Raw genomic sequence first — 142,586 nt, forward strand, 5'->3', positions numbered from 1 at the left:
GACAACAGCCAATACAATAATAATCGACCCGTGTGAATGAATAAAAGTTATACTTTTTTGGGGGGTAAGATTGGCAAAAAAATAATATATTTTTTGGTGTGCTACAGAATTTTAGTCATTAGTTTATGTGTGCCATGAGATGAAAAAGATTGAAAATTACTGGGTTAGATAATAATAATAATAATAATAGTCTTACCAACGCCTCCAGCATTATTCTTGGGACTTATGCATCATAAGCCTGCTCCTTGGCTGTACCTGAGAGTGGGTAGAGGAAAGATCTAGCTCCCTCTGCTTCTGTAGAAGGACACAGCAGTGAGAGCTGAGAACTGGCATTTCCTTCTTACTGTGACAACCGACAGTGAGGGTTTTTCCCAAAAGGGAGACTGAGGTTGGATGCTTTAGGAGTTCAGGAAATACCAGCCCAAAATATGCCACTTTGGTATATTATTTTTAGCCTAAGACACTTGAAAAACAGCACATTCAGGGAGAGGATCTTGACTGTCACAATTCCCCTCCCTTCAACTTTCATCAACCAGAGAAGACTGACTCATCACAGGAGAGGAGACTAGATACCACACCCAGACAAACTTTGACACAAACTATCATGTCTCCCATATAGTCTTCTAAGGGCCCTTTCATCTTTCCTAAAAATCATTTACTCTCTCCCCTAAGTGGACTATCTTTCCCCACTCCTTTCCTTATTCAGATGTTATATAAACTTTTAAATCCCAGTACTTCCCCACCCCTCTGATGTCCCCATGCACATAATATTAAAAATGAGTAAATTTGCCAGGTTGGGTAGCTCAGTTGGCTACAGTGTCATCCGGAAATGCCATGGTTGCAGGTTGGGTTGAATCCAGGGTCAGGGTACATACAAGAAGCAACCAATAAATGCATAAATAAGTGGAATAACAAACCAATGTCTCTCTCTCCCCCTAAAATCAATCAATTTTTTAAAATGAATGAGTTTGTATACCTTTTCTTCTATTAATCTGCCTGTCTTTGGTTTATTTCATAGACTCTATTGAACCTGGAAGGGTAGTGCTAGAAAGTTTTCCGTTCCTTACAATGTGGGTGGCCCAAACATTAATTGTCCTGTATCCCACTTGCTGCCAAACACATATACCTTGTGTCCCAACTTAGACTTGCTTCCCACTTAGAAGCAACAACAACCTTATTTCCCTAAGAAGGCACCTCAAGGCCCTGATGATCCTCCTCTAGCTTTCTTGCAATCCTTTCTCAAAAATCTGCACTTTATGACTAAATGGTGGAGTTAATCTCTTTAGACAACCACCTAGAGGCAATAGGGGAAAGGAAGATGAAAGAGAAGGAAAAGTATTTAAAATATGTAAATATATATTTTGAGGAAGGAAGTTCAAACAGAGACTGTCATCCTTACCTCTGCAACCCATTCTAAGGCTGATCTTGTATTTATGACTTTTGTTCTTAACTATCTTTTCCAGGTTCCTTCTGCCTTCAGTCAGCAAAAGATGGTCAAGTTCTTGGCCCACGGAAGAGACCCAACCCTTCATTTCTGAGAGATCTGTGCCCTGGGAGGGTCTCTCATATAGAACTGTAGTAGTTTTGCAGTAACTTTGATCACAGGATGTGTAGTAGGAACAGGATCCTTAGGGATACAGTTGAGTCTATCACTAAGTCTCCCTCCCCCTAAGCTATGGTAACAATTTATTTCCCCTTGATAGCCAGAGTTTTTAACCCCAGATGATACCTTGATTTCTTTTTTCACTTTCTGTTCAGTGGCATGAAGTATTCAAAATGGTTGAGTGGTAGTTTCAAAGTTCAGTTTAATGGAAAAAATGTGTCATTTGGTGGAGGTATTCCTCCCTTAGACACTAAAAACATTTAGCATTCCTCCCCTCCCTACAGTCATGGGGGCCAAGAAGCAAATAATTTTTGAGTGAGTCAAAAAGTTATTGTGAGAGGAGCCACTCTCCTACATCTAACCCCTTGGTTCTTAAACTATGTAGCACCCAGTTAAAGGAGAAACTGCACCCTGGTTCAGAGCATTAGTGCATCCTGTAGATGGCTCTCTATATCACCAAGTGTTGAACACAGGGTACCTCGTTTGGGCCTTCTATAGGCCTTTCCACCATTTTAAAAGGCTGGCTAATAGAACACATGGTAAGACCAGTGAGTCCTGTGGGTGTCAGCTTAGTGTCTCACTTCTTCATTGCAAAGTGACTTCCATGATCAAAAACAATATTGCCTGGGATACCAAGGCAATATTAAGTCCACACGCGGAGGTTCTGGCGGAGGCATGAGAGGCAAGTAAAGCAAATCCAAATCCAGAGTAAGTGCCTCTTCTGGTGAGTCAAATTCCTGCCTCCATCAAGAGGGATACGGTCCTATGCAATTAATCTGCCACCAAATAGTTGGCTGGTCCCCTCAAGGTCTGATACCCAGTCAAGGGTTCAGGGCTGGTTGCTGCTGAGGACACACTGGGTGTCAGGAGTGGTGGTTCCCAGCTTGGCTTTGGTGAGGGAATGTCCTTGTTCTTCACCCCCATCATCATGGTCCTTTGTTCATGAACCCGTTGAACAAGTGGGGGCCCATGGCGAGCATTCATATGGCATACCTGCTGCCTCATGATCTAGGACCATTGTAGGGAATCCATCTTTTGAAAACCTCTTCATCGTGAACTTCTAATCTTTAACTCTGAGTTGCTCAAATCATTAGTCACTGTCTGGGAACTGGTATAGATCTTGACCTCAGGCCATCTTTCCTTCTAGGCAAAGTGGCCAATGAGATGTACTGCTTAGCTTACAATTCTGCCTGCAGATGTAATTAGCTAAGATGGCTTTTGTACTGGAGTGAACCCCTAACCCAATATGACTAATGTCCTTATAAAAAGGGGGAAATCTGAACACAGAGGTATATACAGGGAAAAAGCCATGCGGACATGAGGATGGCCACCTACACGCCAAGGAGAGAGGCCTGGAACAGATCCTTCCCTCATAGGAACAAACACTGCCAACACCTTGATTTTGGACTTTTAGCCGCCAGGATTGTGTTAAGCTAGTTTGTGATACTTTGCTACAGCAGCCCTAACAGATGAATACACTTCCCATTAGAACTAAGTTCCCCGAGAGCAGTAACCTGGTTTGTCTTGGTTTGTCCCCTTCACAGCCACCCCAGAACGTGTCTGTGCCATTACTTAGCACCTTGTACCACTATTTAAGTGCTTCACTTGTATATATGAACCGTAAGGCCTTTCAAGGGAAAAAAGTGTTGCTAGGATTCAGTCAAAACCTGTTGAGTAGATTAAACCATTTTACTTATTTCCAGATTTGCTGCGGAGGCTGCACGGATAAGTCACAGCCCTTCCTTTCCGGGATGCCTTAGTATGCATGACGCGCCTTCAGCTCTCCGGACAAAGAGATCGATACTTCGCAGGTCCCACAGCTGGGGCTCAGGAGATCGAACGCAGCTCCAGCCTTTTACAAGCCCCGGTTCTTGCCCCTTTTGGCATCTCGGTACTTGTAGTTTTGTCCACTGTATCCTTCGCCGAAAAACCAACGCTGAGACCACAACTCCCATCAGCCCACGGGAACTGGAGCCTTCAGAGCGCATCCTCCGGAGGGGGCGCCGGCGCCGTACACCAGCCCTCAGGCCGAAGGCCCGCCTTCCTGAGCCCAGGCCACCCATGATTGGTCGGCTGCCCCGTCTCTCAGCGGAGGACGACAGGTGAATGAAAGGGGGGCGTGTCGGTGCGCGTAGCTCGGTGGCGGCGCTGCTGGAACCCACTGGAAGGTGAGAGCCGAGAAGCGGGTTCACGCTGCCGCTTTCATTGGCTTGGGCAGGATCCGGGGCACCCCGAAGGTCGGCCCTGGCCGGGGGTCAGCGGGCAGGGAAGCCCCATCTCGGTCGGTCTTCCTCCGACCGCCTGGCCCTGGCGACTCCCGGGATCTCCGCCGCGCAAACCCGCGCTGGTTATCGACCCACAACCAACCTCCCCCTCAGCGTGGGGAGGGGCGCCGCGGGGCAGTTGCCCCCCCTTCCTGGGCATTGGGCTGTCCCCCCGCGTGGTCCACCCGGGTGGTCGGGGCGTGGGCTCCTCCGGATGTTGCGGGGGCGCGAGGCAGTGCCCAGCGCAGCGATGGTCACTTTGTCCGCGGAGGCCACGGGAGGGGCAAGGCCTTCGGAGCCAGAGCCAGAGTCCAGTAACTAGTTCCGGTCGTCTGGCTCCGGATAGGGAGGATCCCCTTGTCCTGTGAACAGTTTAGCAGGTGAACCGAGGATGCAATTGACCCTGAAATTCTTTCTGTGGAAATGGAAACTTCTTCCCTGTGGTTTCCCTTCCACTCCATGCGTTGGAGAAAGGAGCGACGTCCCCAACCCTTCTCATTGTGTCCAGGAAGGTTTGGGGAGTCAGGCTGGCAGAGTGGTTCAGGATATCAACTCTGAAATCAAACAGATCTCAGCTCCAAGCCTAGCTTTGGTCGTGTTATCTGTAAATCTGAAAGAGAAATGTTCTCTTCTGAAAAAGAGAATGGAATGATGTCCTTACTGCTTTGGGTTATTGTGAGGTTAAAATTAATTAATGTTTGTAAAGAACTTGTACATTGCTTCATGAGAAGTAGTGCTCAGTGAATACTAACAATTGATGAGCAGGTTCTCATGATCAGGTCAGTGAACCTGGAGGAGTCAGTGGTTGGAATTCAAGGCTGCTTTTGGTGCCTGAAGGAAGACAGTTCTGTGACCTGGCGAGGTGGGATCCCCTCAGGGGAATGTGGGAGTTTACTGCGGGTGATAATGTTGGCATCTGCCCTTTCCTGAAAGACAGGCATTATATAGGAGTACTACGTTTATTTTTCTATTTTTGGCATCTTCCTAGTATCAGGCATTGTCTGTAGCTAGTAACTGTTGAATTGAAATCGGAATAGTGGGAAGTTTGGGAAGGTCCTTGCCAGAGAGTGGATAAATGTACTTCTGAGAGCATTATGCCCTACGAGCTGCTTTTCTGGGAGAAGTGGTGATCCTCAGTATGTCGCAGGGATGCAGAGCACCAAAGGCAAGTAAGATTAATATGAATAAATATTTTCACGTTATATGCCAAATGCAGGATTGAGGAAAGGTTTGAAGAAAGAATGTGGATAGACTTGCAAAGTCAGGGAGTATTTGCAAGAGCCAGTAGAATTTAGAATATTTGCAGAGAGAAAGCCAAAGGAAATGGATTTGGGATACTGTTGTTGAAAAGGAGCATCTTCCAGTGAAAAAATAGAAGTACCCTGGGAGGAGCCCCTGTAAATAAGACCATTCTACAAGTTCAGAAGATTGTGCCTACTTTTATTTGGGAATAGTAGAATTTTTCAGATATCTGACAGTTCTCTTCCTTTCTGAACCAAAATGTTAATTTTAAATACTTTGGATGAAAATTTCCAAAATTATGACATAACTTCCTTGAGTTTAAAATAATGTAAAAAGATAGGAATCTTCTTGATTTCTTAGGCCCAACCATTATAGCTCTGGGCTATAATTTAGTGATGTCCTTAGGCCATTTTGAATAGGTAGGAGCCTGTAATACCCTTAGCTAAATGGCCTCAGGCTGATATTTTAAAAATTCCTGGGTCTAGTTTTTAGAACTGTTTTACCTTTTCCCATCTGTCAGTTCTCACTTTTAAGTTTGTCAGTTTACTTGCTTATAGAGGCTCCTCTCCACTTCTCTCCCTAATTGACTCTCTAGTTTCCAAACTTAATGCATCACTTATACATATGTATAAAGTAGGTGTAAATTGCCCTTTAATAAGGTTGATGTGGGTCTTTTATGAGTAACGTCTGTGCAGTTAGTGTGTTAGGCCTTGGGGAATCTATTTTTGCTAGTGGAGGGACCCTTTTTCGGAGGGGAGAGTGCCTGACTTCTGGTTGGGTGAGGCATTGTTATGCTCCATTTGTAGAAAGGAAGAGTGCTAGAATTGTTACCTACTGGTTGGCAGCTCTAACTAGGCCTTTTGCAATTTCAGTAAAGGGAGATGATGTACTAGGTTGTAAAAACTTCTTTGAGATCAATGGGTCAGTAAGTAAAAGGGGTACTGATGGATGGCTCTGTGGTTTGTGTGATGGGAAAAGATAGAGGAGAGAGGTTGGGGAAGAAGGTAACTCTTGCTTATATAACCTTCCAGAAAAAAATGTCATGTATATACCAACAAAGGCATGTACACAGATGGGATTTTAGCAGAAGGATTTTGAACTTGATTTAAATCTGTTCTACTTAGCAGTTAAGAAGAGTATTCCATTGTATTTAGCAAACCTCCCTGTCCACAGCATTTTGCCAGGTGCTGTGGGGGATATCAAATGAAATAAGACATGGATCATGCCTTCAAAGGACTTGCAGTCCACGGACAGACAAGGGCCAGGACATAGAAATACAGAGGAGTGAACCAAGGGTAGTATAGAGTCAGTCAGTTAGGAGTCAGTTGCAAGAGATGGGAAACCCAACTCAGACCAGCTTAGCAAAAAGGGACATAATTGGCTTCTGGCACAGCAGAAGTTGGGGCTCAGATGGTGTCCCCCGGTCCATCTGTTGCTTCTGCCTGAGCTGGGCTATGTTAAGCTGGTTCCTCTATTGATGTGGCAGCAGCATCCCTCACATCCCTTCTGCCCACAGAGCTGAGAGTACTCTTTTGGAACGCCAGGTAAACATTTCATTGCTTTTCATTGGCTCTGACTAAGCCATGTGGCCATCTCTGAGCCAGTCACTGTGGTAAGAGAGTGGAGCCTGGTGTTGGCACCAGCTAGATGCAAAGCACATTGGCCAAGAATGGGGGAAGGGTGGTTCCAACCAAAGCAGAAAAGGACACTAAAGCCATAAGAAGGGTGAGTACATGCTGGCAAGCCCAAGAATCCACCAGTGTTTCCGCAAGTGATGATAACAGATGTGAGCTGAGACTTGCCAGGCTCTAAGCTCTGTATCAGGAAGCTGTAGACTGAACTGTAGTTGTTAGATTTGGGTATTATCTATATTTTGAGCCTTGAAGAAAGTCAAATGTAGTGCATCAGAGCATGAATTCTGCAGGTTCACAGATGTGGTTTTGAGTCCTGGCTCTGTTACAGCTGGGTCATCTCCTATCTTCTTCGAGTCTCACTATTATTGGGAAAATGGGGACAATATTGATGTTTTATCAAAGGGTTTTTATAAAAATTCACTGAAAGAATCAAACACTGTGTACTGGGCCACATGCATTTAGCTCTAGTTATTTTTGTTGTTTTTCATAAATTAACCCAGTTGGACAATCTCTGATTTTTGTTAGATCCCAAACAGCCCACATCATAACCCTCCCTCTACTGAACCAGTGTTTGGGAAGAATTTATAAATATATATTAAAAATGAACATCTTATTTGTAAGGTTGGGATTTGTGAATTAACTTTAAAAAAAATCTTGGCAGAGATACAGGCTACTCCAGAGCAGCAGCAGCTGGTGAAGAAATGGAGGTGCAATCCTATTATGCCAAGCTCTTGGGGGAGTTGAATGAACAGCGAAAGAGGGACTTTTTCTGTGACTGTAGCATCATTGTGGAAGGGCGGATCTTCAAGGCCCATAGGAATATTTTGTTTGCCAACAGCGGCTACTTCCGAGCACTACTCATTCACTATATCCAGGACAGCGGGCGGCACAGCACCGCCTCCTTGGACATTGTCACCTCCGATGCCTTTTCCATCATCTTAGATTTCCTGTATTCTGGGAAGTTGGATTTGTGTGGGGAGAACGTGATTGAAGTTATGTCGGCCGCCAGCTACCTGCAGATGAACGACGTGGTGAACTTCTGCAAGACGTACATCAGGTCATCCCTTGATATCTGCCGAAAGATGGAGAAGGAAGCTGCTGTTGCTGCAGCTGTAGCAGCGGCAGCTGCAGCTGCAGCTGCAGCAGCAGCTCATCAGGTTGATAGTGGAAGCCCCAGTTCAGGCAGGGAAGGGGCCTCCTGTGATACTAAGAGCTTGGTCTCCTCTCCAGCTGAGGAAGAAGAGAGTGTGGACTGTCCAAGAGAGTCCCCTTGCGGTGACTGCAGAGGCTGCCACCCTCCGGAACTGGTGGTGAAAGACAGCCAGGGCAGTGGCTCAGCTGACAGTGACCTCTCCACTCTGCCCAAACAGATAGAGCCTAAGGTGGAGTTTGATGCCGACGAAGTGGAAGTGGAGGTTGGTGAGCAGCTACAGCAGTGTGCTGCCCCACTGAGCCTGCCCCACATTGAGGAGGGTTTGCCCAGTGGCCAGCCTGTGGACTTGGCTTACAGTAACTACCACGTGAAGCAATTCTTGGAGGCCCTCCTGCGCAACAGTGCTGTCCAGAGCAAAGATGATACGGATCATCACTTTTCTCGGAGTTTGGAAGGAAGACCAGATGGTGTAGGAGGAGCCATGAGTGCCATGAGTTCCATGATGGATGTCCAGAATGACTGGTATGGTGAGGACTCAGGTGAGCTCCATTTGCATTCATTGTTTCTGCTGGTCATTTAGCACCCGCATCTGTGCCTTATAGTCTCCCATCATCATTACCACCATCATTATCATCATTATCATTGCCACCACCATCACTATCACCACATTATTGCTGCCACCACCACAACCATTAGGTATTAATTGAGTAGGGCATTGTTTCTTTGTATATGTTAGTATTTTACCTCTCCAACTGGAGTATAAGCATGTTGAGGGCAGTTTGAAGACATAGAAAGAACCTACTGTCTTCCACTAACCAGCAATGGGACTTTAGTTAAATCATTAAATCTCTCTGAACCTGTTTTGTTCAGGAGATATTCATCCCTGTCTTTCCTTTTTCACAGGGTTGAGGATCAAATGAGAAGGTTTTCATATTTTTTTCTCACATATGATAATATGTTCTACACAGGTAGGAAATTTATTCTTTGTGTCAACCATGGTACCTGACACATAATAGACATTTGTTAATATGTCACAGTTGATGGTGTGATCTACTTGAGAATATTGTAGAGTTGGTGCTTGTCTTCATGTGAGTAAATTTCTATTTTTGACTGGCACCTGTATTCTTTTTTTTTTATTAAATAGTTTATTGATCTTTAGAGGGAGAGGGAGAAGAAAACATGGATGTGAGAGAGCAGCATTGATTGGCTGCTTCCTGCACGCCTCCTACCGGGCATCTAGCCTATCTAGCCTGCCACCCAGGCATGTGCCCTTGGCTGGGAATTGAACCTGCAACCTCCTGGTGCACGGATGATGCCCAACAAACTGAGCCACACCGGCCAGGGCTGGCACATGTATTCTTTATTAAATCTTACTAGTATTCTTTAAGGGACAAACACAGATGAGTAGGCTACAGTGAAGAAATCTTATCTTTTTATAAGAGAGTTAAGAAGCCACTAAGATACTTCCAGGTATTATCTTCAGTGATGCTTCTTATCTTTATTCTGGGAATCCAGATAATATTAAGCCCCTACAGCTACTGCAAATGCAGCAAACCCCCATTTGAATCTTTTAATAATGCACCAACAGAGGAAACATTGTTTGCAAAGCCACCCATCTATCTCCAAGCTTCATTGCAGCTCCACGGATCCCTTGGCCCTCATACAGCCAGCTTTTCCTGTAAAGTTTCTAATGGTGTCCCTCCTGTCTTCCATTGTTTATAATCTGGAAGTTCCATTTTACTATGACCATGTTCCTGTCCATGGGCCATGTCTAATAGCAGTCTGATCTCTCAGGACATTCAATACTCAACCCTCCATGTGAGTAAATTTCTTATATGCTTTGGTAGACTTTTTTGTTTTCAGAGAACTTGTTTATATCCCTGAACAATTCTGAAAGATGAGTTAACTCTTCTTAACAGTGAGCTAATTGTGTTGTAAAGTGTCTTGTAGGAGATAGAAATAGACTTGGCTGTCACCTTCCTGATGAAAGTACACTATAGCTTCTAGAACCTAAAGCCAAGAAATTAATGAATCAAAATTCTTATACATCCTTCAATATGGAACAGTGAAAGTATTTTAAATAAGGGAGATCAGCTGCTTTTATTTATTACTAAAGGGCTGTCTTTAGATTTTTTAAATTTCATTTTTTTGAAGCAAGAACACTGTGTATGTGTGATTAATATTAGACTTGAAAAATTTGAAAATGCTGTTTCTGGTCCTCAGAGACACTGTCTTAACCAGCATTTGGAAGGTAGCAGCTGTTTTTAGTGATCATACTATGGGAACTTGTTGAAATCTCATTTCTATGTATATAATAGCACTTCACAGACTGCGATCACTCTTTCACATGATGAGAACCCTCATCATGCCCGTGAATTTGGCAGAGGAAGTGTAGAGAAACAGACTCAGAAGGGTTTAGTGAGTTTCCTGAGAATGCAGAGCTGGTAAGTGGCACAGCTAAAACTAGAAACCTGAGCTGGCTTCACTTCGCTCATTCAACGAACCGAAGGCAGGACAAGTGGATAGAGGATTTCAGTGCAATGATTTTATCTTTCAGCACCCCCTGCCTGTATGCACAAGTATCAAGAAGTCAGCTGTATGCCATCTTCATTCAAGTCCTGCCTATCTGTCTGTAAAGTCAGGTTTCTAACCACAGGGTGTCGTGGCAAGGCAGCCGCCCTGGCCCGTGGCCATGCCTGGTTTCCACCAGGTTTTGGCTCCATTTACACAGCTCCAGGCTGAACTTATTCCACGTGCCAAGGCACAGAGTAGGATTGATTCGTTTGGTTATTCATTTATTTGCTCAAATATTTGAGCACCTTCTTGGTGGAACTACAAGCATAAGTCGGATGTGGATCCAGTGCTCCAGGAACTTCGAGGACATAAGATGTGTGTCATTGGCATCACATGGTTGAAAGGTACTAGGGCTGTAAGACAGATGGAGGTGTGAGTTTCACGTGTGTCCAAAAGCAGAACTGGCTTCCTACTGGGAGATGAGGGAGGCTTCATGAACGTGGCATCTAAGGCTAAGAAACAGAAACATAGGAAGAAATTGACTAGAGTCCGATCGTGGGAAAATGTCAAATGCTGAAAGATGAGGCTTTTATCTGTAGGCACAGGGGAGATTTGGGGTAGTTTCTGAGCTTGGGAGTAGACAGGATCTGTGCTTCAGGGAGCCTAATTTGGCCTCAGCACAAGATGTTGTGCAACTGGGAGACCAGGGCTGGGAGATGGTCAGGAGGCTGTTGCAGTAGTTCTGTATCCATGTTGCTCATCCCAACGTTTGCAGACACTGTCAAAGCATAAGGTCCTGCTATAATCTCTCCTCCTCCGACCTCCTAACCCTAGCTCCAGCATCTCCCATCACTTCTTGGAAAGTTCATCTACATTGGCTACCTCTACTGCTTTACTTCCCACTCTTTTTCTCAGCCCACTGAAGCTTGGCTTCTGCCCTTACACACCACTGAAACCTCTGTCATGAGGTCAGCTATGTGCATTTCTAGAGACAACGTAATGAGTGATTTTCAGGTGTTCTCTTACTTGACCTCTCTTGGCAGTGGACTCTGACCTTTCTCTCCTTGAAATTCTTTCTTCCCCTGGCTTCCAACACCATGAGTACTCATTGCTGTTACCTCTGCCCATTCCTTTTCAGCCTCATCATGGGTCATTTAATGTCACTGTGTCCAGCATTCCATCATTGGCTTGCTTCGTCAACACCTTATCTTTTCTGTTTGTTCTTTCATTCATTCAACAAATATTTATTGAGTACTTACTACATGCCAAGCACTGTTCATCACTGAGAACAAATGATAGTCCTTGTCCTCATGAAGCTGACACTCTAGTGTAGGAGACAGACAGGAAACAAGTAAGTTAATATGTAATATGAAGAACTAGAACAGGGGAAAGGTTGATAGAAGGTGTAGGGGATGGTATTTTATTTAGTGTTGACAAGGAAGCCCTTTCTAAGAAGTTGTTTTTGAGCAGACATCCCATAGTGGCAAAAGAGCAGACTGTCCAGATATCAGGGAGAAGGACTTTTCAGGCAGAGGGAAGAGCAAGGCACACAGGCCCAGGTGCAGGATCCCGTTTGGTGAGTGAACCAAAGGAACAGCTAGGATGCTGGTGTGGCTGGAGTAAAGTAAGCAAGGCAGAGAGTTTTAGAGGATGAGGTCAGAGAGTTCATGTGAGGGTAGACCAGGTAGAGTCTTGAAGGCCTTGAGAAGGCCTTAAGATATTACTCTGAGAAGGAAAGCCACGAGAGTGATTTGAAATGACATATATTAAAAGGATCCCCTTAGGTACTATGTGTAGTAACCTCCTAAGTGGTCCTCTTGCTTCCACCCTTGCTCTCTACCTATAGACTATAGGGCAGTAAGGGTGAAAGCAGGAGGATGACTTAGGAGGAGGTTACTGCAGTTACCCCAGGTGATCCTTAACTCAGTGTGGTAGCAGTAGAGAGGTAAGATGTGATTCGATTAGGACTATACTGTCTCTCAAAGGTAGAGCCAACTAGATTTTCCAGTGGTGTGCATGAGTGATGTGAGAAAAAGAGGAGTTAAGGATGACCCTAAGGTTTTTATCTTGAGCAATTGATTTAAACATGTTATGTTTATGATACCTATTGGATATCCAACTGGAGATGTTCAGTAAGCAATTGCATATGTACGTTTGGAGTTCTGGGGAGAAGTCAGAGCTGAGATGTAAATTTGGCTGTCATTAATGGCTCCATGGAATTTAAAACCTATCTATCCCATGAACTTACAGACCTAGAAGAAGATAAGAGATCTAAGGACTGACCCCTGGGGAGCTGCAACATTTTGAGGTCAGGACAATAGGGAGAAACCAGTAAAGGAGACTGAGAAGGGGCAGGCAGTGAGGTGGGAAGAGAATCGAGAAAGACTGATGGATGCCAAGAAGAGAAAGTCCTTCAGGAAATAGGAGAGCCCTGGCTGGGTGGCTTATTGGTTGAGCGTTGTCCCATGCACCAAAGGGTTGCCGGTTTGATTCCCAGCCAGGGCACATGCCCAGGTTGCAGGCCCAATCCGCGTGGGAGGCTGCCCATTGATGTTTCTCTCTCACATTGATGTTTCTCTCTCACACTGATGTTTGAAAGAAGAAAGAAAAAGAAAGAAATCCATTCTACCCTATGCTGTGTATAGGCAGATGGAGAACTGATCTTTGGGTTTAGCAATGGAGTCATTAGTGAGCTTGACAGAGGGCAGTGTCAGTGAAGTGGTGGGGCAAAAAACCTAAAGGAGTAGCCCTAAAAGAGAAGTACAGAAGTAACATGTGACAATAGTGAATATAGATGCTTATTTCAAGGAGTTTTACTGTGAAGGGAACAAAGAAATGCATCAGTCGCTGAAGGGGAATATGAAGTCAGCGTTTTTATTAAGGTGGAGGACCTAAAAGAATGTTTATTTACTGATAGGAATAATCCAGGAGCGAGAAGAATTGGTGATGGACAGAGGGAGGGGAGATGGGGTCCTCTGTACTAGTGGAAAGGATTGTCTGGCTTTGAACGGGAGGAAGGACAATTCGTTCACAGTAACAGGAGTGAAAGCAGATCACTTGTGTTCATATGGGAGGCTGGTGGGTGACTGGGAGCATGTAGAGGTTCTCTTCTGCATGTTCCTTCTTTCCAATTAAATAAGAAGCACGGACAGAGGCTGAAAGTGAGGAGGCAGTAGAAGGTGTATTGTAGATTTGAGCAGAGGGAAGGTATAAAAAGTCACTGAGAGGAGTGGGCGAGTGAATGAACCAGGGGAATTCTTAGGATGCCTGGGCAGAACCGAGAGCTCTTTTGATATTAGTGGTTGGATGGTGATGGTTAGATGGATTCGAAGTGAGACCAGAACACAAAGCTGTGTATTTTTTCGTCAGTGACATTAATTTGCCTTGTTTCAGGTATGGAATAGGCAGAGAGTTGTATGTAACCAGAGTCTAGGTTTAACCAAGTGAACACAGTAGAGGGAGAGAGAGGACCAAGGCCACTGAAGGTGTAGGGAAGGAGTGAGTTCATTGATGGATTATTGGCACTAAACTGGGCAGAGAGAGGAGTGAGGACTGAAGGAGGTGAAAGGCAGTAAGATGGCAGTAGAGTTCATGGCTTAGAAGTCCCAGCAGATAAAGGAACCCAGGGGGTGAACTGAAAAGATATGAGATAGTGATTGGGAAATGGGGTATTTGAACTGTACGTTATGGGGCAAACACAGTAGTGGCACTATCTAGGTATGGGGCTGTGAGTCTCATTGCTGACTGTACATTAGAATGGGAAGGGTGCTTTTAAAATATCCTTGGGATGGGGATTGGACATGTTTTTGTTTGTTTGTTTTGTTTTGTTTTTTAAGTTTCGCAGGGGATTCTGATATGTAGGCAGAGTTGAGAGCTCTTGGTCTAGAACTGGGTGGCTGACGTAGGGGGGAGGACAAGGTCTTTGGAGGAAAGGAGGTCAAGGAACAAAGAGACCAGAGTTTTGGCAGGATCATTTTTGGTATTCACACGAATTATGCCAGGAGTTCTGTTTGAAGGCAATGTGATCAAATCTCTAAGGAATGAGGAGATGACCTAGAGGATCCTGGATGACTATAATAAGGAACAGTTGCAGTGGTATTGTCTGACGGTATGAGCTTCAAAAGATCTTAGGGTTTTTGAGGATGGAAGAGGGACAGTGGTCTGGAGATGGCGGTGAAGCACAAAAGAGACCCTACCCACCTCCAACCCAGGGGTGTCAGGGATATGGGTTAAGGGAAGTAGAGTGCTCGAGAGAGAGGCAGGGCTCAGGTAAAGCAACCATTCCAATCTGCTGAGGACTCTCAAAACTGTGTTCTTCCCTTCTTTCCTAAGCTCCAGGTTTATCTCTCTAATCTCAAAGGGCATGCATAGAAGAAACAAACCTCAGAATGCTACAATAAGGGTAACTCATGTAATTTGAAAGGAACAGTTTCTATACCTGTGTCACCGTAATGTTTATATGAGCAAGGTAAACAAACAAACAAACAAACAAACAAAAAGAGTTGGAAAGAGCCCGGCTGGTGTTGCTTGGTGGTTGAGAATCGACCTATGATGATCCAGGAGATCAAGATTTGCTTCCGGTCATGGCACTTGCCCAGTTGTGGGCTCAATCCCCAGCAGGGGGTCTGCAAGAGGCAGCCGATCAATGACTCTCTCATTATTGATGTTTCTCTCTCTCTCTCCTGCTCCCTTTCTCTCTCTGAAATCAATAAAAAATATATTTTAAAAAAAGAATTGGAAAGAGATTTAAGTGGACTCCTGGATATTTGATGACTTCAGATATATAGAGTTAATGTGAATTCCAAACAATTTAAGGTCTGCATCATAGAAAACCTCTTCTGTACATGTCTGGAAGCTCTTCTGAGGAGCTACTGTCAAATCTTGAATTCTAGTCCAGAGGTCTCAGTCATCATCGCTATCTGTGCTGGTGGAATTCCCTAGCCCCAGATCCCATCCATTGGAGGGTTGGCCAGTGTTGTTGCTGCTTATAGTACAGCTAAATCGATCCATTTGGTTTCCTAGGTGATGTGCTGGTGGTCCCCATCAAGCTCCACAGGTGTCCTTTCTGCCCTTACACTGCCAAACAGAAGGGCATCCTTAAGCGACACATCCGCTCACACACAGGTGAGCGGCCCTACCCCTGTGAGACCTGTGGCAAGAGGTTCACTCGACAGGAGCACCTGCGGAGCCACGCCCTGAGCGTAAGTGAGCTGGCAGTTCTCGTGTGTGTGGGGTGGCTGCTGACATTTGTCCAACGAAGCAATTTTTAACTGGTGTGCTGCAAGAATTTTTAAAACATGCAATACCTGACTATTTAGTCAGGTGCACTGAATTCTTTCCCCTTAGGTTGTCAAATTAAAAAATGACAACAGCCAACACAACAATAGCTGTCCTGTGGGAATGAATTAAAATTATAGCTATATTTTTGTCATATCAGCAAATCAAAGCCATAATGAGATGCCACTTCATGCCCACTAGGATGACTGTCATCAAGAAATGGATAATAGCAAAGTGTTGGCCAGGAAGTGGAGAAATTGGGACCCTTATACATTGCTGGTGGGACTGTAAAGTGGTGCAGCCGCTATAGAAAACAGTTTGGTGATTCCTCAAAAAGTTAAGCATAAAGTTACTATAGGACTCAACAGTTCTATTTGTAAGTATATAACCAAGAGAACTGAAAACATTCACAGAAAAACTTGCACACAAATTTTTATAGCAGTATTATTCATAATAGTAAACAAGTGGAAACAACACAAATGTCCATGAACTGATGAAGGAACAAACAAAAGGTATATCTAGACAATGGAATGTCACGCAGCCATAAAGTGGAATGCAGTTCTGATACACATTACAGCATGGATGAACCTTGAAAACATGCTAAGTGAAAGATGCCAGTCACCAAGGACCACATATTGTTTGATTCCATTTCTATGCAGTGTACCAAATGGGCAGACCTATGGACATAGAGAGTAGATTAGGGGTTACCAGGGGCTGGGGGGATGTGGGAATGGGAGAGGAATGACAGTGGGCACAGGGTTCCTTTATAGGGTGTTGAAAATGTGGAATTAGATGGTGGTGATGATAGTTGCACAACCTTGTGAATATACTAAAAACCACTGAATTGTACACTTTAAAAGGATAAATTTTATGGTATGAATTACAGTTCTGAAAGAATCAGATTTAAGATAAGTACAAGGTTACTGCCTCTGCTCTCAGTGCTGGCCCCAGCACACTTTTCTGAGAATGGCCTCCTCTCAAGGACTTAAATTTTTGTTTGTCTCCCCCCACCCCAATTTATAGCTAAAGTGTCTCTTGGCAGCAATAGGTCCCTGGGTACTTCTAAGATGTTTTATTGGTTGGAATTCTCCTTTTCTCTCTTTTTCCACATTATTCAAGCCCTGTCAGGTTGAGGGGTCATAAGATACATAGTCAGGTTGGCTCAAGTGTTGGGGTTTGGTGTAGGAAGCCCAGGAAATCTCACGGGAAGCAGGGACATTGGTCAGAATGTAATGGCAGCTCCAGCAACCTAGGTATCATGTTGGCCTTTCTTCTTCTGCATCAACCTCTCTCTGTCTCTGCTGCTTGTATGTACCCTGTACCCAGAGCTCTTTAAAAGAGAGTCTCCATTTGGCTCACTGAGCCCCCATTGGCTGGAGTTCCTGAAGAGTGCACACATCTGAAAGATAGTTCTTCACACAGGGGCCCCCTGGGGCTGTGTGGGGTAGGAGGTCAAAAAAGGCAAGTCTGCCAGCATGACTGGGGAATACACTGCCTAGCAAATCTGCCTCCCTAATAACTAAACAATCCAAGGTACATAAGAAGCCATGCCTAACATCCTAACCTGTTCACTGAGTGCCCTTTATATGCCTGGCACTAGGGATATAATGACAAGTGTGACAGAGGACAGAGGACATGAATGAGGACAGCCCCTGCCCTCCTGGAGCTTACAGTTTAGTGAATTTTACCAACGATTTGTTAAAAATACAGTAGTCTCCCCTTATCGGCAGTTTATCTTTCCACAGTTTCAGTTACCCGTGGTCAACTGTGGTCCGAAAATATTAAAATGGAAAGTTCTATAAATAAACAATTTGTAAGTTTTAAATTGCATGCTGTTCTGAGTAGCGTGATAAAATCTCGTGCATCCTGCTCCATGCAGCCTAGGATGTGAATCATCCCTTTGGCGGTGTCTCCACGCTGTCTGTGCTTCCTGCCCATTAGTCACTTAGCAGCCGTCTTGTTATCAGGTTGGCGGTTGTGGTGTCACAGCGCTTGTATTCATGGTACCCTATTTTACTTAATAATGGCCCCAGAACACAAGAGTAGTGATTCCTCTCTTTGGATATGCCCAAAAAAAGCCATAAAGAGCTCCCTTTAGCCTCAGCTGGTTTTGCTCCGTGGTTAGAGCATCGGAAGGGTCAGGCTCGATTCTGGCCAAGGGCACAGACCTTGGTTGCGGGCTCTATCCCCGGCCCCGGTTGGGGGCGCGCGGGAGGCAACCAATTGATGTGTCTCTCTCACATCGATGTTTCTCTGTCTCTCTTTCCCCCTCCCTTCCACTCTTTCTGAAAAGCAATGGGAAAAAATATCCTGCGTGAGGATTTAAAAAAAAAAGACCTTCCTTTAAGTGAAAAAGTATGTATCCACAGGAAAAAACATAGTATATATAGGGTTCAGTACTATGTGCGGTTTCAGACATCCACTGGGGGCCTTGGAACATATTCCCCGCGGATAATGGGAGATGACTGTACAGTCAAGGAAGAAGTATAGGCGAGAATATACAGCGGGGAGACCTGACCTGGCCTGGAGCATCGGAGAAGACGTCCTTGAAAGGCATTAGGAAGGGGGGGTTGGCCGTGGGGAAGGGGGCACAGTCCATGATGTCCAGTGGCCCTGGGGTGGAGAGGACTGTGGCTGGCGGAACAAGGGGAGAGTGGTGAAAATGAGGCTGGAGCATCAACCCAGGCCACATCACATGGGGCCTTGAAGGCCATGGCTCAACCCCACTTCTGTGACACTTACTCTGTGTACTTGGGATTTTAGGTGCACAGATCCAACCGTCCAATCATCTGCAAGGGCTGCAGGAGAACCTTCACAAGCCACCTGTCGCAGGGGCTGAGGCGCTTCGGGCTGTGCGACAGCTGCACCTGCGTTTCAGACACACACGACGACGAGTACGATCTGATGCCCATCAACCTTAGCTTGGTGGAGGCTTCCTCCGAAAGCCAAGAGAAGAGTGACACAGACAATGACTGGCCGATCTATGTGGAGTCTGGTGAGGAAAACGACCCTGCTGGAGACGACTCTGACGACAGACCACAAATTCAGCCCAGCCTCATGGATCGAGAGACACTCATGTAGCAGTAAATTGGTGGGAAGAGATTTTAGAATTTGTTATTGCTCATTCTGTGGTTGAAAGACACCGTTTGTCCAATTTTGTGGAACCCTGAGAGGAACGTTTTTTTTCACTGTTAATATATTTGCATTTTTGTTAGATCACCTTGTAGGGGTTGGGTTTTGTGACTCAAAGAACTAATGACTTTTCAGTTTGGTGCCCTTGGTTTCTGAGAGCTTTGCTGACCTTCCCTTCATTCCGAGTGGATCCAGGCTGGCCCTCAGGGTTCCCAGTTTTCCTGTTGTGCACCCAAACTCTGATTAGAAGGATAAGAAAACCCCCATGCTCGTTTTCATAGTGTCTTTCTCTGCATTCCTTTGTGGCCATCCTCTTTTCTCTGAAAAGGTAGGCAAGAATATATTAAGTTTTGAGATTAATCTTACCTCTGCCAAGCCTCTCCTAATGAATCCCATATTCTAATTTTCTGAAATATTTAAGAGAAAGCTTTACTGATACAAGGTAGGCAGGGCTGCCTTATACGTGATTGTAAACGGTACTTTCGAAATCTAAGACTGCAATTTTAAGAGCTGGGGTGTTTATGTGCAGACAGACATGGAAATGAGCTCAGAGCCTTCTCATGGCACTTGGACTCGCCCAGTTGAATTAAATTTTAAGTTAGCCCTGGGAAGGGACCCTGTGATCCCAGGTCAGGATGGTTTCCCTGCTTAATTTGGTATTTGATGATTCTATACACACAGTCTGTTTTGTGATCATAAAACAAGTCATTTGGGCAAAACTAAAAATTCTCCCCTGCTTTTTCAAGCCATTTCCAAAGACCACACTGCTGTGTAACTTGGAAATGTAGCTACCACTGACATTCCTTTACTTAGTTTATGAATGGAACTTTAACTGGAAGGAAAATGTAAGCCTATATAAACAAGTTCTATTTCTAAATTGCTTACCTTTTGAAAGATTCCCCTGGAAGGAAAGAAGTTTTGTAGAAAAACAGGTTTTTACAACCAGTCTGCTTTTCACCCACTTAGCAGCCATACAGTTATTCTAACAAAAGGCTGTACTTATTTCAAGGGCTAAAGAGCAGGAAATATTAGGGATTTAAAATATTTAAGGCACTTTTATAATTTTGTCTTATGTTAAGGTATCCAAAATGGATTTTAAAAGAATAAAACAAAGTATGCAGACAAAACACAGTTTCCTTTGAAATTTGAAAAAAAAATTAAAAATCCCTTTTTCTTGACACCTTTAATTTTAGTATAGTTCTGTTTCAAAAGGTGGTAAAATCACTTTTTTTCTGCCTCTTGAACAAAAAAGATCATCAAAACATCGTAAATGCTAGTCATTGAGGAATTCAAAGGTATTTAAACTTATGTACTCAGTAGAAGTTAAATTCTAGCTAGTGCTGCTCAAACTGTGGCCCACACATAGGTGCTGGTCTATGAGTTGTTTGATACCAGCCCACACAGTAGGACCACATACTGGTCTGTGGTAGATTGGAAATTTAAAAGCTGGTCTTTTACCACAGATAGTTTGAAAATTATTGTTCTAGATCAAGAGTTACAAATGGCAACTTATTAAGAACCAGAAACATTTTTCTTAACCTGAAATGAAAATATTAGCTGTTGTTTTATAAGAGGGATCTCAGCAAAAGGCAAACCTAAATGGATGTGTAGAAGCTCTACTTTGCAAGGAGTTATGTTTGATGTTTTTTGCTCTCTCTGTTTAAAGTATTTTTGATATTTTAATATGACTTTTCTACCTCACAGTATAACTTCTCTACCTACTTTTCTCTGGTAGAGCAAGGAGCCTCTTCAGTGACCCCATGACCTATTCATATCACTGGGTGTAAGGTAAAAAATTTCACATTAGAGATTTCATTGTAAGACAGTCATTCTCACCTGGGGGTGATTTTACCTCTCCAGGGAAGATTTAGCAATGTATGGAGACATTCTTAATTGTTACAACGGGGTCAGGGTGCTGCTAGCATCTAGTGGATAGAGGAAAGGATGCTGTTAACATCCTACAATTCATAGGATGGTCTCTTACAGTAAAGAATTATCTAGTCCAAAATGTTAGGAGTTCAAGGTTGTGAAACCCTGCTAAAAAGTAAGATTTTTAAAAAATGACTTTGAATGAGTGAACTTAATTTTGTGTTATATTTTAGGCTACCTTTTACCTTCTTATATTAATAGACACTGGCCTGGCCCATGTGGTTCAGTTGATTGGAGCGTCATCCTGTACACCAAAAGGTCACCTTTTCAATTGCCCATTAGGGCACATACCCAGGTTGCATGTTCGATCCCCTGTTGGGGTGCGTATGAGAGGCAACCAATTTATGTCACATCAAGGTTTTTCTCTCCCTTTCTCTCTCTAAAATCAAAAAATGAATCCTCAGGTAAGGATTACAAAAGGATAATAAAAAAAATTAATAGGCCCTTATGCTCCCACAAGTTTTGGAAAATAGTGGGTCAGTAAAATGGGGAGTGGAGGCCAAATTATTCACAACTTGCCCAAGATCTGATTGGGTCTTAGAAACTTAGAAATTCTGACTCTGATTCATACCCCCAGAACCACTTTAGGCTTTGATCATTTTATTAAATGTTAAAGTAGAGAATCATTGGGAGGAAAATGGAGCATGAAGCTTAATATTTAAATAATTCTCTTTTTTCCGTAATGTTTCAGATTGTTGCATTCCTGGTTGGCTGTTTAGAGTTTGTGTGTTGGCATTCGTAATAACTGAATCGCTGAATTCTATCACTTTTAAAGGATATCTTTGTCTGGACTCTCAGATCATAAACTGTTCTGTTTTAAATTTATGTTTGCATTTGGTGGTCAGTATTTATAATCTGCACAGTGTCTCTGAGGTTTAATTTGTGGAGTTGGTGATATTTTTATAATAAGTAAATTCACACTTGGGTCCAACATAGACCATTCGTGATTTAGGTTATATTCTGGCAACTTTCTGGCACATTCTGCCCAAGTTCACAAAGGGATACTTTTATCTTATATTAGATATATTGCATGAATGGGAACAGAATTTTTACTTATAATGGAATTTAAAAATGGCATCCTTGGGAAGTTGTTTCTCTTGGGGGAAGGGTACAGGCTTTCATAGCATGGGTTGGGGAGGAATGTAAATAAGGCCTGTAATTGTAATAAGTTAAGAAATGACATAGAGCATCATGACTTCTGGTCATTTGGCAGAAAGATGCCATTCTGGTGTAAATATTTTGGTGACCATTAGACTTTGAATATTCCTTAAGAAAATGACTGACCTAGTGGTCTGCACAATGCTGTGGAATTGAGTATTCTGATGGTTCAGAATACTGTGATGGTTTTTTGTTATTGTTGTTGTTAATTGCTGTTGCAACAAACCCCATAGAAAGGCAACAGGGTAGGGTTACATGTACTGATTCTGAGGGCAGTGGGGGAGACTGGAGTGGCCTTTGGTCAACTGAATTCAGACTTTCACTTGGACTTCTAGGTTTTTTATTGTGTGTCTCTTGTGCATTGACAGTAGAATTATCTCTGTGAGGTCTAGTGTAACGGCATAGAGTGGGGCAAAGGGTTGGGTGGGTGTGAAATTACTATTACACTCTGTTTTGAGCATTACCGCTGTACTTCCTGTTGGTGGTGGTCTCTTATAGCTTGCCTTATGCTTTCAAGTGATCACACTATCTTCTAAAAACCCAAAAAAGGGAGCACTTTATCCAGTTGCTTCTGGTGGGCAGTGTTTTCATTCAGTATTTCCACAACATCCCCTATTACTATGTTCCTCCAATCTGCCATTATAGTGCTGAAAATTTGAGTTCTAGTACTGGAATAATGCTTCTGTAGAGATAAATGAAAAGTTTTTTGTTTGGCAAGAATGGTTTGGTTGGTTTCTAACATGTCCTAGTTTTAAAAGGTGACACTAACTCACACCATTGTGATCAGATGATATAGAACCTAACTTAAGGAGGACGTTTAGCACCTGCTTTGACCCTCCTGGTAGATTATTTTACTACTGCCAATTCTTCATTGACAACTGTGATTTTCAAGAGCAGTTTTTATATCCATCATTTGAGTTTTGGACAAGGAGACGAACCACATCAGGCAAGTATGGGAGCTCTCCTGGCTAAAAAGCCTCTTATCCCACGGGAGCAAGTATCTTTTATAACAATTCCACAGACATAGCTTCTAGGGCCCCACAAGAGACATGTCTGTTCCAAGAGTCACTGTACTTAGGGAAGCCCAGGGCTGGGCTTCCTATCAGGTATTTATAGTTCTCCCAGTTCAGATGCAGTTTACCAGTTAGGGGTCATTTCTGTCACAGGTAAAGCTGCCTAGCAACATAGTTGACATACTACTCTTTAGTAGGTTGTCAGGGGAACAGAGCTAGAAAGTTAACCAGAGGTCAAATTCTCATACTGAAGGGGGAAAGGTTTCTGTTAATCCTTTACCCAACCATTATGCTAAGCAATTGCACAACAGACAGTCCACCTAGTTCCTATAAAATATAACCAGGGGAATTTCCTATTAAAATAAAGCCAACACCAACTAACTTTCCCTCTCTTGAAGAGGGTTCATTCTTTGTGCTTAGTTGCTTGTGATTAATATACAGTTTGCAAATTTTGCTGAGATATGTGTAAGAGTTGAATAAATAGTCAAAATGATCCTGTCAAACTGTCATGTATCCTTTGGTGCTACTCCTAGTAGGCAGGTATATAGTATGACATATTACAGGGACATTGAATGGAAATTTCTGGGGATCCCATCAGTCACACTTGAGGGGAACCTATGTCCACCTAGCAACCACCAAACACTAGGCTCTTGGTAATGATGCCTCTTATTGCTACGTCATGTAGCGCTACTCTTGCCTGCTTCTGTTGCTAGTAGGTTATTTATTCAGCAGTTATCCAACAATTATTTATATAGTCCTTATTATGTATCAGGCACTAGGACACGTCAATGTAAAGCAGAATCTCTGCCCCTAAGGGACTTGCAGTGCATAATCAGGGAGACTAGCGATTAAGCAACATAGTTTTGGGCAAGACAATAGGGGCAAGGACAGGGTGCTCTGGAAGTGCTTGGGTAGAACACCTGGCCCAGTTTTAGAGCCTTGGAGAAGGCTTTCTTGTCTAAGCTACTGCTATTGTGATCTTTCCTATCCTATAAACTTCTAGCTTTGGGGTACAATTTATATACAATTTAAACAGTCTCTGGCATTTCCTGCCTTTTCCAAACATGGTGGTTTTGGACATTAACAGTATTTAAATTACTTGTTTTATTTAGGTATGTAAATTTACTATAAACATTTTAGAATATCCCAGTCTTCAGAAAATATGCATCAGATGCTATGGTTTTCTTATTAAAAACAAACAAATAACTTCCCATTATCTTGTCCAGTGTGATAAGATAGAACAAAGGTATTGTTATTGTGACAGATGTGGAGGAGCCCCACTGCATCTCGATTGGTCTTGGCTAGCCATGTAAACTAGTTAATATCCCAGAAACCGGGATAGATATGGGACCAGGACCATTAAATCAAGGACTGAGAAATAGAAGGGATGTTAGAGATAGTGTGGTCCAACTCCATTTTACAGAGAGATGAAATGATTAGTTCCTAGTTCCCACACCTCTAGCTGGGATCAGATAACAGGTCCTGCCAGGCCAATGCTGATAACAAACATGTCTGGGCAAGCAGCAAAGAGCACCTGTCCATAGCATTTGTTTCCTTTGGGTACCCATCAGACTGAAGCCACAGAAAAGGAAAATGCTGTTTTAGCCTCATGTAGCTTTGTGTGATCATGGCCTGCATTCTTGTAATGCTTAGACAGGGAGGGGAGAAATCACATGTTGAGCATAGGGAGTTTATTTAATTTCTTTGCCAATAATATCCACACATACCTGAAACAACATAAACCACCATCAACACATACACACACACGGCAAATCAAAATCTTTATTGTCCACTTATTTAATATGCATCGTGTATTTGATTTTAAGATATTCATTGTGTTTGTAAAAACTTCCAAAATAAAAAAAAATACAACATTATCTTGAAATTACTTTTGCCAACCTATATAACTGATTTTTGAAATATAACTTGGGCATGATTCAGGGAAGTTGACACGGACGTTTTTATAGGAAACAAAAAACCACACATATTTAAGATAGTAACCCATATAATATTATGGTATTGAGTTTAAATACATTTTAGGTATTTCTTGATTCAGTAAATTTTAATAAATCTGCAAAAGGTAATTTAAAGATCTGTGATAATATATAACAGTTATTAGTAAAACAGATAAGTCACTTTATGATCTAAACATACCTAGAAAGAGTTTTTCTGGTTGTTAATGAAATATCAAGTTTGGGATTAAAATGAATGCAGATCATCTCTAATTCGGTTAAATCAGCTTTGAGGATAGACAGGAAATAGTCTCAAACTAAATTTTTGTTTGGGTTTATACAACTCAGATTGACACACCCTAGTAACAAATTTAGAATAGGAACAGCAGCCAGGTTTAAGAAAAAGTGTTCTGTTCCTTTATCGCTTATTTTGTCTTGAAAAACAAATGTAATTTAACTATTTTCTGTACCTTCCAGAATTTTAAAATTGACCTAAATTAGATAACTGCAAATTTTAGAATGGCTAAGGTCAAAATGGTTGAAACGGTTTGGAATGAATGAAACAAATTGAGGTTTGATCCCCTCATATAGATAATTCTTCATAATTTAAATTTAGTTAACTGTTTTTCTCAGTGTAATTATTTTACATGAACTTCTAATGAGGAATTTTACAAATAAGATTTTAGTTAAGGGGGGAAAAAAGACAAGCTATTAAATAGAGCTCCAAACAAAAGAAGCTTCCATCAAACGTCTTTTCCTACCTCTCTGTCCAATGGTGTTAGGACCAATTACTTCCTTATGTGAGATGGTTTCTGGGCAGAGTATCCCAAGCCAGACTGTTTTAGATTCTATTCAAGAAGGCTGACCACTGCTTGATAAATGGGTAATCATTCATGGGATGCAATATAAGCAAAAACTAATGGCAGACAACACAAAAACCAGAAAAGATACAACATGCTAAGCTCTGAGTTCTAGTCATACACTTTCCAATGACTCTTAGAAGAAAATTAGTAACTGACTATCTTTGGCTGCCAAGTTTCCAAGTGGATAAGTTCTTCTCACTTTGTCAAAACTGCTATCAAAAAAAGAGAAGATAAAGTTGGAAGTGATCCTGAGACCATTAAAACAATAGCAACTGATACCTTTTTTAAGGAGTGGGAAACTTTCTGCTTTTTAGAACTGAGTTGGTCTTTATGTTACAGTTACTATGTACCAAGTCTGTTTATATGGTTCAGTGTTATCCAGGTTGTATGTTGTTTTGCTATTTTTACTTTTTATATATAAAGAACTAAAAATAAGAGAATAAAGTAATAAATTAGTGGGTATAATCTATATAATCTAGATCTGACTTCTCATTTCTGTTGTCTTATTCCATTTTTAATATAAATCTTTAAGATATACATGCTTATTTTTATTTTTATTTTTTAGAATAGTTTATTGATTTTTAGAGAGAGAGGAAGGGAGAAGAGAGAAACATTGATGTGAGAACATAACATTGATCAGCTGCCTCCTGCATGCCCCCTACGGGGGACTGAGCTGCAACCTAGGCATGTGCCCTGACCAGGAATCGAACCAGCAACCTTTTGGTGCACGAGATGAAGCCCAACCAGCTGAGCCACACTGGCCAGGGCAACATGTGCATGCATATTTTTGTTTCAAATTTTTTTCTGCTTTAGCAGCAGTTTCAAATATTGATCTTTTTTTCTTAAGAGAGATGGGAAGGAACAGAGAGAAACATCGATGTGAGAGAGAAACATCAATCATCAACTGGTCAATCTGTAGCCTCCTGCAGGTTCCCTGACCGGAGATTGAACCCACAACCTGGGCACGTGCCCTGACCAGGGATCGAACCCACCGCCTTCCTATGTACAGATTGATGGTCCAACCCAGGGCTCAAATGTTTTTCTTTTGAAGACAGGAAGTTGGTTCAGGTTTAGCAATATATTGATATAATTTTACATTTTAAAAAAATGTTGAGGTTGGGTTCATTTAAGATGGCCTGGGCTCACTTCCAGCTCTTGAGAAAAGCATTTATAGCCTACAGATTTTTTAAAGATTTGCTATAACCATATAGAACTGCTAACATAAACACTAAATACACTTTCCATCTGTTTGAAGACTCATTAACTTCACTTAGTAAGAGGGGGGGAAAAGTGCTATCTAAAACAGGTTGAGCCAAATCCTGCTTGCTGCCTGTTTTTTGCAAGTAAAGTTTTATTGGAACACAGATACACCCATTCCTTTCCATAGTGTACATGCCAGCTTTTGCACTACAATGGGAAGGTTGAGTGGTTGCCACAGAAACCTTTCATCTGCAAAGCCCAAAATAGTTACTATTTGGTGCTTTACAGAGTTTGCCCACCAGTGATCTAGAATGTTGCTGGGGACAAGAAATCTGTTATTCCTTATGTAGGGATGCATTCTGGTGAGCATCACTAGGATTTAAACCAATCTAGTATGTATGGACCAATCTGTGAACGTCACTAACATTTAAACTACATACCCTCTTGTATGTATGAGGATGTATGAGGGTCAGTGGAGGAGCAAAGCTGACCTGTACCACATTTTTAGGAGGAAGTTGGCAGATGTTTCTGACCAAGAGAAAAGATGGTCACTTGGCTCAGTTCCAAAGAAGTGTGCCTGAGCCTTCACTGTGAGAACTACAGACAAAGGAGCATGACCCAGAACCTTGGTGAGATGCTTGGAGCTCAGTGTGCATCACTGCTTTGAACACCTGTCAAAAGCATGAAGCAAAGTGGGAGGGCAGGAGCACTGGCTGTCCTGCACTTCAACTCTGCACATCCTTTGTGTATTCCTAGCATGGCTGTGGCTCACAGGCGCTCAAGAGAGGTGAAATCCAGCTGGATGGGCTCTAATAGTGAATACTGGAGGCAGCTAGGATTTCAGCTTTTCCAGGCACCTATGAATTCAGCAGCCAAGCAAGCACCAGTCTTGGTCAGAGCACTTTTGTCATCAAGGAACAGACAACAAGCTTAAGCATCATCCCCAGGGAGGGAGGGATTCGGATGCAAATTAAGTTTGAGAGCAGTTTTAAAAGGATTTGCTTCAAGATTAAAACGGGTGATTTTAGAGCATCCTAGGAGAGGAAAAAAGCAGATCACCTGAAATTAGAAGGTAAGGACTGAGACTGTCCCAGTCTCTCATGGTCTTTGTCCATGCCCCTTGTCCCCTTCTCTCTGCCTGTGTGAAGTTCTCCAGCTACTCTCAGGAGACTGGTTTGCTTCTGCCCATTCATGAGCTGTAAATGGCTGCCCCAGGCCTGACATGACCACTGCCCTGTCCTTTGGTTAAAAACCTCCAAGGAAAATACCTCAGTTTTCACCCAGCAAAAACTGAGTTGAATCACATGGCACCTTGGGTCAGGGAGCAAGGGACCTGGGTGGTAGGGGCGGGGGCGTATGCCATTTGGAAGTTGGGGCTGGGTGGTGGGAAGGGGAACAGATCCCCTCAGAAGGGGCCTTGGAGAGGGCAGGAATATTGACCTACATGTCTCCTATCTCAAGAAAATCAAGGCAGACAGGAAATTTTTCAAGTGTTCCCAGAATCAGTGAGGGGGAAACTGCAGGGTTTTCCATTAGCAGGGGAGCAAAAGTCTTTTTAGTTACATACCCAAAAGAGTTGAATATGAAAAGAAATGTTCAAGTAAAAACTTGTCTGCAAACCTTCATAGCAGCACTATTCACAGCAGCCAAAAGGGGGAAACACCGGCATGTCCGTCAACTGATGAATGGATAAACAAAATGTGGTCTATGCCTACAGCGCAGCAGCGTTCACTCAGGAAGGGGCATGAGGTGTGGAAGCCCGGTGGGCAGCTGTGCTGGTTGGAGCTCTGCGTGGGCTCCAAGGCTGCAGGCTGGATCCCAGGCGCCGCAGGTAGAGGAAACCACCCCTGAGTGCACAAATAGGTGGAACAACAAACCCCTTTCTTCCCTTCTCTCCCTCTGAAATCAATCAATCAATCAATCAATCAATCTATTTATTTATTTAAATAGATCTTTATTGATTTCAGAGAGAGGAAAGGAGGGGCAGAGAGAGAGAGACAGAAACATCACTGATGAGAGAGTCATTGATCGAGCCCGCAACCCGGGCATGTGCCCTGACCGGGAATCGAACCCCAATCGCCTCGATCCTAGGTCCACGCTCAACCGCGGAGCCACGCCCGGCCGGGCTCAATCAATCAATTTGAAAACATTTTTCAAAACAGGCATGAAGTTCTGATATATGCTGTCGGATGAACTTTTAAAACACGACGCCAGGTGAGAGAAGCCAGTCACGGAGGCCTTCAGGCTGTATAACGCCCTTTGCCTACGCTGTGGGCCACGGGCAGAGCCTCGGCCACAGAAAGCCGAGAACCGGTTGCCGGGCCGGGTGGGGAGGCAGGCGGGGCTGCTAAGGGGCGCAGGTTTCCCTTCCAGGGGATGGGAAAGTTCCAGAACTGGATAGAGGTGATGGTTGCACAAGACAGTGAAGGTATTTCATACCACCGAGTTGTCCTTTAAAAGGATACATTTTGTTATAGGAATCTTAACACAATTTTTTTTAACAACCAACACAAATTTCAGTCAGTATTAAGTGTTTCTGGGCTTCCCGTGTGCATGCACCAGAGGACGGGGAAGCAAGGGCGCGGTGCCCCAGGCGTCCCGGGCCGCGAGCAGCGGGAGGCGCAGAGGCGGGCGGGCGCCATTTGCAGCCACGGGCGCAGCGGCGGCGGCGGGCGGCTGCGAGGGCCTGGAGCCGGCCACAGAGGCGGCGCGGGCAGCCGGCGGCGGCGGCGGGGAGAGGCGGGCGGCGCCGGGGCGCAGCGGCTCCCGGGGCCCGCGGCCGCCCGGCCCCGGCGCCCGTTCCCGCCAGCCGGCCAGCCCATCCTGCGCGCCCGGGAGGGGCTGCGGGACAATGGCCGCGCCGTCGCCGCCTGCGCCCGAGCCCGCGCCCGCCTCCGCCTCCGCCTCCCGGCCCGCGGCGGCGCGGGGAAAGGCGGAAAGAGGCGCGGAGCCTCCTGGCGGCGGCGGGGAGGCGGCGCGGGCCGGCGCCGGGCGTGTCTGGAGCGGGCGGGCGCCGCGGGCTCCGGGCGGGCGGCCGGGCTCGGGCTGCGCGGCGGCGAGTGCCGGGCGGCCTCCCGGGGGCAGCGGGGTCGGGCCAGGCGATTTGCGGACTCTTCCTCCGCTTGGCTTTGCGTTTCTAATCTCGGTGGGACTCAGGGTCTGCATTTCAGGCAGGACTGTCACCGCCTCCTCTCCGTGCCTCGGGTCGCGCGGCAGTTTCCGCGGGTCAGTTTGTCTCAGTGCTGATTGTAGTCACTTTAACCCTGATAAAGGTGCTGTCTGCCACGCTCTCCACTGCAAAGGTACAGCTTTTCCTTTTGTAATGATAACGTGTTATATATGGAGGCACTTTGAAACTACACAAATCAACTATTTCTCCTCAAACCTTTTACAATTTTATTCATTTTTTATATCTTATGGACTCATATGCATTGGGCTATTGTTGCTATTATTTATTTTAAAGTTGAAATCGTCCCATTTTGGCCTGTGGAAGCTCATTTAAGCCAGCTTTTGTGTCCATTTGACATGTCCCTATCGTCACTGTCACCTCAACACGGCCTTTCTTGCACAAGATGTGCCAGGCTCACTTGGTACTTTATCCCTGCGCCAGCCCTGGAATCAGATAATTCTCCAACGAGTATTCGTTCTTTTTATTTATTTTATTTTTTAAATCCAGACCTGAGGGTATGTTTATTAATTTTGAGAGAGAGAGAGAAACATGCGAGAAACATTGATCTGTTGCCTCCCACAGGGCGCCCCAACCAGGGATGGAACTCCCAACCAAGGTATTTGCCCTGACGGGAAATGGAACCACAGCCTTTTGGTGTAGGGGACAGGGCTCCAAACAACTGAGCCACCCGGCCAGAGCGAACCTTGGTTCTTTTTAGTGGAGAGCAGTTACTTAGAAACCAAAATCCGATGTTAGGTGTGCTCATTGCTTTTGAAGTGCTGCTTTCATGCCCTCTCAGTGTACATTTTCCATAGCTAGCTAGCCAGAGTGACAGATTTATACCTAGAGACATACAGAAATAACTCCAATACCACAGGAGTCATTCTAATTTTCTCCTTCATGATTTTTGGTAAATGTGAACACTACTACATTTATTCTTTCAAAAACTTTTACTTCCACCCTGGCGGGTGTTGCTCAGTGGTTAGAGTGTCGGCTGGCTCACCAAAGGGTCTTAGGTTTGAGTCTCAGTCAAGAGCATGAACCTGGGTTGCAGGTTTGATCCCTGGCCCCTTCCACGTGTGGGAGGCAACCAATGGATGTGTCTCTGACACATGGATGTCTCTATGGAAAATATATCCTCTAGTGAGGATTAACAACAAAAAGAAATTTATTTCCATCATTAAAGTAAAATATTACCATCAATAACATTGGAAACTACCAAAAAGTAAAGGGAATAAAATCAATGATCATCTCAGCATAACAATACAACTACATTTTTTTAAATATATTTACTTCCAGCCTTTTGTTTATGTGTAGATCTCCTTTTCTGAGTTGCAGAAGATCATGCTGTAAACATAATTCAGTACCCTGTTTTCTCAATTTTGCAGGGGTAGGCAAATTATAACCCACTGGCCAAACCTGGCCCACTGCTAGTTTTTGTCCATGAACTAAAACTGGTTTTTAAACTTTAAATGGTTAAACAAAATCAAAAGAGGAATAATTTTTGGTGACGTGAAAATTATATGAACTTCAAATTTAAGTGTCCATAAATTAAATTTCATTGGAACATAGTCATGCATATTTATTTATATATTTGTCTATGGCTGCTTTTTGCTAAAACAGCAGAGTTGAATAGTTGTAAAATAAACTGTATTGCCCACAAAGCATAAATACTATTTGGTTCTTTAAAGAAAAAGTCTGTCAACCTCTGAAATATTATATCTGAATCATGTATGGTTGAGCGTTGACCTATGATCCAGGAGATTGTGGTTTGATTCCCAGTCAGGGCACATGCCTGGGTTGTGGGCTCGATCCCCAGCAGGGGGAGTGCAGGAGGCAGCCAATCAATGACTTTCTCATCATTGACGTTTCTCTCTCTCTCTCCCTCTCCCTTCCTCTCTGAAGTCAATAAAAATATATTTTAAAAAAAAATCATGCTATTAAATTGACTGCTAAATCTGTCCTTTGAAACGTTTTGGAAGTGACAACAATAATACTTAGCACATTTCAGGTGCTTAATAAAGGAATTTCTTCCAAATAATTCAGGAAGGGAATGGACTAGGAGGAAAAAGAGGAAGAGGGATAATGATTTTTAGACATGTCTCTTTTCAGACATCTACTGAACTTGTTACTCCCAACCAGTGCAAAAGATGTCTTCTCACTAGTCATTAAGAAGAAAGATGTCTTTCATCAATCTTTCATGGCTAAAATAATAGCTTCTTAAATGTCCTTTAAAAAGTTATTTGGGGCCAAAATAATCTTGTCACTACCAAATTAGTAATACATCTAATTTTAGCTTAGCTTTGCAGAAGCTTTGGTGAATTTTTTAAATCGCTCTGTAACAAACATGAGAAGATAGTGGGGAGCTGAAGAGGCTTCTCCTACCTTTGTCCCTCTCCCAACCCCCAGCCCTGTGGACTAAGCAGGAATAAATCCTGAGACACCTTCTATTTAGATCTCTTTTGCCAAAGAACAGTCATGAGTTTATTATTTTTATGATTTATGTCTGTAGTTTCTGAAAGTAGCAGTAAATTATTTTGATAATTCTGTTGAGAGGTGGGGTTGTTTCAATCTGGGTGGGCTTGTGCTAAGCCCTGTAGAGTACTGTGGAAGTGATGTGTGATTTCTGGGGCTAAGAAAGGCCATACATCTTCCACCTAGCTTTCTTGAAATTCCAGCTCTTGGGACACTCCCTCCGGGTTTGCTCCCCAATGGAACTCAGCCACCTTGTGGTGAAGAGACAAGCCACATGGAGAGGACAGTTCCAGTTGAGCCCAGCCTTCAGCCTTTCCAGCCCAGGCTCAGCCATGTGAGTAAGAAGGCACCTTAGAGCGACTCCTGCATCCCCAGGTGTTCTAGCTCCTAGCTGTTAGTCACCAGCTGATGCTCAGGACAAGGTGGACAGAGACGAGCATCCCCCACTGTGCGCTTTCAGAATTCCTGATCCACAGAATCAATAATAAATCATATCATAAAAATGAAACAGTAATAAAAATAAAAAATCAATCATAAGCATAATAAAATGGTTGTTTTATCACTTAAGTTTGGGATGGATATACAGTAATAATAACTGGAACAATACCATCTCAATAAAGGACTTCATGTAAGATGATTAAATAAGTATAAACAATAAAAAAGCCATGAAGAGCAGAGGGATTATTAAAGCTACAAGTAGTTCATGTATCTCAATATTAAATACAGTTCTGCTCTGGCCAGTGTAGTTCAGTTGGTTGGAGCACTGTCCCATACACCAAAAGGTGGTGGGTTTGATTCTGGGTCAGGGTGTGTGCAAGAAGCAACCAATTGATGTTTTTCTGTCACATCAAGATTTCTCTCTTTCTCTCCCTCCTTTTCACTCAAGATCAATTTAAAATATATATACTAAATCATAAACTCAGATTGTCTAAGTGTAGCTTTAAAAAAAATATATGTATGTATTTTATTGATTTCAGAGAGGAGGGGAGAGGAAGATAGAAACATCAATGATGAGTCATTGATCAGCTGCCTCCTGCACGCCCCCTGCTGGGGATTGACCCGGAAACCTTTTGGTGCATGGGACAACGCTCAACCAACTGAGCCACACCAGCCAGGGCCCAATAAAATTTTTATAATTCTCCTTTAAACCCTCACTTGAAGCTTCCTCAAAGGCCACCAGGACTCTATTTTTTGAAAGGCTCAAGCTGTCACTAATGCCTACCTCAAAGTCCTTTCAGCCTCTGCCCACTGCCCAGTTCCAAAGTCACATGTTTAGGTTTTTGTTATGGTAGCACTTTTAGGTACCACAATCTGTATAAGTTATCTATCTCTGCATAACAAATTACCCTACAACATAATGGGTTAAAACAAAAAAACATTCATTACTTCACAAGATTTCTGAGGGTCAGGAATTTGGGTGCATCTTAGCTGGTTGGTTCTGGCTTGGGGCTCCTCATGAGATCTGTCAAGCTGATAGCTGGGGCTACAGTCAGCTGAAGGCTTGTCGGGGGCTGAAATATACATTCCAAGATGGCTCACTCACATGGCTTTTGGCAGAAAGCCTCAGTTCATCTCCACAGGGCTGTCTGAGTATCTCCCAGAACAACTGACCCAACACAGAGAAAAACAAGCAGGAAGCTGCTTTGCCTTTTATCACCAAGACTCTGAAATCACACATTATCATTCCTGCTTTATTCTTTAAAAGCAAGTCACTAAGTCCAACTCACATTCATTAGGATCAACCCCTAGAAGGGAGCTGGGTCAAAAAATATGTAGGCATTCAAACACTACCCCCTTCCCCAACACACACACACACAATTACCCATGGTCTTCTCTTTGCCCTCCAGTTTCAGTGGGGACAATGAAGTTATCACTTTTCCTACCCAAGGGCTGTTGCTCTATTTGAGATTTTGATCTCCTCCCTGAATTTATAGAAATTCAGCCATTATTAATTATTCCTCCTTTATAGTCAATGTCTCCTCATCTTTATGCTTTCCCTCAGCATTTAAGCATTTTTGCTGTAGTAGCTTTACAACGTGACCCAAAATTCTCTGATAGTCTTCCCATTAAGAGATAGCAGCTATGTGCCCTTTTGCTTGACTCTTGGTAGGCTTGTGATTACTTTACACAATGGAAGTGAGGCAGTACAACTTCTGTAGGTGGGTATAAAAGCAGCTTCTTCCTAGTTCTCTTGAAATACCGCCTCTTGGGGAACCCTCCCTTCGTAGAACCCAGCCATCATGCTGCCAGAAAGCCCAAGCCACATGGAGAGGCCATGTGTAGGTGCTCCAGGTGACACTCACAGCTGAGCCCATTTTTCAAGTGACCCCACCAGATCCGCAAGTGAAGAAGCCTCCAGATGATCCCAGGTCCTAGCATTTCAAGTCATCCGCCAGCAATCTGAGTCTCCCCAGCTGAGACTCCAGGCATTGTGAAACAGACCAGATGCCCTGCTACGACTTGTCAAATTTTTTTTTTTTTTTTAATATATCTTTATTGATTTCAGAGAGAGGAAAGGAGAGGGAGAGAGAGAGATAGAAACATCAATGATGAGAGAGTCATTGATTGGCTGCAGCCCACAACCCGGGCATGTGCCCTGACCGGGAATCGAACCCTGATCGCCTGGATCCTAGGTTGATGCTTAACCACTGAGCCACGCCCGGCCGGGCGACTTGTCAAATTCTTGACCCTTGGGATCCATAATAAAATAGTTTTTGTTTTATGCCACTAAGATTGGGTTGGTTTGTTACACAGAAACAGTAACTGAAACATCCCCTTTACAACCAAATCTCTCAGAAGAGTTTATTCTTATCTCTATTTCTTTATCCCCCGCTTATTTAATCTGAATTTTGCTCCCTTCTTTGAGGCTTAATAATGGTCTCTGAAGTAAATGATCTCCAAGTTTCTAAACCTAATAGACATTTTTCTCTTGGACTGCTAAGAGACTTATTTAACACTATCGTCCAATTCTTCCTTCTTGAATACTCTCTTCTAGTTTCTGTAACACCACACTATCCCAGGTCTCTTTCTTTGTCTCTAGTCACTTCTCAGTCTTATTTCCAATTACACCTTCCTCTTTCCAGCCACTAGATGATGAAGTTGCTCAAGCTTGGTTCTAAGCCTGCTTTTCTTTTTGCTTTATATTCTCTCTATCCATATCCCATGTATACGACATTGATGACAACATTTTATCTCAAACAGTTTTATTAAGCTACAGGTCATAAGTTCAAGTGCCTTCTTTTTATTTTTCTTTCTTTTTTTAAAAATATTTTTTTATTGATTTTAGAGAGAGGAAAGGAGAGGGAGAAGAGAGAGAAACATCAATGATGAGAGTCACTGATCAGCCTCCTCCTGCATGCCCCTGACTGGGGATCAAGCCCACAACCCAGGCGTGTACCCTGACCAGAAATCGAACCCCAATCGTCTGGATCCTAGGTCAACGCTCAACTGCTGAGCCACGCCCGGCGGGGCTGTTTAGGTGCCTTCTTAACATTTTGTACCATTCAGGATTAGCTGAACAGAGACTGGCCTTGGCTGATTTAAGCAGAAATGAATTATTAAAATTTCACAGATCACAGGAAGAGCAGAGCACAGGGGTTAGAGCCTATGCTAAACAGGCAGAAACAATAGCCATGTCATACCACAGAACTGGCCTGGTGAGGATACCAACACTGCTCTCAGCAAACAGACACGGCAGCTGGCACCACTGACAGCACTAGCACTTGACAGTGAATGCTGTCACCACCAGCAGCACTGCCACTATGACACCTAAAGATACTATCTTGCTGCAACTGTAACCACTGCCAGAAAAAGACTCTTTGAGGTTCCTGCTTCTTGGTGTCATAGCTCCCTCTTCAAGGTCCCTGTTGGGTACATCTGATTATCAAATGTAGACCTTGACCATGGTCCTAACTGCAAGAGATTCTGGGGAAGCAAGTCACTGGCATTTCCAAGTTCTTTGCAGAAGGCAGATTCTACCTCCTACTCCAAATGTATAAATGAGTTTCAGAAGCTAGGACAGGAAAGGTGAGGAAAAAAATCTTCCATTATTTCCTCCTTGCAATAAAGAGTTTATCACTGATCTGATGTGCTCTCCAGGAACAAGTTTGTAGAACTTTTTCGTATTTTAAGTAACAAAGGCTAAAACAAAAGCTTTTGCCATAACAATGGCCAGGTCTTTCTGGGAGAATTCTCAATGCTGATGCTAGCAGAGTAACTTGAGGACATCCAACACTCCTGATACCTAGTGGTTTTCAAACATGTTGCCATTTACGTTTCTGGTTTTCTTTTTTTAATGTTTTTCTTTTCTTTGGTCGTTCCCCCCTCCCCCATTTTACCTTTCTGAATGTGAGGAAATTCAACTACATAGCAAAATACCCCTAGAGTAATACAGAAGTGATATTGAGATAGCTGTGAATATTTTATATCCTCATAGAGCAGTATGATTCTTAAAATACATAACTAATTTTTGATGAAACCAAAGGAATAAACTTTGACAGGACTATGTATGACACAGGACAGGAATCTATTAAAAAAAACCTACATGTTTAAAAATTTTCAGTCTTTTTTTCACTTTTACTACATCACAGTACTTTTCAGTACCTGACCCCAGCATAAGGAACTAGAAACTAATTTAGTTTATAGAATTAATATTTCTGTAATAACAGCGAAAGTTCAGTGATTTAATATTTTAGCAAATATATAACCTGTTTGTACTCTAAATATTAGGGAAATAAATACGTCAGAAGAAAAGCTTGATGTGCAATGAATTTTGTATTTGCAAACACAAAACCGACTATTTTTACAAGTTTTCTATTTTTTCTGAACTTAACCAAGAATTATTTTCTCTTATCTCAGAATGTCTGGGTTTTCCTCTTTGAATAAAATGCCTGCGATCTGTAGAGGTTTAGAAAAGGTTTTCTCCAACTAAAAGAAGGGCTTCAATAAGAGAAAAAATTCTGTGGAAATCGCTTACGGTTGACATTGCTAAACTTAAGTACAACAATGTCACATGTACTTATACAGTAATTGTGGACACGCCTAAGTCCCTCCCTCTTTCCTAAACCAAATTCCCCAGATCCTAGAAATCCAGCCCTTCTGCCCTCCGGAGGCGCCTTTCCCAACGTAAAATACAATTTTAAATTTCAGCTCCCGACTAAATATTGATTCCGTAGTCAACTGCTAGGGAATCTGGGCACCCCAGCGCCTCCGGAGGGTGCAGCGGGGTGTAGGCGAGGGCAGGGGGAGTGGGCGAAGCTGCTGGTTGGTGCCTGAAATCTGTGCGTTGCCCCTTTAATTGTGTCCTTAGCCCTCGGGCGTTTCTGTCCAACGCCCACGTCAGCAAATACCTTTTGTTTCTCTCACGTTGGGGCTACTTGTTTTAGGGCGCAAAGGAACGGCTTCGAAAGGGGGCATTTCCCTTGCGGAGGACCGCGAAGCTTCCTCCAGCCTGCGCGCGCGGCCCGCGGTAAGAGGCTGCGGGCGGGCGGCGGGCGGCGGGCGGGGCGTCGGGGCTGCCGCGACCCGCTCGCGAGCCTCGCTCCGGGCGGCCGCGCGGGCGGCGGCGGCGGGGTGCGGCCCGGGGCGCGGTGCCCCAGACTTCCGCGGCCGGGCGGGCGGCGGGCGGCGCAGAGGCGAGCGGGCGCCATTTGCAGCCCGGGGCGCAGCGGCCGCGGCGCGCCGGCTCCGAGGGACTGGAGACGGTCACAAAGGCGGCGCGGGCGGCGGGCGGCGGGCGGCGGGCGGCGGAGGACGCGGCCTCGGGGCGGTGGCCCGCGCGAGAGGCGGGCGGCGCCGGGGCGCACCGGCTCCTGGAACCCGCGCCCGCCCGCCCGGCCTCGCCGCCCCGCCTCGCCAGCCCATCCTGCGCGCCCGGGAGGGGCTGCGGGACAAAGGCCGCGCCGTCGCCCCCCGCGCCCGCCTCGCGCCCTCGCGGAGCGCCGCGTTCGCCTCCCTTCTCCGCCCGGCAGCGGCGCGGGTGAAGGCGGGAAGGCGCGCGGAGCCTCCTGGCGGCGGCGGGAAGGCGGCGCGGGGACGGTGCCGGGCGTGTCTGGAGCCGTCGGGCGCCGCGGACTCCCGGAGGTTCCGGGGCTCGCGCGCTCCGGCTGGTCGCTGAGTGACGGGCGGCCCTCCTCATGGGGCGCTGGGGGACCGGGGCTCCCCCGAGGCCCCGGGCACTTGCTACCCGGGAAGGTGGCATGCTGGGCAGTAGTCCGAGTTTTTTCCTACATCCTCCGTCCTTTGGTTGTTATGCCATGCGACAGATTCAGGCTTGGAAGCGAAGGCACCTAACAAATACTGAGCTAGGATTATTGTTTCATGACGGAACCACGCGTATGTGGATGCTGCTTTTGAAAGTGAGCGGTTTAGGCCCTTCCCTTTAAAAGGCGCTTATATATCGTTGATTGTGCCACTAGCCAGACTCCACATCTTTCAAAAAGTGGAGTTTTTAAAAAATGAGATAATTGACATACGGCATTGTAATAGTTGAAATTTATATAACAGGTGGTGTTTGGAAGCGGTAGATTGTTACTTCTATTCTTAAGAGACGTTTATATTTGCTGAACTTTATTTAGTAAGTTGAGTGCTTTCACCTATATGAGTTATTTCACTTTCACACAAAACCACCACCCAGTCAGGCCGATGGTTACTCCACTTTCCAGATAAGAAAATGAGTTACACGCGGAGTTTCACCTCTACGGCGGGAGGTGAACGATGGCAATCTCCCAGCGCCCTTGCCTCCTGTTCTTGTCTAGTTCCTTCTAAAGTCACCTCCACAGTCTTGGGAAAGCGAGTCAGTCACGTCACTCTCCAGTTCTAAAAACTGTAACCGATCCTTATCAGAAAAAAGTTCAAAATCCTCAGCGGAAGAATCAGGTGCCACATTTTCTCTTCTCTCTGTCTAATCTCGGAGCCTCAGGTATGGGTGGGTTTGTGGGACCCCAGGAGCGAGAGCCCTTCACTGATAACCAGGGATCTCATGCCTTTATTCCTGGGAAGCTACCTGGCCTCCCCAGCGGCAAATGGGAAGTGAGAGTCTAGCCTGCCACCCCTGGCCAGATGGGCGCTGGTGGGTTAGGGTGTGCCAGTAGGAGGCATCATGAGCACCTGGGCTCCTTTCTTGCTTCAGGCGCCAAGAAAGAGGGCACCCTGTCAGATCTTATCTCCTGGACTTGAAATCACCAGCCCTTCTGTTGATAATGACTTGGGGCCAGAAAAATACTTTGTTAGATAGGGTAACAATTCATTTTATATCATTTAAATTGTATTTTCCAGATATAGAATTTCCCTCTAATAGGCTTAACCCTTTCAGCGACATAATGATATGTGTATAATAAAAGATTTGATGTAAGTTTATTTGATTCCACGTGAGGGAAGTTTTTGTCACCTTTTTGCTCAGAATTGGTCAGTGGCTCCTCATTTTACTCAGATTAAAAGCCAAAGCCCCACCCTGATCAGTGTGGCTCAGTTGGTTGAGTGTCCTCTTGTGCACTGAAAGGTTGAGGGTTGGATTCTGGCTCAGGGCACATGCCCAGGTTTGGGGTTTGATCCCCAGTCAGGGTGTGTGCAGAGGCAACGGATCAGTGTTTCTTTCTCACATCATCGATGTCTCTCTCTGTCTCTTCCGCTCCTCCTCCCTCTCCCTTCTTCTCTCTCAAAAATCAATAAAAACAAAGAAAGAAAAAGTCAAAGCCTCCTAAATAGTCTACAAGGTTCTCCAAGAACTCCTACATGCCTCGCAATCTGCCCTTCCTTTTTCTAACTCCATTTCTCATTGCTCTCCCCAGGCCTCCTTGCCTGTTCTACCTCAGAGCCTTTGCACATGCTGTTCCATCTGCCTGGAACACTTTCCCCCAGATACCTACATGACTCTAACTTCTTTTGGACTTTACTTAAATGCCATTTTCTCAGTGAGACTTTCCCAACTATGGTTTTTAGTTTCTTAAATGTTTTTATACTTCTATATTCTTCCACGGTTAAAAGATGTTTATCCACCAGAGAATAAAATTACCATGTCAGTTAGCTTAGCGTCCTTATGACCCTGAGATTTTTGCTAAGGAGGCTAATGAGATTTGTTTTGGTGACTGATGGGATGCATTAAATTCTAGATTAATGACTATATATCGTAAAAGAGATGGTCTTCTAGCCCACAACCTTAATTCAAGTTACACTTATTACCTAAATTTTCAGATTACTCATAGAAATACATATATTTTCCTTCTATTCCAAAGACCTTTGAACTTGGTGGGAATCTTGAATTCTTTAATATTCTTAGGATTATTATAGATACTTAATTCTCACAGATATTTAAAATGTTTCCAGTTGAATTTTGGATGTCCCACATGAATTAGTATAACTTGCTGTTTTAACTTTTATTGTCGATCTACTGAAGTAAGAAAGTTTATATTACTGATTTTTCTGATTTAATCATACATTTTGAAAATAAACCTTTCTTGGTGACTTAAGACTACTATTATGGCTCTGATCTGTGTGGCTGAGTTGGTTGGAGTATTGCCCAGGGCCCTGAAGGGTTATGGGTTCAATTTCCTGTCAGGGCACTTACCCAGATTCATCCCCTGATGGGGTGTGTAAGGGAGGCAGCCAGTTGATATTTCTCTCTCATGTCTATGTTTCTTTCTCTTCCTCTCTCCCTCTCCCTTTCTCTCTCTCTAAATTCAATTTAAAAATATTCAAACAAACAAAAACATATCCTCGGGTGAGGATTGGGGAAAGGAAAAAAAAAGTACTATTATGAGTGCTAGTTATATTAATGCCTATAGATGTAAATGTTGTCAAGTTATAACTGACCCCAATTTATAGGACAATCCCTATTTTCTTTTTTAAAAAAAATTATTATTATTATTTTAATCCTCACCAGAGGATATTTTAACTGGAAGGTAAAATGTATTTGTTCATTCATTACATACTTCTTGAGCACCCACTCTGTGCTAGGCTATCCCAGGCCCTGGGAATACAAAGAGATGATGATATGTCAAAGGTCAGTTGTCTGTCACACTTCAATTACTATCAGTAAAAGAGTCAGAGACAGAGAGGAAGCGAGAGAGATGCTTTTAAACAAAGTTACAATACAGTGAAGAAAATACTCCTAGTAGCAGAGAACTATAAAACCAAGGAAGCAGCCCAGCCGGGTGTGGCTCAGCGGTTGAGCGTCAACCTAGGATCCAGGAGATCGGGGTTCAGTTCCCGGTCAGGGCACATGCCTGGGTTGCGGGCTCGATCAATGACTGTCTCATCATTGATGTTTCTATCTATCCCTCCCTCTTCTTTCCTCTCTCTGAAATCAATAAAGATATATTAAAATAATAATAATAGTAAAAAAAAGTAAAACCAAGGAAGCAAATGACTGTGTGCCTGGGAGTGTCCAGAAAAGTTTCCAAAAGGCAGTCAACAGTTGAGTTGGGTCTTAAAGGATGAGTAGAAGTTCATACATGAAAATGATGACCAAGGGCATCCTGGACAGAGAGCACCAAGGCCAAAGGCACAGACAGCTGTTAAACAACGTCACCTCTTAAAGCATGGTAAAAAGTTTGATATGGCTAGAGACTTAGGGCCTGTGAAAGAATAGCAGAAGCTAAAAAGAGAAAAATATGTAGGCGCCAGATCCTGACGTCCCTCTACTTTGTAGGTTTGGGGCACTTCTGAAGGATTTTAAGAAGAGCGATATGATTATAAGTCTACCAATGACTACCTTTGTGACTTAGTCAATTTTACTTGACTCTAAGCATGAGTTTCCTTTTTGTAAAATGAGGATCTTGACTATGAAGAGGCTCTGAGGAAGTCTATTAAGAGGATTAAATATGATAATAGCTCACATAAATAAGATTAATAGCAATAAGAATAAATGAAGACAAATAGCAATAACCACATGAAGATATGTTTAGCATCGTTAGGGAAATGCAAATCAAACACACAATAAGATACCACTTCATATCCACTAGGCTAGCTACAGTGAACACACACGTACACGCACACACACACACACGAAAGTAGCAAGTGGCCATGATATGGAGAAATCGGAACCTTCATATAGTGCTGGTGGGCATGTAAAACAGTGCAGCTGTTTTGGAAAACAGTCTGACAGTTCCTCAAATGAATAAACATAGAGCCACCACATGACCCCACAATTCCATTCCTAGGTATGTATCCAAGTGAAATGGAAATGTCCCTACAGAAACCTGTATACAGATGTTCATAGCAGCATTATTCATAATCGTTACAAGGTAGAAACAACCCAAATGTCCATCAAAGTGAGAATGACTAAACAAATGTGGTGTATTCGGACACCAGAACATTATTCAGCCATAAAAGGAATGAAGTACTGATACGTGCTAAAATGGCGATGAACCGTGAAAATACTATGCTAAGTGAAAGAAGCTAATCACAAAAGACCACTTACTGTATGATCCAAATCATATGAAAGTCCAGAATCGGAAAATCTGTAGAGACAGAGAGTAGATAAGTGATTGTCAAGGGTTGGGGAGAAAGGTGTGGGATGAGGACCATGATAGCTAAAGGGTACAGGATTTCCTTTTGAGGTGAGAAAATGTTCTAAAATTGACTGTGGTGACAGTTGTACTTATCTGTGAATATACTGAAAACCACCGAGTCATACACTTTAAATAGGTGAATTGTACGGTGTGCAAATTATATTTTAATAAAGCTGTTAAAAAAAAATTATGTGAGTCCACTCCTAGATATATAACTAAGATAACTGAAAATATACATCTACATAAAAACTTGTACATGAATATTCTTAAAGGTGTTATTCATAATAGCCAAAAAATAGTAGCAACCCAAATCTCCACCAACTAGTGAATGGATAAGCAAAATGTGGTATATCCATACAATAGAATATTATTAAGCCATTAAAAAGGAATCAAGTACTGATACATGCTGTAACATAAACCCTAAAAAGATGAAGCTAAGTGAAAGAAGTTAGTCACAAAAGACCGTATATTTTATTATTTCATTTATAAGAGATGTCCAGAATGGGCAAATTATACAGTCAGAGAGTAGATTAGTGGTTGTCAGGGGCTAGGGAGATGTGGAAATGAGAGGTGACTATTAATGGCATAGAGGAGGGGTCTACCCCATGACCAGCAACATGCCAGGCGAGGAGAGGTCAGGGGAGGGTCCAGATTGCATGACGAGCAATATGAAAGGTCAGGGGTATTAAACCACATGACCAAAAAATAGTTGGTGGGTAGCAGAGCCAGAATTTGCCCCTAGGCAGTCTGATTCCAGAGCCTATACCCCCAATACTGCTGCTCCCAGACAGACTGCTCATCCTTCTGCTTAAATTTTGAGGCAAATGATGTACTAATATGTCATCTGGGCCCAGTTTCAGAAAAACCACTCTAGTGTTTTAATTTGTTTACTAAAGGGAATTGAGTGCTTACAAAATCATTGGAAGGGCTGGAAGGAGTGGGCTCGAGGCTGGGCCTTCAGAAATTATTCCCAGATCCAGACTGCCAAACAGGCCTTCCAGGGGAGGGAACCACCACTGGCGCTGCAGAGTTCCAGATGGCATTGCTTGCTGCAATTCGAGTGTCAAGAAATTGCTATCCCGAAACTGCCTCTCAGCGTCCACCAACTAGTGACTGCTGTCTCCACCAAACTTGTCTCTTGACAGCCATGAAGCTCTGGACACTGGCGTGCTGATGCCCAGGAACCCAGTGTTTCCACAAATGTCTTTGCCAGCATTAACAGCCAAAATAGCAGAAAGATAGTTCCCCCCATTTCTGCCTTCCAAATCTCAGAGCAGAGCCTCTGAGAGATGGACCCTATTTCACATGGGGAAACTTAACTTAAAGAGGTTTGGGAATTGTATTTTTTAATTTTCCAGAAAGGAGTTAGGAAGGATACTGAGGGTTAACGCACAAATCTATTCTAATATCTGCTAGGGTAGAACTTGGTGGTTGTCCCTAAAAATGACATTTTGTTAGAGGGTAAAAACTGTTTAGGGTATAAACTAAGTTCAGAAATCAGTTCTCCTTAAAAGCCACAGAATTAACTTTTGCTTGTCATTACAAAGACCCAGTGCACTGGGCAGTTTCTACTAGTTAGTGTGCTCTTAAGTAGCACTGTAGAAATAGTGAAGCTAAAGTGATCAGAGTATGTACCCTTTGCTTAGTGCTGCCCTGGCTCAGTGGGGCTAGGAGATAGATGAGTTTTTTTGTTTTTTTTAAAAACATATCCTTATTGATTTCAGAGAGAGGAAAGGAGAGGGGGAGAGAGAGATAGAAACATCAATGATGAGAGAGTCATTGATCAGCTGCAGCCCGCAACCTGGGCATGTGCCCTGACCAGGAATCGAACCCTGATCGCCTGGATCCTAGGTCGATGCTTAACCGCTGAGCCACACCCGGCCGGGCTAGATGAGTTTTTAGTTTACCAGCACTAAGTGAGTAGACCAACAAGGAGTTGTTCTGAAAACTTATTAATTTGTTCCCCCAACTACAAAATCCTAGTTTATACCTCAGTTTGATCCTGCCATTTTAATGATGGGTGTTTCTTAAAATCCTTTTCATAGCCAATTCTCTTCCTTACTATACTTTAAATGTGCCACTTAAAAAGTGTCGATAACCCACTGTCAGAGGTGTGCTGTTTCCCACCTCTATCCCCTTTTCTGTCAGCTTACTTTTGTCCCTTTATTTAGATTTCTTTTGATTTCTCCCATTCTTTCCAGCTATAGAGACTGTGGGACTTTAAAAAAAAATAACCTTTGCCAGTCATAAAAAGGAGTCACATTGCATTTTATGGAATACTCAGATCATCTTGTTTATTTTCTCTATTGGTTGGTGCTCAAAAATTTTTTTAAATTTTTATTGAATTTATTTGGGTGACATTGGTTAATAAAGTTATATAGGTTTCAGGTGTACAGTGCTATAATACATCATCTGTGCATTGTATTGTGTGTTCACCACCCCAAGTCAAGTCTCCTTCCATCACCATTTATCCCCCCTTTACCCTCTTCTACCTCCCCCGCCCCCTTTCCCTCTGGTAATCACCATACTGCTGTCTGTGTCTGAGAGGCTTTTTTTCTTTGCTTAATCCCCTTACCTTTGTTACCTAGCCCCCTAAACCCCCTCCCCTCTGACAGCTGTCAGTCTGTATCTATGACTCTGTTTCTCTTTTGTTTGTTAGTTTATTTTGTTCATTGGATTCCACATAAGTGAAATTGTATGGTACTTGTCTTTCTTGGACGGGCTTATTTCACTTAGCCTAATACTCTCCAGGTCCATCCATGCTGTCGCAAAAGGTAAGATATCCTTTTTTATGGCTGAGTAGTATTCCTTTGTGTAAATGTACCACAGTTTTTTAATCTGCTTATCTACTGATGGGCACTGGGGCTGCTTCCAAATCTTGGCTATTGTAAATAACATTGCAGTGAACATAGGGGTGCATGTATTCTTTCGAATCAGTGTTTCGTATTTCTTCAGGTATATTCCCAGAAGTGGAATTGCTGGGTCATAAGGCAGTTCCATTTTTAATTTTTTGAGGTAATTCCATACTGTTTTTCATAGTAACCACACCGGCCTGCAGTCCCACCAGCAGTGCAGAAGGCTCTCTTTTCTCCATACCCTCGTCAGCACTTGTTGTTTGTTGATTTATTGATGATAACCATTCTGAAAGGTTGATATCTCATTGTGGTTTTAATTTGTATTTCTCTGGTAATTAGTCACATTGAGCATTTTTTCATATGTCTGTTGGCCATCTGTATGTCCTCTTTGGAGAAGTGTCTCTTCAGGTCCTTTTCCCATTTTTTAATTGAATTGTTTTTTTGGTGTTGAGTTTCATAAGTTTTTTATAAATTTTGGATATTAACCCCTTATCAGATGTATTATTGGCAAATATGTTTTCTCATTCAGGGGTTGTCTTTTCATTTTGTTGATGGTTTCCTTTGCTGGGCAAAAACTTTTTAGTTTGTATCAAACATTTTTTTTATAAATCTCTAGGTCAGCAGTGTTTTGAATGGTTTAAGTTGCCAGAATTCAGACCTCCTCATAAGTGGGTACCTGATACATATGTTTTCTTCTTTATACTTGCTTACATATTCTAAATGTTCTTTAAGTATATTATACTTTTATAATCACAAAAAATACATGTTATTTAAACAATGATTCTATTAATTTAGTCATAATTATTTTGGTGGGAATTCTTAGCTTGATTGGTTTAAAAAGCATCAAATTCATTTTCCCACTGCCTATGGACATAAAGCCTTAACACTCTTTACATTAACAAAATTCATGGTCAATGAAGAAAATAGTGGGATAGATTTTGTTGGTGGTGGTGGTGGTAATTTAAAAGGTTTGGAATATAGTAGAAACTGAAACTTTTTTATAGCAAGAGTTGTTGCAGCTGCTGTTACAAATTGTGGTATACTCTGGTACAACCCAGCAAATCAGATAAGAGTTATAAAAGATCTGGGTGACTGCAGTGGGGCTTTCTGAATATAGGTAGTAGTATTCTTTCCCCTATTTCTCTCTTAATACAGTTTTTAAGTAATGCTGACTTTTTCAAGTTGAATCTTGAATGCTATTCTTGCAAATCCTGTGGATGCCACTTGCAGAAAAAGGGTAATAGGACATATATTGCCGTCTTGGTATCTCATCTGCTGGCCTGCCTTAGACTAGCTATTGTCTTAAGAAGTTTATTTTATTGTCAAAGTTAAAAAGTATGTTTTCTTCAATTTGCCATAATACATTTTAATATTGGAGATCTCTTCTTGCAGATTTCAATATTAAGGTTCAGGAAATAATAAATAGATAGATAGATAGATAGATAGATAGATAGATAGATAGATAGATGATAGATAAATTTTCACTCAATAATCTGTGCCAGATTACCTGTTTTTACATGCTAAAAAATGATATCTGGTAAATGCTTCCGTATCACTTATTTAAATAAATATTATGTACCTTAGCTGATGTTTATGTCTCGTATTACAAAAATACATTATAAATAATTATTTTCTCTCTACAGGACAATCCTTCATACCCACTGTGTTTGCCTTGGAATCTTCCCTTTTTGTATTGCATTCAGTTGACTTAGCCAGGTTTCAAGAGCAGCATTTATAAATTTCCAGGTATGAAAAATTTAAATTCTTGATATTATATTTAAATACATAGGTAAAAAGTATAACTTTGCAGTTGTAGATTTTACCCATCAGAGAATGGATTTGTTGCTTGAAAATTCACTGTATAAAACATTCAACATTCGGATCTTCTTGACCAGGTCTCCCTGTTTGTCTTTTGCTAAATTTTTAATTCATTGCCTCTGTTGTGTCTTCCATTCCACCTTAATCAAAGACTCATATTACTTAGAACTGGAAATTATCTAGACCAATCCCCTCAGTTTGCAGAGAAAGAAATTAAGCCTAGAAAGGTAAAGTTACTTATCCATGGACATATAGCTAATCCAGTAATACAACTACTGTCAGCTCTCTGATCGCCCAGCACCCCCTTCCCACCTCCCCCACCTCAGTGGCGAAGGAGTATAGCTCAGTAGTTACAGGCTGTAGCTTTGGAGTCACTGTCTAAGTTAATACCCTTTTCTGTAAAATGCGGATAATAATACCACCCACCCAAGAAGTTGTGTGTGGGGATTAAAGGACACAGTGCATATTGCTGCTATTATTATTGCCTGTGGCCCTCTCATTTCTCACCGTATTGATCCCTTCATTGCTTCTTGAAGCTCCCCACCCTTGGCCAACATGTTACAGTGTTCTCCTGATTCTCCCTGCAGTGCTATCTATAACAGTGACTCTCTTCCCCATCCTGCTCCACAGTCACAGGCAATCCTCCAGGTTCTCATCTCAGCTGGTGTTTCCTCTGAGCCCCTTCATCTCTATTTGCAAGTATCTCCCGACATCTGTGTCTTCAGGTCTCACTTACCCACCCGCTGAACTTCAGATCAGCATTTTCAGTGGCCCTCTGGCCATCTTTACCTGATTTCCCATTCTCAAACACAGTGTACTTAAAACCAAGGTCATTGCTGCTAAACCAGTTTTTCCTCCTGACTTTATAATTTCTGTTACTGATATTACTAAACACTTAGGCTCTAGAAATCACTGTATCTCTCTAGCCTTCCACAGCCAGTCACCCGTTAAGACCCATGGATTTATTTCCCATTCAAGTCTTTTGCATCTTCTCCTTCCTTTCCATTCCCGCCACCATCACCAGGTTCAGACCATGAACCAGACTGACAGTTGCAATAGAGTAGCTGTTTTGTAACCTGGAGGTAGCTTGGTTGGTATTTTCTTTCTCTGTCTCTCTTTCCCAAGAAATCCAACCTCTTGACTTTTTTTTTTTTTGAGAATTTTTATGAGTTTATTTGAACCAAACAGATGATATATGCTAGGGAGCAAGATCTCGGATACTCCCTAACCTCTTGACTTTTCACAGTGGAATGTCAATTTGTCACTTGTTTGTGTAGCACATGAATAGATTTAACTAAAGACAGAGTATCATCATATCTTAATCTTCAGTTACAGCCTAGATCTGACTAAATGTGAGACTGATAATATTTTGCCCACTTGTTTTACAAACTTTAGAAAAATTTTACTTTTGAATATATTAAAATGATTCAAAACTGAAAAAATACTTAAAAGTATACAGTGTAAAGTTCGTCACCCATTCTTGTCTCCTGTCTCCCAGATGCCACCTCACCTCCAATTGGCAACCACTTTTTTGTTATCCTTCCAGAGTTTCTGTTTATTTCTTTGTTTATGGATATATATATATCCATTCTTACCTTTTTAAAAACATAACTATATATCATAGTCATCTTTCCATATAATTATCTCCTATGGATGGACATTTTTCTAATATTTTGCTGTCACAAACAGAGCCACAGTAACTAGTCATGTACATGTATCATTTGATCATGTACCAGTGTGTCTGCAGAGTAAATTCCCAGAAGTGACATGGGTTGGTTATAGAATATATGCATTCATAATGTTGAGAGCTATTTCCAAATTGCCCTCCATGCAGTCATACCAATTTATATTCTCACCACCAATGACTGAGAGTGCTTGCTTTCTCAGTTTTACCAATATTATCAAATTTTTGGATTTTTGCTAACTTGAGAGGGGGAAAATGATACTTCAGTGTGGCTTTAATTTGCATTTATATTTTTATGGCCCAGGTTGAACATCCTTTTGTATGATAAGGGACATTTGAATTTTTTTTTTCTTTGTGCTCTCCTTTGTCCTATTTTGTCTTAGGTTATTGTTCTTTTTCTTGCCAATTTCTTAGAAGGTTGGTGTTTTAATGGAGATTATTTCTTTGATAGAAGTTTTTGCCATTTTGTCATTTTTTGGCCTTTGCTTGTGCGTTGTTTTTTTTTTCCCATACAGAATTTTGTTTTATTGTTATATAATGAAATGTATTAATCTTTTATTTTATGGCTTCTTTTGTATTTTGAGTCATGGTTATAAAGGCCTTTTCCACTCTGAAAGTCTTCCTTATTTTCTCTTAGAACTTGTGTAGCTTTAATGTGCTCTCCCTCCCGGGAGCATGTCTGTGTCTTTCTTCCCTCTCAGGGATGCATCTCCTATGCTCTAAGGGTCCCCAGCAGACTTGCAACCAGGGGAGCAATGGGCAGCAGCAGCTCGTCCCTGGCTGACCCCCTGAACCTGTCTCCAAGGCCCCTTTTCTCTGACTATGCAGTGAGCTGATAGCAGACCTGCCTTGGTTAACTTCTGTCACTGTGACTTTTATTTCTCAGTGAGCCAAAGCAGCCCCGCCTAGGCTCATTTCTTTCCTCTAACATTTCTAGAGAGCCAAAGCAGCCCCGCCTAGTCTCTCTCCTGTTGTTTCTTCTCTCCTAAGCCCTTCCTCATTTCACTCTCCCCAACTTTAATAAACATAGTCTTTGATCCATATGGAATTTATCCTGGTATAAGGTGGGAGGTATAAATCCAGCTTTTTCTGGAAGGCTAAAAATTGTCACAATGCCATTTATTCTATTAAATTCTGGAAGGCTAAAAAAATTGTCACAATGCCTTTATTCTATTAAGTTGTTTTTCTTTTCACCACAAGTTCATCAAAGATTAAATTTGCACATTTATTGGCGTATATTTCTGGATTTTCTCATATATTCCACTGGTCTGTCTTTTTATCATGAGCAATATAGTTTTAATTATTGGTGAAGTATAATATAATCAAATATTTGTTGGTGCTTTTCTCTTGGTTCTTTTTCAGAATTTAAGTAACTCTTCTTGTTTATTTTTTCATAAAACTTTAGCAACTTGTGTTGATCTTAAAATGACTTGCTGGTATTTTTATTATGATCTGGTTATTGCCACCCCTATGGGTCAGGGACCACAAAATAAGGTCCTTTTGCCAAGTGTCACTCACACCAACAAAACAAAGCTATCTTCAGTAAAGCAAAGCAGAAAGTTTATTCCTTGACCAAGGAATGGAGATGCTTTAAAGATATCTTCTCCCCAATTTGAGGAAATTAGGAGAGTCTTAAAGGACTGGTGGGGGTAGGTGGCTTCAAGGGTGAGGATCCCCAAGGGAAGGATGGAGAGTTCTCTGAATTGTGGGGAGCATGCAGTTTCTAAATATGCATGGAACATGCCTGGCCATATATCGCATGTCTCATTTTAATGTTAAGTCTCCATCCCCAGTCTTAATTTTTAGTGAAGGAAAGTTTCTCAAAAGGTCTCTTGGGAAGGGGTTTGGGGTACCATCTTGGATCCTTCTTGTGCAAACCTGTTTCTTAGCTGTGATCCTTGGGTCTCTTATCTTCTCTCCTTGCTGGGAGGCTTAGTTTGCTCTGGAATTTCTGCCCTTTCCCGATGAGTTCGGCCTATTTTGTTACGGGGAATGCATTTGGAGTATGAGAGAATACAAGAAAGTCAATAGAAGTTTAAGGATTAACTAATAATGTGGTGGCACAATCCAGTGACAATGTTATATTATAAAATAACTTAGGAAGAGCCGACACCTTGATATGTTGAATCTTCCTTTTCAAAGGGTTTGGCTTTCTATAGTCTTCTTTTGTGTCCCTTACTTTTCTTCATATGAGTCATGTGCTTTTCTTCTTAAATGTATTCCAAGGTGTTTTATATTTTGATGTTACTGTAAATGGGAGTCATTTATTCCGTATTATCTCTTACCAAGTGTGTGGGGGAATTTTTTGTTTACATGCAAGTTATTGATTTCTAATATTAATTTTATAACCTCCTTCCCCCTGTAAATACTCTACTTGTTTCTGGAAATTTTGCAGTTGATTCTCTTGCATTTCCAGGTATACAATCATATTATCTGCAAATAATAATTTTACCTCCCACTTTCCAGTGGTCTTTTCTCTAATTCCTTTCTCAAGTCTAACTGCAGTAGCCAGTGCCTCCAGAACAGTGTAAATAATAGTGGTAGTAGTGGGAATCCTTGCTCTTTTGCTGACTTTACTGGAATGCTTCCATTAAGATGCAGATTTGGGACTTAAGTAGATATATTTTATCACCAATAAGCTTTTATTAAGAACAGATTATAGACCAGACTCTGTACCATACAATGGAGATTAAAAAAGAAAATGACTATGATTCTACCTGCCTTCAAAGAACTTAGGGGAAAAGACAAATAACAAAAATTATAGGTGTCACTGTAAGTTAAGTACAGGATACAATGGAGACAAAAATAAAACAGGTGAGAGCTTGTCAGCCTAAGCCTCGTGTCAAGATAAATTTCCAAAGAACAATGTACTCAAAGCATATTAGCTTAGTTTGCCATTGACATGTTTTCATTGAATTAATTATAGGATGACCTTGACTTTAGAGGCAATATATAGGGAAAGTCATTTAAAGAACCTTTGTTAGTTCAGTAAGGACACTGGTGAAGATACTTGTTGAATGCCACCAACATACCAAACATTAAACGAAGGCTGGGCGTACACATAGGCATGGTCTCTACTCATACAGGTACTACAGTGTAACAGAGAAATATGCATTAAAATAGGTAAATAAAATGCAATCAGCGATTGCCTGAACTACATGTATAAGGTACAACTGCTCATGGAAGAAATAGCAATTAATGTCGGCCCAAGGAAGTCAAGGAAAGTTTCTCAAGGGAGGCCCTGTTTGAGCTGACTCAGAAAGAGAAATAAGAGTTTCTCAGGTTGAAAAGGGTGGTTTTATTGTAGCACGGGAATAATATGTACAAAATCTTGGTGACATGAAGGGTATGAAGTGCCCAGGAACTGGCTGATAGCTTAAGAATGGCAGGGGAGGTAGGTGCTAGGAGATGAGCATGCAGAAATTGGCAGAAATTTGGTCCCAAAGGGTATTAAATCCATTCATAGAAAAATGGACTTTATCTGGTAGGCAGGAATGAGCTATTAAAGAATTTTTAACAGAACGATAACGTATTTCAGGGTAGATTGAAGGGAGAAAGACAAAAGGCAAGGAGACCAATTAGGAAGTTTATTGTATTAGTCCAGATATTCTCTCTGATGACATTTAATGTCCTCATATAAGAATTCTCATGACAAATTCCCCCTAGAAATTAGTGCCAGCAAAATGCTCTTTTCTACTGGGGAAATGATGTGAGCACTTTATAAATCGTTTGTTTTTCTCTTTGGTTTTTATTTTGTTTTGTGTTTTTGCCTTGAATTCTGGGACAAATAGTGCTCAAAGTAAATGTATAGAAACTATCTCATCTCCATTTAAAATTTCTAGATTGCATACATATTTTATTTAAAACTACTTTAACTCACTTTGAAAAAGATATATAATCATTTTGGAAAATATAAACAAATAGAAAGAAAAAATATATAAATTCCTGAAATTGTGCCACCCAGAGGTAACCACTGGTAACATTTTGGTATACGTCTTTCCAGTAGTTGTTTTCTCTCTCTCTCAAAATAAATAAGTCACTTATCTCTGTTTCATTAATGTTGGTTTCTGGAGATTTATCTTGTTTTTTGTTTGGAACATTTCCCCTTGTTTCTTCATTTTCCTTGTCTCTCTATGTTGGTTTTTGCACATTAGAGAAAACAGCCACCTCTCCCAGACTTGACAGACTGGCCTGGTGTAGATGAACCTTGTCAGTCAGCCTGGCCTGAACTCATGGCTGCTTCTCAAACCTTTGTGTTTGTCCAAGCTGTCACCTTTGTCCTTATGGCTCCCAGGAGATTAGGGTGTGCCATGACCCATCTGTGTCCCAAAGATGTGGGAAATGCCCACACAACGGTTCAGGCTCCTGGAAGACTACTATCTGCCCCTTCAGCTCCCCATGCAGGCTAATTGGAAGCCTGACCCTTCAGGCAGCAGCTGGGAAAGTCAGGACATTAATAGACTAGCCCCTATCAGGGAGAAACTGGGAGATGGGGGCTCTCGCGTGCTCCCTCTGCACTGAGCTGGGGGTTGGGAATGACCATGGGAAGTGCTTGTGTACCTGTTTAAAAACTGCTTTATTTACTGTGGTTCAGTGGGACGCATGAATGCTGAACCTGTTGGCTGTCAGAGCTAGGTGATTTGGGGGCCCACCCCTCAGGTATCAGCCTTAAAAGTTGGGGTGATATATATGTGTTCCAAACCCTTCATTTCTTAGGGAGAAACTGGAAATTAGGGGTTCTCTCTCCATTGTCAGGTGCTGTGCCAGGGGTGGGGCTATGGTAAAACTGCCCCAGCCTTGCTTACACATTTGGTTTGTGGGTGTTTTCTCAGTTGCCCAACTGGTAGGAGTCATTCAACTATTTCTGGATTTCTCTCAGGGGAAATTGATCCCTGTGTAGCTGTATATTTGATGTGTCCATGGGAGGAAAGTAAATAAGGAGCTTCCTATCCTGCCATCTTGGTGACATCCTCTGTGACTTATTTAGCTTAGGGTTGTAAAGAACTTTATTGTGTGTTCTTTGTTTGTTTTAAAATATGTCTTTATTGATTTTAGAGAGAGGAAGGGAGAGGGAGAGATAGAAACATCGATGATGTCAATTGAGTCATTAATTTGAGTTATTGATTGGCTGCCTTCTGCATGCCCCATACTGGGGATCCAGCTCGCAACCCAGGCATGTGCCCTGACTGGGAATTGAACCTCGATCTCCTGGATCATAGGTCCATGCTCAACCGCTGAACCACGCGAGTCGGGCGATAAAGTGCATTTCTTGTAGACCATATATTTGATTTTTTTCATCTAGCCTGATAATCATTTTAAATGGAGTTCAGACTTTTTGCATTTAATAAAATTAAATATATTTGGATTTAAGTATACCATCTTGCTATTTGTTTTCTATTTATGCCATCTGTTTTTTGTTCCTTCTCATTTCCTGACTTTTCTTTATCCTGTCTCAATAAAAAAGAATATTAATTTTTAGTATTCTATCTCATCTCCACTATTGGCTTATTAGTTTAATCTCTTTGTTTTGTATTTAGTGGTTGCTCTAGGGGGTTTTACAATATGCATTCTCCCTCATCGCAATATACATTTCACTTATTTCTCACATATATTATACCACTTCATATATAGCAGGGGTTGGCAAACTACAGCTTTCAGGCCAAATCTGGGTCATCACCTGCTTTGGTAAATAAAGTTTCATTGGGACACAACCATTGCTATTCATTTACATATTGTTTATGGCATATTTTGTGCTACAATGGCAGAGTTGAGTAGTTGCAACAGAGACCACTAGCCCACAACACCTAAAATATTAGCTATCTGGCGTTTTACAGAAAAAGTTTGCCAACCTTGATGTATAATGTAAGGACCTTCAAACAATATGCTTCTGTTTCACTTATTTTCTTCAAATAATTTTTCTGTCCTCTCCTTTCTGGAACTTCAGTTACAAACATATTAGGCCATGTTATATTGTTCCACATGTCACTAAGGCTCTGCTCATTTTGCTATATCTTCACATTCATGGATTATTCTTCTGCAGTTTATAATCAGTTATTAAGCTTATCTAAAAATTTTAAATTTCAGATACTGTATTTTTGCTTCTAGAAATTTTATTTGATTATTTTTTATATCTTCTATTTCTCAGTATGTTCATATATTTTTAAAATCTTTGAATATATATATGTATATATATATTCCCCCCAAAATGTATACATACACTTTGAATAATTATAAAGGCAGTGTTTATTAAAATACATTTCATTTTCATTTAATAGCTATAAAACGTTAAAGTTTGTTTATATTTTTTTGGGATACCCTCTATATATATAAAATAACTGTTTTTACATCCTTGTTTGCTAAGTCCAGCATCTCTTTCATTTTTGGGTTTGTTTCTATTGACTAATTTTTCTTCTGATTTTAGGGTGATTTTTCTCCTTTTTCACGTGTCTAGTAATTTTTGATGAAATGATGGACATTATAAATATATGTTTTTCAGTGTCTGAATTTTGTTGTCTTTTTTTTGAAGATTTGAATTTTGGTTTACTTGTTGGTTAAGTTGCTAGTGGATCAGTTTGATGATTTCGAGACTTGTTTTTGAGCTTTGGGGCAGTTCTAGAGTGATCATTACTGTTGAGTTAGATTAGTTTAATTACAAGTGCTCAAGGATTTATGTGCAAATGTACTCATTGAAGGATTATTTATAGTAGCAAAAATTGTAAAGTCATGGCCTACTACCATCTTTCAAATAAGGAGTTATTAGGTTTTAACTGGACATTACAGTAAGGGACTGAGTATTGATTTGGTGCTTCCGTAGCGATATTCCCAGGTGTCTTGTTTTGGCAGTTGTATGACATAACCATGAGTATATTCTGTCTGTGTTAACATAGTATCCCTAGTTTGTCTGTACTCTGGAGACATGGTCATATAAGGACTTAGCAAAATCTGGGCATTTGGCCACATAACGAGAATGTGAAGACCACAATCTCTAGCCAAGTGATACAGTCTTTTTTATACAATAATTTTTAAGAGGTTTGGGATGTTGAAGCCCAGTATTAGCTAGAGCCTGGATCACATTAAACATGGAAGAAATTTCATTATAGACATAACTCCTTATCACAGTTGTACAAGTGTTAAGGTTAAATTCACTATATGAGTACTAAACAGAAATATTACTTTGGATGTTAAAATGGATATTTTACAGTGGCTTGAGCCAGGGAAACACCTTCAAAAAACGAATCAGCTGTTAATTAGAGACTGATGGTAGACTTCTAACATCATGAAAGGTATTATAAAAGTTATTGTAGCCTGAGAAGAAATGACTCACAACTATAGGAGTGAACAAAGTTGAAAGAAATTTTGCCTGGAGGCATGCCAAAACTTTAGAGATTATGAAGGGAAAAAACTACAATATAACAACATTAAAAACTGTGTTTTAATGATATGATGGCTTTAATTACACTGATTCCATTAATATTCCTATTTATAAAAATGTGTTCTCTCTGCTAAATAGAGTGGGCTCTAGTTACAGCCTTGGAAAGTGTCATGAATTAGTCATAAATGATTCTTGGTCACTTACATTTAAGCAGAAAAAGAAATTTATTGGCTCACATAACTAAAAATCCAGAGGTAGTATTGGCTTTAGGCACAGCTGGATCTGGGAATTAAAATAATCTCATTAGGACTCTCTTTAAAACAGTTTTGTCTGGCTTTCTTTTGTGTTAGCATCATTCCTAGGTGGGCTTTCTCACTTGTTGAAGATACCTTTTTTTTTTTTTTTTTTTTAAATATATCTTTATTGATTTCAGAGAGAGGAAGGGAGAGGGAGAAAGAGAGATGGAAACATCAGTGATGAGAGAGTCATTGATTGGCTGCCTCCTGCACGCCCCTGACTGGGTATCGAGCCTGCAACCGGGCATGTGCCCTGACCGGGAATTGAACCCCGATCGTCTGGATCCTAGGTCGACGCTCAGCCGCTGAGCCACACCTGGCCGAGCGAAGATACCTTTTTATAGTTCTAGGCTTATAAGATGCTTAAGGCCTATGCTCTCATGTAGTGAGGCCATCATTCGTAGCTTCCATGACACACCCCAACATGAGACACACACTGACCAGTTTGGGTCGTGTGCCCATGGGGTTGAGGAGGCATCACCAATTTGTGGATAAACAGCATCACCAATTTGTAGAAGGCAATTCCCAAAAGAAAAAGAGGAATCCTAAACTGAAGAAGAGCAATAGATGCTGTGCAGGCAAAAGACAACAGAGGCCCAGCTATAATAATGGAAATGGAAGGAGGCTCATGTAAAAAGTACACTTGAAATATTATGGGTAAAATGACATGAGGCCTGTGATTTTATTTTTAAATATTCTGGGGGGAAACACGAACACAGATTGAAGACACAAAAATGGCAGAATTGATCAGTGTTCAAGTTGGGTAGTAAGTACATGAACATTCTTTGTATTATCTACTCTGCTTTGATGAGTGTTTAAATTTTTGCTTAAAAAATTAATGACAGAAACAAAGTACCAACAATAACAGCAGCAAAAAAAATGCAGTTTCTAATTGACTAAGGTTATTTACAAGAAGTAAAAGGTAAGAGAGATGCTGAGAGGGAAGATTATATGTCATTTATCCAGAATGTCAAGTCCCAGGATGATAGATCCTTTTCTTAAACAGCTGATTTATCTCTTCTTGGTGCTAGAAATGGTATCAGTCAGGGTCTACTCAGAAAAACAGAAGTCACTTGGTATTTCAAAGAGAGGGAATTTAATGTATGAAATTGGTTCCAAATGTTTTGGAAGGAATGGAACAGAAAAAGGGAAAAGAGGGGCCTGAGGGAGCCAGAAGAAGGATTCTAATCATAGATCAGAAGCTTCTGTGCCCCTGAGCTGGAGCCCACAAGTCTGTACAGGCTGCTGTGCAGTAGAAATTGCTGTCCCAGTTGTTGTGGATTTGCCAAGGAAGTGCCACTTCTATCAGAGATGGAAAGTCCAAAGGGTGGAAAGACTACTGCAGTCCAGACACACCAGCCCTGCTGCTGCTCCACCAACAGCCAGCAATTGCTGCATTTCCACTGCCCAAAGCAGGAAATTTCTTTTCCTTTTTCTGATCTCCTGTCAGTTCCTTCTATTGATAGAATCTAACAGGAAGCCAGCTGCAAGGAAGGAAGCCTGGGAAATAGCATTCGCAAAGTCATATCAGTAGCAAGTAGAATAGAGCATGGAGGGTGTTGAGCTGAGAGACAACAGGCAAATGACCAGCATAGTCCAACATTTTGGCTACTTGGCATCTACACACACCGCTCTTCCCATATTTAAAATGCTAAACAACAAGTTTATGAGTTTGAGTTATAATATGCAGCTTTTTTCATACAAAGACACCCTCACGCTCTCCCCAAAATGGGTGATGGTAATTCTTCTTTTAGGTCAGTGACAATCTAATTTAATGGAACTATGCAATGTTTACCTGGTGTAAGCATTACTGTCTTGGGAGCTAAGATCGCTGCAGGGACAGAAAGCAAAAATTAGAGGTAAAAGTGAAAGGAGGCACTACCACTTTCTTTTTTCTAGAAGTGAGTATTCTATGGAAAAAAATAGCATCATGTTATGGTGGTAGTTAAAAGCATATACCACATCCCTTTGGATAACACTCCAATCTCTCAGGGTACCGTCTGTCAGAATGGGGCCAGAATGGAATATTCAGTTGGCCATTCCGCCATTTTATCAGGCAACTGCTTGTGGGTGATAGAGTACGTGGCAAGCTTCATGGTTCTAGAGAAAGAGGTCAGCCGACAAACACAGAACAGGTCATCTTTTTTTTTTTTTTTAAATATATCTTTATTGATTTCAGAGAGAGGAAAGGAGAGTGAGAGAGAGAGAGAGAAACATCAATGATGAGAGAGTCACTGATCCCGCAACCCGGGCATGTGCCCTGACCGGGAATCGAACCCCGATCACCTGGATCCTAGGTCGATGCTCAACCACTGAGCCACGCCCGGCCGGGCAGAACAGGTCATCTTGCCCACCTGATTTCTGAGAGCCTCCTCAGCAGCTAATACCCTTTATTAAGCATTCACACAAGACACTAAAACCTCTTACCCTGTGCGCATTCCAAGAGGTATATCCATCCCCCTACCTTTTCTTCATATGCCCTTCGGTTACCAACGCTTCTCTCTTGTTCTTTCTAAACCCTTGAGCATTTGACCAACTTGTTAGCCACTGTCGGTGAATCAGGGTAAAATCCGTACTGCTGTGTCTGTCTCTTTTGGCCATGCCAAGTGGACAACCAGATGCCCAGTGGGGGTATTTCCCTCCCTATTGCCTTTCAGGGACACTCCTGATTGGAGCTGTGATGTTTCAGCCATCCAGTTCCAGCCGATACCAGCACATTGTGCAGAACCATCTCTACATGAGGCCTTAACTTTTTCTTCCTCAGGCAGCTAGCTGTAGGGAACTCACCATGAGGCCATATGTGTTTGCTGAGGAAGGCAGCAATGTACTAGGAGTAAGTGCTGTGGGAACTGTGCCACCCGCTCGTAAACTTATTGGTGGATTCAGGACCTGTCCAGTCTAATCTTGTATATAGCACTTCCTCTTGACGGTGGAGTGCTGCTGCACATGCCCAAATGTATACTTTGGTGGCTTAGTAACACTCATGATAGGCAACCCAGGCATGGCCACTTGGTGTCCCGTGGTCAGCATCAAGCTCTGAGAGAGCCTGGTAGCTCCAAAAGCTCTTCTTCAAAAGGAGAATAGCTGGAGGGGTGAGGTGAGGAATTTTTTGTGACAACTCAACTGGTCTGCAGTGTACAGGAGCTGGAATTCCAAATCAAGCTACCTGGCTCTAGTGTCTATGCTTATAACTATAAGCTGGTCTGTATCAACTTTTATCTCTGACCATTTTTAACATACAGTGTATTCTGAAACCTGTTATCCTTTGTGTCTTGGAGACTACCTTCTCTAAGAAGAAAGTGGTTTTCATGGAAAAAAGATAGAGATTTCTGATTGTAATTTTAGTTGACTCATCTTAGAAAAACAATGTGATTTTGTGCTTGGTAACCACGTGTCTTCTCTTTAGAATGGAGATCTCCTCTCATCAGTCTCAACTCTTGCAACAACTGAATGAGCAGCGCCGGCAAGACGTGTTTTGTGACTGCAGTATTCTAGTTGAAGGGAAGGTCTTCAAAGCACATCGAAATGTGTTATTTGCTAGTAGTGGCTACTTTAAAATGCTGCTTTCTCAGAATTCAAAGGAGACTAGCCAGCCGACCACAGCTACGTTTCAGGCTTTCTCCCCTGACACTTTTACAGTCATCCTGGACTTCGTCTATTCCGGCAAACTCTCTCTTACTGGTCAGAATGTCATAGAAGTGATGTCAGCTGCCAGCTTCCTTCAGATGACTGATGTCATTAGCGTATGTAAGACCTTTATTAAATCTTCATTAGACATTAGTGAGAAAGAAAAAGATCGCTATTTCAGTCTCTCCGATAAAGATGCCAATTCTAATGGTACAGAACGTTCCTCTTTTTATAGCGCTGGCTGGCAAGAAGGCAGCGGTTCTCCACATTCTCACCTGAGCCCAGATCAAGGAACAGGTGTAATAAGCGGGAAATCTTGGAATAAGTATAATTACCATTCAGTTTCCCAAAGGAATATTCAGCAACCCATGGCCAAGCATGAACAAAGGAAAGATTCCATTAAAAAGTCCAAACATCCGAGGTTGTCACAGCTTTCCGAAATTGCTCATTGTAAGTCAAGCAAGCGAGAGGCACGAACATCTGATTCTTCCAGCCACGTTTCCCAGTCTGAAGAGCAAGTACAGATTGATGCTGAAATGGACTCTACTCCTCTTGGCTGTCAGTACGGTCAAGGCTCTGATGTCACATCAAGAAGTTTTCCAGGTACCCTAAAAGAGATTCTGTCCCCTCGCTCAAGTTCCAGTCCTCCTGTATAAATCAAGCCCATCTCAACAGGCCCTTACTTTTAGGTGTTGTGGGCAGTTGAACCAAGTGGTTTTTTTAAAGTTATACTTCTCTAATAAAATTTATTTCATAAAATATAAATTTAAAAATTTTGATTAAAGTGATATTGAAGAAATTTAATGACAGTCAAAACCATAGAATTCTGAGGGACAAAATCCATGCTTTTCCAAACCTGTATCTGTGGGTGATTAGATTACTGGTAAATGTTGAAAGCTCTTTTCTAAATGGTTCAATCCCTAAGATAAATGCTTTCACTTTAATTTTTTTTAAAGTTTTTTTTTTAATCCTACCCAAGGATATTTTTTCCATTGCTTTTCAGAGAGAGTGGAAGTGGGGGGGCGGAGAGAGAGAAACATCAATGTGAGAGAGAGACATCAATTGGTTCCCTCCCACACTCGCCCCAACCAGGCCGGGATTGAGCCTGCATCCGAGGTACATGCTTTTGGCCGGAATCGAACCCGGGACCTTTCAGTCCTTGGGCTGACTCTCTACCATTGTAGAGGGTTGTAGAGGATGGGTGAGCCAAACCGGCCAGGGAGACAATCAAGTTTTAATAAGATTTCTTCTCCGTTTCTTCTACCTTTTCAAGATTGGACTCACCAACTTCTTCTGCATTCCTTTTGTTACTAGAATTGTTATTATGAACTTTCCAGTGATTTAATCAAACTGTCTCCTGACAGATGATCTGCCCAGGATGAGATTCAAGTGCCCATACTGCACACATGTGGTGAAGCGGAAAGCAGACCTAAAGCGCCACCTTCGTTGTCATACCGGAGAACGGCCCTATCCATGTCAAGCCTGCGGAAAAAGATTTAGCCGGCTAGACCACCTAAGTAGCCATTTTCGAACAGTATGTATTTGATTTTTCATCATTTTACTTCTTAAATACATACACTTATCTGCTTTAGGATGATCTAATTTATGATGGAAATATTTTCTCACAACTCTACCATATTAAAAGTTTTTCCAACTTAATGTATTTACTTTGCACATAATGCATAATTCAATATATATGTATTTTTTTATTCTTTGAAACCTTGAAGTCAGAGACATTCTTTTGAGTATCCATTTTAGTGTATTTAAAATGTAACAGGTTTTTATATACCGATCTTTTTGGAGCCAAAGACAATATAAACTAAAAATGTTTTAAATGTCTGGGTCAGAATCATTGCTTCAGATACTCAGCATCTACTGGTGACTCTTGGATCCTTATCTGGTAGAATCTCTAGTTTCAGCTGCCAGACCTCTCCGTATGACACCCCCTTTCTAGTGTCGCTCTAGTTTCTCTATAGTCTCCTCAGGGAAGGCAGCAAGGTGGGTAGCAGAGCCATTTCCAGTCAGGCACTGGACTGTCAGCAGTCAGAAAAATCTCAGGGAATTTGCTGGTCAATGCCCTAGTGGTTTACTAATGTAGTAATATTGGAATATTATTCTGCAACAAGAAGATCATAAATGTGCTCTTACCTGTGAAAGAGCAATATTCCTGTGAATATTCATCTTGCAACAAGAAGTTTTTCCAAAATCTGTTCTATTACGTGTACTACAATTCCATTGATAAGAGATCTTTTTACTTTTAAAGGACACTCGGTCCCTTAAAGTAATTTCTTCATGCATTGCTTTATAGTTATTTACTCAAGAAATATAACTGAGTACGTACTATGTGCCAGACCCTTTTCTAAGTGCTAGTTATATAGCAGTGAGCAAAACAAAATGTTTGCCTTTATTAGTATCGTGAAGATAACCCCCGAATTAAGATATGTAATATCACTAGAATAGTACATGGCATATATTAAGTGTTTGCAATTGTTATTATTCTGAAAAGGTGTCTTGTATTACCTCACATTATCAAAATACTATTGGATTAAGGGATATGTGAAATTGTAAGTATGTAATGTTAATCCTAAAAACATAGTACTAGCTGGTTTGGCTCAGTGGTTAGAGCGTCAGCCTGTAGACCGAAGCATCCCAGTTCAATTCCGGCAAAGGACACGTACCTCGGTTTCCGGCTTGCCCCGGTCAGGGTCTGTGCGGGAGGCAGCCAGTAGATGTGTTTTTCTCACATTGATGTTTCTCTCTCTCTCTTCCACTCTCTGAAAAAACAAAGGAAAAAAAATCCTCAGGTGGGGATTAAAAACAAAAAAACAACAAAAAACATTATAGCCATTATTTAGAGAAAACCGATGTGTAATATTTCTGTGACATCAATTTATCACCAAAACCTGTATCTTTTTCTAATAACTAGATGTTAATTTAATATTAATGCTTAGCTTTGAACATCTTAAGTTTATGAACTGCTACCTAGAATAACAAATTGTCCTGCTTTTTAAAAATCCTGTTTTATCGCTATTTCAATCTCCACACAGATTCACCAGGCATGCAAACTGATCTGCAGAAAATGCAAACGCCACGTGACTGATCTAACAGGTCAAGTGGTCCAGGAAGGAACCCGGCGCTACAGACTCTGTAACGAGTGCCTTGCTGAAGTTGGCATAGACAGCCTCCCCATGGACCTGGAAGCTGAACAGCGTCTTATGTCCCCATCAGATGGAGATAAGGATCCCAGATGGCACTTGGGTGAAGATGAGAATAGATCGTATGTGGAGATTGTTGAGGATGGGTCTGCTGATCTGGTCATACAACAGGTTGACGACAGTGAAGAAGAAGAAGAAAAGGAAGTGAAGCCCAGCATCAGGTAGCTGAACGCGAACCAACAGAGCCCGCGTGTCTGCAGCTGGCACTGACTTCCTGTGTCTGTCTCTCTCTTTTCCATGGTCAGAGGCTGGTTAACGAATTGTCAGACTGACTTGAAGGAAATGACCTGGTACAACTTGCATGCTTTCTGAACAGGCCCTTGTATCCATTCTGAACTTTGTTGCCCTAAAATATGTTGCTGCACTGGAAAGAAAGACCTAGCTTGAGTTGGCAGGATAGGTGAACGATTAATCCTCTTACTTTCATTACAGAGATGCCTTTTTTCTTTTAATATTGGAAGATCTACTTAGCAAACCCTTTTCAAAGAAAATATTTTAAATAAATTTACCACAACCAAACTTTATGTAACATAATTTCAAGGTGTTTCAAAATCACATAAACTATCAATATTGAATTTTCACAGGGAACTAGGTAAGAGCACATTTAGGAGTCAGGTACCCAACCTGTCTGAATTAATGTCATTCTAGTAACTTAAGGTCCACACCAACCTATCATTCCGGTATCCTAAATGTTTTAGGATTATGGCAGAAGACAAATCTAAAATGTTTGAAATCATTCATATTTGAACTTTTTGTCATTAAGTTAAAAAATTACTCATATAGTTAGTAGTGTAAGAAAAGCAAAAACAGTACATGAAGTAGAGGCTGACCAGAGATTAATATACAGGTACCATTTTCTTGAAGCGGGAAACTAATACTGCCTAAAAGTCAAGGTAGTTTGTGACGAACTGTCACTATAGTACTCCTCTCTAAAGAAAAAAAACACTGAAGGAAACTGGAGGTTCTTACTAGTTCTTAAGAGCAGTTTCTAACATTTACTGCTTGTCTGTTACTTATAAAGCGCTCTCCCACACCCTTTCTCACCTAATTAGAAAGATAAATATTATTGTCTCTGATTTACAAATGAGGAAGGGACTAGTGATTGTACAGGTTTTGATTTTTTGTTAATATATCTTTATTGATTTCAGGGAGAGGAAAGGAGAGGGAGAGAAACATCAATGATGAGAGTCATTGATCGGCTGCCTCCTGCATGCCCCTGACTGGGGATCGAGCCCGCAACCTGGGCATGTGTCCTGACCGGGAATCGAACCCCGATTGCTTGGATCCTAGGTCAGTGCTCAACCGCTGAGCCATGCCCAGCCTGGCCAGGTTTTGATTTTAAACAGTCCTCTTTCAACCTTGACTCCTCCTCATGTCCCCTGAAATGGTGAAGAATTGAAGCTGTACTTCACCAGTCTGCAGTAATTATAAAAGAAGCCTATCAGAATTAGAAAGTATGAAAAAAAGAGGAATTTAATCATCTTCAACAACATGTAATATTTTGAACTAGTTATTCAAAATAGTGCTAAGTAATATCCCTACAGTGTCTATTGACATGTTTTTATGTCATTATTTATATGTAAATTTTATATATAAAACTATCTGAACAAGTTATCTTAAAAACTTTAAGCATTTTTGCTTATCTTCTATATGTAATTTTTCAGAACAAACTTTTCCTCTTGGGATACAGTTAAGTTTAAACTCTTCTGCTGTATGAGTTATGGAATATTCCAAAATTACAGTGAAATTGAAGAAGCATTATTTTCGTTCTAAAGATAAAATCTATATACCAGAAGTAAAGAACTGACCTCCATCAAAGTCTCTGCAGGTTATCACAGTAAAGCTTGATATAATTCAATTTTGATAGAGGCACCATGTATTATACTGTATCTTTATTTTTTAAAAATCCTTATCCAAGGACATGCTTAGAGAGAAGGGGGAGAGAGAGAGAGAAAGAGAAAGATTGATGTGAGAGAAACATCAATCGCCTTTCATACTTGGCCTGACTGGGGAAGGAACCTGAAACCCAGATACGTGCCCTGACCAGGAACTGAACTGGCCAACCTTTCGGTGCACAGGACAATACTCAACCAACCAAGCCACTCCAGCCGAACTATTATACTATATTTTTTAAATACAGCCTGACATACCTCAAGATACTTTTTATGTTATTATTGTCTTATTTGATTGTCCTTGATACCAATTTGTGGACTAAAATCGTTAATTTCTAAAAAAAATTTATACGTAGATGAATAACCAGTTTGTTTTTATGGTACTTAATTCTGGGACTTTTTCAAGATTCCTCTGATGGTAAATTTCCAGTTGCTTCAAGACTGGATAGTGTGCACTGAGTTCATTGCTTTTCCACCGTGACTGTTCCTGAATCAGGAGTCTTAACAATTAAGTTGTATCCCAATGAGGATGGGAACAGTTGTCACTCTCTAGTCTAGATGATGGTAACATCTTTGAAAATTATAATCTGACTTTTAGTGGTTGGAGCCAAAAGGAAAAATTTCTGATTTGAGCTTTATTTGTAGAAATGAAGTAGTGCTTGCATGTGTGTACTCTGACACACTTTTTATAATCTAAATGTCCTTTTATTCTATTGTCTTCTGCATGCAAACTTTCCATATAGCAGCATGAATGTCAGCAAAGGCCACTGAACAGTGCCACCAGCACTTGAAGAGCCTTATCAGAAATAGCGCTTTCTCACAATTGTTTATAACAAGCATCAAGCAGTCTCCACAGAACAGCTACCAAGCTCACCAAGTTCAGGACGTGTTTGCAAGTTGTAAATAATACTCGTCATATCATGTGTTTCTGAGACCAGTTCTTTTCTAGAGTGAAACTATTAATGGTTTCTGAGAAAACAAAATTGACTTTTAAATGTGGGAACATGTTACATAGGGGTATAATTTGTTAATACAAGCTTTATTTATGTCAAGGATTTTTTTTTTAAACATTTGGAAAATGGAATTGGTTAGACCAGTTTGCTCTTGCAGGAGTGCTGTTTATCAGCTTCTGAACATCCTTCCAACTCTATGGTCCTGAAGAGTGTCTTGTTGATGGGATGAAGTTTTGCAAAAATAAAGCACTCCTGCAGTTGTGCCTAGTGTCTGGAGGAAGTGAAATAGAGTAGGTCAGTGGTTTAAAAGATTCTTTTTAACCCAAGAAAACCCTTTTTTTCCAATGAATTGTTTCATAGAGAAGCCCAACATTTAAGGAAGAAACTAAAATCACAGTGCTCTGGTTAAAGCCCCCTACAAGCCTTTCCCGACACCTTGGCAGAGCTCAGGAGTATAGCATTGAAAACCTCAGAACTAAACTTTTTGACTTCTCTTTAAGCATTAGTCTCACTTTATTACTCCTGTTACTCGCTGCACTTATAAGCCGGTAACCATGCGGTCTCTTAGAGCAGCAAATCATCCTTATTATACTGTGTTCCTTCTGTATTTATATCTTAAGATTATAACAACACATTTTTCAATGTTATGTTTTTGAGTAATAAAATCAAAACATAGTTATTTCTTTTGGGGGGGCCAAGTTACTGCTTAATTGATTTAAAAAGTTTCTTTATTCAATTACTTATGAGCTCAGAACTCAATTCATTAAAGTTATTTCACCAAGTCGTGCTAAGATATATTGAAATTTCCACTCATTGTTTATATATATTTTTTTGAGTGCTAAAATTAATACTATGGAAAAATCACTAAAAGCAGTACAGCATAAGATGTGTTTAGTTGGGATGGGTGATAATAATAGGTACTGAAGGACCAAAACTTAGATTTTAAATGCAAAGTTCTACATTATTTTATATTAGCGTGAATCAGTATTACTATTTATCATTTATATAGCATTTTATATTTGCAAAGTATTTAAAAATTTTTGTTATTCTTTACATATCTATGAAATAGGACAGTTATCCCACATGAAAGGTAAAGAAATCGAGGGACAGACCTAAGACAACCCAGTGAAACACAGGCAAAAATAGGAATTAGAAAGATCCAATATTTTGAATCCTGGAATATCAGCTTAATTCACTGAGGTGTGTTGTGTATTACTCTATTTTATAAGATGTCTTTATACAAGTAATAGTCAATTGTTTTAAAGCTGACATTGTATGTGGATAAATCCTATACAGAATAAATATTATGTAAAGTATGTGAGTTTTTAAAAAATGTTTATTTCTTGATTTTTGGGGGAAGAGAAATATCTATTTGTTGTTCCACTTTTTAATGCATTAATTGGTTGATTCTTGTATGTGCCGATTGGGGATCAAATCCCCAACTGTGGTATATCAGGATGACGCTCCAACCAACTGAGCCAAGACAGTTACAAGAATTTTAATGATAAAATTCAGGTTATCATAGAAATAGCACTGTTTAGCCAGCTTCTTTATGTCTTGTGAAGTATAATTAATATTTTATTTTGATACTGAAGTTTCTTAACTATTCATACTAGTGGAGCCACAAATATATTAAGAAAAATGGAATCCACAAAGGATCTGTAAACTTCATTTTCTAATATGTCAGTTTTCTCCCTACAGAACTTGTAATTAATGCCAAGAAGTCAAATATATTAATAAGCAATAAACCACACATAAAAGAAACAAAGGAATTCTTAACTTTTAAAGGCAAAATATTTTGAAAGGTGCTTATTTAAATAGTATGATAAACACTTTTCCCTATCCCTTTTTGTTTTCCCACATCAGCAAAATCATTGGATATTTTATCGCCTTTTAAATTTTATTTGTTCTATCCCCTTTAGAAAGGAAACCAGAGACCAGGGTAATGCTAGTCACCTCTTTACCTCTGGGATTGATTAGATCACTTGAAAACATTATTACATTGAATACAGCTTGTAAAATACATCTAAGAATTTATTAAACTTTGCTTTGTTCTTTCAGATTTCTAGATACAGAAATCCATTATATAGTTTTAGGTAATTTTTATAAGAACTTACTTGAGCCAAAACTGATGACATATGTCAGGGAGCAAGATCTCAGATGCTCCCCTATTTGATATTATCTATAACTACTTAATTCCTTTATTAAAGAGTAACTTTTTTTTTTTTTTTTTTAAGAGTATTGGTTTTAGAGAGGAAGGGGGGAGAGAGAGAGACATCAATCTGTTGCCTCCTGTAAATCCTCAATGGTGACCACACTGGCCAGGGCCAAATAATTTTTTTAAATATGTTTTTATTGATTTCATAGGGAGGGAGGGAGAGAGAAAAATATCAATGATGAGAGAGTCATTGATCGGCTGCTTCCTGCAAACCCCTTACTGGGGATCAAGCCTGCAACCCAGGCACATGCATTTATGACGACTTTGGGAACTTCTATCGCATACAAGGCAGAGGAATGAAATGACATCCTGTAGGAACTTTACATTCCAGGTACAGAATTACATGTGGCCAATAATGATGTGAGGTAGAAACTGTTAGGTGCCAGAGGTACATCCACTTATTTTTTAACAAATATATTAGTATCTACTATTTGCAACCTCTTCCAACTACCCAGCGAGAGTATCATATTTATTTAGTTTTTCCATAAAAACAAAAATGCTCCTTAATACCAACATGCTGACACATATATTTTTAAACTAACACATTTTTAAAGTTGTAATAAGTTATATATTTATTATATAAAGAAACATAATTTGTATTGCATAATTACATCTGACTTTTTTTACTGAACCCCATTATATAGCACTGGTGGCAAGAGAAATGGCTGTGCTTTTTCTTCCAGTCAAGTTTGCACCCTGCTTGGCTTTATGCATCCCAAGAAGTCTTGCTTTAGGTGTGGCCCTCATGGTATCCCCTTGTTCATTTTCACAATCAACCTCCCAAGTGGCCCATGATGTGCAAAGGGGTCCATGAAAAAAAGAGCCCCATCTCAGTCCAGAAATTCATCATAACAAAAGTAGACTCCAGACATTTTTTTGCTTGGAGGGCCATAATCCAAATTTGCAAAATGTGCCTAAGATTAAAGAAGTTTAAGCAGCACTACCCCAATGATCCTACTAGATATTAATTTGAAGAGCTTCAGGATCTTTGTCTAGCCTTTCTTGGCCCTACTCTGTTAATACCCAGGGAAAATAATGCAGTTCTCAGAGAGAACTTGGACAGCTCACAATCTCTTCCTCTTAGGTCAAGTTCAGCCTCCTATTATGATATCTGGCACCACCCAGTGGCAATCTTTTCTAATGTCCATGTGAATAAATAGCAACTTTGCAAAACTCTGGTATCATGGGAATGAATATTAATGAAGAAAATAGAATAATGTTGCATATCAAACCAACACAGTTTCATTTTTTAGAAGTTATCTACTTTGAAAAGTTAAGATCATTTTAAAGTTGTTTTACTGGCTTACTGTCTTCTTAGAAATGAAGAGCTTAGATAGTTTTTAAAAACCAAAGAAACTTTTAAAAAAATTCTCCCATTCTCTAACTGTATAAATATACTGGTTTTAATATAAAATTATATGATAGAAGGGCCCATTTGTAAGGGCATTACATTTTTCTTATGGGAAAACAAGAAAGTGTCAATATATCAGTGCTTTAAAAAAAGTGAGAAAATCAGGGCTCTTTCTAGAGAAGTCCTCCTGTTGTTCAATTATAATTATTTCTTCTAGGACAACTAACTGGAATACAGGATGGCTCTGTCCCACAGCAATCTAAAATACAACCTCTCTTAATATACACATAGAAAATATATGTCTTAACCAATCTGGAGGGAAAGCAAAATCCTGATAGTAAGATTTCTCAAATTATCATTTTCTCCCCCAAACTGGATTCGATAACAGCGTGGCAGCCTCAGAGTCTCTCAGGCTGCTGCTTACATCAATGATCCCTTTTGGGACCAGGCTGGAGGGCTGGCATTGGAAGGGTGTGAGGCACCTGCTGCCACAGCAGGAAATTAATAAACAAGGAACCATACTTGCTACATGAAGAATTCTTTAACGTTTGAGTATCTGGTTAATACAGATCAAGACTATGCCTTGATTTTCCATTCTTGAAAGTCACACTTAAAGTAAAAAATTTCTGTCCTGCAAATCATCATGTATCATCGGATACTGTAGAATTTATATCATGGTATCTTCTCAAAAGGAAGAGAAAAACAGTTCTTCATAGGAGCATTTTTTTTTTATCTTAAATGTCAATGATCACAAAAACTTCTGGCTTCTCTTCAGTATAGACCTGCATTGCTGAGTATGTTATCGCCTTGACTTCAGTTCCCTAAAATTGGGATTAGAGAAAAAACAAATAGGAAACAAAGGACATAGAAATCAGAATCATCAACTCCAGCAACAATTAGCAGAAAGAAAAAATTTTATTATTCTGAAAAACTAAAAACTTACATAAAACAATCAGTTATCAAATTGGTATATTATACATTGATCCAATAAAAACAAGCACACAGTAGATAGAACACTGAAGTGGAGCTAGGAGGTGGAACTCTAATCCTGGCTTTGTTTCCACCTGGATATGGAAGCTGTCGGACCTTTCCGGGTATCAGCTTTTTCATTTATCAAATGGATTGAATCAACACTAAGCTTTCCTACTGTTTGCTCAGGGCTCCCTCTCAAGTCTAACCTGGGCCCTAGGAACTCAGCCTATTCTCATCTCCTCAGCTGCCAATGCTCACTTTACCTCGTAGGGTTCTTCTCTCTCCACATGCTTCTGATACATGACAACACCCCACCCAAGTTTAGAGGCACAGGATTTGATGTTCTCTTACTTCCTTCTACAATAAATCTTTTTTAAAAATGTGGATTTTTTTGTTGTTAATCCTCACCTGAGGATATTTTTTCCATTGCTTTTCAGAGAGAGAGGAAGGAGAGAGAGAGAGGGTGAGAGAGAGAAACATTGATGTGAGAGAGACACATCAATTGGTTGACTCCGGCAGGCACTGGGCTGGGATCAAGTCTGCAACCTGGGTACATATCCTTGACCAGGAATCAAATCCATGACCCTTCAGTGCACAGACCAACACTCTAACCACTGGGCTAATGTGGAATATTTTTAAAATATATATTTAAAATATTATTACTGATTGATTTTAGAGAGAGAGAAACGTCAATTTGTTGTTCCACTCATTTATGCATTCATTGGTTGATTCTTTTATGTGCCCTGACCAGGAACCTGCAACCTTGGCTTATCAGGACAAAGCTCTAACCAACTGAGTTCCTGGCCAGGGTCTTCTACCATAAATCTGTGCACCACAAAATGTATCAGGGAATAGGTGACTGGCATTTGCTAGCTTTATGGAACCAAAGAAATTTGAAGATTTCAGATGGGTTTGAATGGCACCCACGCCTCTGCTTTTCCACCCTCTGCCATAAACCCCTGGGGAAACAACAACCTCAATCAAACTCAACATTCTGCCTGTGGCAGCACACACCATGCTACCTGGCATCACCTTAAAAGTCTGTCCACAGTTCTCAAGAGGGTACTCAGACTGACCAGTAATCCTCCATTTACCATTAAATTCACTTTCTTACTCTGAGGCAACTGAAATTTCACATCTTCACGTATAGCCTCCCCACTTCATTCTCATTCTCTCTCAATTGTGCTTTCTAGAAAAAACAAGAGCAATCAATAAGAACTGACTCATCTTCCTGCCATCGAACCTACTATTCTACTGTATCTGTGCTCCCATCAGCCTTTCCTCCTGTTACAATAGCCAGTCCCTGCTCCTATCAGAAGGCTAACTTCACTTCAACACCCTATCCCACACTCCCCTACTCCCTGCCCTTACCAACTTAAGGTCTTTGCTCTGAAATCATTCTGTCCCTCTCCAGTATGATCAATTTTCCCCAATATACTAGGTCATTTTCACTTAGCACACAATGGTGCTACAAAACCTCCTAGTTAATACAAGGCAAGGCACAGAGCTTTCTTACTAGCTACACCCCCGTCTAGCTATTACTGTTCAATCCTTGTTCCCCTTTTCTGCAATCTCTTCAAAAGAACTTTCTCAATATACTGCCTCCCACTTTCCCACCTCTCATTCCTTCTTTGACTCACCCCAAATACTTACACACATTATTCCACTGATTAGTTAATTCATGGTCAATTCAGAATCCTTACTTTACTCAACCTGTGAGCAGCCTCAAGAGCATTAGCTATCTGGTTTCCAGGGCAGCCCTCTTTTCTTGTTCCCTCTCACTAGGCTCTCCTTCTTTTCTGCTCTTCCAAACTTAGTACCATGGGGCTCAGTCCTCTCTCCTACTCTCTCCCTTAGCTACCCTTCCTCCTGGGTAATTTTATCTAGTCCTATGGTTATAAATACCATCTTTTCAGTGATGACTTCTAAATCTGTATTTCCAGACACACCTATCTCCTGAAAAAGCCATTCTATAAACAAAGCCTATTATCTGGTATCTCCATTTGGATGTCTAATAAACATCTCAATTATAACATATTCCAAAAAAATCCACTGTGTCACTATGTTTGTATTATAAATATGTTGTTTTCAATTTGCACATCCCTTCTACTAGTTTCTCTGTTTTATGCTTCTCTCTCCTGAGGATCCTGCACCGGGCTTCATTTCATTATATAATGGTTGAATTAATGATACTAGGATTTCCCAGTCACCTCCAACTAATTTAGGTCTCCTTGACCTAACGACAAGGGTCAGCAAACAACAAACCGCAGGCCAAATGCAGCCTGCCACCTGTTTTTGTACAGACAGTCCCATGAACTAAGAATGGTTTTTACATTTCTAACTATTGAAAAAACAAAACAAAAGCAATATTTCATGACATTTGAAAATATGAAATTCACATTTCAATGACCATGAAGTTTTACTGGAACACAGCCATATTCATTCACTTATGTTTTGTTCATGCTGCTGCAATGTTACAACAGAAGAGGAGTGGTTCTTCCGCTGCTCTCCGCCCACAAAGCTCAAAACATTATCTGGCCCTTTACAGGAAAACTTTGCCTATCTCTATTCCAATAGATCTGACTAACACAGAGTGAAGCCACACAGGTTGGCAAGTACAGAATCTAGAGAAGCACAGAAGGTAGAAAGTCCGTTAGAGAACATCTAATCCAAAACCTCAATTACAGGGGAAGAAGTGAAAGCTCGAAAGGCAAAGGGACTTACTTTTAAGTCCCACAATATTCAGTAACAAACCTGACCTTAGAACCCAAGTGCTGACTCTTAATCCACCAGATCAGATGTGTGTAAATCAGTGTTTTAATGTAATATTTACAGACAAGTCAAAGATGGCTGAGAAAAACTTACTACTTTATACCAATTTATTAGATTCACTGAAGTTTACTGTTACATATGCCAAACCTTATGGTAAGAGTGTACAAAATGTTTTTAATGGCTGGATTGAAAACATACCTGAGGATGCTTGGACAAAGAGAATTCTTCTCCCCACCTTGAAAAGGAAAATAAAATATGATTAAGATTTCCAAAATTTAATATTTGTTCTCTCTTTACATATTTTAAAATAAGCCTTACAAATGTAGTTAAGATACTAGAAAGCCAAGAGATGGAAGGGGTATAAATTTCACTTTGACTGCCAGCAGATAAGCTACTGAGGGACTTAGGTGCAACAGTCATTTCAACAAAGTTGATAGTTAAGCTAAAAAAAAAGTGCCCTAGTATAGTGTACATAGGTAGACTTTAAATAAACACTCTTGCCCAGCTGGGCATGGCTCAGAGGTTGAGCATCAACCTAGGATCCAGGCAATCGGGGTTTGATTCCCGGTCAGGGCACATGCCCGGGTTGTGGGCTCGATCCCCAGTTGGCATGAAGGAGGCAGCTGATAAATGATTCTCTCATCATTGATGTTTCTACCTCTCTCCCTCTCCTTTCCTCTCTCTGAAATAAAAAAAGATATATTTAAAAAATAAACACTCTTTAATATTATTTCACAACAGAGTAGCATGTCCAAAATTTTCATGGTACTCAAGGCTATAGAACAAATGAAATATCACCTCCCACTTGGGAAAACAAAATAAGGGAAAATAACAGATTCTATAATACAGTCTGAACTTGGATTGAATTTTATAACTTTCAAAAAATGTTATATATGGTTTGTATATAGAAGGCACTACAAAGGTACTCTCCCAGAACCTGGCTAGAACTAAGTATCCTCTCTCCCTTCCATACTAATGTGGCTGAAGATCACAGTAATAGAAGCAGTAATAATAGTAAAAAGAGTTAAGTTTTAAAACTCTGTTCAACCATTTATTAGCTAAGTACCCTGGACAAGCTGATTTCCTCACCCTAAAAAAAGAGGAGTTAATAAAAGACCTCACTTTACAAAAAGAAATGTAAAATTCAACATCAAATGGAAAAAATAGGTTTCATATAAAAATAACACAAAAGATATTAAGTGACTAACGAAAGTTGTGAAACACCAAGTGCAATCAAAGTGACCTAATCAAGTGTTTGCAAACTCTGGAGGAAAAGAATAATTTAATAGAAGAAACTGGTTTGAATGGAGTCTAAGTGTGAAGATCTATGAGAAAAGATGAATCAGTGTTTCCTATCACTAAGCTAGGTTTTATGCAAATATCTGTGCCAACTAGCAATTACATATTTTTTGTGCTAAAAAATCAACAAATTGGGCCCAGCCAATGTGGCTCGGTTGGTTGGGCGTTGTTCTGTGCACTGGAAGGTTGCCAGTTGATTCCCAGTCTGGGCATATACCTGAGTTGGGGGTTTGATCCCTGGTCGGGATCAAGCATATGGAAGGCAACCGATGGATGTTTCTCTCTCACATTGATGTTTCTCTTTCTCTCCCTCTCTTTAAGCATGTCAGGTGAGGATTAAAAAAAAAAAAAAATCAACAAATTGGGAATCAGGTTTAACAACTCAAATCAAGTCTGTTCTGACAACTTTCTGGTCCTCCAAAGCTGAAGTAAGCTCTCCCTCCTAGGTCTCTAACAAAGCTTTAACTACTTAACCAATTGAAAAGCCCTACCTACTGGGATGCAATTGATCCTCTGACTTTTCTGTCTCCCTGCCTGCTAAGTGCAGTGAAGAATATAACTTAACATCTTTCATGACTTGCTAGTTAAAAGATTTTCAAAACTTACCCAATGGACCGTAATTTGAAATTTATTTGATCAATACTAAGTACTTTCACTTCCTAAAGAGGAAAAAAAATTATTTTAATTTTACAAAAATGTTCATTACGGACCATCTACTAAACACATGTCTAGGTTATCACCTTTTCTAGGTAACAGCATATAACTTCTATGATACAAAGAAAATTAAAATATTGACTAATATAGAATTATAAACAACATATATTTCAAGGAAATAATACTTTATTCTTACATATTCAAGGGAGGTATTCTTAAAAATGTATAATCTAAAAACTTGAGTCAAAAGAATTTTTCTGTAAGATAGAGAATGACAAAAGATTTCAATCACTCTCAGTCTATTTTTTTCAATTTTATTGAGGTATAACTGACAGAACTCTCAGCCTATTTTTATGTAATATTGTAGGCACTTCAACTCTAAGATGAATGACCCAGTTGGAAGGGCACATGTAGTGGACCTGGTAAGGCAGAGAATGAAGGAATTATGGAAGCAAGGAGGGGCCATGTATGCTAGATAACAGTGAAGCTGGAGAGGTGTTCTCTTCTAGAGGTTGATGGCAACAAGCAATCTCCATCTGTCTTTTCTTTTTTCACATTAAGGAAAACTAAAAGCACCAACTTTTTAACTTAGGTCAACATGGCAGAACTCCTAAATTTCAAATGGGGCAAAAGGAACATATAAATGGACATAAGTATAGCTCCAACTTGGGAGACATAAAAAGTGTCAATAAAGGCAGTAGGTGTAGCCCTGGCTGGTGTGGCTCACTTGGCTGAACATCATCCATGTTCAATCAAAAGTTTGCCAGTTTGATTCCCGGACAGGGTACATGCCCTGGTAATGGGCTCGAGCCCCAGCAAGGGCTGTGCAGGAGGCAACAGATTAATGACTCTCTCTCATCATTGATATTTCTATCTCTCCCTTCTCCTGTCCTCTCTCTGAAATCAATAAAAAAAATATATAAATATATATATTAAAAAAAAAAGACAGGTACATTCTTATCACACAATCCTGATTAGTGACACATATAATAAGAGATCCAAATACAAATGGCATATACATAGATAAGCTCAGGTTAACCAAGAAAAGCCTATGTTCATTATAATCTCTGCAAATAGGTATCACCATTACATATCTGTATGGCTTGATTTTGCATCACATGTTCTACTTTACATCACTTGTTCTATTTTAAAAATATGAACTAAGACCCCATTTGCTCAGTAAAAATAAAAAATCCTTACTTACCCGGGGTATGAAGAATTCATCAGCACTGAACTTATAAAGCCACTCATCCAAAAAGTGAAACAGAAGAGACTGTAAGTCATCTCCTACACAGAATCAAAAAGAAACAACAGTATGTTTAATAATTCTCATCTCTAAAAACTTGTTTGAATTTAAAAGTGCAACAAATTTCTTAGGCAAGTTGAAAGAGGAAGAACAGGCTCATAATCAATTTTGTTGTTCTTAGTGTGAAAATATTCTGAAATTATGTAGAATACTACACACTTGTATAACAATCTCTTCCTTGTAAATAAATTGGTTACCTTGTGTTTCTACTTCTATTGTTTGGAGGGGCTCCACTGTCCCAGTATCTGTCATGTAACCAAACATGGCCATTGCACACTGCTCAAATGCTTCCTCCAGAGTATCTCCCCATGCATGTAACCTAAAGAAACATATTCATGCCCTGTGTCATTGCAAGAGAGAAAACCTGACAACAAAGTCAAAATAAAATCAATATGAAAAATATAAAACCAAAGGCCTCAAATCAGTTTAATGGCACTGAAACTGGGTGCTTTTAAAGCATCATTTTCATATTCTAAAGGAACCAAAACAGGAGAAAAATTAAAACTGGGGACATTAAGATTAAAACATCAGCCTTCTTATTTAAGCACATGGTTTCAAAGGCATAAACTCCAGCTATACTCACTGGACATCTGCTGTATGATCCAAATCTGCGGGGGAGAGTGAAAAACACTTATTAAGTAACTAAACTTGCTAATCACAAGAAAAGAACTCTAGTTCATTATTAAGAACATCAACCTTGAAGAGAGAGAAAACGTGGGCAGATCACACCTTTTGCTATTCATTTACACAAAAGTTAATTTCTTTATTAAGGGTTATTTTTAATTTTTAAAATTTCTTCTAAACATTTTCAGTTCTTATTGTGTTAATGTGAATTAAATAAATGGCTAAAGAACTAACAGTAACATAATATTAGCATATTAATGCTAAAGGGTTATTTTTGAATAATCCCAAAATTTACATATAAAAGAATGACAATTTCTGGAAGGCAGCAGGGCCTTGATCTCCTAGGTGACCTAAAAAGTGTCTAATATATTATAGTTTTTCAACAAACAAGTGTCACTTCCTGACATTAGTTACTTTTCCTCAGAAATCAGTATCTTTTCTAAATATCTACTGTGTGAATGATCGAAATTCTAGAAACTGTATCATCATCAAAGATACAAAATTTAAGATTTCCCTGTCTCACATTTTCATGAACAGCTAGTCAAATCCCAGATAAAATAGTTTTTGGGTTTTTTAAACAAGAGCCAAGTTTTTAATTTGTTGATTTCTTGCATTTGAAGTACTCCTCGATGATATCCTTGGCAGATACAAAGTAGTTTTAGAAAGTAAACTCTCCGATATATATTATGAGTTTTTTCCTGATATTCTCACAGGAATACCAGTAAGTAACAACTGCCACTACAGCAAGCTCCCGCTGGACCTGTTATCTCAACATGTCAGTCTGTTCTTCACTGGTATTAATGACTTCCATCAACTCTTCCCACTTAGGTCATAGAATACTCAGGGCGGAAGGAAGTCTTGAAGATCATTTAACATATAAGTCCTTCACTTACAAAAAGAAACCTGAAATCCAAAGATTGTGTGAGTTGTTCAGGACTACACTGTTGATTAGAGGCAGAGCTGGGACTAGAATTGAGATTTCCTGACTCCCAATTTAGTGCTCTTTACACCATAACATATGATCTCCTGATGGCACTCAAGGTTCAAACACATCTCTAAATCACTCAGATGTATTATTGAGGACTTCATATGTTTCAGGCACTAAGGAGCTCATAACCAGCAGAGATAACAAGTTAAAAGAAAATGACTAGCATTAACCCTAGAGAAATGAAAGCATGTATCCACAAAATGACATATGAGAATATTCACAGCAATTTTATTCCCCCAAATTAAAAATCCAGTGTCTGTCAAGAAAACAGGTAAAACTGAGGAATACAATGCAATACTACTCAGCACTGTATTAACATGAATCTCAGAAACGTTAAAAGCATCATTTTCAGATCTGTCAGCACCTTGTAACTTCATTCAAAACCCCTCTGCGCTGAGACCTGGCCAAACTTGAGCATGGCTTCCAGCAGCATCAAGTCACCCACCTTCCTAGGATTACACACCTCGTCCCTACTCCCTTTTACAATGTCTGCCTGAGAAAGTGCAACACAGCCAGAAGAATTTACTGTTTGTTCTAGACAGCACCTGGCCATAGGCCCTTGACATCAGTTCCTTAGAACATTTACTGAAAAGGGCTTACATAGTGAATATTTACCTCTTACAGCTCAGAAGTGTTCTTCTCAAGGACTCCAGAGCCATTCCTTCGAAATGTAATCATGAGGAAGGACCCTGTCTCAGTGGGGGGATAGAATCCTAACTTTGATAACTGCCAACTAGCAAATACTGCTGGCCTAATCGAATTTACACTGACCCAACTTTTCATAAATTTTCACTTCTGAGTCTCTACTGAGCTCCCCCCTCTTCCTCCATCCCTCATTATCCCTTTAAAAGGCCCAATCAGCTCTGCTCAAATCAGAATGGAGCTATTTCCCCTACTGTCAGTAGTTAATAAATAACATCCATTCATCACTTGAATGTCAGTCTGTGTTTAACTTTTTTTTTTTAATGTGTTTTTATTGATTTCAGAGAGGAAGGGAAAGGGAGAGCTAGAAACATCACTGATGAGAGTCATTGATCAGCTGCCTCCTGCACGCCCCCTACCATGAATCGAGCCCGAAACCTGGGCATGTGCCCTGACGGTGAATTGAACCATGACCTCCTGGGTTCAGGGGTGGGCACTCAACCACTGAGCCACGCCAGCCTGGCTTTAATATTGAGTGAATAAGCCAGACATGAAAGAATCTATACTGTGATTCTACTCATATGTGACTATTGTTTTGTTTTGTTTTGTTAATTCTCACCCAAGGATATTTTTTCCATTGATTTTTTAGAGAGAGTGGAAGGGAGGGAGAGAGCAGGAGAGACAAAGAGAGAGAAATATCGATATGAGAGACACACAGATTGGTTGCCTCCCAGACACCTGACCAGTGCTAGGGATCAAACCTGCAACCCAGGTACGTGCCCTAGACCAGGAATCAAAACCTTTGGTGCTCAGGCCAACACTAACCACTGAATAACAATGGTACATCTTTCAGTCATTCTTTTGAGAAAAAATGGTGTTCTGTGAAAAAAACAGTTCACAACTCAATTACACAAGTGCTCTGCCTCAAGATAATCAATACTTTTGACACAGCAGAAACACTTTATGAATATTTCCCATTTTGTTACACAGAATGTTAAAAAGGTCTGTACTCAATGGCCAAGATTTAATAAAATAGTTCTTACTGATTCATCAAGAACATTTGTAATTTTAAGTACACAATAATAAAGAATACAATGGCTACCAGCAGTTTGGTGCCGTGCTTCAATTTGTGCTAAGGGGCCAGGAGTATTATCTACCATTGTTTTTGCACCACCAGTGTAAATATCATGGTGAAAAGAGCAAATGACATCTCAGTATTATTACAAATGTGTTTTCACATCACAGATCCTCTGGAAGAATCTGGGGAACCCCAGGGGTCTACTGACCACACTTTTAAAAACATCTATGATGAGAGAGCACAGAGATAACAGTAACCTAGACTAAGGGGTTCAAGTAAGAATTCCCAAAGAAAACAAGACTTAACACTTTAAATGGCAAAAAACTAAGGGTGATCTATACCAGCTTGCTCATTTTTTAAAATAGATTTTTATTGATTTCATAGAGAGGAAAGGAGAAAGAGAAATATCAATGATGAATGAGAGTCACTGATCAGCTGCATCCTGCATGCCCCCTGCTGGGGATCAAGCCGGAAACCGGGGCATGTGCACTGACCAGGAATCGAACAGGAATCTCCTGGATCCTAGGTCAATGCTCAATCACTGAGCCACACCAGCTGGGCTGCTCATTCTTTTATTCCCAATTTCTTTTTCTTCTTTTTTTAAAATATATCTTTATTGATTTCAGAGAGAAGATGGGAGAGGGAGAGACAGAAACATCAATGATGAGAGAGTCATTGATCGGCTGCCTCCTGCACACCCCCCACTAGGAAGTGAACCCCCAATCCAGGCATGTGCCCTGACCGGGAATGAAACCATGATCTTCTGGATCATAGGTTGATGCTCAACCGCTTGCTGAGCCACGCCCAACCGGGCTTATTCCCAATTTCTGCTCAGTGCTTGATACACAACTGGTTCTCAAAAATATTGCTGAATGAATTAGATGACAACTGAACTGAGTTAAAGAGGAAAAACAGACCTACAGAGTATTAAAAAAATAATAAGAAACGAGAAACAGGCCCAAGGTGAAGTTGACTCCAGGACAGCAAAGCAAGACTAATATCAGCCCCACCCAGAAATGTGACCTTAAACCAGCCTGGAATTTCCTGTTCATGCCAGTGAGGTAATCTAATCTCCCTGACAAGCCCCTGCCACCTTTCCCACAAAGAAAAAAAGTGCCCTGGCCTGAAACAATTTCTTTTCTTTTGCTAATAACTTTCTTGTCATTCCAGTTTCTGCCTATAAAAATCTTCTATTTTGTACAGCTTCTCAGAGCTTCCTTCTATTTGCTAGTTGGGATGCTGCCTGAGGCATGAATCATTTAATAAAGCCAAGATCTTCAAATTTACTCAGTTGAATGTTTTTAATTGATTTTGAGAGGAAGAGAGAGAGAAACACTGATGTGAGAGAGAAACATGGATCAGCTGCCTCTGGCAAGCACCCCGACCAGTAACAAACCTGCAACCTGGATATGTGCCCTGACTGAGAATTGAACCCACCATCATCTGGTATATGGGACAATGCTTTAATCAACTGAGCCACACCAGCCAGGGCTGAATTTTGTTTGTTTTGCTATTATTGTTGTTAATCCTCATGGGAGGATATTTGAGAAAGAGTGGAAGGGAGAGAGGAGGGGGAAGTGGGGGGGGGGAGACAGAGAGAAAGAGACATTCATATGAGACAGACACATCCATGGTTGCCTTCTGCACTTGCCACAAAAGGGCTGAGGGAGCAAACCCACAACCAAGGTACGTGCCCTTGGCCAGGAATCAAACCTGCGACCCTTTGGTGCGTGGGCCAACACTCTGACAGCTGAGCCACACCAGCCAGGGCAGAATTTTGTTTTTTTAACAAGGGAAAGATTGGGGTAGACCTGGGGGTGGTCAGTGGCAAGAAATGAAGCTTTGGAAGGAAATACAGACTAAAATTATATCATACAAGGATTCTGTATAAAATGTTGACAAGTAGGATACAGTATGACCAAGTAGGATTTATTCTTGGAATGCAAAGATTCAATTATTTGAAAACAGAGTGTATAAACAGGCACAATCCCAATGGAGAACAATTTGGCAATAACTTTGAAGTTAAAAATGTACACATCCTTTGACAAAGCAATGCAACTTTTAGAAACGTATCCTACATATATGCAAAACAATGGATGTACAAGTATATTCACTGCTTCATTGTCTAAAAACAAAATAGTGAAAATTTCATAAATGTGCATCAATTGGAAATTGGTTAAAGTAAATGCTAAAACGTTTTTCATACACACAGATTGAATCTAGTGAGGAAGACTAGGTGGCTTGACATCAGAGCTGAAAGACTTCAATGCGTATTTGTTGTACTTTTTGAATTTTGAGTCGTATATACGACCTACGAAAAGTGATTTTTAAAAATTGTTTTTAAATGAGAAAGAAAATGAGCTAGGTAAGTATACAGGGTCCAGATAGTATAGAACCTAGTATGCTATGGTAAATAGTTGGACTCCATACAGAAGGCAACGGTAAGTTAATGAAGATTTTAAGGAGGGCTCTGGCCACGTAGCTTAGTTTATTAGAGCGTCTTCCAGATATGCCAAGGTTGCAGGTTCCATCCCGAGTCCGGGCACATACAAGAATCAACCAATGATTGCATCAGTAAGTGGAACAACAAACTGAAGTTTCTCTCCCTTCCTCTCTCTCAAATCAATAAAAAAGAAAGATTTTAAGCAGGTAAATAAGTCAGATTTGTGCTCCCCAAATCACAGGCACTTTTAGGGATGATAGCTTAACGTTTATATTTAAAAAAACAACTTTGGAGATCTGCACTATACTTTCTTACTTATAATCTCATGTCCTGAGCCTGGGGAGCGTCAGTCTGGAGAGGGGACAGCAGCCTAATTGCTAAGTGAGGCAGAGGAGTGTGCGGGGGTGCCCCGGCCCCGGCGTGGGCAGCGCTGAGGCACTCTGTATTTATTCTCTAGTTAAGAAGCGAGGCCAGCGGCCGGGCAGCATCTACGAGAAGTTCAACAAGATGCAGGTAAAAACCAAGTTAGAAGGCCCCTACTTAGCTTTCCGAGTCCTCTAACCTCGCCACACTCTATCTCATTGTTGGAAATACAAGGGGGCGACAACCACACGAATGCCTGAAAATACGCTTATCTTTAGAATGAATACACTAGAACTCCAAGATAAATGTGATTAGGCGTATCTAAAAAAGTTCAAGAGATTGTAAAAGTGGGAGCCCAGGTTTCTCGACTCTCAGACCAAGTGGCTTTTTCCTTCAGCACTCCCGGAACAAATACAAACGAGACTACAACACAGGGCGAAATGGGATCGCGCCTCAAGCACCTTAAGCGCAAAAGTGGCAAGCGATGCCGGAAGCCCCGGGCAGGGAGAGCAGATGAGAGAAGCCAGCCACCTACTCACACTCGTACTTCCGATTGACGGGAGGATACTTGGCCTTGGTCGCCTTCTGCTCCTCAGTTAAATTGTAGTCCCTAATATCTTCCTCTTCCTGCGCCATGGTTGCAGCTTTGGACACCGTACTTCCGTCCTTCATCGGTAGGACTTCGGTCCTGATTTACAACTTCCGCTCTAGGCTCCACCCCTTGGCGTGGACCCTTAAAGCAGCGGGACTTCTAAGGGATTTACTTCATTCCCCTAAGACTTTCGCCCTAGGCTTCCTTGCTTGGAGCACATCTTTTAAAAGTGGAGGCCCCATTTTCTGGGCTTCTTTCATCAATGGTTCTTTCTAAGGACTAAAGAAACAAATAAATTGGAGCACCTGGGAGTAAGGGAGCCTTGAATTAGACCTTCTAGGTCAGAGTGATAGAGGCCTTTTCTTGGTGCCTCAGTTGATAACTGCTAGACCGGAAAGCACCCGAGGTTTCTCGCCTGAGTACTTTGAAAGGGTCGTTAGCTTAACAGCCCTTAAGAAAATGGCTGCCCCCAGGAGAGTGCGGACTACACGGCTCACGTGACCCCCGGCGGGGGATGCACTCCCACCAACCCCGCGCGCGCGCAATGGAAGGAAGTCGACTGCGGGCAGTAGCGGGCGGGGGGGGGGCGGGCAGGAGCGGAGCGCGCGCCTTGGCTTCGCGGAGAGCGACTCCACGCGTCCGGATAGGCTGCGAAAGCAGATTGCCCGCCCACCTCGCCGTTCTGTGCGCTCCGATTGGCCGGTGTTGGCGCGAAGGTACGCGAAGCAACCCTAACGCAGGGGCAGCAGGAAACAATAGAGGCCGCGCGAGGAGAGAGAGCGCCCGTAGCCTCCCCGCCCCTCCTGCAAAACGGTAGACCTCGGGATCCCCCTGGCTTGCCTGCACGCCATGGCCGACAAGGAAGGTGAGGGTGCCGGAGCTGCCTCAGGAGGACAAGTGGTGCCGGGCTTGTGCCGTGGCGTCCACACGGCCTAACAGTGAGGGCAGGCCCGACTCTGCTGAGTGCCGTCCACACCATCGAAGGCGTGAGGCGAAATCGCCCCGCGAGGCGACCTAACGGCGCGCCATCTCCTCTGGAGAGGAGGCCCGCCGCTGCGGCGTGAAACTGGCAGTGGGGCCCCGGCGGGTGTTTGGTCCCTCCTTGCGCTGCTCCCTCTCCGGGTCTGCCCTGCACAGCTACCTATACCCAAGGGTCGGTTCTCGGGCCTCTTCGCAGGACCCGTAGACTTACCGCTATGGGGAGCCAGTTTCTGAGGCCCGGCGCCGTCACCCGAACGGCTAACGGAGTGTGTGGCTGGATGACCGGGGAGTAGTTCCAACCCGCGAAGGTGGAGGGGTGTTGGTGCCTCCGCATAGGGGAAATTTAGACAAACCTGCTTCATATCAGGACTCGGGTAGCTTTGGAAGTGTTGGCTCGGTTTCTATTGTGTTCGCTAACTTAAATTTGTTTTTGATTTTTTAGCAGCCTTTGATGACGCAGTAGAAGAACGTGTGATCAACGAGGAGTACAAAATATGGAAAAAGAACACCCCTTTTCTTTACGATTTGGTGATGACCCATGCTCTGGAGTGGCCCAGCTTAACTGCACAGTGGCTTCCAGATGTAACCAGGTGATATGAATCTCTCGAACCTTACTGTGGTGTGTCCTCAATGTAGATTTCTCACATTGATTTTCCCTATTTTTCTCTCTAGTCATCTTTAGGGGGCACGTGATCAAAACCTATTGGTGACATCTTTTTCTAGGCCAAAAAGTGGGCAAAATGTAAAATTACTTATTATTCCTGATAAAAGAAAACATGCTGTTCTTTTTCTGATACTGGATTGAATAGCCATAGTATAACTATAGTGGACCAAGCAATAATGGAAAACTTGTCATCTTTCAAAAGTGTTGTATGTCCAGTTCTTTTAATCTCACAGTCATTGGTTAATACAAAGATGAATATGACATGGTACCTGCCTGCAAGGAGCACAGTCTATTTGAAGAAGCAGGTACAACTAGTAAATATACTTGCATGTTTTCAGAGCAGTTTTAGAAAGATACTTAGGATGCTTAGAACTAACACCTGAAGGTGGGATGGTTTCCCTGTGAGGGAATTATGCATGGTGAGAGATTAGTCACATGTCTAGCTTACCTCTAATAGAGGAGATAAAATATTTAATTTGGCTTACATTTATTGAGGGTCTAGGTGCCACTTATTAAGGCATACAAATTTAGGTAAGATTCTTCTTGCCTTGACTTCATATGTTTAACCTATAATATTAAAAAAAATTTCTTGAGAGTGGCAAAGAAAATGATGAGAGGAAGGAAAAATTACCTCAGCTTGGTATGACGAAAGGCTCAAGTTTTAGCAAAACCAGTGTGCCTGTTGGAATAATGGGTTTCCTACTATAAAACTTTTGGTTTCAGAATAACTTAAAAATTATATTTTATGTATATTGAAAAATAAATTCCTTCAATCTTTGGTCTTTAGAAGTCTGCTTCAACTCAACAAGTAATAGAAACTTTGATATAAATTTTATTAATAAGTTAAGTTCAGTAGCATTTAAAAGATGGTTCTGTCCTACGGTTGTTAAACAAAACCATAATAAATACCTAGAAATTTAGACTTGGAAGCTTCCTTATTACCAGGAATTCCCATATTCAACTGATCATCACAATCAGACATAAAAAAGAATGAAATCTTGCCATCTGCAACATGGATGAACTTAGAAGGTATTATACTGAGTGAAAGAAGTCAGAGAAAGACAAGTACCATATGATTTCACTTACGTGTAATCAAAACAAGCAGAACAGAAACAGACTCATAGATAGAACATTTTGACATTTGCCAGATGGGAGGGGGCCTGGCTGGGTGGAAAAGGTGAAGGAATTAAGAAGTACTAATTGGTAGTTACAGAGTAGTCAAGGGGATGTGAAGTACAGCACAGGGAATATAGACAGTAATATTGTAACAACTATGTATGGTGTCAGGATACTAGATACTAGATTTATGGGAGTAATCACTTCATAAGTTATATAATGTCTAATCATTGAGTTGTACACCTGAAACTAATATAATATTGTATGTCAACTGTAATTGAAAAATTTTAAAAAATTACTCAAATGTAAAAACAATTACTTGAGTTCAAAAGTGGAGTTATTTCTGTCAGGAGTTCTCAATGGTAGTTCAAACCATTTAGGAACTTGTGGCAGAGTACTTGATGAGAAATAGTTGGTGATTCTAGATTTACCAGTCACATGCTAAATTATATTGAACCAGTGGGTCCCAAATATTGGTCACCCCATACCTACTAAATTATTCTGAAACCCAAAAGCTTCCCACTTAATGTAGTGATTGGCTAGGTTTGCTAAGCAATGAATTAAAATACTGTAAGGGCTAAAATCATCTTAGTGGCTTTCTACTCTAGCAAATGTAGGTAAATAAATCTTTTTATAATATTTGACATTGATCCAAATACCCTGCCTTTTTCCTTACCTTTTTAAAAAATGTTTTTATTGATTTCAGAAAGAGGGAGAGAGAGAAATATCAGTGATGAGAGAGAATCATTGATCGGCTGCCTCCTGCACCCCACCCCCATCCTCGGGATCGAGCCTGCAACCTGGGCATGTGCCCTGACTGGGAATCCTGATTTCCTTGTTCATGGGTCAGCGCATAACCACTGAGCCACTTCAGCCGGGCTCCTTCCCCTTTTTTGTGTATTCTACTCATATAACAATGTGTTTTTTTGTTGTTTTTTTAAGGATGAGGATTACTTATAAACAAGCATCTCTAATGCCAAGTGCTTTTTTGTGTATATGTTTTGTTTTTGATGTTTATTTACATCCTTTAAAAAAATAATTGTAGTTCGATAGTATTCTTTCTTTCTCACTTCCTCTGGTTCCAAACACAAGGATTCCCAATTTTCTGTTGACAGCCCTCTTTCCTCTACTTTTTCTATTTAATATGTAGCTGTCCATCACCTTTGTGCAGATGAATTCCTACTGGTTATCTCTTAGGCCCAACTTCTGGGCTCTTTCTGAATTTTCAGCTGCCTATTGGTATTTTCTGTGGATTATCTTACTGGCTTCTGAAACATGACATATTCCAAACTGAATATATTTTTTACTTGGAGGTCCCACCCCAACTTTCTCCTGGAGTCTGAGTTTAATCTGTTTTTTAGCCTTCTCTCCCACTGTGCTTTCCTGTACGGAGAGTCAGATTTGAACTTGTCCTACTTCTGTTACTTAGTACTTGTATGGTCTAAGGCAAGTTGTTTAATCTTCTTAGTGTTACGGTATATAAATGAGACAAGGTATGTGAAGTCCCTAATGTATCTGGCACTCATGGTGTCTGGCACTTTGTAGACTTTCTCCTTTGCCAGTTCCTTTTTCTTGGAATACCTGCTTGTCTTCCAAAGCTTGTGTCCCACTCTTCCAGGTTTTATCTCATTTTGTGACCTGCTCAGGTATCACCTCTTCCATGAACACTTCCTTCGTTACAGAAGTAATCTTTTTTATCTAAACTCCTGTATTCTTGTGTACTTTTCATGTAGTGTATATTGACTTGTATTTTAATCATTTGTGTACATGACTGCCTAATTGCCCCTGGTTTTTTGAGGACGGGAATTGTGTTTTTGGTCATGGTTGTTAATCCTCACCTGAGGATATTTTTTACTTTGATTTTTTAGAGAGAGTGGAAGGGAGGGGAAGAGAGAGAAAGAAACATCGGTGTGAGAGACATAGGTTGGTTGCTTCCCACACCCACCACCACCAGGGCCACGGATCAAGCCTGCAACCAAGGTATGTGTCCTTGACTGGAATTGAACCTGCAGCCCTTCAGTCCTTGAGTTGATGCTCTAACCACTGAGCCAAACTGGCTAGGGCAGGAATCACATCTTAAATCATCATCATACTTCCAGTGTGTACATTGATTAGGCAGTTAGGAAATATTTGGACAATTAGTTTACCTAATTATTTCCTTTCCCTTTTGATGAGGGTAACCTAAAGAAGTAACCTAAAGAAGTGTTAATGTACCCAACAATTTTATATATATATATAAAATCTCCAACCAATTGTAAAGGATGAGTAGTTAATTCACATTTTATTTCATTAGACCTTTCCCCAAAGTAATTGTAAATTTTTGATCAAGTTAAGAAATACAGCAGGTCCTTGAATGACATTTTTTTCATTATAAAGTTGATGAGATACCATAGGAACTTAACTCTTATTTATATCAGTTAGCATGTGGTAAAATTGGCTTCATTGTATGTCATTTTGCTTAAAGTCACAGAAACTAGTGATGTTAAGTGAGTATTTACTGCACTTACAAAATTAACTGCTATGTAGTCTTCCTTATACATGGCTTTATGGAAGTTACATTAAACAGAAAATGGCCCTTGCTGGTATGGATCAGTTGGTTGAGCATCGTCCCATGTACATGCCTGGGTCGCAGGTTTGATACCCAGTCAGGGTATGTGCAGGAGGCAACCAATCAATGTTTCTCTCTTAAATTAATGTTTCTCTCCCTCTCTCTCCCTCACTCACTCTCCTTTCTTTCCTCTCTACCCCTCCCTTCCTCTCAAATCAATAAAAACATATTTTGGGGGGCGTAGAAAATGGCCCTGGCTGGTATGACTCAGTTAGTTGTCATCCTGTGCACAGGAAGGTCACTGGTTCGATTCCCGGTCAGGGCACATGCCCGGATTTTGGATTCAATCCCTAGTAGGGGGTATGCAGGAGACAGCCGATCAACGTTTCTCTCCTCCCTTTCTCTCTCAAATCAATAAAAACATGTTGTTTTTTAAAGTAGAAAATGACTTCTTCCAAGACCTGGTTGTAATAGTGCCTTTTGCATAGATGTAAATGTTGTTAATTTGAATAGTGACCATATATTGCTATTACAGACCAGAAGGGAAAGATTTCAGCATTCATCGACTTGTCCTGGGGACACACACATCGGATGAACAAAACCATCTTGTGATAGCCAGTGTGCAACTCCCAAATGATGATGCTCAGTTTGATGCTTCACACTACGACAGTGAGAAAGGAGGTAGGAATCTTAAAGGTGAAGGAAGGAATCTGTGGGTTACATTTTTCATATCTTTGAATTGTCATAAAAAGGATGTATAGTATGGTAAAGGAGCCTCAAGATAGAAACAAGATTTTAAGCTTTGGAAAACCTGAGTTTGCAGTAGAGATTATTAGCTGTCAGAGACATACTTAAGTCATAGTTGGTTCTGTGCCTTTTCTGTAAACCTTCCTCTACCAAATTTGGTGCTGGGGGGATTTCTAGAATTGAAAGAAGCAAAAATCCAACATATATTATTGCTGTGCATGCATGAATTCTCAACATGGGATATATTGCCCCAGGGATGTGAAAATTGGTTTTTGGGGAAAAGGTGTGTTTGAAAACAATCTTATTCTTTGAATGTATAAAGCACAGATATACATAGGACATATAAATAGATATACAGGATATCAGGTATTAAAATTTTATCTTGGGGAGGAAAGTGTCTTAGGATTTCTTAAAGGGGCAATAATGGAAAAAAGCTTTGAGAAACACTGGCTTAAGTTACCCTTTCCAGGTTTGAAGTGGTAGAAATGACTTAACCATGACACTTACTACATACATAAAAATTAAATGAGCCATTTAATTATATCCTATTGTTAGGAGATAACCTCAGGGCTTAACTTTTCATTGAAATACTCTACCCTTTCAGAAGAAGTAAAATGAGTTTCCTTTATTGTTGTCCTTGAACTCAGATTATTACTGAGAATTAGAAGATAGGCTCTTAAGATTTGTGCTCTGCCCAGTCAGCATGGCTCAGTGGTTGAGCATCACCTATGATTCAGGAGATCAAGGTTTAATTCCTGGTGAAGGCATGTGCCCGGGTTGCAGGCTCAGTCCCCAGTAGGGGCTGTGTAGGAGGCAGCCCATCAATGACTCATCATTGATGTTTCTATCTCTCCCTCTCCCTTCTTCTCTCTGAAATCAATTAAAAAAAAAAAAAAGATTTGTGCTCTAATAAACAGATGTTTAATGTTTATTATCTTAGATTTCTTCTGATTAGTGGAATCCATTCTTTTATCTAAGTTATTTTGGGCTCCGGTTATTTTCCAGGATTGTAATGTGCTGTTGATCTTTTGATCATTCCATATTTAGCTTAGAGTGATGCAGAATGCAAAATAAGTTCTCAGGATAAAGGTCAGCAAATATTTTGTGTTACTGGCCCAAGTGTGTAACTATAGGATATGATTACTGGAAAGTTATTTTCTGGGTAGGCATTAGTGATGGCGGGGATAAAATACCCTGAACTTAGACTTGGGCTTAAGACCTGGATGTGCCACTAGCTATGGTTTTAGGTAACTCTTAGTCTTTATATTTGATGAAGATAAATTTTTTATAAGTAGGGTTTTTGGTTATTTAGGCACAAAACAAATATCTGGTAATGTAATAAATTATTTTTAAATATCAAAGCAAATATGAAACATATTTGCTTTGATATTTAAACCTATAAACCTATTCCCTATAGAACACTGTTAAATTGATAGTTTTCTGAATGACTTATCTATCCCACTTATTGAATTATTCAAAAGACATGTTAAGTACTTATTGTAGGCCAGATATGTTTCTTGGTACTGGGAATACAGCATTGAATATTCTTTTCTGGAATAATATATCTTGAACAAATTTCTGTGTAAGCATATGAAGGCTTATCTCTTTTTGATGGCTGTATACTTTGCCATAACTAACCATCCTTGTTTATGGACATTTAAGTGGTTTCCGATCTTTTGGCTTCAAAAACAATTCTTATACATGCAACTTATGTAGTTTTGCTGTAGAATACTTTTTTGAGTAATGTTGATCATAGAGCAAGGACATTTTCAAGTATAATTGATGCTGCTATACATTGCCCACCAATAGCAGAAGTATTGGTGTTTTTCTATGCCCTTGCCAACATTGAACTTAATACTACAATCTTATTTTACTTTGCTTTTTAAGTTATTCATGATATCGAATATATTTAAAAATACTTGTCTTTTGTCTATCTTTATCTGCCTATTTATGTTGCTCTTTTTTTTTTCCTTTTGGGTTACCTGTGCATAAGATAGGCTATCCCCAATAAATAGGTCATAGATCATTTTTTCAAGTTTATTTCATAATCTTTTTTTTTTAATTTTATTTTTGTTTAAAATATTACAGCTGTCCCTTTTTCTCCCCAATGACCCATTCCACTCCGTCCCATCCCCCTTCCCCATCTCTCTCCCCACCATTGTCCGTGTCCTTGGGTTGTGCATATATGTATTTCATAATCTTAAATCCTACTAGAAGCTATGTGTTTTTAATTATCTAATTTTCCTCTGATACCCTTTAGATTTTGAAAGGCCTTCATCATTCCAAGATTTTTAAATAATGAGCTGTTGTTTTCTGGTACTTTTATGTTTTGACTATTAAAACTTAAATCTTTGTCTGGCCAGCATGGCTCAGGGGTTGAGCATTGACCTGTGATACAGGAGATCTAGGTTTGATTCCAGGTCAGGGCACATGCCAGGGTTTCGGACTTGATCCCCAGTAGGGGGCGTGCAGGAGGCAGCTGGTCAATGACTCACATCATTAATGTTTCTGTCTCTCCTTTCCTCTCTGAAATCAATAAAGACATTTAAAAAAAAAATCTTTCTGGTTTTCGGTATGGAATTAGGGATTGGAGCGTTTTTCTAAGTGGTTAGCAATTTTTTAAATACCATTTGCTGACTACTACATTTTCTCTGTTAGTTTTTGAAATGGCATCTTTTAACATATATACTCAAGTCTTTTTTGGGTAACCAAGTTATTGAGTGGCATCAAACCAATTCACTTTTATGTTCCAATGATATCTTTATCTCTCTTAATAATGCTTAATAGTAAAAGAACAATGAAAAATACCAGTAATATGTATGATATATTTGTATGACTATACAGTAAAATCACTTTAATTAATCCTCAAGGAAACTGATATTTATGTTTTGTAACTTGCCCTAAGATTACACAACATATCATCTCCCATTCCTTCCTCTTTTTACTTTTCTCCCCCCCTGCCCCCCGCCCTGCCCCCCAAATCTTCAGATCACTAGAGAGGCTTGGTGCCTTTCTCCAGTGGTCTCAACAGTGGGGGAAATAGATATATCCTAATGTCTCTTAAAGTTTCTTGGTTGGTTGTTAGGTAGATAGCTTTCTAGTGTCTCTCCTTGGCCAGATAGAATGTCCTTGATTTTCAGATTGAACTATTGTAATTAATTATCATATATATGACACTATTTTATTTGAGTTAATTGATGGCAGATAACTTCAAAAGACTGTTGAACTTTCAAAGTGAAAGAACTAAAAATTGGCTTAGGCCTGTTTTGGCATTAGAAAGAATTTGTGTGTTTATATTAGATTTAGTCTGGCTATTGTCACATTTTAAGCCCTGAAAAATAGATTAGATGTAAAATTTTACTTCAGGTCGGTTACCAAGATCTTCAGATATCAACAAGTTTAATTTTGGCAACTTATTTGGGGAATTGGCTTTGGTTTTTTTCTAAAAAGTTATCTTTAGTCTTTTGTCTCAATTTTATGTAATAAACTATTAAGTCATGATGAAATAAATATTTGACTCAGGATGTTAGAATTTATTCTTCTTAGTTTCAAAATGTTTATGGGCTCAAAAAGTGACTTGGGCCCTAGCCAGTTTGGCTCAGTGGTTAGAGCGTTGACCCGTGGACTGAAGGGTCCCGGGTTTGGTTTCAGCCAAGGGCATATAACTCGGTTGCAGGCTCGATCCCCAGCCCCAAGGTTGGGCGAGTGGGGTGGCAACCAATCGATGTGTGTGTCTCTCTCCCTTCCACTCTCTGAAAAGAAATGGAAAAAATATCCTCAGATGAGGAATTAAAAATAAGTGACTTGGTGTAGTAGAAATCAGAATTCTGGTTACCTAAGTTTGTGGAGGTAGGAGTATTGGGTGGGAAGGACACAATAGTGCCTTCTGAGGGGCTATGTGCTCTATATTTGATGGGTGGTAGTTCCCACAGTGTGGTATATTTTATGTAAAAATTTGTCAAGCAAAACATTTTTACTGGATTATTATACCTCAAAATTTTAAAATAATGTTTTATAGAGAGAGAAGCAAACAAAATAGGACTACAGTCAAACCTTGATAGTCATTCAGTTTACTGCACAGTTATGTACCACATAATGGCATTTCGGTCCATGACAAACCACACATATGACAGTGGTCCCGTAAGATTATAATGGAGCTGAATTTCCTGGAAGAAATGGAAGAATATATGGTTTAGGAGGAATTTTTTTCTCTTTAACAGGAACAGTATCTGTGGGGCTTGGCAGTTGATACCCTCTCATAGCACCTCAATTTTGATTGTACAGATTACATCCCAATCAGTCAGCCACTGACCTTTTCAGCACAGAAGAGCCAGTCCCTCCAGTGCTATATATTCAGAGGGCTTTTACATCCCTTCCAGTTCTAACTTGAATGACCTTCAGAGTACATTACTGTACATTGTTTGTTGAGGACCTGAGATCCTGTACAAGGACGCAGGTTCACAGGATCTACTTTAACAAGTATTAAGTGTCACTGCCACATCAGTAAAGGCTTTCTGTGGTAGCGTGGAGCCATCCTGTCCCTGTACTTTGGAAATATTTTCAGGCTGTAATGATGTAAAGCATAGATAAGTTTTATTTCTTCCATCAGTTCAGTGCCAGAGAGAGCCCTTTTTGCCATTTAAGTTTAATGAAACCAAAAACAAATTTCCAAAGTCAAAATATTGAGCCCTGGCCAGGTGGGTCAGTTGCTTGGAATATTGTCCTGAACACCAAAAATGGTTGCAGTTTGATCCCTCTTCCCAGTCAGGGCATGAATGGGCGTCAACTGATCAGTGTTTCTCTCTCATATCAATGTTTCGTCCCCCACTTCCTTTCCCTCTCCCTCTTTCTAAAAATCAATAAAAACATATCCTCGGGTGAAGATTAATAAAAATTGAGTTCTGCCCTAGCCGGTTTGGTTCAGTGGTTAGAGCATCAGCCTGCAGAGTGAAGAGTCTTGGGTTCAATTCCTGCCAAGGGCACGTACCTCGGTTGCAGGCTCAACCCCCAGCCCTGGTCCAGGTACGTGCGGGAGGCAACCAATCGATGTTTCTCTATCTCACTCTCTGAAAAGCAATGGAAAAAATATCCTCAGGACAGGATTTTTTATTTTTTATTTTTTTTTATTGCTTTCAAAGAGAGGGAGATAGAAACATCAATGATGAGAGAGCCATTGATCAGCCGCCTCCTGCACGCCCCTGGCTGGGGATTGAGCCCACAACCCGGGCGTGCACCCGTACCGGGAATCGAACCACCAATCTCCTGGATCACAGGTTGATGCTCAGCCTCCGAGCCATGCCAGCTGGTCCTTAGAAGAGGATTAAAAAAAAAAAAAAAAAGTCCTTAGTTCTACACACTTTCCATATTAATTAAACATTTTTTTATTATTATTTTTTAATTCTCACCCAATGATATCTTTTTCCATTGCTTTTCAAAGAGAGTGAGAGGGAGAGAGGAGAGAGAGATCAATTGGTTGCCTCCTACATGCCTCAGGGTTGGGGATCGAGCCTGCAACCAAGGTACATGCCCTTGTTGAGAATCAAACCTGGGACACGTGAGTCCAAGGGCCGACGCTACAAGCACTGAGCAAAACCAGCTAAGCTAAACACACATTTTAATGAATGTCACAAAGTTCCTTAACCTGACCACTGTTTCAACATGCAATAGCCAAAACCACATTGCCCTGACAATTCCCTGTGTTCCTTTATCTCTCCATCTTGATTTCTTATTCCTACTGATCCTCAGGCCACCTTTCACTCTCTCCTGGCAGTCACTTAATGGTGATCTACACTTTACCTGGCCAGTTTCTCCTCTGTATTTCCAATTCAGCCCACATCCCTGTTCATGAAGCAGCTTCGATGTTCTATTTCTGACCCTGTCAGAAGAAAGCAGGGGGAGATCTCTGGGACCTTGTTTATAAAGTCTTCAATAGTGTATAGTAATGTCCTAGGCCATTCACTCATCTCTCACTTACTCACACAGAGCAACTTCCAGTTCTGCAAGTTCCATTTATGATAAATGCCTCATACAGGTGTACAATTTTTTATCCTTTATACTATATTTTTACTGTGCCTTTTCTATGTTTAAGTACACAAGTACTTACCATTGTGTTATATCTGCCTGCAGTGTTCAATACAGTGACATGCTCTACATACAGGTTTGTAACCTAGGAACAGTAGTCTATACCATATAGCTAGCCTAGGTGTATAGTAGGATAGATCATCTAGGTTTGTGAAGTGCACTCTATGATATTCACACAATGATGAAGTTACCTAACACATTTATTAGAACATTTCCCAGTCGTTAAGCCACCCATGACTACATTAATGCCACAGTCTGTCTTTCCTGCTTCAAATTTGGCCTTTGACGTATCAGCTTCAACTTGGGGAACTTCTAATTATTTTTTAATAGATAAGTCTTCTTCTTTATAAAACCTCAATTATAAATCCTCTATGCTGATTTCTTATTGATGGACTTTACAGTTAGGGAGGCGCCCTCTGTTTAGTATATACCAGTACTGAAATAACCCATATTTTGTAATGATTACTTGCTCTCTGGGCTCCATGCCAGCTATTGCACTTCATTTGTTATTGGTATCTCTTTTCTGGCAGTTACGCTTTTTTGTCATAGTCATCTGTAGTTGTGTGCTTATCTCCCCATGTTTGGACTAAAAGTTCCTTGAAATCGTGTATTATATGCCTTTTTTTTTAAATACATCTTTGTTGATTTCAGAGAGAGGAAGGGAGAGAGAGAGACAGACAGACAGGCATCAATGATGAGTCATTGATTGGCTGCCTCCTGCACACCCCCTACCAGGGATCGAGCCCACAACCTGAGCATGTGCCCTGACCGCGAATCGAACCTCGATCTCCTGGATCATAGGTCGATGCTCATCCACTGAGCCACGTCAGCCAGGCAATGCCTTCATATTTTACATTGTAGGTGCTCCGTGGTCTAGAGGTCTTGGGAAAAAATTGTTTAATGTGGCTTTTTTAGAGTCTATTTTGAACTTTTGTTTTTAGGTTTTTAACCTCTTTGAAACATTTGGTTTTCACCTTGTAAAAGTTATTTTGAAGTTGAAAGTTATCTAACCTGCTAGCCATATTACCCACCTGTGTCCTTGCTTTTTGAAAAGATTTTTGTCCTCCAAAGTATACTTGTATAACAATACTATTGATAGCATTTTCATTTACTCCCAGAACTTGCTTTATGGATAAGGTATTTGGAGCTCAGAAAAATTGAAGGTCTTCCCCAGAACACCAAGCTCTAGTAAGGGGCAGAGTCATTTAGTCTAAGGTTTGATTCTTACTAGGTACCTTATCATGCTGCCTTGTATAATTCCTTGACTAATCATTAACTACCTTTGTTTATATATTGTTTGCCAAGATTTACATAACCACAAATTATACTGTGTTATACATTTTATAATGGTACTTGGGAGAACTCTAAGGGCATGCAATAGTCAAATATGAATTTAAAAAATGTTTTTGTCTAGTCCTTGACTACCTGGTTTATTTCAACCAAGGACTATGGTTGGCAAGTATAAGTGGGGGTTAGGAAAATGGAACTAGCTCTTGTGGCTCTGTTTTTCCTCAAGAGACTAAGAGAAACAATGTAGGGAGAAGGTACAGTGGGATGATGATATTTCAGAAAGGTTATCCCAAACTGGAGCTTCAAATAGGTAGGATAAGAGGGACTTTTTAGTACCTAGCACATTTTGTGTATTTAGTTAAAATAGTAACTTAGGTTTTATTTATTCAGCACACTTTTTGGCACTTTAAATGAGATTTGAAAACTTCTTGTTAAGAACCTACTTTTGAAGTGGAGTCCATAGTGTTCCTTAATTTTAGATAGTAACATAATACTCTTATTAGGTATATAACTAGCTAGAGTTATTGTAGGGATAGCTGAAAGAGTACTAGGCTAAGAATCAGAAAAATAGGAATTCACTTTAGGTTCTGCCATAGTCATGTCACTGTGAACAATTGTAGGTACTCTACTTCCATTTTACTGTATAAAATTTTTGGAGATAACTCTTCCCAGTGATGTAGGGTTGTGGTAATCAAATAAAATAAGGAGTGTGAAAGCCCTTTATGGTGCTAACAAATGTCTAGATTGCTTCTAGTATTAGCCAGTTCGCTGATAAAAAGCCTTGCCTGTGTAATACTTTGAATGATTTATAGAGAAAGTAGCTCTTGCTTTGTCTTCATTTGCAATTGATTTTTATTTACAGAATTTGGAGGTTTTGGCTCTGTTAGTGGAAAAATTGAAATAGAAATCAAGATCAACCATGAAGGAGAAGTAAACAGGGCACGGTATATGCCACAGAACCCTTGCATCATTGCAACAAAGACTCCATCCAGTGATGTTCTTGTTTTTGACTATACAAAACATCCTTCTAAACCAGGTACTGCCCACTTCAATTCAGATGCAAATAGAGTCATTGTGGGAATACATTGCTCCACTCAGTCTTTTAGTTGCTTGTTATTCCTTGTATAATGCAATATCTTGTGATTTATATTGATATGTGTCGATCATCTTCATCTTTAGGTGAAAAAAAAATGCTGCTTTACATAGAACAGAACAATGGTGCAGCTTAAGCATTATATATTTGGTCATAATGGGTCTGTATTGTTTATAAATATTAAGAGCTTTAGACCTGTTGATAAAAATTTCATTATGCTCAGTAGACCCAAAGAGGCAGTGAAATGGATAGTCTTGATGTATCTGTTATTTTTCAGATCCTTCTGGAGAGTGCAACCCAGACTTGCGTCTTCGTGGACATCAGAAGGAAGGCTATGGGCTTTCTTGGAACCCAAATCTCAGTGGGCATTTACTTAGTGCTTCAGATGACCATGTGTGTATCCTTCCTGTTTTCAAGCAAATCTGGGCTTGTTATCAGTTTGTTTCTTCTCTGGGGTATGTGGGGAAGTGAGAATCTTCCTTTTCTATAATAGTTAATTTTGCATTTAAGACCATCTGCCTATGGGACATCAGTGCTGTTCCAAAGGAAGGAAAAGTTGTGGATGCGAAGACCATCTTTACAGGGCATACAGCAGTCGTAGAAGATGTTTCCTGGCATCTGCTCCATGAGTCTCTGTTTGGGTCCGTTGCTGATGATCAGAAACTTATGATGTGAGTAGAATCCATTTTAAAAAAAATTTTTCATAAATTATGTAAGTTTTATATTTAGTTACCCATTTCAAGCTTTTTTCCTGTTTTACCTTTTTGTACTAAAGCTGGGATACTCGTTCAAACAATACTTCGAAACCAAGCCACTCAGTTGATGCTCACACTGCTGAAGTGAACTGCCTTTCTTTCAATCCTTATAGTGAATTCATTCTTGCCACAGGATCAGCTGATAAGGTTAGTTTGATTTATTTTAAAAGAAAACGGTGACTTTCTCTGGCGGCTTTTGAATGCGCAGAGATCTTTTACTCACGGGTTTTCTTTTTCTTCTCATGAAAAATATTGATTACTCTTTCTTTCCTTTCTGTACTTAGACTGTTGCTTTGTGGGATCTGAGAAATCTGAAACTTAAGTTACATTCCTTTGAATCACATAAGGATGAAATATTCCAGGTAAGAGAAACTAAGGCTATAATTGTTTTAAAAGGAAGACCTTGATGTGTGACTGGGCATGCTTTATTCCATTGCTGTATTAATAGAGGTGTTCTATGCGCCTGTGCTAAATCTCTGTAGGAATTGGGGTTTTTTCTATACTGGCTCCATATTTTCTGCCTCATCACCTTAAGCTCCATTCTTCCTTCCCTCCTTCCTTCTTCCTTCCTTCCTTTCCTCCCTTTTTTAAAATATATTTTTATTGATTTTAGAAAGAGAGGGAGAAAGAAACATCAATAGGTTGCCTCCCATGACCGGGAATCAGACAGGTGACCTTTTGGTACACGGGATGTCACTCAACCAACTGAGCCACACTGGCCAGGGCTAAGGTCCTTTCTTAACATGCAAAGCTCTCTAGCTGAATTCAGGAAGTAATTTTGTATTCAAAGCTTATTGCAAGGGTACTGTGAGAAATATGTTATAGTCTTTGCTGTTAAAGAACTTAAAGTGTTATAGTGAGGGAAGGCCCATTTAGTATATCACTATGATAAAACATTATTTTGGCTCTGGCCAATGTGACTCAGTTGAGTAAAGTCCCATGAACCAGAAGGTGTCGGTTTAGATTCCCAGTCAGGGCACATGCCCAGGTTTCAGGCTTGATCCCTAGTATGGGGCATGCAGGAGGCAGCGGATTGATGTTTCTTAAATGGCTGTTTCTCTATCTCTCCCTCTCCCTGCCTCTCTAAAATCAATATAAAAAAGCATTGTTTTGTTGAATGTTAAGACCCTAAGGGTCGTCAGAATTAATTTTGGTCTGTCAGTGTGACATCTAAATTTGGCTCTATGTGAGCCATATTCTTATGCACTTAGTTTCAACCTATCTCTTTGTCCTTGCTTATAATGGTGGTGTTGCCTGGAGGGTATCCAAATTTTTCCCTAAATACTGGTTGCTAATGCCCTGTTATCTTTACCATGAAGCAGGGCTTTTCTTACCAGTTTTAACAATTATGTGATTATTGCCTGTGTAGTAGCTAACTTTAATAAAATTGTTATAATAAGTCATTTTTAATCAATCTTTTGTAAAATGCTGAATTCATAACAAGTACTTGGGAAATTGTGTGTATGATCTGTACTATAGTTCTTAGGTCAGAATTTGATTATATTTGACTAGAGGTCACAATTAGACAAGAATAAATAAAATGAGGTCTTCAGCCCTGGCCCATTTGGCTCAGTGGTTAGAACATCATCCCGGGGACTGAAAGGTCCTAGGTATGATTCCAGCCAAGGGCATGTATGTTGGTTGCAGGCTCAATTCCTGGCTCGGTTGGGGCGCGTGTGGGAGACATCCAATTGATGTGTCTCTCTCACATCGATGTTTTTCCCCTCTCTCCTCGTCCCCTCTCTCCCTCCCACTCTCTCTAAAAACCAATGGAAAAAATATCCTCGGGTGAGGATTAAAAAAAATAAAATGAGGTCTTCAAAAATATTAGATCAAGCAGAATAAAAGCTGATATCCTAGGTCTAATAATGGGTTATTTTCGTACCAAAAGTGATCTTATCTGTCAGTTTTAACTTTAGTGTCTAAAATACTTTGAGGCCCTGGCCAGGTAGCTCAGTTGGTTAGAACGTCATCCCAGTATGCCAAGGTTACAGGTTCGATTTCCAGTCAAGGAATGTACGAGAAGCAACCAGTGAATGCATAATTAAGCAGAACAACAAATCAATTCTCTCTTCCCCTCTCCCCCTTTCTGTAAAAATCAGTTTTAAGAAATACTTTGAATTCTTCCTTTTTATTTACAAAAATTTGAATTGTTAAATATAATGTTAGGTACTTTTCATTCAGTTTTGTAATTGAAAACTTTTCTCTTTCCCTCATTCTTCTGTGTAGGTTCAGTGGTCGCCTCACAATGAGACTATTTTGGCTTCCAGTGGTACTGATCGCAGACTGAATGTCTGGGACTTAAGGTAAGTCTTGTATTAGTTACTTTTTTGTGGAATTATTTTCTTTACTTGGACTTTCCAAAATTACTCACTCAGGATAAATCTGTTTTAACCTTTAAAAATCTTTTTGTGCTAGTAAAATTGGAGAGGAACAATCCCCAGAAGATGCAGAAGATGGGCCACCGGAGTTGTTGGTATGTTACAAACATTGAGCAGTTGAAATCATCTGTAATTTAGTATCCTCTATCTGCTCTTTATATCTTGTTTTCCTCCCTTCTTCAGTTTATTCATGGTGGTCATACTGCCAAGATATCTGATTTCTCCTGGAATCCCAATGAACCTTGGGTGATCTGTTCTGTGTCAGAAGACAATATCATGCAAGTGTGGCAAATGGTAAGTATTTAGTCATTTTGTAGATGTTAAATAAAGGAGGTGTAGTATCACCTCATATTTATATACTTCATGAATACAACTGCCATCTCTCTTCAGTGTGCTCCTTAGTGTGACTTTAGTGCTTGTCCGTACATTATCATATTTTCAACTACCTGCTCTTTACCTTTATCTAGTTATCCCACTGGTATCTCAGACTCAACCGAACTTTGCTCCTTTCCCCCTTTTCTCCTGACATTGCTGTTTTTTTATATGGCTCTGGTGTTTCCCTGTCTTGCCACACTTGAAAATTCAAGAGTTCTCCTCCACTATCTATCCACCTCTAGGTCTAGTTCACTTGTCAGACTTTATGTTGTCTGTCTCTGTGATGTTTCTCCAATCTGTATTTATCTTACAAATACAAACATACATGCCTAACTTTCTTGTCTTTTCCACACTCTAGTGTTTTGCTCAGGTTCTCAGTACCACTTGCTGGACTGTTGTATCCTCCTACTTATTGGCTTGCCTCCTGTTTCTCTGTCTTTGCTAGCAGTTAATTATCTAAGAATAGTCATTCCCTTGAAATGGTCTGTGGACATGCCTAGCATAATTCCTACCACAATGTCTCAGCATCACATACTACCATTTCTCCATGAAACTACTAGATTTCAGAAACATTCTTTGCCTTTATTCTCCAATTGGATATTACTGCCTTTCTTTGAATTTTTAGAGTGATTGAAATTTAACAGAGATAACTATAATCTCTAATATAAAGCAGTATAAGAAAACAGTTGTATTCTGGAGATGGATAGTGGTGGTAGTCATATACAAGGTGAATGGACTTAATGCCACTGTTTTATATACTTAAAAATAGTTAATACAGTAAATTTTATGTTTGTGTTTTACCACAACTTAAAAAACAAAACAAAACAATTCCATGATTTTTCAGTGATGGTACCCTGATAAATGAAAAGAATTCCAAAAAAAACTTCTGGTGTCTCAGGATAGATCTGGAGCCAGGAATAAACTTCAGGAGAAAGTTTTTGGCTCAATAGGAGGAAAAATGTTTTAAAACTTTTCTACAGAAGAGCACTATTAATGAGAGTATTTGTGGCCTATGAGATTAATAAGTGATATACTACATCTGTACTTTGGAATAGTATGTATTAAAGAAGTATGCTTAGTTTTGTAAAATATTCATGACATATTATTAAGTAGAGAAAAAGCAGGTTGCAGAACAGCATGGTGGAATCCCTCGTATATAAATTATGTGTATCTGGTCTTATGTTTAAATACTTGTAGGTATTTGTTTAGAAGTCTGTTTGCCAAAATATAGTTGGTACATTTTGGGAGTTCCTGATTTCTTTGTATTCTTCAAGGATGTGTTACATGTGTAAACAAAATCCACCTCATCCATAGAAAATTAATATAAAAAGTTGAGAGTTCTAATAGGAAGGTGATGAAAAGAGCTGCCTTCGATAATCTCTCAGTTAAAGGTATTTTAGTAACTGCCATGGGAACTCCATCACCTTCAAGGCCATCAATTCCAGGCCAAGTTGTTACTTAGTTGTGTTTTGTTTTTTTAATAATTGTGGTATAAGAAATAAATATTTGGTCTCTGTTCTGGTTTGTGTCAGAGTGCCTGAAACCCTTAGGATTTCCTGAGTGCTAGGAGTCTCTTGCTATTTTTAGAAAATAATTTAAAAATTTTTTCAACTACAATTGATATGTAATACTGTATTAGTTTTGGGTGTACAACATACTAATTAGACATTTATATAACTTAAGACAGTGATTTTCAACCAGTGTGCCACAAGAATTTTTAAAATACGCAATACCTGACTGTTTAGTCAGGGGTATTGACCTCTTTTCCCCTTAGATTGTCAAAAAGAAAGAAAGAAAATTGCAACAGCCAACACAATAGCTGTCCAGTGTGAATGAGTCAAAAACTTTTTGTCAGATTGGCAAAAAATATAATGTGTTTCTTGGTGTGCCACAGAATTTTAGCAATTAGTTTATGTGTATCATGAGATGAAAAAGGTTGAAAATTGCTGACTTAAGAAATGATCCCCTGGTAAGTCTAGTACCTATCTGACACCATACATAGTTATTACAAAGGAGTCTCTTGCTATTTATAAGGAGTCCCTTTGGGGCACACCTGAATTTATGTAAGGAGGTGACTTAAGGAGCCCCTAGATACAGCCTCAGATGGGGATGGTCTCCAGAAAGACCAAACACTTGATTAGAGAGTTGGAACTTGATTAGAGAGTTGGTTTAGTTCCACTAACCCGTAGATGGGGGATTGAGCTCTATAAAAATTCTTGGAAAAGCCATTAGCCATTGCTCCCCATTTTCCTCCAGTCCACCCAGCACTAAGCAACCACCAATTTGTTTTCTCTCTGGATTTGCCTGTTGTGGGCATTTAATATAAATAAAATCATACAATATGTGACTGGCTTTTTTTCTTGCCAAATATTTCATTGTATGGTTATGTCATTTTATCCATCAGTCTATGGACATTTGTGTTCTTTTTTACTTTTTTTTAAATTGATTTTAGAAAGGAAGGGGGAGGGAAAGAGAAACATTGATCAGCTCCTTCCTGCCTGCTCCTTACGGGGATCGAGCAGGGAATCAAACCTGCAACCTCTCAGTGTACGGGAAGACACTTAACCAGTTGAGCCACACTCGCCAGGGCTATTTTTAACTTTTGACTATTATGAATAATGTCTGGCTGAGGGGCTCAAAAAGGTTATCAAGATATTCAGTAACCATACTTCAGCTTTGTGGGAATATACTAATCCAGGGTGTTGCCCTTGTGCCATTTGTCTGTTTTTGTTGGAATGTAGACATACCCATTCATTTACAGATTGTCTAGGCTTCTTTGGTCCAAGAACTGCAGAGTTGAATAGTTGCAGTAGAGACTATATGGCCCATAACCTTTGACTTGGTCTATTCTGTTTTTGAAACCTTAATTTCAAGAACTTGTCTTCATGTTTACTAAATACCCTTTTCTCTTTTTCTTGTTTTGGCAGGCAGAGAACATTTATAATGATGAAGACCCTGAAGGAAGTGTGGATCCAGAAGGACAGGGCTCTTAGATATGTCTGCACTTGCTGTAATTTTAGACTGCCCTTTTTTTCCTCTCAACCCCGATATTGATTAACACTGGTTTTGAGACACAGACTTTGTTCAGCTATCCCTCTATAATAGATACCATCAACAGTGCTATTAGCCCAAACCAAGGGTATTTTCTAAATATTAACTGAGGGGCTTGATTCAGCAAAGCCACAGACTTATATTTAAATTTTCTTCAGGAATTTTCTAGTAACAAAGACCTAAAGTAGCCACCTAAAGGGGAATATTGTGTGTGGTTATTTTATTTTTCTTCGTATGCTATATCCCCGAGTTTTTCAGGCTCATTTAAGCAAAAGCTAGAAGTAAGGAATAGAGCCAAATGAGGTAGGTGTGTGAGCCATGAAGTGTATGTACTGCAAGATGTTTTCAGGAATTAGGGGAGATTCAAGTCATATAAATTCCTACTCTAAAATCTTCACACCTGACTTTCCAGGATGCACATTTCCTATGTAGACCAATCTCCTCTCAGTTTCTTGAGTTAAGTCAAAACTATGTGTTCCTCTTTTCCATATATTTTTGCTTGTTAGTGTATTTCTTGAGCTGTTTTCATATTATTTCTTTCCTTTCTGTGAAATGGTTTTTTAAAAAAGACTTGGGACCACCAAGTTGTAAAGATGTATGTTTTTACCTGACAGTTATACCACAGGTAGACTGTCCAGTTGAGAAGAGTGAATCAATAGCTTGTATTTGTTTTTAAAATTAAATTAATCCTGGATAAGAGTTGCTTTTTTTTTTTTTAGGAGTTAGTCCTTGACCACTAGTTTGGTACCATCTCTGTTTTGAGTGACCTGTTTCACCAGCAGGCCTGTTACTCTCCATGACTAACTGTGTAAGTGCTTATAATGGAATAAATTGCCTTTCTACATAACCCCATGCTGATGGGCTTTATTTAGTATATAATATCTGTCAAACACCAGTCTCTGGCTTCTAGAAGAATTCTTCAGATGACAGTTATTTTCTATGGTCTTTGACTATCAAGAGCAGAATACATTATAATAGACCCAGTGCTATAGAAAGAGCTTTACTCCTCAGGGAAAGTGAAAGACATAAAACACTGAATTCTAGGTGCACAGATTAGTCTTTGATTAAATAATATCTTTTTTAAGTCTATCTGCAGAGAACTACATGGACTTGGAAGAATGTCAAAGGCAGTGTGGCAGAAAGATTTTAAGGCAAAATTTAAATTTGGAAAAGGCATATGAACCTTTTCTCACAGGTTGAATCTCCCCAGTATGTTCTTCACTGGGGCCTGTACTTAGAGGTTCTGGAAAGCCTTTATAGCCAAGTGCCATAACCAGATAAAATGGCTGATTCTTTGCAATCACTCAGTTTAACTGAGTAGTAGATCACTCTGACCAAAAATCATTTTCACAAGGTATGATCTTTAAGGAAATCTGAATATCCTTAACCTTTAGGTTCAAATCTGGATTAGAACCTGATTTTTTCCAAGTCAGTAGTTTTTTTAGAGTATAGTGAAAGTTATCTTGGTACCATTAAGAGTAAGCAGGAGTCAGCATAGACTTAAAAGTAAACTTTGTAAAAGGATTCATTTAAAGTCCAACATTCATGGCACAAAAGAATACAAATTATAAACCCATGTAATGAAAATTGCTCCAAAAAAATGTTTTTGGTTTAAGTGAACACAAGGCAAGATACATTCTGCACAGAACTGCAGGGATGCATACATTCATCCTTTACTCAGTGTGCATGTTGCTGGAGGACAAGAGGCTTTTTTTTTTTTTTTTTTTTCTCCCCAGTTCCTCCGTGCATTGAAATCAGTACCAGCAGCCTATGAAATAAAATCCAACTAAGAACTGACTGATGTGTTTTGCCTCCAGCCAGCCCTAGAATCTTTAAACAGGTCAGCCAGTATTTGTAACTTTCCCAGGGTGAATTGCTTGCCAAGTCCCTGGCACTCTCTTCTGTTTGGAAAAAAGTATGTCCAAAGGGTACTTAGCAATCCTTTGCTAAGAAGTTTTTTTGGTTGTCTCTGGGTTACAGATTCGGCCATACATTTCTAAACAGCCCCTGTAAGGTTGGGAAAAAAAAGAATAAGTTTATATTTTCTGCAACTTGAAATAATACAGTATAAAGTTTATAACTGAACTTCTGAAATTTATTGCAGGCTGTGTTGGGGAGAGATTGCTAGACTATGACTCACAGATGATCAGGGATGACTTCCCCCTAGGAAATATTTGAGTGCCTCTTATTTGCAAAACAGTGAATGGTAATCTATGTGATGGTGATGGGAGGGGCTAGCTAAAAATTTTCTCTGTCCAGGTTAAGTTTACACAGGTATTACAGTGCCTGAAATTCTGTAGTTTTGTTTCTTTGAATTAATCATCACCTTTTCCCTATTGTACTTTTAATCTGATCCACACAAAGGTGTTTAGCAGATCATTTTCCTCAATTACAAGGTTCCAGTAATCTCCCAAACAATACGCGTAATCAGTTATGCCTGGATAAAACACAGTAAAAGAAGATCCTAGTAAGTTAGGGAAAGCGTCAGTTACAATAGTCATTAGTGAGTTTGTATCCAAGCTGTAAGATTAACTAGGAAATAGAGAATAAACTTTATGGGCATCTAATCAGTATACACGTGACAGAGACCTTTTTTATCCTTAGTTTCTTTACCCAAGAGAATCTAAAACTTGAAGAATGAGAACATACTGGTATATAGAGAAATTAATGGATAGGTGTATTATTTCACGTACTAAGCAATAATCCTGTCCCTCAGCCTGTAAACAACATCCTCTTCAGCTTTTTTATACAGATTAATTTAGCTGCCTTGGCCTCTTTTGCCATAGTCTGAATTTAGGTAGCATAACTGCCTTCTCTGCTATTCTAAGGAAACTATTTATGAATAGCAGATGGGGTAAAGTGGGAGGAAAGTAAGAATGCACAGAGATTAGATGTTTTATCCTGTTACAGAATTCCTGGTGATAATTAGAGCATATTTTGAGTCATACCAGAAACAAACATTCCAAATGAATCCTGAAGGTTTGAACCAGGCAATTTGGAGATATATGTTATCCCTAAATGATTTGTCATTAGACACACACTTAAGTTGTTTTAAGGCATTAGTATTGTTAAGAAGGCAACAATGCAAACACCACTCTTGTACCCACAAGGATCACCTTGAGACTGTGTCTCGGTTCCACCTGCCTGAGAAGTGGGGGCATTAGCTTGTTCCGGGCCCTTGGGTAGCATAGCCCTTTAAAAAAAAAAGAGCCATTTTCCATCTGTTCATGGATGAAATCATTTCCCAAATAATTTTTTCCCCACTGCTGAATGAAATTTCCCTCAAGCATCATCTGCCCTCCCAACCATCCCTTCAGCCAGTGTTAGTTGAGATTTGAGTAGCAGCAAACACTGACTTGTAAGTTGAGAGCTCTTCAGCAAGGCTGATCCTTAGTTGCTCCATCTCCTTGTTCTTCTGTTGCTGGAGTTGAACCCCACTTCTTAACTCTCTTTGTCGTTCTTCCATTTTCTCCAGCTCTTCCTGCATGAGAGGGCCAAGAACATATCTGATTAGCCAAACAATAAAAATCTTACATTTACAGAGTACTTTCTTGTATATCATTTAATCTTCATAGAAGTATTGAGGTTGAAACAAATTCAAGAGGTTGTGTTTTGAGAAAGTGCATCTCCATTTGAAGATGGTGACCTGAAAGGAGTCTTATCTGTTAACCACAGCTTGCTTCTTAATAGAATCCTGCAAGGGATACACAGGTGCTCAGAGGGTCTTTAGTTTCACAGTTTTAGGAAGTGATGGGGAGGATTTTGATCCTCTCCTTGGTGAGCTGAGTAGTTTTTAGACCTCTTGCTGTATTGTGCAAGTTTGTTTCCATTAATATCGATAAGCTGGTAAAAGATGCTATGCCCCGAGGGCCTTCGGGAGCTTTCAGATAACTATTTCTCATTTTGCCAACACAGAAACAATTCTGAAAATTGTCTGCTGCGGGTTAATGCCTGAGGAATGAGGTAAGGAAGATGTCAGCAAGTCAGTCTGGTGTTGGTTGCTAGCTGGCATGAATTCTTAGGAAGCGTGAGGGAGTTGGGAAAGAGTTGAAGTTGGAAGGCATATCTTAAAGGGGCAATGACTTCTCAAATTTGGAAGAAAAGTAAGATAGGAATCCAGTTTGGGTACATGCTATTATTAGAAGGATCTAAATAATTTGTTCTCTGAGTCATCCTTGGTATATCTGTGGCACATCAGTCTGCAATGGTTGATACTCTAGCTGAATCTCAAACATCAAAAGACCTTTTGTAGTGCATGGCCATGCTTTGCACCGCACAGAGATGCAGCCATACCGTCTAAGTGTGTTATCTGGAGGGAAGCATCTGCGTACTTCTGAGCCCCAATTTCCCAAACCCCACTAGCAAACCTGCTATTTTGGCGAGGCACAAAAGTACATGCTTGAGAAGGCAGTCTGCACCGTCCATTCTCAAGGAACGATGTCAGAGTGAAGGATGTATTGCTACAGTGACTGGCATTAAGAACAATCTCCAGTCTTAATCCTACGTAGCACCACCAGATTAACTTTCTAAAAACTGCTTTATATCAGTCTTTCAAAGGCTTCCCATGTTCTTTGGTCTGGTCTTCAGATGCCCTCCAGTTTGACCCCTACTTCTAATTAGAATCTCCATTACTCTTTCATGTGAACATTTTCCCCTCACTTGCACTATCCAGTATGGAAGTCACTAGCCATGTGTGGCTATTGAGTACTTGAAGTATGGCTCCTCTAAATTGAGATGTTTCTATAAGTATAAGGTAGCAGATTTCCAAGACTTGGCACAAAAATAAAATAACTCAAATTTTGATATGGATTACATGTTAAAATTATAATATTTTTATATGATGAGTTACATACATCTGTCTTGCATGAGACTTGTATTAGACAGTGCTGCTCTAGCCTGACCAACTCAGATCTCTGTGCCTTTGCTTCTGCCACTTCTTTCACCTAGACAGCATCTGCTGTTATATTGCTATTTATCTTTTAACTCCCAATCAGGTTGTAAGTTCCTTGTTCTTGCACCCTACACACAGTGTTTGTTGATGAGAAACTTGCAGATAGTAAGCATTATTCCATGAGTACATACCTATGTGCCAGGCACCACTGCAAGCACTTTACAAGTATTAACTAGTTCATTCCTTGCAAAAGCCCTATGATGTGTGTTACATGTTAGGGAACAGAGCCACATGGATTAAGTAATTTGTCCAAAGTTTCCCAGTTCGGAAGTGGTGGAACCAGGACTTGCCATTGGCTTAGAGCTGATATTTTTAATGCTTTTTTAAAAAAAGTTTGCTTTTTAGAGAGATAGGAAGGGAGGGATAGAGAGAGAAACAGTGATGAAAGAGAAACATCATCAGTTGGCTGCCTCCTGTACACCCTCTACTAGGGATTAAGCCCTCAGCCTGAGCGGGAATCGAACCTATGACCTCTTGGTTCCTGGATTGATGCTCAATCGCTGAGCCACACCGGCCGAGCTATATAGGTTCTTTAGTGGTCTTCAAACTATTTCCTGTGAGGCCCCAAGAGGTAGCCAAAATGGAGTGCCCTTGCCACTCTAATTAGAAAGTAGCTCCACTTTTGCCTGTTTTAATATATTGGCATTCCATATAAAATTCTATTTCGTGGAAAAGGCCTGTGGCTTTGGAGAAAACCTCTTTGAAAACTACTTGCCAAAGACTACATAAAGCCCTTTACATTCCAATCCCCATCTACCTTGCCGGCCTCATTGCTCTACTCACATATGATCCAGCCACCCTCACACTTCCTATAACATGTCTTTTTGAGTTCTCATGCTTTTGTATAAGTTGTTCCCTCTGCTTGGAATGCCTTTCTCTTATCTACCCCATGAATTCATTTATACAAACACCTTGTAGTGGTTGACTATGGGCTTCAGCTAGGTTGCACAGGGTTATGTCCTTCCATCATGTCCTAGCTATATAATTCTGGACAAGTAACTTCTCTGTCTCACCCATTTTCTCATTTTTCAAATGATGACAGTAGTTCATACCTATCTCAGAGAGGTAAGGATTAAGTGAATTACTACTACATGTAAAGAATTTCAAGTATATGCCATCTATTAATCCTCATAAAATTTCCAGCTAGGGGTAATTATACTTGCTTCATCGGTACAATGCCTAATTCCTATACAGTGTTTCACATTGAGGTCTATTATTTCATTGATTCTAATGCTTTGACATTTTAACAGGTCAGAATGCATCTTAAAATCATTTTATCTGATATCCTTCCTGTACTGTAAACTGTTCAAGGGCAAGAACTCCTTCCCTTCCCCATTTCTCATTTCTTTTGTCAGCACATAGCTCACTGCCTGGCACATAGTAAGAAGGCACTTAGACAATATCTGTTGAATGAAAAGATGAAAGAGGCAGTGTTTACAATTGTAAGAGTGAAGTATACCTTTGAAAAGTAATCAGGTGCTATAAGTGACCTTTGGCAAACAGTTTAGGAAGCCATTTCAGAAAGAATTAGCTCCTTCAGACTTCGATTCCTACTTTAAATTATGGTAAAGCGATAGGAGATGCTCATCAAGAGTGTTTTTCATAGAATGATCTTTGGAAAGTTGCACAATCAACAAATCTAAATAAATCCAGTACAGTGATGAAAATCACTGGGGAGAAAAGTTCTACAACTCTAGTACTGTGTTAGAAAACAAGTCCAGAGAATTCCGTTTATGGCCACCACCATCCTAGTTAGCCTTGCCTGAAATCTCAGCATCCTCTTTGATTCCTCACCTCTCTGCCCCATTCATTCAGTGGCCAAGTTTATTCCACATTTGTTCTTGCATCCATCCTCTCTTATTTCCACTATCATTTCCTCTTACCTACAGTAGCTTCCTAATTAATCTCCCTTGCCTCTGGGTCTCTAACCCATTTTACACACTGCAACCAGTACTTTTTCTCAAATACTTTTATGGTTTTTGGCTTTCATTTTTTTAATTAAATTTATTGAGATAACACTGGTTAATTTAAATACTTTTAATGATGCAACTGACTACTGAATAAAGTTCAAACTCCCTGGTTTGGATTTCAAAGTCCAATGTGATCTGCCCCAACCTACCTTTACAGTTTACTTTACCTTTCAGTTTTCACCTTTCACATGCAGTCAAGTTACTAATTATATTTTCGATATATTGGGCTAAATAAAATATATTAAAATTACCTTCACCTATTTCTCCTTACTTTTGTAATGTGGTGTTTAGAAAATTTTAAATTATATATGTGGCTTGCATTATATTTCTTTTGGGCAGCACTGGTCTAGATCTTGCCTACGCTTCAATACCTAGCTCAAATAACACCTCTTCCATGAAGGGTTCTCTGATTTAACCCATGGCTAAAAATAACCTCATTTTCCCATGTTACTTTCTACCCTGGGTTACAGTGAATGTAATATCTTTCTGAGTATAAGCTATTAAAATAAGTTCCCTTTCACTAGATTGTGAACCAATAAAAAAAAAAAATGGGGGAGGGGGGAGGATACTACACATATGCATAGTTTGAAAACATTCAATACTACCACCAAAAACCCCTATTCTTTTCATGATACAAGCTACAGAAAGCTTGACAAAATCTTGAGTGAAGTGAATGCAACCAATTTTAACGGAGGACATGTTTCCTTAAACATGTATCAGAATCTCTGGGAGGGCATAAGTTTATTCAAAGGAACGTGTTTCAAGACAAAAATACTGCTCTGAAAGGCACCACACTGTATAGTCTTCTCATAGTGCCCAGCAGCACTTAAGTCAGCATTTAACTGACGTGTACTCTGAGCCCTAGTGGCAGAGGTAAGTAAAACACTCCCTACCTTACAAAAGCTCACAGCCTGTGGGAGAGACATTGTTTATTCACTAATATCTATATCCCGCTGTTCCATAAAGGGATTAGAACTGGCTCAGACTTAACCAGAAATAACTTGAATACAAGTGAAATGGTGACAAATGGACAAAAAAGGAAAAAGAGAAATAGATATTTATAGATTTCGTACCAGTTTTAAGACTAGAAAACTTCAAGGTAGAGATCAGATAAGTGGGACTTGAGGTTGCATATGGGGGAAGGAGAAAGAATTCCAACTTGCCTCTTGCTCTCTGTAAGCCTAGGTGTGATTCATTTAGAATTGGGAAATTGTGCCGTGGAAAGAAAGCTGACATATTTGGGGTTGGTCAGACCAGGGTTCAAATTACTCTGGCTCACTGAGCCTCAGTTTCCTCTGTAAAAGCATAGTAAAAATGGACTTGGGGGATTAATGAGAGGATCAAGTGAGATAATTGGTGTAAAAGTGTAAACTAAGAATGCAGGTCATTTTCAGCCCCTAGCACAGGCCTGAATGAATGAAATGAATGCAGTAAAGACATGAATGAATGGCTGCAAAGAATAAGTTCTTCCTACATACGGCAGTGTCCTTCAGCCCAAGAGACCTTTGCCTCCCATCACCTTGTCCTTCCCCAGGCTAAAAGACTGCAATTCCTTCCGTGCCCAATGGGCCTACCCTGTACTGTTGCACCTCCTCGTCGCGTTTTTGCCTCACAAGTATGATCTGATCCTCCAGGTTCCTGTTCAGCAGGTGGAGCTGCTGGGCCTCTGCTTGCAGGGGTCTCAGAGCCTCCTTCATCTCCTGGATCTCTGCCTGGGTTTTCTGCAGGGCTTTGGCAGCAGCTTCTTTCCTCTCGAGGAGCCGTAGCAGCTGAGGCTCATACTCCTCCTCCAGGCCCTGGCGGCTCTCTGCCATGAGGTTCTCAAACTCGGCAGAGAGCCGTCGGCTCTCCTGCAGGAAGTGCCCGTCCCCCTGGCTTGGAGGCGCTTCTAGTTGTTGCCGTAACTGCTCCTTCTGCTTCTGATAGGCATCCCGGAGCTGGGCCAGTTCCTCCGAGAGCTGGGCTGCCCGTGCAGTCAGCACTTCCCGGAAATCGGCAAACTGGGCCACATCCTGCTGGCGGCACTCCAGCTGGTATTGGTAGGCCACGCATTCCTTCGTCACCTTGAACAGCTTCTGCTTGACCAGCTGGATCTCCTCCCTTAGCCCATCCCTCTCCAGCTCTGCTTGAGCTTGCAGTTTGTAGGCAGCCAGGATGTCCTGATGGACTTGCTGCACCTCCTGGAGAGCTGGTTCCCGGAGCAACACAAGCTCATGGATGAGCTGATCCCTCTCCTCTTCCAGCTGGGCCACAGCTTGGACACATTCCTGGAAACGCCCCTCAAGCAATTCAAGGTCCTCTATGCTCAAGCTCTCCTCTGTGCTGGGACTAGGCCCAGCTCTGGGGCTCTCCTCGGGGTTAGGTTTTTCCTCATTTGTGACCGTCTCTCCCCCATAAGCCATCTGTTCTGGGCTTGTCTTTTCTGGCTTCACAGGCTCCTCCACACCTAGAATCTCCTCCAGCCCCACAGGTTCCTCCACACACAGTCTCTCCTCTGGCCTCACAGGCTCCTCCACACACACTGTCTCCTCCGGCCTTTCAGGCTCCACACACAGTGTCTCCTCCGGCCTCACAGGCTCCTCCACACACACTGTCTCCTCCGGCCTCTCAGGCTCCTCCACACACAGTGTCTCCTCCGGCCTCACAGGCTCCTCCACACACACTGTCTCCTCCGGCCTCTTAGGCTCCTCCACACACAGTGTCTCCTCCGGCCTCACAGGCTCCTCCACACACAGTGTCTCCTCTGGCTTCACAGGCTCCACACAAAGGGCCTCATTTGGCTGCCTGTTATCTTCAATAGACAGTGTCTCCCCAGACTTCTCAATCTCTTCCACATACAGTATGTCATCAAAGTCACCTGTGTCCCCCAGGTAGAGAATGTCCTCTAAATTCAAGGTCCCCTCCAAAGGTAGAGTATCATCCAGGGATTCAGAGTGCTGCTGCTCTTGAAAAGAAAATTTGGCCTCTGCTCTTTTTTCCCTGCAAGAGAAATGACTTAAAGTGAGAGGGCAGCCACAGTCCCTGGATGGTTCGTGACTGGAGCCATTAGGCCACAGACCTAGATCACATCAGGTTCTCACATATTGGCACTTGTCTGCTCCCTTCCCTCCACTGATCTATCCCCATTCAGCCCTGGCTTAGATCCCCTGAAAATATACCCACAATGTCAATGTCTAATCTCTGCTTACATACCTTCAATGACAGGAAACTCACACCTGAGCCACCACTATTTGTTTCACTATCATAAAATTCTAATGTTGAGGTAAAGCCTTCCCTGCAGTTTTTACCTGGACTTGATTCTTCTTTCTAGAATCAGAGAAATCTAACTTCTTTTCCATATAAGTTCTCCAAACACTTAAAGAGAACCAACTTATCTTTCAATTATTCCATGCATGCCAAGGTTTCCTGTGTCCTCATTTGGGTCATTCTTTCTGATCAGGCTCCAAACTGTCACTGTCCCTTGGGGATGGATATCAGAGCCATACCCAGGTGTGCTCTGAGCAGTCAATCTCTGGACACTAAACTGATATAGCCAAGATTCCCTTAGCATATAGGGCAGCTCCATATTCTTGACAAATGCTGAGTTTAACTAAAATCCTTAAGGCTTTTTCACAGCCAGTGCTTTTAAACCACATCTCTTGTTCCTTAAAATGTCAATCATCTTGTTTGAATTGGCCCATCCTTCTACAGGCTCTTAAATACAGATTCTGTGATTCTAACAAATGAGCCCCATAACCCAGCTGCACATTGCCTGCTAGCTGGATCAGGTCCTGTCAAGGAATGCTCGCTCCCCTGCTTCTTTGCCCTTCAAGTGGCCTTGGTCTTTTCTGTTTCAAATGCATCTTACCTACCTTGGATCTCTAAGCAATTATTTGAAAATATAAAATACCATGGAAACAATTATTATACCTATAGAGGTCTTATGTCTTACATGTGTCAGGCCCTGTTCTAAATGCATTATGTATGTCAACTCAATCCTCACAACAATTCTATGAGGTAGTTAAATTTATCCCCATTTTATAGCTCAGGAAACAAGTTAAAGCAGATTAAGTAATTTTCTCAAGGAAACTCAGATATTCAATATACACCAGTTATAAAGCAGATTAAATTTGACTGTAGCTTTCAAGAAACATTTTTTAGACATAAAGTATAAATAAAAAGTCCCACAGCCCAGCCGGCATGGCTCGGCAGTTGAGCATCAGCCTATGATCCAGGAGATCGAGGTTTGATGCCCGGGTTGTGGGCTCAATCCCCAGTGGGGGGTGCACAGGAAGCAGTTGATCAATGACTCTCTCATTGATGTTTCTATCTCTCCCCCTCTCCCTTCCTCTCTCTGAAATCAATAAGATAAAAGTTTAAAAAGTCCCACATATCAAAGAATTTGATTGATCTATCTTGAAAAGGCCTACTTATGTCTAGGTTTTAAGCTCTATATCTTAACTCCAAGTTACCAATAAAGATTATTTTTACTCTAAATCATACTGTCCTCTGTCCTCTCTAGCACCCCAGGAATCCCTGGCTTCCCTTTGTTTTCTCATGTTGGCCCTCTGAAAACTACAAAAGTATGGCTTCATCAGGCCCCAGACATCACTGGCCTCCTTCAACCCAGCTCCCACACCAAAACCTAAAGTTCGCGGGACAACCTCAACAGTCACTTAGTCCACTCAGACCACTTTACCAGAGAGAAAGAGTTTCTTAGCTATCTTTACCAGATGTTACTTTGCACCTCGAACTCAGCTGCCCTAAATTATCATTCTCCCTGAGTGTGCTGCACCTGCATTCTCCAGCTCAGAGAAATATCACCATACACCAGGTCAATGCGGCAAGAAACTTTTAAACAGCTCTTTCCCTCGCCTATACAGCCAACTTACAGAGAACTGACCCTTCTGTCTCCAAAAGTTTCCAGTCCCATCCCCCCCTCCATCCACTGCCAGGGCGTTAGTCCAAGTCATCTCCCACCCACACATTTGCACCAGCCTTCCAACAGGCCTTCCTTCTCATCTTAGTCTGTGCTCTACAATGCCACAGCTTCCTATAACAAAGCAAATCATGTCACCCCACTTCACCCATAGATAGCCAACTGCCTAGCAGAGATTCAAGGCCCTTAGAGATGTGGCTCCAACATACCTTTTCAGCCTCATCTCACGTTACTCCCCCGCAGCCCACCCAATGCTTGACAATCTGGAAAATGGATTAACTTTTTATACCTCCTACTCCTAGCCCACAGTGTCTAAAGGATCCAGCTGAGAAAATACAGCTCTCTGTACACCACCCGACTAGAGAACAGTCCTGGAAAGGTAGAGCTCCTAGTGCCAGGAAGGACGCACCTGCTCAGCCAGCCAGAACCCACCTTGACCCTCAACAGACAGCCGACAGCTCTCACATCACCCTCCTGCTGCATCCTCTACCCTGGAATGACATAACTGTGTTCAAAGCAGTATTTTAGGAGTTTTACATGAATATTCCTTTATATGATGCTCATCTATTATCCCCATTTTATAGATGAGGAAACCAAGGCATAAACAGAGTAAAGAACTCACTCGAGGTTCCACTCCAGAGCCAGAGCTCCTTTTGACCACTTTCCTCTTAGAATAGGCATGAGGTCTAAAAGAGGTAAAGCAATGAGGGCAGGTACTCTAGAGCTTGGCACATAGCATTCAAAATGTATTTGTACTCCCAGCAGTGTGGCTCAGCGGTTGAGCATCGACCTATGATCCAGGAGATCACAGTTTGAGCCCCAGTCCGAGCACATCTGGGTTGCGGGCCTGATCCCCAGCAGGGGAAGTGCAGGAGGCAGCTGATCAATGACTCTCTCTCATCATTGATGTTTCTGTCTCTCTCTCCCTCTTCCTTCCTCTCTCTGAAATCAATAAAAAAAAATTTTTAATGTCTTTGTATCTATTTGTCTAACAAATTTCAACTCCTCATTTACACCCTGCTAAAGTCCATCTCCTCTGTGAAGTATTTCCCAGACCACCCCCATTCTGGCATTCTCAAGGCATTTTGGATGCAGCTCATCTTTGCACTTAGTGCTTTGTACTATAGAAGTGCATGTGTCTGTCTCCCAAGATAGTCAATTTCCTAAGGACAAGTATAGTTCTATTTCTCTCTCTATCCCAGGGTGGGGCTCTGTAGAAGGATGGCAGGCAGAAACCGACTGAGATCCAAGGAGGAAACTTGCCCAAGGTCGAGTGGCAAAGCTGGAAGTAGAACTCGGGCCTCCTGACGTCCAGGTGGTGCCGTTACCAAACACCACATTGCCTCAGTTACCCCATCCACAGTGCCAGGCCTCTGCTAGAGGCTGCCCTCACACAGCTGCCTCTCTCTAAGGGGGGAAAGTAGATTATGGGAGGCCCAGGGGTAAGGGATCCAGCTCATCTGGAGCCCCTGACCTCAGGCTTCCTTGAGCCCCAAACAGCCTGCCTCTGCCACTCCTTCCCTGTCCCTGGAGGACTCCAGCAGCTCCCATCCAACTCTGTCCATCAGGGCTGTGGCTGGAAGTGTTTGTGACACTGTGCAGGCATGAGTTGGCATGTGTCTGACTCTGTGTACCTGTATGTGTGTACGGCAGTACAGGTGAGTGTATGTGTAAGACTATGTTCAGCTTTGTGCCATGTGTGACAGTGAAGGAGTGTTGGGTGTGTGTATTTGCACCTCCACCTCTTGCTACATTGGGAAGTCCAAGGCTATGGTCCGACCTGGGGCAGAAATACTCCCTGCTTGCCCCCCATCCCTCAGCCACAGGTCCCTTCCCCCTAACCTGAGGTAAGCTGACAGTGTGGATGGATGCAGAAGGGCCCCCACTGCAGGGCCCTCCTGCTGGTCTGGGGTAGTAGACCCTGCCCCCCCCCCCTTTCCAGGCTCCAGACAGCAGAGAAAAAGCTGCCTGAACAGACTTAACTCCAAGCTGGCAGAGGCCCAACCTTGCACCAAGTGTCTTCCACAGCGAATTCAGCAACCGGAGGCCTCCATCTCCAGTTGTATTTGGGGTGAGAATCGAGAGAAACAAAGTTCTTTGGCCACTACGGGCCAAATGGCATCTGACGACTGAAAGGGTTAATTCGCAAGCGGCCCGTGGGAAGGTAGGGGGTATTATAAAAAGCCACAGACAAACGGAGGGGCCAGGACCCCGGGCAGGGCTCCCCTATCTCCCTTCCCTGGGTGGCCCCGCCCGGGGCCGCACCCCGCTGGCCCACCACCCCTCGCTGGGCGCAAGGTGCTGGGGGGTGGGGGAAGGGAACCCGTCCAGCCTCCCCTCCCCACAGGGGCGGCCGCGCGGGCCCTGGACCGTCCTACCTCGCGGCCTGGGCGGCGCCGTCCCCGCCGCGCCCGGGCTCCGAGCTGGCCATGGCTGCGCGACCCCGGGCCGGGCCGCCGCGTTATTAATAGGCGGCCCCGGCGGCCGCCAGCCCCGCGCGCGCCGCACTGACAGCTGCAGCCGACACCAGATGCCGCCGGGGGCGCGCCCACTTGGCCCGCGCTCCTGCCCGGGGAGGAGGGAGCGGGGCTGCGCGGGCGCGGCGGGGAGAGGCCGCCCCTCCCGAGACCAGCCTAGGGTGGGAGTCGGGGCGGCGGTTGGGGGTGGTTATCGGCGTGTCCGGGACCAGCCAGCCTCAAGACCTTCCCGAACCTTCTTTCTCTCCACCCTTCCCCTCCAAGGATCCCAGTTACGGGGAATCAGGAGGGGAGGGTGGCTCTGCAGCCCCAGGAGAGCACTTTTCCTGCCTGGCCTGTGGGGAAGACGGGGTTAGGGTTTGGGGTGCGGGACTAAGAGGGACCCAGCACCCCTGTCCATTTGGGAATGTCCGCCGCCCTTGGCCGCTTCGTGGTCCCCACCCGCGAAGGGGGGAGGAGCGCGGCCCCGCAGCTGTCCTGAAGGGCCAGACGAGGAAGGCTAACAAGCCACAACGCTTGGGTTTGGGGACAGTGGGGAGCCAGGGTGCCTGTGGCCCGGGTTAGGAAAGGACTGTGTAGGAGGGATTTAAACCTATAAGGTTGAGTCCATATTTAACACAGCTTTCGGCCCCACGCTGCCAGGTTTCCTGAGGTCTCTGGGCTTGTGCCACCCGTCACCCCCACCAACCCCTGCTTCTGTCCACTCCGAGGCAGGCCCCCCCCACAGGTCCTTAGCCCACCAGTGGCAGGGTCAAACTTCCAACACGAAGCCTTTCTCATCAGGAGAGAAGCTGCCCTGTCCCTTCCCAGACCTGGGCCTCAGGCATTCTTCCTTCTGACGCCTTTTTTCCACTTAGCCCCTCTGTGTGGGGAGGCCTTTGACTCAATCGCAGAAGAATGCTGTGCACTGTAACAAGCCGAGGCTCTGGGTGGGTGTTTCATCAAGAGGCCTTGAGTGGGGTGTGGAGGTGGGATAACAGTGTGAATGTGTTGAATGTATGTGGATTGTGTGTTGTCTCAATGTGCCCACTGCTCACTGTATGAACACCACCTGGTCGTGTATGTGGTGTGCAGAGCAGGAGATTGTGGGATTGTATAACCATGTGTGACTGTGATGGCTGTGGGGTACATGTCTGTGTTGGGTGTGCTGGTGCGTGATTGTATAATCCTGGGGGAAGTGATTATGTGTGTGGTGATCATGCTGGTTGTGGAGTACCTATGTGTACAGTCCACTGTTGTAACTGTGTTTGTGGGTGTGTGTATATATAGTCCTGTGTGTGACTGTGTGCCTGAGTGACTGGGGGCTGATGCTTGTGAGTGTGGATGGGTGCTCACAAGCAGATGTGAGGAGTGTCCTCTGGGTGTGAGCAAGGCCTGCGTCTGTGTTCATTAATTCACATATCTGAGTGTGCTGCCTGTGGCTGTATATTTATATCTCTGTCTAATGCAAGGGGGTGGGAGATTAACACCCAGGGCAGCCAAATACACCCTTGTAAGGTATGCACAAGGAAAAGTTGGGTTTTGGAGGCTGCTGGTCATTTTCTGACTTACCCCTGAAATATTCCAGGGGAGGAGGTTGGCAAAGCCTCAGCTGCTGGTCATTTGACAGCTGCTGCCAGTCAGAAGGGAGCCCAGGGAGCGAGGGTAAGGCCTGCCAGCAGCACTGTTTGCTGTCAGTGCCAGGCAACAGGCACCAAGGGTGGCATTAAAAAGGTCATCTCTTCCCTTCCAAACCCCTAGCCCAGAGCTACCCCTGAGCAGTCCCCAAGACTGAATTCCTTAACCTCTCCTAGTCTCCCCTCCCAAGCCCTTCTTCAGGCTGAAACGCTGAATCCCCAGTGTCCCAGAAACTCCTCCACCTCCAGGCCTTTGTTCTCCCTCTTCCCTCTACTTAGAATACCCTTTCTAGCTCTTCACATCCCAGTTTCTACTCTTCTTCAGGTCTCAGCTTACATGTCATCTCCTCAGAAATGCCTTCCCTAATAGGTCCCCTCCCCCTGCTCGAAAGTCCACCCACCTACTATTTATCCCATCGCCTTGTTTATTTTCTGTACAGCACTACAATCTGCAATTATGTTTCTTTTCAGTTCCTTTTCTGCTTCCCCCACTAGAATGAAAGCCCCATGACTTTGTGTGTCTTGTCTAATGCTATGTCCCCACAGCCCAGCACAGGGCTTCGCATATAGTAGGAGCTCAAAAAAAAAAAAAAGTTGAATGAATGAAGGAAAGGATGGTCCTACCTAGGCCAGTTCAGGCAACATTTGCTGCTTGCTATGTGCCAGGCCTGGGCCACTCACCACCAAGGAGTCCCAGTGTGCTCAGGGAAACAGACATATGCATGTGCCCAGATTGTGTATATCAAGGCAGAATGAGGTGGTGAGGCTGTAGGATTCAGTTCACTTGGCAAACACTGGCACTCAGTCTGTGCCAGAGCAAATGGCTTTATTTGGCCCAGACCCCTGCCTGCAAAGAGCTCACAGAGTAGAGGATGCTAGAACTGTCTCCTGGGGAAGCAACCCCTCCCTGCCGCCCCCCCATGCAGAGAATAATGCCAAATCACTGGGCTGAGTGATGTGAGGCACTGAGAACCAGGGAAGCCAGGGATGGGAGAACTCCAGGACTGGGGACAGCCTCGTGGACAAAGTAAACTGGGCCTGGAAAGATGAGGATGTGCGTTCTGTGGCAGGCACAGGCTGCTTCGAAAGATAAGCGGAGCCACTGTCTCTCAGACCCTCCATAAGGCGGAGTCCAGGAAGAGCAGAGAAGCTCTGGGCTAGCTACTCTGCCTGACCTCCATTCTCCAAGCTTTTCTGCCCTGCTGTTTGTCCTGGGGCTGACTCCTGCTCACAGTCTCACCTGTGCCCCCTTGCCTCATGGTTTCAGGTGGAGTTTGGCCAGAGAAGACACTGGCAGGAAATCAGAGGGAAGGAGGAGAGTGAGATCAGGATATTTCTAATACCCTCTTCCCCTGTGATTTTGGCACCTCCCCCCACAGTTCCTTGTGGATGGCCTGCACCCACAGATACATCTCTCTCCGGGTTCATTAAGAAGGCTGCCTCCCTTTGCCACTTCAGGCCTATGGGGAGTGACTCCATCCACTGTTGTGAGCCACAGGGTGCTTCACCATCCTTGCCCACACCTCTGTGAATAGTGCCTTCATTAAACCCTCTTCTGGCAAATACTTTGAGCGTTCTGTTTCCTGCTGAGACCCCTAAGGTAAGAACTCCACCCAGGGAAAATGAGCCATTGGCAGAGAATTCCGGAGAGACCCTCTTTCTAAATCACCACCAAAAACTAGAATCAGAAATGTTGTAAACAGATCAAAATCCCATCCTAGGTGACCTGTGGCCTCCTGGCTACCACTCCAGGCAGGGCCCCGAGAGGTCCCTCTTAGTTCACCTTACTCAGGCTTAGGCCTATAGTTACCCTGGCCAGGCAAACTGGGCAGGGAGAGGGCTATGAGAGTGGGGAGGGGTGGGGGGATGACTGGCAGAGGGTGCGCTTGGAAGGAGAGAGGCTCCAGAGGGCAGCAGTTTCCACCATACCCCAGGGCCTACATGACCTTTCGAAGTCAACCTTCCTGAACCTCAATTCATGGTCTGTGAAATGGGCAATTAATACTCTCTTCACAGAACTGTTGTGAAACAGTCAAATGTGAGGCTCTGCACATCAGCAAGTGGAAGTTGCTCCAAAAGCTGAGAGGAGCACATTCCCCATTATTACTGGTGCAGGTGGAGGCCACTCTGCTGAATTCCTGTGTGCCAGGAGCTCCAGCCAACCATCCAGAGGTGGGAAGAGGGTAGTGAAAGAGGCCCCAGCAGGGCCCTCCAGCCCACTGCTTCAAGCAAATCCAAGCTTTGGAGGCTGCAGGCCTAAGCCTAAAACCTGCCTCTGCATTTAGTCACTGTGTGACCTTAGGAAAGTCACTCTATCTCACAGAGATTTTTTTCTCTAAAATCGGGTAACACTTTACCTTACGGGTTTGCTGTGAGCATGAACTGAGAATACAAAAAACATTTAGTTCAGTACTGATGCATTGTGAGTGCCCCCAAAATATTAGCTATTATTTCTTAAAACTCCCTCTTCTCCCTCTTACTCTCCCTGAAACTGTAGCCAGGGAGTGGCTTACTACAGTACATCTGTCCATTTATTCATTCATTTCAACATTTATTAAGCCAACAATGTGCTAGATCCTAGGAACACAGAGACTAGCAAATCATTAAAGCAAGAACAATATCTGTATTTCTTTGTTGCTGTATCCCTAGCTCCTAGGTTTTCAATAAATAGTGGCTGAATGAGTAAATTATATTGGCTGTTTTCTTGAGCACCTACTACATGCTAGGTGCTAAGCTAAGGATTTAAAAAAATTTTTTTTTAGTGTATCTTTATTGATTTCAGAGAGAGGAAAGGAGAGGGAGAGAGAGAGATAGAAACATCAGTGATGAGAGAGTCATTGATCGGCTGCTTCCTGCACACCCCCGACTGGGGATCGAGCCTGCAACCCGAGCATGTGTCCTGACCGGGAATCGAACCCTGATCGCGTGGATCCTACGTCAACGCTCAACCGCTGAGCCACACCCGGCTGGGCAAAGCAAAACATTTTATCTGCATTACTGAAATGAATCCTCAGGAGAGCTATAACTCTATAACATAAGACCTTAAGAAAGCTCACTTACTGACCTGGTTGGGTTGGTTGGAGTATATCCCATGCACCAAAATGTGGTGGGTTCAATTCCCGGTCAGGGCACATACCCAAGTTTCGGGTTCCATCCCCAGTAGGGGTGCATGCAGGAAGCAACTGATTGATTTTCACATTGATGCTTCTTTCTCGCTCTCTCTCTCTCCCTCCCTTCCTCTCTCTGAAATCAAATTTTTTTTAAAATTTTTTAAAAAAGAAATCTCACCTACTGACAGTAAAACTGAGACTCAGAGAGGTTAAGCATCTTAGTTGACTAAAGACTCACATGCAGGAAATGGTGACACCCAAATTCAGTACACTGCCTCCACTAGTGACTTAATTGTTTTTTAATCATCATGACTGTTATTATGCCTGACCTCCAGAGGCTTATAGTCTAGCAAGGGTCCCGCGGCCGTCTCCTCTTTGGATTTAGCTGGGAGGGGTCCTGGGCATGGTCGCATACTTTAGCAGAACTGGGTTCAAATCCAGGTGTGCATCTCTGGCTAAGTTATTTAACCTCTGTGAACCTCAGCTTCCACTTCTAGGAAACGAGGCTGGGTGGGCCTTAAATGAGAAAATGTGTGGGAAATTTCCAGCACCTGACCAGTATACAAGAGCCGTTTGGTAAGTGTTACTCCCTTTATTTTTCCCCCTCCTCCCCGCCAGCTGCGTCCCTTGTCCAGGGACCTATGCAGGTGCTGACCACGCGCGCGAAGGCGCCGCCCTCCGCCTTGGGCTCTCCCGGCAGTGCCGAGAGCGGCCTCTAGGGGCGCCACCACACCGCCCCCGCCCGGGGCTGCTGTTCCCGCCGCGGCCGCGCGGGGCCGCCTGGGCCCGGAGCTCTACGCTGGAGGCAGGGAGGTCCGAGCCCGAGCTGAATCAAGGATTTCTTCAGACCACCGTGGTAATTAACAATAAACAACAACAGTAACAGCACCAGGTCCGTCGGTAACCAATTTAAAAGGGGCATTCGCGTGCTGGGAGGGTGGGAGACTCAAGGGAAGGAGCCAAGTTGAATCTCAGACCGGCTTCCAATCCGGACCTCTCACTCTCACGCCTACTCTGCAACCTGGGGCCCTCCCCCTCCCCGCCCCATTGCTTTTCAGAGAGAGTGGAAGAAACATGAATGTGAGACACATCAATTGGTTGTCTCCTGCACGCACCCCGACCAGAGCCGGGGCAGCCGAGGTCCGTGCCCAGAAGCAGATCCAGGATCCTCAGTCCGCAGGCCGAAGCTCTAACCACTGAGCCAAACCCGCTAGGGCAACCTCGGGCCTTTCGGAACCTGCTTCCTCAGCTTAAAAATGGGAAACATAATAATACAGCTCTTGAGAGGAAAAAATGAACTAGAGGGCTCATTGGAAAGCAACTTGGGAAAGTGCATGTAATGTAATTCTCACCTCTACCCTGTGAGGGAGCTAGTATTCAATTCCCTTTACAGCTGAGGAGCCATCTAGGCTCCCTGACTTCCCTTGGTCTCTGTCTCCTAGCACAGCCAGAGGCCAGTCCAGGAGCTCAGCCTCTAAATGCCACCAGCCAGCAGCGTCACTTCTCTGGAGTTGCTCTTTCACCTTCAGAGCCTCTGGCTCTTCTGGACACTGTCCTTCCATCCCCAGGTACAGGTTCAGGTGAGCAAACTCTGGCTATTTCCACTACACCCCTCCCCCACAAAACAAACAAAAAACCTGAAGCTCTGCCCCCTCTTCTTGACAATTTACCTCTTCCAAAGCCCCATCCAGTCAGCTCCTCCAGAAAATCTTTCCTGGGCTCTCTCTCCCCAGGTCACAACCTTTGCATATGCTGTTCCCTCTACCTGGAACACCCTTTCCCCCAGCTCTAAAGCCTATTACTTAGGGTGCAGTTTAAGTATCACCTCTTCCAGGACATCTCCCTCCCCTGTGTTCCTCAACCCTTGTTTAGTGCTTCATCTACCTCCATTACATAGTGATGCCCCTGAGAGCAGGAACCACACCTATTGATGGGCTTGTAGAGCTCAGCGACTGGCACAAAGAGAACACGTGTTCGATGAATGAGTGATTCAACCCAGCTGGGTTCATTCACTGAGCTTTTGCAATAGCCCTCAGCTCAGAGGCCCATGCACAGTCACAGAAACAGAGGCACAGTCAGAGCACAGTCACACACGGTCATATACTTGCTCAGAGTCATAAACAGTTATATGCAAGAGGCACACACGCAGAGCCAAATTCATCTGTGCTTGTTTCTGCTTCTCTGTGTCTGGGTGCCTGCGTGTCTGAGGTATGTGTTCACTCTCTTCTTTTGTGACTTGGTGTCACAGAGAACAAGTGTTGTGCCTCATTTACCAGCCTGGTAGGACATAGGAGAGGATGAACTGCCCCATCAGATTGGGAATCCCAGGGGCAGTGTTATGTCTCCCCAACTTGTTTAGGAGGCTGGGCCAGGAAGTGTCTTCCCCACCAGCCTGGGAGCTCTTAGATTGGTCTGGTTCCCATCAGACTTGGAGGCCTTGGGGCAGAGCCACAACTCCCTCACTAACTAGTCTTGGGGCCCCCAATAATTAGAATGGGTCTGATTAAGCTGGATACTCCAGGAGTGGAGTGGAGCTGGATCTCTCCCCTTAGACTAGTCATTCTCACAGGCATGGCTGTGTCTTCCTGACCCCTCTCCACCACTGCCACTTGCCCACCAGGTAGGCCCTCCTCCCACCAAGGTACAGAGATTAGGGTTGGACTGGGCTGCCAGGGCTTTGGAAGCAGCAACAAGCCTAACAGCAAACCACACTACGAGAGGCTGGTCCTGAAGGATCCCCTAGGAGGGTATGACCTGGTCCAACTCAGTATGTCCAGGCGACTCATCCGTATGTCTTCAATCCCTTCACCAAAGCTGTCTGGAGTCCCTAGGCATGGCCCTGCAGCACTCTACCTCTGTATGTTGTTTCATTCTCTCACCAATCCAATCTTGGGCCGTGTGATCATCGCCCCATTTATAGATGAGGCAACTGAGGTTTGGAGGAAAGCAGTGACTTGCCCTAAGTCATGTAGCTGGGAAGTAGCAGAGCTGGGCTGCCCACTGCACAGGCTGCCTCCCACCCAGGTTTGAGAAACACTGGGAGAAAGATTTGACAGGTTGCAGTGAGTGGTCATGGGTATGGGTATAGGTGTGTGTGTGTGTCTCACATGCCCAGGTTCCTGGCTCGGGCCCTATGGTGCTGGCTGTGGAGACAAGGACTGCCAGAGGGTGGGAGTGCCTGTTAGGAAGATCGGGAACAGTGAAAACGAGCAGGTTCAACAGGCAGCCAGCCAGGGCAGGCAGAAGGTGAGCCTGAAACCCAGTCTTCCCCATTCACAGCACAAGCACCCTCCTCCCCCCGCTCCTGGAACTAGAGTCCTGGGTTCAAGTTCCACTCACCATCTAACCCCTCTTTGAGCCTCACTTTCCCTGTCGGAGAAACAAGAGCAGAGACCAGGTGAGGTCAGCGCTTGGGATTCCTGCTCCTTTAAGCCTTTCCCAGTAGAGGGTGAGGCCAGGCGGCAGGTGAGTGAGTTGCCACATCAGCAGGGCGATCCCGCCCCATCCCCTCCCCCAGCTCCGGAGGGAGGTCCCAGAGGCCCCAGAGGATGGTGGGAAGTGGGTGGGGAGAAAGAGTTGAGCCTACTTGACTGGAGAGCTGGGGATGCCTGCAGGGCTGGATGAGGGAGGCTGTGAGTGTATCTCACCGAACGCGGTGAATGTTCAGAGTATACAGGGGTGTGTGCAAAATAAGTGCATGCCTTTGACAGTGAGGATGTACTCAAGTGTGCAAGCTTGTGTGCAAGAATGTGTGAATGTGTCTGAGCCCGGCTTTGTATGCCTCTGCCTTTGCGGATATCCTGGGTGTGCAGGAGTGAGTATGGTTGTGTTCCTGTTGGTGTCTGTGTGAATATACTTGAGTGTACAAGTGTGTGTCTTTGTGTGTGCCCTTTTGCCTGTGAGGATGTTGTGTACAAGAGTGTGAGTGAATGTGTACCTTTGTGTGACTATACTTGGGTGCAAAACTGCTTGTGGATGAGTTTGTGAATGCCTCTGAGTGTGTCTTTGTGTGTGTGTGACTGTGTGAATGTTCCTGAGTGTAAGGAGTATGAGAATGTGTGTGTCCAGAGTGACTTTGTGTGACCACATGGACAAGTGTGTGTGCGAGACTCTGTGTGTCTCTGGCAGAGTCCTCTCAGAATAGGTCTGAGCCTTTGCAAGCCTTCGTCCATTGAGCAGCTCCTCCACCTGCCCCCTGACTGATGGAGGTATAAAGTCTGCCCCATCCTTCAGAAAAGCCCAGCACTGTGCCCCCTCTCCTAGTGACTCATCTCCTTCCATCCCCCCTCCTCCAGCCTCCTACCTTAACGGGCAGCCCTCTCTTGCCCAGTTTGCCCTCTTCCCACCCAAAGGGAGTCTCAGTCCCTTACTCCAGGCAGCCTTCTATGACCAGAGAAGGAGGACCTAACATTAGCTAAGCCCCTCCTTGTACCCTCACTTGATAAATGAAAACAGGTCAGACGGTGGACATGCGTGTTTGATCCCATGACTCCTAAAGCTCAGGACAGGACCTCTGGCCTCCTCCAGCCCCTTTAATGGCCCTAGGCCAGGGCTCTGGACCTGGGAAAGAGAAAGGAAGCTGACATTGAAGGAACCCCCAGCCACTTGTTTGTCCCTTCTCTTGTCATTTCATTCACTCCAGTCTTGCTCAGAGAGGTGAGGCAGCTTGTCCAGTGTTGCACAGTCAGAAAGTAGGCAAGTCAGGATTTGAACACAGATCTCATGCTACTAGGGGCAGGGGTGGGGGTGGGGTCAGCCCAGAGCTGAGTGGCCACTAGTCCTCAAGAGAGAAGTGGAAAGATGATGAGACATGTGTAGAAATGAGAAAAGGTGACTTGTGACAGTTCTCGTGCAACATCACATCCAGAGACGAGGTGACACAGTCTCATGTGAGGCCCAACATCCTGACAGGACTTCCTGTTCTAATGGGAGCCTGGCTCCCTGCCCTGGGGCCCCCTCCCTTGTGCCGAGGCTAGGATGAGGGCCAGTGTGACTAAGTGGGCCCAGGCTTGAGCAAACTCTTCACTGACTGGTCACAAGTATTTGAAATTCCACTATCCACTGTCCCCTCGAGGCTCTTCTTTTAGAACAGAACCCAGGCTCCCGGGGAGGTGTCTAAAGCCCCCAACTCAGCCTGAGGGAGTCTGGTTAGAGCAAGTGCCCCAGAATAATGGAAGTTCTGGGTGCTCTTTGGGAATAGGTATGGAAGCAATGAAAATGGGACCAGAGGCCAGAGGGAGTGTGAAGGGTGGGCCCCTGGGTGAGGCTGTTCATTCCATTCTCCCAACAGCTTCTGGGGCAACAGGCTTTCCTCCCCAATTTGTGATAAAGAAACTGAGGCTCTGAGAGGCAGATACATGGCAAAAGCAGGATTTAAATCTCATTTTTGGATTTAAATCTCATCTTAAAGCAGGATTTAAATCTCATCTTTGGCTCCCTCTAGATCCCACAGTGGGCTTCTGCAGGGAGGAGGCCAGACAGGCAGGGATGTGAGAGGCAGGGTTTGTTTGGTTATTTTGGGTGACAAGGACCAAAGAAATGCTCACCCGAGTGCTTCAGGAGACAGGACTTGTCATGAGGCTCTGTGGGGAGGTAAGGAAGACAGGGAGGGTGCCCCTTACCTCCAGAACCCATGGCATCTCCAAGGATGTTCAGGAAGAACAGCTCCACTGATGTGGATGTCCCATCTTTGCCACAGCTGCGGGTGCCCGGTGCTTCCAAATCTGATGTTTAGTGGTCACAGAGGCCCGGCCATTCTGGGCTTCACTCTGTTCTTCCTGCATGACCTGCCTGCCTAGCGTCCTTGCACTTGGCTCCTGGGGCCTCTTGCTCCTACTCACAGCTTTCTCTGGGTTGCTCCCTTACTCCCCAAGAGAGGATCTAGTTGGTTTAGTGAATCTGATTCCTGGAGGGCAGCTTCCAGCCGGACTGCTTTATGGCCTCTGGCCAACTGAGTAAGGGCCAGGCCCCCACCTCTGATCCAGTTAGTGGCAGAGCAATTTGGTCACTTGGGTTACTTGGTTCAGAGTATGGTGACTTAAGAAAACAATAGTAAGGACTGTAGGCAAGGCAGGCACTTAAATATAAATAGCTCCCTGGAACCCAGACCCTAATTTCAGCTGCTTCCATGAAGCTGGGGACAGTGTCTTTTCTTCTCTTTGCCCCTGTGCCCAACACAGGGCTGGCAGAATTGAACTGCAATGACTGTGTTGAGGGACGAGTGAGTGAAGTCAGCCAAAGAGCCTTGGGGCTCTGATGAAGGCTATGGCTGTGCAATAGGCCTGTGGTTCCTATGTCCTTGTCCAAGGCACTCCAGGTCACCATTACCTGGAACCTCCCTACTTCTATGACTGTGGGCTTGGGTCTCCCTCACATGGGTCTGCTTCTCTATGGAGATGCCTGGGACACCTGGTGGCCACCCCTGTCACTCCAGATTCAGAGGTATGAGCACATAGCTTCTCTCTGCCTGCAGGTCTGACTGTATATCCCTGACCCTGGAATTCACAGCCTCTCTCCCTTGCTCCCTTGCTGCCTGGGTGTCCTGTTTCCGGCCTCCATGGGTGGCCCTGCCTGACCCTGTCCTGGCCTGAGGGGTGGGGTGGGGGATGGGAGGGGTGTGCACAGTGCAGCTCTTGTTCAGGGGATCAGGGTGGGACCAATGCCTGCTCTTGTGTTTCAGCCCCTGGCTTGAATCTTGGCAGGACAGAGGGGGAGCTGCTTCTCTGCCCGCGGCATCATCTCAGCATCCGTCCCGCTGGCAGAGCAGGCCCAGCGCCACCATGGAAGCTGACCAAGAAGGCCCTTAGCTGGGCTCTCCTTCCAGGCTATTATTGACCCCTTTGCCACTGTCTCCTCCATCTCACAACCTGTGCCCTGGGCCTTGCTGAAGACAAGGCTGTGGCTGGTATGGCTATGGCCAGAAACTGGGTGGGCACAACACTGGTCTCAGGGGCTCAGTGAGGGGATGGAGCTCAGTAAGGAGAATGGAGATTCTGTAAAGGGATGGGGGGCTTCGTGAGGGGGTGGGAGCCAGTAAGAAGGAGGTCTGGACTGGGGCCATGCAGGGCTAGGGAGCCTTTCCCAGGTTTTCTTACTTCCTAGGAGTTTCCTCCCACCTCTGCGGTCCTATAGGCTGGAGGTAGCTTCTAGAAAGGCATTTGGAATCCTAGGATGGCCCTATCCAAGGATCCTGGGGATGCCCTGTTTGTTCCTTCTCAAGCCTCCAGGACTGGGACGGAGAGAAAGGAATGGGCAGTGGGACCACAAGCCAGAGTCTTGAGGCTTCTCCCTCTCAGTGAACATGCTCCCTCCTGCCTCCTCACCAGTACCCTCCTCATCACTGTGTCCCCATCTCTTTTACAGAGGACCTCCCCCTTGATTGAGCCCATCCCCATCCCTAGAGAGTCCCCAGTGCACTCTGAGTCTCTGTCCCCTTACTCAGTCCAGGTGCCTCTCACAGAGCCCTCAGGCCACTTTCTTATTTGCAGGGAGGGCTGTCTTGACCCTTGACCCATCCACCCAGGCTAGGACAAGCCCCTATAGCCCGAAGAACTGCAGGAGCTGCTACTGAGAGAGGAAGTGTTGATTTGCATTCATTTGCATGGGAGCATTTAATATTCAAATGTCCTAGCTTGGGCTGGTAAGAAATGGCTGCTAGTATGCATGATTTTTAGTGAGGAAATCACTCAAACCCTCTCCTCTCCCCAGCTCCCCTGTTTGGAGCCTGAATAGAGGAGAGTCTGAGTTGGGATCTGCAGAGAAAGAACAACAATGCAGAATGTTAAATAGGAGCTACTTTGGGTACTAGACCCCAGAAGCATGCTGAGGACAGGCCTGCGGTGGGAGAAGAGGCAGGGATTCTCCCTGGCTCCTGGAGGAAGCCAGGATCCGGAACAGGGAGCGGAATGAGAAGGGGGGATGTTTCTTTGCGTGCTAAAAACTGGAGTGGTTCTTAGGGATTTCTTAGGCTCTACACAGTGGCTACACTGGATACAAATCCTACCCCTGTCTGTATCCATGGCAGACATGATTAATTGATCATGGCACTCTGAGCAAGCCTGGAGCTACTTCATCTGAGGCAGCACTTGGCATGTAAAATTAAATCTATTTGTCTTCCCTGATTAGTTCAACCCTTTCCTTTCCAGGCAGGGAAGTGAGGTTCCGAGAGGATGCAGAACATGCAGATGTATCCACCCCCAACCCTACCTGCCCTGCCTGGAAGCACATGGGTCATTCCCCTGGAAGGTGAGGGTGGGCAGTTCTGTTCTGTATAAGGACATCATTACTAAAAGTTTCTTCTGCGTGGAATTACAGGTTATTTTATTTATGACTCTGTGCTTTACTGTATTTCCTGTACTCTCTTTGAGCATGAATTTATTTTGTAATCAGAAACCCCTCAATAATAATACTAGCTCACCCCCCAAACACTATGTGGTACCTGCTTTAGGTATTATCTAAATCAACCCTGACAAACACTCGGGGAGGGGGTGTTATTATTGTCATTCCTACTTTTAAGGAGAAAAAACCAAGACTTAGGGAAGCCTAAAAATTTGCCCCAAGGTCACACAGCAAGTGGTACAGTTGTGACTCTAGCCATTTATTCACTTAAATATAATTAAGTGAATCAAAAGTTAATATCAGGGATGGTCTGGGCCTGTAGAAGAATGCTGATTTGGATGCTCTTCTGTATAATACATATGGGAAGCTCCATTTGGGGGAGGGGTGGCTTGCCCACTGTCACATTGGTTGTTGTGTGAGAAAATAACTTGGGTATCAGAGAAGGCTGCTGAGCAGCCTGGGGAGGGAGGAGAGGCCTGGCATGATCCCTGCCCCCCACAGCCTCTCCCCAGGACCTGGACACCTCCCTCTGCTCAGGACAATGGGAACACTGTGCCCTAGCAGCATGCATGATGGCAGGCCACCTCCTGCCAAGGCCCCTGCATGGAGGGGAGAGGCAAGGATGAAAGATGCTGAGGCAGGCACTAGGGGCAGCTCATAGCTGAGCCAACAACAGCAGGGGCCGAGCAGGGAGTGGGGAAGGAGAGTCCCTGCTCCCCTGGTACTTTGGGAAGGGACTATTATGGCAGCAGGATGGGCCAAGTGCTCCCCACCACCCCTGCCCGGTTTTTCAGTCATCACCCACTGGTATGCCTAAGCCCCTCAGTTCCTTTGTCCACTGTCTCCAGACATCACCCCCTCCTGTGTGCCCAAAGCATGGAATGGGGACAGGAATGGACCAGCTCCCAAATCTGTGTGACCTTGCCCAAGCCGCTTCGTCTCTCTAAGTTTCCACACCTGTGAAATGAAGGTGACAAACCGTACTTTTCAGGGCTGTTCTGAGCATTAAAGGCAAGCACAGAAACAAAGGATCCCAGCTGGAGTGGGTGAAGCAGCCCAGCAAAATCTGGTTGTTCCCATGACGGGGACTCTCCTCTCCCAGCTCGTCTCACACAGCTGATAACGTGAGGACTGGTCAGGAGAGCCTGTGGGGGAGGAGCCCTCTTCCTTCCTGCCCCTTCCAGCTGGGTATCAAGATCTGAGACCAGATGTGTGGCCGAGTGACTCAGCCCTTTCCTGCCTGGAAACTCCTCCCTGCCTGCTTTCACCAGGCTGGGCCAGGGAGGGTGAGACAGCAGATTGGGGGTGGGGGTGGCTGGTCCTGAACGACCTCTGGGGAATGGTAGGGGCTGGGTGGGGAAGGGAAGGGAAAAGAGGAACGAGGGTAGCTGGGTTGGCTTGCAAGATGGGGATGGGACAGAAGAGACTGAGGGTGTCCTTGACAAGTTGTAGTCACTGACTCAATCTAAAATGCTCAACTCCTCACCCCTCCTCCTCTTACCTGCTTGCATCCCTTCCCCAGTATTTCCAGGTTCGCCCAAACCCATTTGCCCCGCCTTCCTAGGCCCCCTTACCCATACCCACGGCTGCTCCCTTCCTTCCCTGTTTCTCCTCCTCCCAGCCAACCACCCCCAAGTCCTCCCCTCCCACTCTTAGCTGCCAAATCCCTCACCCAACCCAGCTTGATCTCTCAGGGACAATGGGCACTGCTGCTGCCCAGGCTCATCCTAGAGCTCTTTGGCTTTAAACACCACCCTGCTGGTTCCCCTTTTATGTCTTGGGTAATTAGTTCCCCCTCTAAGCTCAGCTTTCTCTCTCCCCCTTAAAGGTATGTGTTCTATAAACTCAGTCCTAGTCTACTGTATGGGGGAGGGATTACAAAAATGGACTTTGGCATCATATGGACCTGGGTTTAAATTCTGACTCTGCTGTTTCATAGCTATGTAACTTTGGATAACTTAATTTACTTCTCCAAGCCTCAACTTCCTCTTCCACCAAATGGGTTGATATTATGTACCTCCTTGTGATCAGATGGGAAAATGTACATAAAGCATTTAGCACTGACACATGGTAAGTTGCTATTAATATCCTTTCTTCCTGGTCAGTTTTCCTCCCCACTCCTCCCCCTGCTCCTACCTACTGGGCATGCCCAGCTGGATGTCCTAGTGGTACCTCAGACTCCAAATAGCCAAAAGCAAAATCCCATCCCTTCTCTTTCCTCTCAAACACTAGGTTTTTTTTTCTTTTTTTCTTTTTTAATATGTCTTTATTGATTTCAGAGAGAGGAAGGGAGAGGGAGAGAGAGATGGAAACATCAATGATGAGAGGGAGTCATTGATCGGCTGCCTCCTGCACACCCCCTACTGGGAATTGAGCCTGCAATCCGGGCACCTGCCCTGACCGGGAATCGAACCTCAGTCTCCTGGATAGGTCGAAGCTCAACCGCTGAGCCACACTGGCCGGGCTAGTTTCTCTTCTTGATGCCCCTATTTCTGTTCAAGTACTTACTGAGAATGCAAAGCTATGTACAGGGAAGACAGAGTTGAAAATCATTGTCTTTGCCCTTAAGAGGAGCTCACAGTCTTGTGAGGGAAACAAACACATAACTATAATAAGATAATTGCTTTATTAGAGGTTTGTATGGGGAAAGCCAACCCAGGAAGCCTTCCTAGAGGAGGTAGCATTTGAATTGGCATTTGCAGGCCAAGTAGGATCTTGAAAGGGGAATGAATCAGGGAAGCTGAGGAATCAGCCATGGGCAAAGGTGCAGCAGCGTGAGGTATGGGAAGGCAGAGACTGGCCTGGGCTTTAGAACTAGAAGCTCACATTTGTGTTTTAGAGAGCTCCCTCGGGGCAACATGGAGGACTGCTGGGAGGGGGAGAAAGTGAGGCAGTGGGGGAGACCCAGGGGGATGATTAGGGTCCAAGAGTTCATGCCTGTTTTGCTGTGCACGGGCTGTGCAACCTTAGGAAAGTCACTTGACCTCCCTGGGCTTCCATCTCTCATCTGTCAAATGGAGATAATAATAGGCACCGAGGGGATGGGGGGGGGGGGGCTGAATGAGCTAATGGAAGGGAAAGTGCTGGACAAGTGCAAGCTGTTGTTATTGTAGACAATTGGCCAGGGCTGCTGTACTCTAGCCACAGCCCCACCTCAAAAATGGCCTCCTTGCTTCTCCTCTGAGCCCAGCCCACATCCTCCCCCGCTGGGGGGTGGGGTGCAGGATGCAGGGGAAGGATGCCTGACTCTGGATCCTGGCTCACTGGCTATGTGTTCTGGGACCAGTGTGTTCCCCACTCTTAGCCTCACTTCTCCAGCTGTAAAAATAGGGCTGAGAATCCAACCTATAGGGCTACCAGGAGGATTATGTGATACCTAGTAGGTGATCATTAACTATAAACAGTTTCCTGTCCTGCTCTCTGGTCTCCTCCTCCAGGGCCTGCCACTAAGCTGAGCAGAGTGGGAAACAGTAAATATTTAATAACAGATTGGCTGAGAGCTCCTGACTGAAGGGACATGTGAAGGAGCCAGAGGACACCTGTTCCGCCTACAGGGTCTGCTCCAGGGGTGCCACAGCCAGATCCTGAGGGAACTTTTCCCTTTAGTGACTTCCTGGGGAAACCCAGCTGGCAGGGGCTCTCCCAGGGTACCGCAGCCTCCCAACATGTCTCTCCTATCCTCTCTTGCTCTGTCACTCATGGGTACAGCAAATGGATGGGTATCCCGTTCAACAACCATTCACTGAACCTCTCCCCACTGTGCCAAGCCTGTGCCAGAGAGTCAGAGAGTCAGCACCAGAGAGTCAGAGCCGAAGGAGGCCAGTTCCTGCTCTCAGGAATGGAAACCTGTGGCTAAGAACTGATCTGTGAGAAAACCAAACCTTGAGGAAGGGACTTAACTTGTCTGGGCCTCCATTTAACCGCCTGTGAAATAGGGACAATACTCAGGCTATTGTAAGGATTAAGGGAGGTGATTTGTAATGTCCCTAGGGCAGGACCTGGAAGATGGTCAGTCTATTCAGTGAAGATGCCAAGAGGGTGATAAAGGTTAGAAGGTGTGTGGTGGGTGTCTCCTGGACACACTGTGGGGGGCGGGTGGTGGGGAGTGGGAGCGGGCAGGGATTCTGTGGGGGAAGTCAGGGAATGCTGAACAAGAGGAGCACGTGGGCTGGTTATACGGGACACACGCTTTGCCAAATGGAAAAATGGGGAGAGACAGGTCAGGTCAGAGAGTGAAGGGCCCTATGTGTCCAGGAAGGGATTTAAGCCCTGCAAGGACAAGGTCCCCATTTAGCCTTGAAAGGGTCCCTCTGGGGTGTGTAGAGAAGGGATTGACTGGGGAAGAAGATGAGGAAACTGGGGAAAGCTGATATGATACAGTCCCAGGGGTTGGAGCTATGAGTGTGTGTGTGTCACTTAGTCACTTGCCAGGTGCTTACCTTAGGTCAATGATTCAAAGGTTCCACTCCCAGGAATACACCTGCCCCTTAACAGGAATTTACAGGGACACCGCCTTTAGCCAGAGGAGCCACCCAAGGGACCCAGAGCGATCAGGCAGAGAGCCTGTTGGGCCTCCCTTCCTCTCCAGCCCAGAGGTGCGGCCCCTCCCCCTGCCCCTGGGCCTCCGTTTGTGAATTTGTGTCTGTGGTTGTCTGTGGGCCGAGGCAGCAGAAAGGGCAGTTTGGAGGGAGCCAAGGCTAAATCCAAACCCTGATTCTGCTGCTAACTAGCTGCATGATGACCTTGGTGAAATCTCTTAACTTCTCTGAGTTGGTTTTGTGGAAAATGTTCGAAATTGTAGTATCTTTAAATGTTTGAGTGCAAATGCACAGAGAAAGTACACACTGCCCGTTAATAATAGTGGTTGGGGTGAGATGGGGAATGTGTGTAAAGAGGCACTTTCACATTTTACCCAATTTACTTCTGCATTGTTTGGGCCTTTTATAGGCACGTGTGTTCTACATTATCACAGTGGGAAAAAGCAGGGCTAATCCTACCACCTTCACAGACTGTTGGAAGGATTTTTAAAAGATCCTACAGATAACAGTCCTTTCATGATGCCTGTGAGGACTGACCCTCACCAAGTATTAGTTCCCTTCTCTTCTCTTCCCCTTTCCTGGATCTGTGTTGGGTATTTGTGTATCTGCGTATCTGCTTGTAACTCTTGGTCTCTTTATATCTGTGTAACAAGGCCGTCTGTATCTCTCTCTGGTTCATGGGCCAGTGAGTATCTGTGCGTTTCTGTATCAATCAGTGGATGTCTGTGTGTGAGGGTGTGTGCATCTGGGAATGTGTGCATTTGTGTATCTGTGTGTGTCTATGTATCAGCCTGTGTATAACTGTGTGTGGGGGGGTTGCATCTGTGCATGAGTTTGTGTTTCAGTATGTTTCTGTATCTATGTGTTTATGTGTTTAGATGTCAGTCTGTCTTAGTGTACCTGAGTGTTTGCAGTTATCTAGATGTGTCAGTGTGCATCTGGGTTTGTTTTGCTGTATCTGCATCTGGGTGTGCCAGTGTGAACCAGCGTGCACATGGGTGTGCCAACATGTTTGTGCCTCAGTGGGTTTGTGTGGGACCCTGCGTGGATCGGGGGTTTGTCTCTGAGAGTCCACATCCAGCTGTTTCTTTGACCATGGGCAGGGAGGTCTGCCCACACATCTTCCCTCCTCCAGCTTCCAGAAGGTGTTTCCCTCCTAGCCCTGCCCTTGAGCACAGGGCCAGGCTTGCTGCCCCGGACTGCTGCTGGAGTAGGTGCCTGTGAACACCTAGAGGGCCCCACCCAGCAACCCCCTACATAAAGCCTTATCAACTTGCAGGCCAGACTGGTCATCTGCCTATTCCAGGGGTGAGAACTGAGCACCGAACCCCTCTCCTTAGAGAGCAGTGAGCCCTGTGGATCTTGGGGTCAGGAAATCCCTGCTCACTCTGCCAAGGTCACTGTCCATCTGGCTTGGCTTTTTTGTGCTTGTCAGATGCAGCCAGACAGTTGGGAAACAAAGCAGGTCTCCATGGCAACCCACCTCTGCCTTAGAACTTGGACAGTTCAGTGGTTTTGTGGCCCCTTCAGGCACAGGGCTGGGATGGGGGTGGATGGTGAGGATGAGTAATGAAGCTTCTGGCGCCCTACCCCCACCACCGCATTGCACGCATGCTTTTCCTAGGTGAAATCATCGGAGGTTCAGACGGGGAAATTGGTGTCCAGGGAGGGCAAGTGTCTTGGCCAAGGACACCAGCAAGTTAGTGGCAGGACTGAGGTGAGAACCAGCTCAGGCTAACTTATGATGAGCCATGAAGCTGGGCTGGCTGGATAACTCACTTTGGTGCAGACTTCAGAATAAAGCTTCTCCTGACATTTCTACCAAGTTGTTAAAACCTCTGCTATTTGCCCCTGCTTGTTGATGAGGCTCAGTGTTTTCTAATTACCAACTAAAACAAACTGCCACAGAAATACACTGAATGCTGGCTCTCAGTTAAAACCATAACCTTCACCTATAACTCAGGGTTTCAAATTTTTAGTCCATCAAAATGTCATCATTGTTCCTGCTCATTTACTCTGTGGTAAGTAAAGGTGATAAGTTTTGAGTTATAAAGTAAATTTGTACCTATTAAAGCATTTTAAAATCCATTTTATCTCAGATAAAATTCGGGTAGCTTTTGTTTGAGGGGAAACATAAAAGTTCCTATGCTAAAAGGAAAACTTTGAAAACCACTTTTTTATACTGTGTAGAGCTAGGAGAGTGAAAATGTGATCCCAGAAGCTGGTCAATCCTGAAGCCTGCAGGACAGAGCTGGTCTCAGGAGTCTGGGCAGTGGCGACAGCTACTTTTCCTTTCTCTCTAGTCTCCCCTGCTCTCACCTCTTTCCACTCCTCTCTCATACCTTCCCCTCTTTGGCCTCCTAGGAGCTGGCATCAACTCAGGGCTGGGAGCCCACAGCACTCACTCCATTGAGTCCAGCCACACACCACTAACGCCTTGGGCGTATTTCACCTCTCAACCCAGCAAGGAAAATGGGTGGAATTAGGCTTGGGCCTGATTCTAAGAGATGCTGGGAGGATCAAAGACGACCTCAGCAGGGAGGCTGTTCGAAATTTTAACATGCTGCCACAGACGCCAGGACACAGGAATGCCCACTGTCGAGATGGGACCTGCAGGGTTCTCACTCACCCTTGGGCTAAGGAGGGGAGGGAAAAGTTGCACCTGATGCAAGGGGCCCTCTTCTATCTTCTCCCACTAGACAGGATGAGCTGAGAGCCCTGGCTGGTGTGGCTCAGTTGGTTGAGTGTCATCCTGTGCACCGAAGGGTTGATTCCAGGTCAGGGCACACACCCAGGTCCCCGACCCCAGTCGGGCACCTGTATGGGGCAGTTGGTCAGTGTTTCTCTCTCCCTCAGCCTTCTCCCTCTCTAAAATCAATAGAAACACATACACACACACATATATATATTTTAATCCTCACCTGAGGATATTTTTCCATTGCTTTTCAGATAGAGTGGAAGGGAGAGAGAGAGAGAGAGGGAGGGAGAGAGAGAGAGAGAGAGAGAGAGGGAGAAACATTGATGTGAGAGAGACACATTGATTGGTTGCCTCCCGTACGTGTCCAGACTGGGGCCAGGGATGAGCCTGCAATCGAGGTACATGCCCTTGGCTGGAATCGAACCAGGGACCCTTCAGTCCGCAGGCTGACACTCTATCCACTGAGACAAATTGGCTAGGGCAATAAAAACATATCTTAAAAAATATTTTTAAAAGGATCAAGTGGTAGATTCTTAAATTTCATTCTGAAACAGGACCCCTTTGAAAAGCTGGTTAAAGCTGCGGATCCTTTCCCCAGATAAACACATGAAGGTGCAATTCAAAGTGAATCAGAACATTTCTGGAGGTTTCTGGAAGCCCAGCTGTGGCCCCAGGATAAAATACTCCCCTTTTCCAGGGTCTTAACTGCCAACTCCTGAAAGCAGTTTGCATGGGGTGAGAGAGGGTGCCTGGCACAAAGCAGGTGCTCAACCACACATACACACAAACACACATGAACACAAATCAGTTTTAAATTCCACCTCCGTTCAGAGGTGGCTGTGTGACTGCTGGCAAATCATTCCACCTCTCCTTAGGTTTTCTTGTCCATGGACTAGGAATACTATTCATCTCTCAACGTCTTCAACTTTGCAGAACTGTCCTGCCCTCCACTACAATTCTGGCCCCTCCAATTGGTCTTAGCACTGAGGGACGCCACAGGTGCTCCCATCCCTGGCTGTGTCATAATATGCAGGCTCTTTCCCTTCTTGATGTCCCTATAAAATGAGGGTGGCTCAGCCACACCTTGGTCTGGCTGCCCAGGCTGGAGTCTGTGGGGAGGAGGTCAGGGCCCAGCAAGGGACAAAACTAGAGCCTTAGTCCCTTTGTGGGGAGGCAGGTCTCCCAAGGTGGAGGGTGATCGAGGGTTGGATGATTGTGAGGGCAATATCTGGGTGGTCCTGGGTTTTCCAAAAAGAGGGGGCAAAGCTAGAAGGTGGGGTGGGGGTTGCTTCCTCCACCTGTTGTTGCTGGTTCCACCCTGGGGACAGGCTGGTACTTCCTTCCTGGTCAGCTGACAGCCTGGCTCCAGGATGGACTTTGGGCCCTGCCCATGGGGATGCTGGGAAGTCAGTTTCTTCAGCTGCCTGTAGGGCCAGCAAAGAAATGTAGCTGAGCTGAGCAATCATGAATCCAGAGAGCAGGGTTGCAGGCTAGCCCTCCCCAGGCTAGCCCTCTCTGGGGGTCTTAGAAGCATGTCTGTCCATTAGGTCAGGGGACAAGAGGGAAAGCTGGGAGATGTGGCAGGAAGTTGGTCCATTTTGGAGATGGGAGGTGAGAGTGTCTGGGTGGGAATATAACCCAGACCTCTTTCCACTCCCCACCTTCCTCTCCTAACCTCCAAATCAGGGGACCCAATCTATGGGTTAATTCCTCGACATTCTGGTTTGAGGGAAGTCTTCAGTGAAAAAGTACATGAGGCCTGGCTGGGCTTGGCTCAGCGGTTAAGCGTCAACCTAGGATCCAGGCGATCAGGGTTCGACTCCCGGTCAGGGCACATGCCCAGGTTGCGGGTTAGATCCCCAGTCGGGGGCGTGCAGGAGGCAGCCGATCAATGACTCTCTCATCATTGATGTTTCTGTTTCTCTCTCTCTCCCTTCCTCTCTCTCAAATTAATAAAAACATATTTAAAAAAAAAAAAAGTACATGAGCCACTGGCAAGGCCAACTTCATGGGTGTAGTCACACATTGTCCTTTTTATGGAATGGCTCATGTTTGGTTGAATGCTTGGCTGTTGCCCTCTTGAAATTTTTTGAATGAAAGGCCCTGCATTTTCATTTTGTACTGGGCTCTGCAAACTATGTAGGTGTCCTGACCACTGGGAAGAAGAGGGTGCTAAAAGGGTTGGTGGGGGACAAGACTAACCGATATTCTCCTGATCACCCCTCCCAAAAGCCTTCTTCTCTCCTCCCTAGTCAATGCATCCAGACTGTCCAACAGGCCAAGGCCTGTACACTACTCCCTTTCCAAGTCTCAGCCCCGCCTATAGCACTTTGCCTTTGATACTCACCAACTGAGGGAGAAGTGGGGTGCTTAGGGCTAGTGTTGGGTTGGGCAGAGAGCACGAGGACAGGGCCTAGTGTGATTCCTGTGCATGACAGTGCTTGAGCCAGAATGGGTACTCTGGGATTGTGGGCCGGACCAGAATGAATGGCTAATAGATGGGAAACTGAGGCCCAGCGAAGACAGTCATCTGCCCCAGGCCCCCCAGGTAGGGAGAGTGACAGTGATGGCCCAGGTTTGCCATAGCTGAGCCCCTGGGGACACTCAGGGGGCTAAGGCAGGTTAAGGAGGTCACACTCTAATCATGCTACAATATTACAGTGAGTGCTGTCTACCTTATGCCAGGACTGACTGGGCTGGGTGCCCCACACAAATGGGTCTTTGCCCTCCTGGAGGAGACCAGGACCAGGAGAAAGCTACCTGACCAGGGTCAGGTTGGGTGACTAAGA

At 42.8% G+C, this 142,586-nt stretch overlaps 5 protein-coding genes across 15 annotated transcripts; 3 read left to right on the top strand and 2 right to left on the bottom strand.

The window, feature by feature from the left end:
- Positions 1-3,472: 3,472 nt before the first annotated feature.
- On the top strand, positions 3,473-26,204 carry ZBTB8B (zinc finger and BTB domain containing 8B). Of its 2 annotated transcripts, none has more exons than XM_081145639.1 (4): positions 3,473-3,705; positions 7,405-8,435; positions 15,433-15,611; positions 18,451-26,204. In XM_081145639.1, exons 1-4 carry the CDS (start codon positions 3,665-3,667, stop codon positions 18,766-18,768), a joined length of 1,569 nt encoding a protein of 522 aa, XP_081001765.1. In that variant the 5' UTR covers positions 3,473-3,664; the 3' UTR covers positions 18,769-26,204. The 2 variants fall into 2 exon arrangements, with proteins under 2 accessions (XP_081001765.1, XP_081001764.1); XM_081145638.1 differs by having other exon boundaries at positions 3,691-3,771.
- Positions 26,205-37,955: 11,751 nt separating this feature from the next.
- ZBTB8A (zinc finger and BTB domain containing 8A) lies at positions 37,956-68,113 on the top strand. Of its 2 annotated transcripts, none has more exons than XM_081143568.1 (4): positions 37,956-38,045; positions 60,518-61,341; positions 62,103-62,272; positions 63,786-68,113. In XM_081143568.1, the coding sequence occupies exons 2-4, from the start codon at positions 60,519-60,521 to the stop codon at positions 64,116-64,118; spliced, it is 1,326 nt and encodes a 441-aa protein (XP_080999694.1). In that variant the 5' UTR covers positions 37,956-38,045; position 60,518; the 3' UTR covers positions 64,119-68,113. The 2 variants fall into 2 exon arrangements, with proteins under 2 accessions (XP_080999694.1, XP_080999693.1); XM_081143567.1 differs by lacking the exon at positions 37,956-38,045 and adding an exon at positions 47,597-47,687.
- A 1,017-nt stretch (positions 68,114-69,130) lies between these two features.
- On the bottom strand, positions 69,131-84,574 carry ZBTB8OS (zinc finger and BTB domain containing 8 opposite strand). 4 transcript variants are annotated; one of them, XM_081143581.1, is made up of 7 exons: positions 84,048-84,574; positions 77,954-77,978; positions 77,568-77,689; positions 77,269-77,351; positions 76,017-76,069; positions 74,310-74,346; positions 69,131-71,188 (listed from the first exon to the last, which is right to left on the bottom strand). In XM_081143581.1, exons 1-7 carry the CDS (start codon positions 84,178-84,180, stop codon positions 71,102-71,104), a joined length of 540 nt encoding a protein of 179 aa, XP_080999707.1. In that variant the 5' UTR covers positions 84,181-84,574; the 3' UTR covers positions 69,131-71,101. The 4 variants fall into 4 exon arrangements, with proteins under 4 accessions (XP_080999707.1, XP_080999709.1, XP_080999708.1 ...); XM_081143583.1 differs by having other exon boundaries at positions 84,044-84,171; XM_081143582.1 differs by lacking the exon at positions 77,954-77,978 and having other exon boundaries at positions 84,044-84,557.
- Positions 84,575-84,797: 223 nt separating this feature from the next.
- Positions 84,798-106,029, top strand: RBBP4 (RB binding protein 4, chromatin remodeling factor). The gene is made up of 12 exons (XM_081143580.1): positions 84,798-84,965; positions 85,524-85,671; positions 89,945-90,090; positions 98,390-98,563; positions 98,898-99,013; positions 99,131-99,291; positions 99,396-99,522; positions 99,660-99,737; positions 101,605-101,681; positions 101,794-101,851; positions 101,940-102,050; positions 105,059-106,029. Exons 1-12 carry the CDS (start codon positions 84,950-84,952, stop codon positions 105,122-105,124), a joined length of 1,278 nt encoding a protein of 425 aa, XP_080999706.1. The 5' UTR covers positions 84,798-84,949; the 3' UTR covers positions 105,125-106,029.
- On the bottom strand, positions 105,730-119,565 carry SYNC (syncoilin, intermediate filament protein). Of its 6 annotated transcripts, none has more exons than XM_081143561.1 (5): positions 119,400-119,565; positions 113,678-115,082; positions 108,539-108,663; positions 108,299-108,375; positions 105,730-107,189 (listed from the first exon to the last, which is right to left on the bottom strand). In XM_081143561.1, exons 1-5 carry the CDS (start codon positions 119,450-119,452, stop codon positions 107,179-107,181), a joined length of 1,671 nt encoding a protein of 556 aa, XP_080999687.1. In that variant the 5' UTR covers positions 119,453-119,565; the 3' UTR covers positions 105,730-107,178. The 6 variants fall into 6 exon arrangements, with proteins under 6 accessions (XP_080999687.1, XP_080999688.1, XP_080999689.1 ...); XM_081143562.1 differs by having other exon boundaries at positions 105,900-107,189; positions 108,327-108,375; positions 119,400-119,540; XM_081143563.1 differs by having other exon boundaries at positions 106,030-107,189; positions 113,717-115,082; positions 119,400-119,540.
- Positions 119,566-142,586: the final 23,021 nt, after the last annotated feature.

The sequence above is a fragment of the Miniopterus schreibersii genome, assembly GCF_964146895.1.
Source record: "Miniopterus schreibersii genome assembly, chromosome: 8".
Lineage (NCBI taxonomy): Eukaryota > Metazoa > Chordata > Mammalia > Chiroptera > Miniopteridae > Miniopterus > Miniopterus schreibersii.

Excerpts from the sequence above, each read along its gene's own strand:
- ZBTB8B (XM_081145638.1), top strand. The coding sequence starts at position 3,710 with ATGAAAGGGGGGCGTGTCGGTGCGCGTAGCTCGGTGGCGGCGCTGCTG. Across the intron at positions 3,772-7,404 it reads CTGCTGGAACCCACTGGAAG|AGATACAGGCTACTCCAGAG; the intron begins GTGAGAGCCGAG and ends AAATCTTGGCAG. Across the intron at positions 8,436-15,432 it reads CTGGTATGGTGAGGACTCAG|GTGATGTGCTGGTGGTCCCC; the intron begins GTGAGCTCCATT and ends TTGGTTTCCTAG.
- ZBTB8A (XM_081143568.1), top strand. The coding sequence starts at position 60,519 with ATGGAGATCTCCTCTCATCAGTCTCAACTCTTGCAACAACTGAATGAG. Across the intron at positions 61,342-62,102 it reads CACATCAAGAAGTTTTCCAG|ATGATCTGCCCAGGATGAGA; the intron begins GTACCCTAAAAG and ends GTCTCCTGACAG. Across the intron at positions 62,273-63,785 it reads TAAGTAGCCATTTTCGAACA|ATTCACCAGGCATGCAAACT; the intron begins GTATGTATTTGA and ends ATCTCCACACAG.
- ZBTB8OS (XM_081143581.1), bottom strand. The coding sequence starts at position 84,180 with ATGAAGGACGGAAGTACGGTGTCCAAAGCTGCAACCATGGCGCAGGAA. Across the intron at positions 77,352-77,567 it reads AATAGAAGTAGAAACACAAG|GAGATGACTTACAGTCTCTT; the intron begins GTAACCAATTTA and ends GATTCTGTGTAG. Across the intron at positions 76,070-77,268 it reads ATGAATTCTTCATACCCCGG|GAAGTGAAAGTACTTAGTAT; the intron begins GTAAGTAAGGAT and ends TTTCCTCTTTAG.
- RBBP4 (XM_081143580.1), top strand. Across the intron at positions 98,564-98,897 it reads AAAACATCCTTCTAAACCAG|ATCCTTCTGGAGAGTGCAAC; the intron begins GTACTGCCCACT and ends GTTATTTTTCAG. Across the intron at positions 99,738-101,604 it reads ATAAGGATGAAATATTCCAG|GTTCAGTGGTCGCCTCACAA; the intron begins GTAAGAGAAACT and ends TCTTCTGTGTAG.
- SYNC (XM_081143558.1), bottom strand. The coding sequence starts at position 119,452 with ATGGCCAGCTCGGAGCCCGGGCGCGGCGGGGACGGCGCCGCCCAGGCC. Across the intron at positions 115,083-119,399 it reads GGCGCCGCCCAGGCCGCGAG|GGAAAAAAGAGCAGAGGCCA; the intron begins GTAGGACGGTCC and ends TTTCTCTTGCAG. Across the intron at positions 108,664-113,677 it reads AGGAGGTGCAACAGTACAGG|GAAGAGCTGGAGAAAATGGA; the intron begins GTAGGCCCATTG and ends CCTCTCATGCAG.